General features: G+C 33.8%; 3 protein-coding genes and 3 long non-coding RNA genes across 17 annotated transcripts in view; 2 read left to right on the forward strand and 4 right to left on the reverse strand.

Moving 5' to 3' along the window:
• Positions 1-4,892: 4,892 nt before the first annotated feature.
• On the reverse strand, positions 4,893-13,309 carry LOC128189447 (uncharacterized). 2 transcript variants are annotated; one of them, XM_052861059.1, is made up of 11 exons: positions 13,050-13,309; positions 12,811-12,903; positions 10,614-10,825; positions 10,209-10,301; positions 9,307-9,519; positions 8,909-9,096; positions 7,607-8,050; positions 7,286-7,320; positions 6,467-6,558; positions 5,507-5,641; positions 4,893-5,046 (listed from the first exon to the last, which is right to left on the reverse strand). In XM_052861059.1, exons 2-11 carry the CDS (start codon positions 12,887-12,889, stop codon positions 5,017-5,019), a joined length of 1,521 nt encoding a protein of 506 aa, XP_052717019.1. In that variant the 5' UTR covers positions 12,890-12,903; positions 13,050-13,309; the 3' UTR covers positions 4,893-5,016. The 2 variants fall into 2 exon arrangements, with proteins under 2 accessions (XP_052717019.1, XP_052717018.1); XM_052861058.1 differs by having other exon boundaries at positions 10,614-10,828; positions 13,050-13,307.
• Positions 13,310-19,652: 6,343 nt separating this feature from the next.
• On the forward strand, positions 19,653-71,431 carry LOC128189802 (short transient receptor potential channel 7-like). 4 transcript variants are annotated; one of them, XM_052861562.1, is made up of 18 exons: positions 19,653-19,932; positions 24,365-24,749; positions 30,437-30,556; positions 56,184-56,296; positions 57,389-57,547; positions 59,105-59,596; positions 59,840-60,016; positions 61,049-61,213; positions 63,137-63,389; positions 64,727-64,866; positions 65,207-65,306; positions 65,448-65,599; positions 65,915-66,069; positions 66,420-66,618; positions 66,849-67,079; positions 67,487-67,624; positions 68,920-68,986; positions 69,412-71,431. In XM_052861562.1, the coding sequence occupies exons 3-18, from the start codon at positions 30,469-30,471 to the stop codon at positions 69,975-69,977; spliced, it is 3,195 nt and encodes a 1,064-aa protein (XP_052717522.1). In that variant the 5' UTR covers positions 19,653-19,932; positions 24,365-24,749; positions 30,437-30,468; the 3' UTR covers positions 69,978-71,431. The 4 variants fall into 4 exon arrangements, with proteins under 4 accessions (XP_052717522.1, XP_052717525.1, XP_052717523.1 ...); XM_052861565.1 differs by having other exon boundaries at positions 65,234-65,306; XM_052861563.1 differs by lacking the exon at positions 24,365-24,749.
• Positions 71,432-87,754: 16,323 nt separating this feature from the next.
• Positions 87,755-93,472, reverse strand: LOC128189521 (uncharacterized). Of its 2 annotated transcripts, XR_008244245.1 has the most exons (4): positions 93,360-93,472; positions 90,862-90,961; positions 88,621-89,025; positions 87,755-88,371 (listed from the first exon to the last, which is right to left on the reverse strand). It is a non-coding gene; the product is annotated as an uncharacterized LOC128189521 (long non-coding RNA). The 2 variants fall into 2 exon arrangements; XR_008244246.1 differs by lacking the exon at positions 90,862-90,961 and having other exon boundaries at positions 93,360-93,409.
• Positions 93,473-99,210: 5,738 nt separating this feature from the next.
• On the reverse strand, positions 99,211-100,372 carry LOC128189547 (uncharacterized). Its single transcript, XR_008244249.1, has 2 exons — positions 99,947-100,372; positions 99,211-99,741 (listed from the first exon to the last, which is right to left on the reverse strand). It is a non-coding gene; the product is annotated as an uncharacterized LOC128189547 (long non-coding RNA).
• A 6,376-nt stretch (positions 100,373-106,748) lies between these two features.
• LOC128190631 (uncharacterized) lies at positions 106,749-109,510 on the reverse strand. The gene is made up of 3 exons (XR_008244369.1): positions 109,269-109,510; positions 107,488-107,787; positions 106,749-107,227 (listed from the first exon to the last, which is right to left on the reverse strand). It is a non-coding gene; the product is annotated as an uncharacterized LOC128190631 (long non-coding RNA).
• A 20,809-nt stretch (positions 109,511-130,319) lies between these two features.
• Positions 130,320-144,179, forward strand: part of LOC128188753 (uncharacterized) — a 20,337-nt gene continuing 6,477 nt past the window's right edge. The window contains exons 1-4 of one of the 7 annotated variants that reach the window (XM_052860003.1): positions 130,320-130,955; positions 141,160-141,271; positions 142,571-142,791; positions 143,309-143,475. In XM_052860003.1, coding sequence (XP_052715963.1) covers positions 141,172-141,271; positions 142,571-142,791; positions 143,309-143,475 — 488 coding nt within the window. In that variant the 5' untranslated portion in view covers positions 130,320-130,955; positions 141,160-141,171. Of the gene's footprint in view, positions 130,956-135,338; positions 135,875-137,774; positions 138,523-138,557; positions 138,904-140,795; positions 141,070-141,159; positions 141,272-142,570; positions 142,792-143,308; positions 143,476-144,179 lie in introns of those variants that run through there. The other 6 variants (XR_008244183.1, XM_052860006.1, XM_052860001.1 and 3 more) reach the window with 6 other exon arrangements.

The following is a 144,179-nucleotide window of genomic DNA, read 5'->3' on the forward strand; positions in this document are numbered from 1 at the left end:
AAATTTTTGAAAAGAAAAGTTTTTAATCTAAAAATGCAATTTTTTTCTCGACTAACTACTTGACTTGCATTAATCTTATTCATCATGCTTTCTTTCACAATCAAGTAATTTTTTGCTGATTAGAGTAACCACTTTAAAAATAGGAATAGGACCCCCCCCCCCCCCGGAAAATCAAATTATCCCCCTGAAACAAAGCAATTCACAATTAATTAGTGTTTTAGTTATTGTAAAAGTAATCGTTGGCATATGGACAGAATCACTCAGTTCCTGCTTTTGTTTAATTAACGTGCTGCATGTCTACTGGGCATTTTTAAGACCTAATTGGTAAACTGTTTGACAGATCTTATCTTCAGCACAAAGGCAGATAGATCTGCTGTTTTGTTAGGTTGTTTGAATGCAAGTAATACATATATTGATTGACACAGTGTTGATATAATAATAGATTCATTCAATTACATCACGTTGTTATCGGAATCTCTTTCTTATTATATATGCTGGCCATTTACACATATACAAAAGTACGTGTATATATAAATGGGACACCCAAAGCAAACGGCATCTTGTGCCTTAATTGTCTAGTTTACTTAAAACAGAGGTACTCTCCAAGCAGTTGACATTTCTCTATACTATTGAAAAAAGGGAAATGCTATTTTACAGCTTATCTAGATCAAAATCTAATTTTTAATAATTCTGGTTGTAGTTCAAATCAACGCCATCAGTGTTGTCTTTTTCTTTAAACGTATCTATAAACTTGCCCACCCAGTTCTTGGACAAGGTCAAAAAAAAGAGAGGAGAAAAAAAAAAGATTTTTAGATAAAGTCTTATTTATTTGCATGGTATAGAATTTCTGATATACTTGCATTGACAATATCATTCACTAAAGGTCGAAGTTCAAAGATCATCCATTCTTGGAATTTTTCCAGTAGTCAGATTCTATGAGATATATACGTTTAAAAAAGCCTGGATTTAAACAATTATTTCAATAAAGTGATCGTTTTGAGATATAATCCAAATTTATGATTAAACTTTAAGTATCCTTCAGTGCAAAATTCCGTCTATGAATGTAAACTCAAATAATGTCAGTCTAAACTTAATGGTTTGTGGTTAACTTGCGACTCTTCGAAAGGCCAAAAAAAAAAATGTTTTTCTTTGATATCACAATATTGTTTTTTGAAATTATTAGCCTTGATTGGGTTGCAAATGGAGATAAGTTAAGAGTGGATCCCGATGCTAAATAAGTTAAAAGAAAGTACAAAATCTCTTAATTGCCTGGCACCTGGTCTAGACATTCCAAAATCATATAAATAGATGCGTTATGTATGATTTGTGGATATTTATGAGGAGTTCATGTTGTATTTATAAGCCAAGGATCTAAATTTATTTCCGACATCAATCGTTGAAAGGGAGTGATATTAAAAGACAATGATCTGATTTATTTGAATTGCAACCACGTGATAATCGTAGGGGGACTGTGACGTAGGAGTTATGTAAGAATAAAATAAAAAGACGATGTTTTTTTATTATTATTTTTTTTTTAATTATAAGAAATGCAAAACGCAATATGAGCTTTTGATTTCCGGATTTTGCTGCTTTGCTGATTCAATAAATAATCAAACCCATACATTCCCAAATTGTAACAATTACTTTGATTCCCATGTGTTAATGTTCAGAAACTCGACACAAATGGTATACTTCCAGTCAAACAAAAAAGTAAGTTACATGAAATAATGTGTAAATCGCAAAGTCTACACGCATCTGAGTTTCATCACAGGGATGTAGTTTTCCCCCAGCCAAGAAATTGGCCTTGACTCAGTGCAGCGTTTGACCTTTGACCTGGGTTCATACATAAACTAATAACTTCATGGCCTGATTTAAGGCAGATTGTACCCAGTTTTGGGGATCTGAACAGATGCATACATCTGTTCTTTGTGCGTTTTCTTTTAATAATAATAAATGCTTAAGGTGTACGAAAGTCGTATGATAACGTTTTAAGTGCCAAGGTCAAATAATGGTGATAACGTTTACAGTTAAGATACGTAATTCTCTCTCGATCCACCTTCCACTTTGTACCAAACAGTTGCTAACGGTTAATGAGCTATACAGTTCAAGAACTAATTGACAGGGAATTATCTATAGAGTTTTTACGTCCACCTATTTTTGCACCCCGTACCACCCCCACCCCATCGCCCCTTTTTTAATCGTCGGTTTCTAGAGTGTTTATGAATGTTGATGCACCGATTCACACTTTTTTCATTCACCTTCGCATTAGTTATGTTATCATCCTCCACTTAATGCAATTTATTCAAAGTTGTAATATAGAGTTAATAGAAATGTATTAGAAATGCTTGTCTTTCGATTTAAGTTACATGTACTTGTTTTCAATGAAAAAGTTGGCTCCGTATCTGTAGCTATTCAAAGGTAGGTTTCTTTTGGAATCGTAAGTACATGTAAATTTTCAAACCGATTTCTGAAAGACACTGAAATTATTTTAATTATAATATTTTTAATCATATATTTTTTTATCATAATTAAAGTGGACAGAATATTTTATTGAACACATGGAATGGGCATTGTAATGCACTGATACATGCATCATAGAATCCCTTCTTCCTTCGTTTCCATCATATTACATGTATTACATTATCATATTAGTATTCTATTTTATGTACATGCAAGGTTATAAGAGCGCACCTGTATCAGTCCAATGTGTGACTGTGTTGTATATTTGGCATAGAGCGAACTGTGTGATTGTGAGGCGGAAAAGGGCATAGTTGCAAGCAATTTTTACCATAATGTTGCTAGAACTTATTCAGTTAAATCACAAGTTCTTCAGTCAAAAAAAAAAAAATAAAAAAAAAAAAAAATTTTGACTGCATTTTTTGGCCAACTGCGAAAGATGCGCATCCGTGTATACATATAACCACACACGCATTCCCAAGTTAAACAGTTTGACCGTCGTAGTAATGTCGTCACTGGATGTGTTACTGGAGAATTTCACGATTTTCGCCATTCTTTTGGCCGCATTGCAGCCTTACTGTGTATCAACACGTCGTAGTGTTTTGTAAACCAGGCTGAATATAGAGCAGGCGTGTGCGCTTTGCAATGGAGGGACCTGACATACGAAGTCGGCGTTTACAAAGACTGCTGCCAAAATCTGGAGCTCTGGGCAGGTTCACAGTGTTAATTCAGAGGTAAAGTTCACATTGTAGAACAATAGCGCCTGGGAGTAGACAGCTGAGCGCAGATAGAGATAGGACCATCCCGCTTGTACAAGAAGTATATCCAACACCATGTAAATCATATGTGAATTTCATAACACTGCACGTGACAACTGAACATCATTTGAATATAGCTAGGTGCATGGGATTTGGGATATGATCATCCCTTTATAATAAAAGGTCGCAGCGCTGCGTTTGTTAGGGGGTAGAATATTGAACCATTAATCAAAGTTTTACATTTTTTAAAAACTATTTTCCGTACGTTTAATTGGCCAAAAGTTCAATGAAATGTCAAGTACCGTAAAAGGCATTTTTTGCTTTTGACAATGCAACACCACTTTGCAATGTTAAATCTAAGCTCATTGACGGAAACTATGGGAATTAAAGCAAAACTCTACGATTTTTAAAGGACATGCAGTTGTTTACAGATAGGTGCCTAAGCCATATCGAAAGTGTAAAGGAGCAAATCAAAATATGGCCTGAATTCGTCATAAAAAACGAGAAAACTTCAGCAAGTTTGATTTATTGATTGACCCACGGTTAATGATGTCGTGTGCGATACTTGCGGTTGTATTATGAATTTATTGTATCATAAAAACTTATAAATAATAAAATTCGGGAGAAAAAGGGGTATGCTTTTGAGAAATATATTAAACATTAATGCTTACGCCTACGCAGTAGCATCCGATACTTGGATTCAAATATTTAGAGGGAGATATATCACCTTGTGTTATCATATAACTGAAACTAATAAACTGAGAAATATGCAATCGTGATATTTCGTATGCAACAAAGAAAGTAGACATAATTGAGATAGTTACCACCTCAAAGGGCCCCGCTTAAATAATAGACAAGAGGATGGAAAGCATTAATTTTCAGAGGATTTGGCTTTGACTTCATTTGGCTTTGAACTTAAATTCAAGGCCATTACCCCTTACTTAAAGGTATTCTTTTTTTGTTTAATATGATCAATGGTTCAAAATAGAGCCAATGGGAAATTATGGTCTAAAATGGATTTTCAAAGGGGTCTGTTATGACCCTCACATTTAACATTGACAACTTTGAAACTTGGTTTAAGGTCACTGCAAATCCTCTACCTAAAGGCTGTTTATATAAAATAAAAATGATGGCGAAGGGGAAAGTATATATGCTCTGAAAAAAGGATTTTTTGCGTGATCTGATATGACCTTGTCCTAGAAACTTCATATAAGCTCACAGCACACCCTTTGACTTATGGCACTCTGTGGGTGAAGTATGAGCCAGAATAGACCATGGGGAGGGGGATATATTTGACATCTGTCACTTTTCTAATTCATTATGTGAAAATGCATACAAGATCATTTTATCGGTCAGTCCAGTAAAGTTACAAAAATGATGAAGCAGTACATATCATCACATTTGGTCGTATCATGTAGCAACTTATTGGTTTTAGCCAATTTTACTGAATCTATCTAATTAGACACAACTTACTGATGTTATGGTTGAATGCAAGCAATTAGATACTCATAAGAAATATACAGGAGAATACTCTCTGGAAAGTTTTTTGACGTGTAGAATTGTCCTTTTTTTTAATGGCACAGAAAGGAGATTTTCAAGAAGTTAATATTTTTTAAACTTAAAATAAAATACTGTACAATGTACAATATACTAGTAGTGATGAATAAAAACACAATATTGATTGCTATAAATAAATATTTATTTAATCACTAAAAGAACAATTCTTCAACAGAAAATCACCAGACTCCTACAGAGACCAACAGATAAGTCTTTAGGTCATCAGAACTACTTTCCCTCTACTTCAACAGTAAATATTGTGTTTCTGGAAGACCTGGAGAGAAAAGAAACTTCAAATCAATATGGTACAAGAAAAAGGAATATATCTTTCAAAAAATATATATGAATTACTGAAGAAGGCCCAGACCAAGTAATCTTCTTTATTCAAAGGAATTAAATGTTTTATTATTAATAAACATTAAAATTAAACTGCAGACAAGAGGGTTTGGGGTTTGTTTATTGTTTTTATTTTGTTTGTTGTTTGCTTTTTTTTCTGCATGGTATTATTCTGCATTGGAATCAAGAAAAATATTGTGTGAATCTGAATTGAAAAATAATTCAATATGTAACTTTATTTCCTTATCAATGTGCCATTATGACTTTAGATTATTATAAACATAAATGCGATTAAGATTTGGAGCAAACTGATGAATGCTATTGCTGGCCTCATGTAAGCTTCTGTATTTTTTTTTTGGGGGGGGGGCAGAGATTTTTAGACATTTTAATATACTGACCTGAGATTTATACAACTTGACAACACACAGAGGGGTTACTCTTTGTCTGTGATGGCGGCAGATATCTGGCACCTGGTAATGATGTGTGCCGGTATCATTGCCAGAGGAGTCAATTGTCAACTCTTCTATATCCACCTACAACGTTAACAGAGATGGGGGGAAAAAGTGATATTAGAAATCATCAATGTGGGTAAAACTAAAGATTTGAAAAACTGTGAAAACACTGAAAATACAGATGCTATGGATTTTTATTTAACATGATTATACAGAAATAACATATCAAGTAGGTTATAATTGATATACACTAACACTGTATTACAGCTATTATAGCAAATCTGGGGATAAGGAAACTAGGGTCATAGTAAACTATGGTCCTTTCAGTAACATTTGACTAAAGTTATAAGAGACAGGCTGTAAACATTCTGTAAACCAACTTTTATTCGCGACGACTTTATTTCGCGATTTACTTCCTAATAACTGGTTTGTGACAACTACCCGTTAATGTTCACGACCAAGCATTCTCTAGACCTGTCTTGTTATACATTGTAACAAACATGTGACATGGACTGGTTTGCAGCAACAAATATTCGTGATGACGGTACTGTCGCGAAGCTCGCGAAAATTTCTCGCACGCAAATAAAAGTTGGTTTACAGTTAGTCTAAAAACCACCCCTGCCAAAAAACAAAATTCTATTGCTGTAAAAGGTGGAAACTAGGACTAGTCTACTCTTAGTACACAATCTAAAAAGCTGATCAATGATTTTTAAATATATTCTAGGGATATATTCATATTTTGGAAATTATCAATAATGAACCTATGCATAGTGTTGAAATGATGGAATAACAATGTATAATAGTACAATGTGGTTAAAATGCTGAAATAACACTACATAGAGTGCAATACAATGTATCGTTAAAAATAATAACAATAAGAGTACAGTATTGTAAGTTGGGCTTTACCTGGTTGTCTTCATCTGAGAACTGGTCGATGTCAGACACAGACATTCCTTCATCACCCAGATCTTCCAGAGACACAACAGGTAAGTTTTTTTCTGACAAAAAAAAAGCAAATTAAAATTGTAGCAGCAAGTTGTTCAAGTGGCCCATCAGCCACCTCACTCACTGAGCAACAATGTTAGAATCTGACCTAACCTTAACACAAATAGATATAACCTTCACATAAATTGATATTGATATCAATTACAACAGCATTTACATTTTTTAAAATATTACTTTTTCAAAATGATCACCAAATAACAAAGTCATCATATTCTGCAGAAGAAATATTTTCTATGATATTCAATGTATAAATATGGACCATATTGTAGTCCCTTTATCATTCACATCCAAAGCCTGAAAATTAAGCTTGCTTGCAAAGAAGCCTTGGGGTCATGAATTTTAGCTTTTTTTGAAAAATATCAAAATAAATTGGTGTACACAGTAACTGATTCAATATTGTTTTAAGAATTGGTCTGTCAACAATTCTTGTCAGAAAGTTTTGTTTATAAACTACCAGTATATAAAAACCTTTTAATCCCCCATAATAGTAACTTTGTGACCAACATTGGTTAAAGTATACAATTATTATTCTAAATTTTTGCTACAAAATTTCTTTCATGATAATACAAAAACATTGCCTCCATATTACTAGTACTGAAAAGAACATATCTCTAATAATTTCTGAACCAAATTCTGTCACTTTCTCATCCACAAAGATTTAACTGGAATACCCATCTAGTTACTTTTTAAGAGCCCAAGTAAGAAAATATAACTTCTCACCTTCCCTAAATACTCCAAGTACATTTCTTGTGTCACTGTAAAATGCAAACACCAGGTATCAAAATAGTATGTACCAGGTATATGGTGGGGAGGAATCACAAAGCAAGATTATTTATGTCAAGAAAGATTATTCATGTCAAGAAAGATTATTCATGTCAAGAAAAATTATTCATGTCAAGAAAGATAATTCATGTCAAGAAAGATCTTAATACAATATTTATTGAAACTATCTTAAAATAAATATTCAAAATGAACTTTTGATTGCATAAGGTGTTAAAAAAGGGAACTGTTGAACACCATACAGTTACATTTAATGTTTACCTAGTCTCAGATATGTCTCTTCGTTCCACTGAACAATCATACTCCAAAGGTGATGGGGTGACCCCACAGTCCAAAGAGTCCTCATACAACACTGTCCCACTTGAAGAGGATCCCTCATTAGACTTTAGAGGCAACTCTCCATCTGCATGTAATTTCTTTTTCGATTTCTTATGATTTGTCTCTTTGCTAGAATTTGAAGGTGAGGCGGTTGAATCTGGTGATTTCTGAGATTTGGCAATTGTGACATAATCATTTCCAAAAACATCATTTCCTAATGATGAACTACACAAAGATTGATTAGAGCTTCTATGGTTAGTGTCACTCTCTTGTGACAAAATCCTGGCAGAATTCTTCTGCTCTTGTCTGTAACAATGATTGTTTTGATTTTTGGATAGGTAATTTACACTTGTATGTACATCTTTCTCTTCACAATCACATCTAATTCTGAAAATTAAAAAAAAACAAAACAGGGATGAATTCATTCATCACAAACACTGTAGAAACATTAAGATTATTTGCTAAACAACAGTCACCCCCCCCCCATCACACATTTACACACACACAAAACAAAAGAAAATTAAGAAAATGCAAAATAACCAATGATAAATTTCAATCAACTCATTAGTTCTAATACTGTGCAACTTGTGTAATTTGGATTGTCATCTATCTCGGTATTAGATTTTTTTTTCATGTGAATTTATGTTTATTGTTTAGAATCTTATTATTATGTTGTACATACAATGTACATTGTATATACTCTGAATTTTATTTATCAACAACTCATAACATTTTTTTTGGTGAAAGGAAAATTTTACTGACCATGTATTGCAACACATCCACTCATGTCAAAGAAGAGTTTACAGTATTTACACAAGTTACACAAGTCCATCTGTATACTTGTATATCACTTTTATGTCAAAAAACTTTATATTTGCACTTGATGCAAATGTAACAACTTGTCCAAAAAAAAAAAAAATTATGAATCAATGAACACATCAACATGTATATTCTAATCAGCAATTCAGACGTTTTGAAAATTGATTTTAAAAAAAATATCACTGCATGAAAATGTGAAAATAAGATCTCATGAAATAAAAGTGATATAAATTGTACCCAAAGGGAAATAAGCAAAACACGATTGTAAAACATTGTCGGAAACCCAGAGTCAGTCTTGTTTCTGAGGTAAAAAGAAGCAAGACCCACCATGGCTTTCCGACGATGGATGCAAAAAGAAAACAAAAACATGTCATAAAAAAGCAAAAATGAAAACATGTTGAAGCAGATACAAGTAAGCCGAGTCACCTCCTTGGTGATAGAGAAAATGTATCAGGAACCTGAATCCTGTCCTGTGTATTCACAGGGTCCACCATGGTCAACATTTCCAGAAGGTCACCAGAGGTCAAACTGGTCTTGCCATGAACCATGTCCAGTAAAATCTGAATGTCGGGAGAATTTTGGAACTCGCTCAGAAAACCTGGATTTTCCATTATCTTACAACAAAGAATTAAGCACAATTAATTAATTTATTTATCTTTTTTTTAATCAATGAGATTGAACTATAGATAGAACAATTTTTAGGCGACAAAGATTTCTGGTATATAATACCAAGGGAAATAATTTTATTGATAAAAATGTTCATTTAAAAAAAATGGAATCTTCAATACTGAAAAAAAATGAATCTACATGTTACAAATACTTACCTTGCTTAACATGGGCTTTGGAAATTTACTTTGAATTCTGTCAACAAACCAAGTGCACATTTTCTTCAGTGCCTCATGGAACTCATTTCCATATTCGTCTGAAAATTCCTCTCGGAAATATGCTTCTGCTTGTTTACAGTTTGCCAACAAAGGGAGGTAAAACTTCCGAAAATTGTTGTGAACCATGTGAAGACGGGACAATTCTAGTGGACACTGTAAAAATACAATAAATCCCATTTTAAAGGTTCAAAATAAAATTAATCTGGGATGATTTAAATGACATTTTATGTAACCATAAACATGTTTTTTTGAATTTTGCAGAGAGGGTGAATTACTTTGTTGTAGCCATAAATTAAGTTAATATATATATGTTAATATTCCTTTTCTATCATAATTATTCATGGCCCTAACATGACGTTAGGGCATACAATGCACATGTAGCTCAATTAATATTCAAGTATTTTTTCAGGACATGAATTAAAATTCATGATAGGCATAAATTTCTCTATCTTTCTGTTTGCTATATATTAATAATTTAAGGAAGCTGAATGTGAAATAGACTACTTGGTAATCATCAGATCTATACCTTAAAATTTTAAACATGATTTCTTTAGCCATATATTATTATCTAGTAAAGAAAAACTTCTCATAATTTAGAGTTAACATTTTGATATTTTCCTATATTTTATACATCATCTCAAGCTACAGGTTTTGTGTCCATTCCATTTCCACCAACCCGAATTGTGGAAATAGAATGGACACAAAACCTGTGGCTTGAGAAGATGGTATTTTATACAAAGCTCTCCTTTGAAAGGAGATTAATACAGTCTAAAAATGGCCATGTCCATCAGGCCCTCGTAAGTTTTGCTACACATTCAACACTTCAGTAATAGTACACTTACCACTCCTGGATAATCTGGCTTAGTGCGAGGAAAATACTTCATAAGCATTGCTAGACAGTCCTTTTCTTTGTTCTTCAACATTTGCAGTAAAATCTAAGATAAATCAAATCAACAAAATTCTGTTATTTATTGAAAATCCCCAATTATATGGTTTTGTACCAAGAACATATAAACATACCCCTGTTATGGAATGTTTTTCATTCTTTATTCACAATGGATAAAGATTGAGATTTTCTATCAATATGATCCATTTCAGTTAATCTCTTTTTTCTTTTTTATTAATTGGCTTTCCTATTGGTAAATTTCAGAATGACTATGGATTGAATAGTCATTAAGAAATACATTGAATTAGTCACAAGCAAAATTGATCGACACAGAAAAATATGTTAATATCTGTAAACCTACCAGCATTTTAAGGCCCACCACCAGTTTTGAATAAAGTTTGAACACAACAGCTTCAGGACAAGACACATAAATGAAGTCCAACAGTTCTACAGCTAGTTCTAGCTTCTTCGGATCTGACAATGCTGTATCAATTATGTCATGTACTGTACTGCAAGCCAGCTGGACGTCTGGTAATTCAAGGGCAGATAACCTGGCATTGTACCTGGAAAGTGCTGCTGTTGAAAATAATATAAAAAATAAATTGTGGATTACTTGTTGCTTTCTGATTAAATTTAAGTTTAAAATAATAATCATATAAGTAACGGTAACAGTTACTTATAGTTCATTATCATGCATCAGTTAATTTTGGATGTTCGTATGAAGTTTTAAAATTTTCTTTCCAATTGAAATGCATGATAATTTATGCAAATTACACAGCAGCCATTAATAAATCCTTTACAGTTTTATAGAAATCTAACAAGCCAAAGATTAGCCAGTTTTTAAGTCAGTTCTATTACACTGCATACTGTAAAAGCACTTGTGTGAAGAAATATCACACAGTTTTTTAGGAGAAACTTTTTCTGACTTCCATTGAAAAAAAAAAACTTTTTTAAATTTTACAGTTATCACCATAAGTAGCAAAGTCTTTCTAAAGATGCAGAAATGTTGTGGATACACATTGTCTCAGACCATAGTCAGTCAGCTAAACCATGAGCTATCAATTCATAGACTGCACCATCGGTTACAGTTATCTCTCTGCATTACATGTACTGGTCAGTATCTAAAATTGCTCTATTTTTCTCATCTTTCTTAACCTCCAAGTTGGAGACGATCATTTGATCAACAGTTTGCAATGATGATTCAAAATTAATGACAAATCACTTGAAGAATATGATATTTTTTCAAGGGAGGTATTTCTAAACATACCATAGTGCAACAACATTGATACAAAACATAAAGTCATAGGCTTCATTTTCGAAAGCTTTATTCTTAATATTAATTTTCAAAGCTTCATTTTAAACAATTTAAAGTCTCACCTTACCAACATACATGTAACATTTGTCAACAAAATTTGTCTTCATACATCTCACAATCCTAAAGTCAAAGCAGAATCAATGTTCATCATAAATAAGAAATAAATAGGTTTTTTTTGTGAATTCTAGTAATAAATACATGTTGACTGTATTCATTTAAATTACAGGCATGCATGCACATGTATTTCTCTTAACACATTTTCCAATAAATTACATGGATATTTCCTAACATTGCTAATTGCACAAATTTGCTTTAAAATTCTATTTATATAATATTCAATCTGATAAATCAATTGTTTATGTAAAGTTCATATCTCTTTCATCCATTTTGAACAATATATTATGATAAGCAAATATTTGGAAAAAATGTCTAATAACTTTTCATATTGCACATGCTTTTACCACAATCTCTTTTTAATAATATACAGCACAGTTGCAGTGAAGAAGACTAGAGCCAGGAATATCAGAAACTTGTCTGTTAATTGTCTGCGGTTGTACTTGGACAACAGTTTCTGGGAAGTTCCTATATGAGCTCCCATATTCTTGAATTCCTCCATTGTACCAGTGACTGTGTTTGAACTTCTCAATAATGTTGATTTTGTTTTTTCACTATGACTCACTTGTTCTGTTAATTTCTTGTTAATGCTGACCAAACTCTCGGTAATGGCTGAAGCTTGCTTGGCTAAGCCATCCTTATTTCTTGCCCGTTGCCGCATGCCTGAATTCCTAGATGTGAGCAACTTTTCTGTATTTGCTTTCTCCATTGCAAATTTTGCTTTTAAGTTGGACTGCCTGAGTGACGTCACAATGTTAGACAGCCTATCTTTATGATTATCAACATCTCTCATAATAACTTGTCTGTCCTCTTCTAAGTCTGCTTCAATTCCAAAAACCTCCAACTCTTCAATCTTCTTCTGCAGTTTTCCAATTTTGAGCCTGGCATCTTTATTTAAATCTTCCAAAATGTCCTCTGTCAGAGCACATTCACGAATGTCTTGGATGAGAGCTTTAATTTCTAAGTCAAGTTTCACTATATCTTGAAGACATGAGCGTACTTCTGAATCTTCTGCAGCCATTTTTTTTTTATTTACATCAATGTTCGAACCAATAAAAATGCAGTAACAGCTGATAATAATAACTTGAATAGATGAAGTTAGGTTAGAGTTAAACAAGTGATACAGTACCCTCAGTAACTGTATTTAGGTGGTTCTTCACTGAATATTCTAAAACCCAGTCGTCTATTGCTTGTTTCACGTCTGCCATGTCATCTAATTTATCTGTAAATATTCAAAACGATAACGTTAAATTTTCATACAATATGACAACACCACATAAAATAGAGAGGAATAAACATCTAGAGAATGTTTCAAGGGACTCCCCACTTATCATATAAACGTAAGTAAAAGCTCAGTCGCATATTTACCTTCAGTGATTAAACTAAGACCGAGTTCCAAAGTGACTCTCCACGCAGACAAGTTGGGTTGGACTAATCACCCGAAAATGCGTTAATGTTTTAATCTATAGTGTAATGGAGCGATTTGCTTTACAAATAATGGTTGGATTCCATGAAATATATGATTAAAACAGAAATGAAATTATAGCCATCGTTGGTTAACATGGTTAATTAATTAACAGTACTTTCCAAATAATCATAATTTGGTTAGTGTCTCCCGAGCCCGATGTTTTTGTCTGAGGTTCGTCCGTTTACCGAAAATGATCTAGAAGTAGACCAATTTTCGGGCCTTTCAGCCAAGCAAAAAAAAAAATGTTTTCGGGCTCTGTCGCAAAGGTCCGAGAAGGTGCAATTTCCCACTAAGAAGCATAAAAGAAAAAAAAGAACTTCAAAGCAGATACATAAATATTATTTATTTATTATGTCTCTGTTCAAAGGAAACAACATTTTTCAATGGCTGCGGTCTATTTAAGAATACAATATGGACCAAAGGAGATTAAAAAAAGGATCGACAAAGGACCACAGGACTTATACATGAACAAAGAGTACCAAAAAGATCCAACAGGACACATACGCCGTAACGGGACTGAACCAAAACGACGACCGACGACTTTAAAAGACCAAAGGGACCATGAATGATGCAAAGAAACTTGAAAGCGTTGCCCCTCAAACGAAGTACCCATAATTATGGTTTTATTAAAATAAATTCTAATATAATGAATAAATTATTCTGTGACTACATGCACATTAACCTTCGAATATTCATTGACGCCATCGAAAGTATATTAAGAAGAGGACTTGAATTAAAAATTTTTTTATAAGTAATAAAGACTCATTCTTTGAATATTATGAGGTAATCATATATACGGTCAGGTTGAAAATCCATTCATTTCATCATGCCTAACAGTATTTAATCACCTCAAAACATTCACGGAATGATGTAGGCTATTAATACAATTTTCTTCAATGCGATTTAATATAGAAACAGACATTAATAAAAAAGAATGGAATATACATTATAACAAAATAGATTCGCAGTGTTATCACGGACAAAGACACTGGAAAATATAAATACATATAAACTTGCATCTTCGCTAGCCAAGGGTTTTCGGTCCACTTTGCTTCCCATAAACGAGCAAAGTGGACCGAAAACCCTTGGCTAGCGAAGATGATAAACTTGTAACATTTCTCTTTGTTCAGGAAAATATTTACAATTTAAAAGTAAAATGTTAACGCTCTTTGATTTTAAAATCAACTTACATGTACACACACCTGCATTATTTTGATGAGATGCGGATTGGTCAATCTTTTCCAGAAAGAATAAAGAAATAACAAAAATTACATACTGCATGTATTAAACTTTTAAAAGGTAGAGGCGGTAATTAAAATAAAAAACAACATTGGCAACTTACATCGTCTCTAACAATTTATGTTTCTATGGTTTAAACTAGTTGCAGATATATCACTTCTGCGAAACAATGTATGTTGATCCCAGCATGACATTTGCCCGTTTACTTATTATTTAGTGATAGAAATGACTGTAACCCACAAGGAATTTTTATTCAGACTGAGTATTAGTTCTTCCCGCCATGTTCCATACTTTTTTAGCTGCCATTTCTGTATATAAGAAGCGCGAAAGTTATTTTTACAACAACGCTATCCCACAAAAATCAATGCTTTAGGTATATTGGCGCTTTATTTGCCTTGGGTTTCCCGACGATGCTATTTTTGTGGTGTTTTGTTAAAATTTAAGAATCTGATATCATTCATCTGCATGGCGGCACTGCTTTTTTTTTTATTGATCGTGATGTTTGTTTCATTAAAAACTATGAACGTGCCACAGCTGAGCGAGAGAAACCGTTGTTTCAATATTTTGCTGAAATTGTCTGTACTTCTATTCCATCACAGTGTTTGACTTCTAAACAGACATTGATCAAACTTGGTAAACCATCTATTGTAAACATACCTGTACTTGCGGATCCAGAATTGTTTTCTTGTTTTAGCTAGGTAACTAAAGTACATGTACATGTGAATTTAATAAGTTTAAATTTTTTCAGGGAAGGAGGTCTAGTTGCATGCCGTAAATTCAAAGCACCATCATCCACATGATCCAAGTCCTTCAATTCCTGTTGGACACAAGGATCAGTTGACAGCTTAGAACATTTGCTGAGATTTTTTAACATTATAATTTACAGTTCCTTTTTTCACTTGCATGACCACTTATTGGATGACAAAGAAAAAAAGACGAGAACACTTATATCATTGACAAAAACACCGATTTTGAGGTAATATAGTGAAAGTTTGTATTTTTTTTTTGGCGAACTGGCCTACCTGAAAATATATTCTATTCGTTAATGGTTAATAAAAAATCGCGTAAAAAACCAGTATGGTCTTTTCATGGACAAGGCATTTTGGCTGATCAGTTGCGATGCTGTAGGCACTATCCTACTAATAAAACCGATTTCAATCAACGAAAAGGTGGAAAGATGACCCACTATACTGTAAAAATGTCATTTTGTATCGCAACAATTGAACGTTTTAGAAAAATAATATAAGTCCGTAAATTCGTGGTTGAAGTACCATATGTTAATTTGTTGTGACTGAAATGCCTCAGTGGTTAGAGCACCAGACTTTAGGTAACATTATAGAGCTAGGGTTTTAAGGTTGTGGGTTCGATACTTCCAAAACTTTAGAATTTATTTTTTTTCTTATCGTTTGTTAAAATATTCAATATTTATAAATATTGATTCAATATTTAATAGCAAAATATGAATGCTTTGCTTTGCTATTGATCTTCATTTAAAACCTATAGATTTATTGTAGACTTGCACCATTACTTATCGAAAACTAGGATTTATTCAAGAGTCTTAAATAAATACTAGTTTTTCAATAAGTAAATGGTGCAAAACATCCTTGAATCAAGACAAAAGCTTGTTGCTGTACATGTACTAAAGATGATCCACAGTGTCTTTGACATCAGTATCTACATTAAAGCCGATATATTGAAATTGACAATGCACATTTTATGCTAAACATGTTGTATTTACTGTTTCGATCGAGTCAATAAAACCGTTTAAGCGTGTATGTAATGAGATTTGGCGTAGACGTCCGCTCCAGGGGCCGTGATCATAATCACAATTTGTTACATAGAGTACAAGGACATCGTATCAACATCGGCAACAGCTGTATATACTGCAGAAACATCTTTAGATTATTTAATACATTTAATACTACATGTAATATGTGACTGCCATCCAGATTTGCCTTTCCTGATCTTTTAATATTGCGGTAGACATTAATGTGAACAATATGAAATAAATGAAACATAATTATTATGGCAGTTCATGCAATAATTACAGTTCAAGTTTTGTTATAAGCGATTTCATTGTGAGACCACAGACATCAACCAGTCAACAACCCGCTCAGCAGACCAAAGGTAACAATTTACTCATGTTACATAAAAAGTCTGGAAAATCAATTTAAACATTTTTAAAACTGTCTTACATATAGTGTCATTAAGGATTAAGTATAATTTGTCTATATATGTACATGTATATAAGTATTATTTTATGCAGAGAACATTTTGCATATATTTATTTCTGCGCTTTGCAAGTTTGAGTTGTATACATGTACATTTTACATACCGGTTTTACTTTCTGGCTACGTTAGACCAGAGTTTCATCTTGTATCATAATGGATTACAAGAAAACCCAAATGAGATAATCATAAGCTTTAATTAAAGACAATTAATCTTGATGATTTTTAATTACTTTGTATAAATACATAAAAAGTGTTTTTGAAGCCCTTTAATAAAGTTTGTGCAAAACTAACCATAACCTTATTCTCTATAGATGCTGATTATAAAAAAAGTTTTTATATCATTATACATTAAATTGTTCACATTTCTCAACATGTGTGATAATGCTAGAATAATATATAGCTACATGTAGAACAAGTTCAGTGAACCTTTATGAAATATAGAATGACAAAAGTGTGACAATCTACTAGTAAACCATCACTTTGCAAAAATCTGCTGAAAAAAAAAATTGTTTGTTGAATACAGTGTATTTAAAATTTAACATTCTTTGCTTTGGCAGCTTACATGTACATGTATATAGTGTAACTGTTATATGTTTGAACGAGGGATCATTCATTATTAAATTTTGGTATTAGATTGAAATTCAAATGAATGAAATCTACTTGAATAGTGATACATGTTCCATCAATTCAAAGCAAAAAGAGGATACCACTAATTCGAATAGGTCATATCACCTATAGTGGTGTTTTGAAAAGTTGATATTATCAATTCAAATTGGCGATGTTAATGAACGATAATTATTACCAAATGGGCGCCACATGCTGTCCATGAGGCTCTCTACCTAAATTCATTGTAAAGTTCATGATCCACATTTCATGAGTTTGGGCCCTTAGGTAGGTCTACTGCGGCTTTATAGTTAAAATGTATGAAATCTTATAACATATTCTCCTGTACTTATATAATCCTGAGAGCTTAACTATATGCATTGTTATTACTTGTATGCCCATAATGTCCTGTACCTAAATTGTGATTTTTGCAACGGTGGCTTATTGTAAGTAAATTTAATTTCTTTGCCTATAAAATACTTTGATAGGATTAGAAAGTGGTGCGTAAAACCTATTTAACATTCTCTGGTGCAATCTTTCACTTTACCCATGGACAAGTGACCATTAAAGGTCTAGAGGTCTCTTTTTACCAAAATTTACAAATTTTGGTCCATGGAGCTAGGGTATAGATAACCCGAGATTCCTCGGACTTTTAACCCCCATCCCCCATTCTATGAATTGATATTTGCAAACATCAAATAATAAAAGCAAAGGTAACAGTAAGAAGAGTTTCGGATTAAGGTTAAAATTCCAAAATGAAGCTTAAAATGCAGATTCCCGGACAGTCCAATCTACGGGCTATGATACCCAGGTGACCGTCAAGGTCACTAGGTCCCTTGTTAACAAAGCATATAGATTTTAATTGCTTATTGCTAGAGGAGGGTTTATGTGATGTGATGTCTCCGATCTATAATGGGTTAACATGACCAGAGACAACAATGAAAACGATTGTTTTCAAACTGCACTTTCTTTGGTTTAATATTATACACTCATTGACAGGAAACTGAATTGGAAGTCATTGCTTGCAAGTGATATTGTTAAATCATCATTAGGCATTTATTTATCAAGAGTCGACATGACACGACATTACAGTAAAAGTAATGAATGACATTTGAACCGGAAGCAGCTGATGTTTCAGTCCGCGACTCCATGTCTGTGACGTCATCTTAATTCCGTGGCTTATTTCAGGACTGGGGTCTCAGAGTCGAGCGTAAAAAAGATTTTTCGATGAACATTGAAACAATAACTTATAATTTCCGTCAGAAAATGACCGTGGTAAATTTTTCGCAGGAAAACGTGTCGCGCGTTAATTAAAAAAATCGACATTTTTTGAAAGGAACCTATCCACGGCAGTCATATGGAATCATTTTAATGCGTATTTTGAATCAAAGACATGCAAACGCTACTGAAATATATGTACATGCTTATTGGTACTCTTTCAAGTTTGAAAGCCTCTCTCCTAAAAACTGGCCTAGTATGGGGTTCAATTAACTTACTAGTTTCCCCCTATTCTCGATTCTTCTATATAAATTTGTATTTCATTGTGATTAAAAGTACACGGACATTGAAGAACACCCACCAGGGACAGTCATTGGAATGAACAAAAAAGGGTTAAATCTTGCAAAGCTGTTGTATCGATTCTGTCCATGCATGATAGATGGAGATTAAATACGTTGCCCTGAGACTAGCAATTGTCCCTAGATTTATCAACTATAAATTGCCAGTAATAAACATTTACTACCAAAAAAAAATCATCAATGTGGAGGATATTATGGACCGTTAATGAATTTTATGTATATTATGTACAGACTACAGTTGGAAAAGAGAAATTTATTCCGATTATCGTTAACCATGCAGAAATCACTAATGCTAATTGCAACATTTCGTCGCAAATATTTGCACATGCCTTTAGTGTGTATATATCTGAATTGAAAAATAATTGCGGAAACTGCCGGAAAGGAATTATATGGAAAATTATATGATATGAATCCATATATTGAAAATAATATGATTCCATAGCCCTCAACTCAACTTATAAATATTGATTTATATTTTCTGAGATGAACGTCAGAATCTTATATTGTCATCGTGAAAACGAAAAAGCCTAGGATTAGTTCAAATAAACATATGACTTTAAAAAACTCAATTATATTAACTCTAAATGTTTGGTATATTATTATTTTTGAGAGATTTTTCTGCCGTTCATGAAATACTTTTTCTACGATGATTTATTAAACTCCAAAGTGAATTCGTCGTTTTTGTCAAAAGATCTACTGGGATTTGAGACATAATGTAGCAGACCAAATATCTAAACGGAACTTGAGACGTCAATTTTCTTGGTTAAATTAAATATTCCTTGGCATGCCGAGACTATAAACATATTAATTAAATCAAAGGTCAAGAATGTACAGTATTTCTCTTTGTAGAAGTTCCAATGGGGATGCTTTGGAAAGGCCAATCTTAACGGATATATCAATCCACACCATCCACAGAGTTCCTCGCTTTAACCTAGACCTATTTTAGAGGACAGTAGATTTATTAGATAGAGGACCAATAAAGAGGACAAAGAGACATTATCAGACAAATTAGCAAACAACAACGCAAGGGGAAAACAGAAGGGTTTTCTTCTGCACCGATTGTTTGCGAGATCAATCTGGCTTGACTAGTATACATTCAACAAGGGCTGACCGAACCCAAGAGTTACAGTAAGGTGAGAAGTTTTAATTAATGAGCATTCAATTTTTATGAAGAAAACTCGATTTGGATAATAGTATTGCTACGTTAAAGTATATGGACCCATTTAAGATTGAAACATACTATATAATTATAATAGATATTTCATATAGATGATAAGTGCTAACCTTGTCTCGAGTTTTTAATGTATAAAATTCTTTTTTTAATGATTTGTTATCTCGTCGTTTAAAGAGGCATGGTCAAGATTTTGGTCAAATTTTATATTTCTGTTTTTATTATTTACAATGTTTTAGGATTACATTTCTAATGATCAAATGAAATTTGGGTACCAGTCGATGAGTTTTAAGCAAGATAAAGAGCTAAAAAAAATATTTTTTGACCAAAAATGTGACCATGGCCGTTTAAAGATCTAGTGGCATAATGGTGCTTCAAAGTTTCAGATGGCCGACTTGGGTTTCAATGCGCATTATTTTTGCGCATCATAGTCTAGTACAGCGTTCTTAGAACTACATATTTAAAAATTCATTCAATTATCGAATTAAACTCACCCAACAAATAATAGATAAAAATTCTAAGAATTAAAGAAGAGAATTTGTTTTTAAATAACGCTTTTTTTTTTTTCATATGCTCGGTACATGAACACCATCGTGTATGCATGATAATAATAGCTGAAGCTATGTAGAGGTAGACCTGGTATAAAAGAACAAGTAATATAGATATGTGCAATTGAAATGAAACTCTGGAAATTGTTTTTAGTAATATTCTACCTTAAAAGGAAAATTGACTACCTTTTGGTATCTTAATATTTTTCTTTTAGAAATCAAATATAAGCGTTTACTGGTATGCTTATAAAATATGATGTACACATGTATACTATGATGTGACTATTCAAATATTATATTCATATTACAAATTCAGAGAAAGGTATTTTATCATATTTTCATAATTTGATTTGAGCTGAAGAAAGAAATATTTTCTAGTACAAGTACTCTGTATTTTATACAGCATTATCAAATGGAAAATCTACTTTGAAAAAAGTTTGACGTAAACTATGATTTCTTTGTTTATTTACATGGCGTTATTTAAGGAGGCTGGGTGGTCCATAAATCATCAGATTACATTAAAAAAGATATGATATTATTGACCATAAATGTAAAGAAAAAATCCAAATATTTAAGTTTTTTTTTTTTTTACAAAAAGCAATAAAGTAAAGTATAAATTTATGTTCGAGTACTCTCTGTACATTGATGAATTTCCTTATTGGCTGCTACATGTAGCTTCTACGTGCTTAGTGGCTGCTGTTAGTGGCTGCTAGCTTCAGCCTGGTTTTATAATTTGAATTTGTTCCCGATATTTTTTCTATACGGAGCCATTCTACCGAAGAAGAAAAATATAGCCTTAAATGGCATCTAGCCTTAAATGGCATCGGCCATCAGAATGAAGATATAACATTGCAAACATGCTTCTTCCCATGGAACTTCTCAACCGACAAATATACATGTGGGTAATACTAAGTAGACATTCTGGTTTACCTCAAATTTATAATACAAACGAAAGGAACGAAACTGATCATGTATCATTGTTTAAAAAAAATCAAGCTTAACTTTTAATCACTTATAATATGCAATCAGATCTTTTTTATTTGTCATTCTAAGGAAAAATATCCCAATTTGGCATTTTAAATACGTTAATATCATTGATCATCAAATATCATGTTTAACTTAAATGGCATCATTACATATTTTATAAGATTATGTAATCAACAAAATCGGCTTCCTTTATTATATGTAAAATATTTTGACTTTATTTATTGAGCACAAAGAAAATTCGAAACCATTTGAATTATTCCATTGCTCCTGAAAGTTTATCTTTTACGCTCTGACCCTTTTGTTATTGCACCGATGAAATGTTCTATAATAAACTTGATATCTTATGATATGAAAAGGACAACATTACAAAACTTCTAGTCTTGTAATGCAGTGTAGGTTTAAATACTTTTTTCATCGATCTAATGGTTTTCCCTGGTTAAAGGATTATCAAGATTAAGAAGTCATCGCCTTCGTCTTTGTTCACATGACTCTCGGCGCTTACAATATTCCTGGGGTCTTTTCAGCTTCTCAGGCGCTCTCAAGCACTCCTGAACGTAAATATTTTGTAATATAGGGATAAGGAAATTTAAGCAAGCATAGTTTGCTCTTCGGAATACTAGTCTAGTTGTTAGGAAACACTTCACGAATCGAAAGGTTGATGTTGAACATTTCGATTCTCGATATTGGTAAAAGGCTTTAATTTGAAAGATAATCTTATTAGAGGATTAGAGAGGTAATAAAGAAAAATAAATGGATTGATATGGCCTATACTATCACATTAAATTTCTGTTACTAAAACCATTGGGTTTCAATTTCTTTCAACAAAACACGATATATTTTGTCCAAAGCCACGAAGGGATGTCGAGGAAACTCTTTGTAAATATAGTGAAATTCAAACATTTTTTAAAATAATGATACTGGTATTAGAATTTTTTTAAAGTGAAAACTTCTTGTAGTTCTTAATTAACACACAACCCCCCCAACCCCCCCAACCCCCACCCCCCCAACCCCGATTTTTTTATTTTAATTACAGTAAGTGGTATGGGACATACTACTCGTAAATATCGAGAGAAACAATAAAATAAGTACATGTATAATTTATTTTAAAAAAAATCAAAACTGGTAAACTACGAATCTGTAAGTCCGAATCCCGCTGAGGCTTTAATAATTTTGACCTTACCAAAATTTTTTAAATCTAATTTTTTGGCCTAATATTGTAAAATTTGAAAATTCTAAATCGGTGAAAGTATTTTGATTATGATATATTTTTATCAACATTCATATCGATAGATGTCCCATAGTAGAATGGGACACCTCCATTTTGTGACGTAATTCCTATAAAAATAAACCATAAAATCAAGTAAAATTTTATATTTTTTCTTTACCAAAATTGGTACCTGACAGCGTAGAGAAATGGGTTGGAGCGTTAACTTCGAATCTATAAGTCATGGCTTCGAATCCCGCTGGGCTTTGTACATTTCGTAAAAAATTAAATTTTAAAACATATTTCTAGTCCAATATTGTAAAATTTGAAAAAATCTAAAACAATGAAAGTATTTCGATTCTAATGTAATTTTATCTGTGTTAATACTGACAGGTCTCCCATATCTCCTAAAAACAAATCCTGTCCAGACTATGTTTGATGATTATTGTGGATTGGGACACAGTTAAGTGAGGTTTGATTCCCAAATGATTGCAATTACAGCTTACATGTACCGAATTTTGCAATAAAGAGATTAAAAATGCCGGCATCATAACTAATTTTATCGAAATACATCAAGATTGTTTATTATGATGGTTGTTTCTAGTTCATTCTATTGAATTAGGTAATCAATGAAATGATTTTGATTGTCTGGATTAGAACATTCCTTGCACTATATATTCTCAGTGCAACGTGGAAGGGAATGAAACATTCGGGTATATTTTAAAGTATTTCAAAAATACTATAAAGATTATTGCTATTTCATCAATAACACCATTATGTTATGATACAATAGTACAAACACGAAATTCGTTAATTAAGGTTTTCTTTCAACACCAATTGTTAACTCTACCAAATTTTTAAGTACATTTTTTGTTATAGATGAAATCGTAATTGCTATTGTATAACTTATTGTTGGATAAACAAACCCATCGCTAAATAATTTTTTAATCTACGATATCTAATCCAGGGTTTGTCATTCACAAAGTGATGGAGGGATAGTAAATAATGAACAACTCCCAGGTCACATAAAAATTTATGACCCCGAAACTGATGACGTCAAAAGCAGTTTTATGAGTAGCTACGTAGCTAAGAGCACTGGGCAACTTGGGACTATTCAGTGACCATTCCATTTAGTTTTGAAAAATTAATGCTTTGAAAGATCATAATTTGGGTACATTTGTTTGGGGTTGACATTGGTCTGATGTCTACTTTAAATAAATCATAAATAACATTTTGAAATAATATTATGTATTCAAATTCACAAAAGGATGATGAGAAAGCTCGTCGTAAGTTTAAAACACAATCCGCAAAAAAGTATGTCACTGCGACTCTTGGGAGCCAGCAATAAAAGTATCAAAGAAAATTCAGATAGATTAAATCATAAACATCAAGAAATTAAATCGTGTATATACATTTATATGGTAATCTGCAGAAGAGTAAGTCACGACGACTCTTGGGAGCTAGTAATGAAGATATCAATAAATGAAAATTTTGATAGATCAAACAACAGCATCAAAATTTAACCGTGAATATGGGTACTGCGCAGACGAGTAAGTCACAGTGACTCTTGGGAGCTTGTAATGAAGATATCAATTAATAAAAATTTTGACAGATCAAACCCCAGCATCAAAATTAAATCGCTTATATACATGTAGGTAACCATGAGTGTGTCCCCACGAGGGTTAGATCATTGATCCATCTCATCATGAATGTGTCTGAATGGGAAACTACGATGTTTACGCAATCTAGCATGTGTGTGAATTGTGAAGAGATGAAATACCTGTGCCAAAGACATCGATACGGAAAGTGACAATTCTAGGCTCTTAAATTAGACCGCTGGCTAGCTGGGTTTTATTGTGACATAGTACTGCAGTTTCCACTCGGCTCGTGTACTTAGATTACTTGCAATTGGCGGGCTGTTGATTTCTATTTCTCCAAGTGTGACATTTCAGTCATCAAATAATTGATATTCAAGGGTGACTTAATTCCTGTGAATTTGGAATTTGAAAAATATAAAATATCATATCTTGCTGTAGCAAGGTAAGTGTGTATTTATTTGTAACTTGCCAATGCTTGAAGTTAAAACAGCGATGCAACATTGTATATTTATATCTACAATGTGTTAACTTTAACCAAAATACAAAAGAAAAATATTAAAGTAAAAAAAAAAATGGAGCTGCTTTGTATATTATGGGTGCTATGTGTTTACAAGCTTAACCAAATGGAGAACAAATCACTTTTTCCTCTATTGCATGCCCCATACTTAATTAATATAACAAAATGTAGTAATTTAAAGGTATTCACCACCTTGTTTCATTTATCATGACGGTAAACTAATAACAGAACCTTCGACTATCATGTCATTTCTCAGTGTGGATTGTTTATTAAGATAAATATATACCGGAGTGACGTCGTTGATTTGTCTTCGCAATGGGAGACACGTGAGTATGATTTGATTTCTTTGTTCACTTCCAATAGCAAAAGTCAAATCACAGCCAAACCCGGAACAACACTCTAACTCGTCGCTTTTTATCTAATGAAAAGTTATTATTATAGTTCAGAAATCGATCGACCAAAGGTTTTATTTTTTCATTATGACTTACTGGCCGATCGTATCGAAATTACTGATTCATTAACCCCATTATCTTATTAAGTTATCTAAATTATCTGATTGTGCATTACTTAACTCACTTTTTCCTCTAAAAAAGGCTCGATTGTCATTGGTTTGTTAAAAGACCCTTTTAATCTCCCTTTAAAGTAAAGTTCGGTATAAAGAGATAGGAGAGTTCTCAAATTTTCTGTGACTCATATCTAAAAATTATGTTGATCTGAATACTTAATAAGTTGAACCCCCACCCTCGATTTTAGCAAATCGATAAACAAACTAGAAAAATTAAGAACCCCCCCCCCACCATAACGCATGAATTTCATTAACAAATCAGTTTCTTAGAGTAAACGTATCTTTGTATACGATACACAGCGAGGGCATACGAAGGTAATAATATTATTAGTTTTACGAATAGTTACATAGTAAGTAAGGTTAAGCAGATTCATGACAAAACATCGAAAAATCGATTCAAATCTGTTTTCATGAACTATGGAACTGAGCTTTCAGGCATATATATTATGTTTATGTGTTAAGAATTTAACAATGTGAAATAAATGTGTATTCAGGTAACGTCATTGTTATTTCAAGTGAAGTAGTAAATGAATGTGGATCAATTAAAAAAAACAAATATAAACATCATTGTCACATTCCGATTTTTGAATTCAAAGGTGTGTGTGTGCGTGCAATTTATACGAAGTTTTACAGGAGAATGTATTTAGTTCATATCATTACATGTACCACCCACCCAGTTATTCCAAAATCACAATAAAACAACATTATCAACGTGTTTTGTATTTAGAACAGTTTGGAGGAGCTACATTTAATAAACAGAGCACCAAACTGTGTTGTTTCTAACACCCTCAAGCGTTAGCATCTTTGTTGTATTCCGGTTTCATCCAATCGCAACTTCTCTGGCCTTTCCGGCAGGCTCTGAAAAAGGCCCGAGAAGTTGCGATTTGGTTTCATCCTCATTTTTTGTGCAATCGCAACTTCTCGGGCCTTTCCAGCAGGCTCGGAAAAACACGTTTTTCCGAGCCTGCCGGAAAGGCCCGAGAAGTTGCGATTGATTTTTTGTGGTGTAAATACCCATGCGTATAAATTCTTGCAATTTACATTAGTTCGCGTCTTAATTGATTCGAAGTTTGTCATCTTGCACTGTACACTTGTTTTCGGCTTTTTTGTTGTTTTTTATCAGACTAGAAAGTTGAGTTTTTGTCTTTTATATTTTTGTAGACCAATGACGACAACAATTTGGCCGGAACGGGTTTCTTTAATTCAGAGTATATATACATGTATGCATGTATATTTTTTTCTTATTTACAGACAATAGATTTCGTTCTCGACAAAATAAAAACTTAGTTTTCAATTTTTTGTCATCTTGCACTGTACACTTGTTTTCGGCTTTTTTGTTGTTTTTTATCAGACTAGAAAGTTGAGTTTTTGTCTTTTATATTTTTGAAGACCAATGACGACAACAATTTGGCCGGAACGGGTTTCTTTAATTCAGAGTATATATACATGTATGCATGTATATTTTTTTCTTATTTACAGACAATATATTTCGTTCTCGACAAAATAAAAACTTAGTTTTCAAATTTTTTTTCCTTGCCTTCTTTGGACTTTGAACAACCCAAAGTAAATAGTGAACCTCTCTATTGGGAAAAAATACCATTCGCCTTTAATTTGTTACAAAATCTATTTTTTTTTTTTACAACTTTGACCAAGCATGATTAGAGTGCGCATGACTTTGCAGAGGTTTTTGGTTTTCATGTAGTTGTATGCATAAAAAGTGCATGAAGCTGAAAAACTAAGTATGATTTGGTCGCATTTTCGAGACAGTGAACTTTTTACCCCACAATCAGCGACAGTGGATCAAAATAAATATCATACACATGTATTAACAATCTTAACCGTTTTTTGTTCATATAAATTCTGTAAAAAGAGGGACATTGACATAATGTTACTTTGACATAATCCCCGGAACAATTCAATTTCTTTCTACAATTGATGAAATTTCACATACATGTATAAAATATCAATTAACAATTGACAATGTATGGCTCGGGGATTAATACTTTAATTTTCATGCTATATGATCTTTCTGCCACTAAATTGATTTTACGCTTCATCAATCTTAGATATTAGGAGTCTCTGGATTATCAGTACAACTTGACATCATTAATTGTCCAATCATACAAATTAGTGGCCTCCTTTTATAAATATAGACATTTTCTTTGTTTCAACGTTAGTACGACCTGAATATTCATGACAAATGATATCTGAAACATTCATAGTGGTAATAATGCTAAAAAAAACAACAACCGTGGTCTTCTACCTCCATTTGTTTACCATGCAGTTTTATTTTGCATTAAATTTGTTGGCTTTGTAACTCTGTTGATTTGGAGAGGAAATGACTGTTATTAGTCAGGTGGAAACAGCCTCAACCTATTGTAAGTCCCTCGTGTTTTTGGACACATAAACATAGAGAAGGCCAAGACAGTCTTTAATTATAAAATAATATCAAAGTTTTCTTCATTTCCAAACCTTTCATCGGCTGCTTGCCATTTTTCCTGACCGAAAATCACTTAGAGACTCTCAGTCAGTTTCATAAAATAATTAAGGAGAGCGAACACATCTTGTCATTATAAGGAGAGCTGGATGGTCGTGGCCATTTGTAGACTGTATTTATCTCCTTAAAATGAAGAACTATGTATAAAGACGTAGGAAAATATTCAAATTTTTAACCTAAGATACTGAGATTTTTCTAACAAAAATATACATGTTGATGTGAATAAAATTGTTTGATCATCCAACTCCCTAAGAAAATGCTGTCGGGTTATATATTATAAAAAGAAAAAAAAACAAAACACGGAAACTCAGAACTATTTGGGTAAGTGCATTCGTGACTTTTCTGGTGTTCCTCAGTCACTTCGTCATACAGAAACAATAACACCATGCAAAGGCCGTGTCTAGTTACATTGTACGTGATGCTTTAGGGAAATCCATGCCTACTAATAGATATTACTCGATGGTAATGCTTTTTTTCTCTTGTCGTAGAATTCCGATAATTTGATAATCAAGGATTTAAAAGAAAAACTACAGTGAAATAGAGGCTTGCATATAATGCTGATGCAATTTGCCCCATATGATTCTTTACCAGGTGAAACTTTGGAAAGAAAAGTGATTTTTTAAGACGATGAAATTCAGCAACGATATTAAAAAAGAAGTTTTTAAAAAAGTAATAAAAAAGAGACGTTGATTTGTCTAGTGAGGGAAATGGTAAGGTATATTAAAAAAAATAAGCATTATTATAAAGGTGTTTTCCAAGCGGCGGTTTCTGGATTTTATTTTTATTAATCGGATTATAGTCACGTGTGACACCAGTGAGTAGAATATAATCGTATTCGATGGCGCTCTTTATAATGCGCTTAACCTCTTTGTATTAAAAAAAAAGCACAAAATACCAACTATACTAGTTAGTGCTTTTGTACTTTTTTGTTCGTTGTTTGAGAGAGAGAGAGAGAGAGAGAGAGAGAGAGAGAGAGAGAGAGAGAGAGAGAGAGAGAGCAAGCATTGTTTTAAACAACCCACAGGGGCCAAGTCTATTTTGAGCTTAATTTCAATTTTGACGTTATTTTCAATGGTTACAAGGAAATTAATGTTAAAACAGGCTTAAGGGTAACCTTAAAAGAACACGTAACAAGTGATTAAAATCAATGGGCAACTGCATTAAATAATGAAAAATTAAAAAGAGTTGAAGTTCAAAAGTTGAACTGGCTCAATCATCTATGTACTCGCATGTTAGTGTTCGAAAATCCGTTGATTATTATTATAATACGCTTTGCTTTACCGGTAAGTAAATAACGCATAGACGCTGGTTCTCCTATGTTTGCAACCAGTATACCCAAATATTTTGAAGCAGTAAATAGTACAATTTATCCTCTTATATTTCTAAACAAAAACTAATTTTTCATAAACATGTAATATTAATATTACACTGCTGTTAAATTTGTATCTTTATGAAGCCACTACATGGACATCGTTAGGAAATGTTCATTCGTTGTACTTTTTTCTAGTAAAACAATCCACATGCTAAAAAATAATTCCTATCATCGTGTTATCGTGCAACGTTTATTTAAAAAAAACACTTAAACTGATAATAATCTCATCCATTAAATTATGTCATTTTAATTAACTTCTGAGATTTTAATAACCTTTTTGTAAACTATTGTTGTGTTGCAGAATGACTTTAGATAGCCCCCCCCCCCCCCCTAAAAAAGAAAAAAAAGAAAAAGAAAAAAAAAGAAGAGAGAATAAAGAGTATAATATAAACCCTTGTTCTCTCGTATATGTATAGGAACATGTACAATTATAGCCGTTAATCAATAATATGATGGTTTACTTTTACTCACTTTATTTAAATAATATCAACTACTGAAGAGATATCATCATTTAAGTATTGTCGGTGTTGTTTTTTACGGAATATATGAGATCATTTCAGACATTATCTCGTAACCCTACGCTTTTTTATACGCCTAATGGTTTTTATTTTTGTAATAATGGCTCGATTAGTAATGGGACATTTACATAATACAACAAGAACAGAATGCGAAAAATAAAGGATCATATTTCCTTGTTGCAAGACAGTTGTCGTCCTTGAGACGTAAGGATGAACTAAAGATAAAACACATGGCGCAACACAATTCTAATTAAATTGTTTTTCGATAAAAACTGTCCTCCAAGATAGTGATTTGTTTGCAATTAATTAGAAATCATTTTTTGCCACTGGTTTTGTTTACATGTCTATGTATTATCTGGATTGTTGTCGGAAGACGTTATCTTCATTTGACCTCTAGAAACAGATTCTGAGGCTCTCGCTGCCAATCTCCTTTCCCCTCTACAAATGGGTCTTCTTTCATGTTTTTGAACTTGATATGAAATAATTAACACAAGCATGGGTATCATGCCTTGTTTCGTTAATACTGAGATTAATTTTTGAAGAAGAAAAAAAGATCTATAAATAAAGTGATATCAATACCGATATCTGTCTCTTGGCTCATAAAAAAAAAATGGAAGACGTTGGACTGAATGCTTCATCATATACTTTGTTTCTTTACAGGGGTAGCTACTGCTGTTTGACAACAGTGCGCCATGTTTTCGTTTGGTGAGATTCCGACATTCAAGAAATCCCGAGGAGGGGCGGAGAGATACAGACCTTACGAACACGAGTTTCCAAGCCGTGAGTACAATCTTTCTGGCGGTCACGTGATTATTATTAATGATATATTTTTGGTGATGTTTTTGTGATTTCCTCTGATTTTTTATCCTTTAGTCTACTTGTTTAAATTGTAACAAATGGAAACTTTTGGAAACGAAATCCTTTATCAACTTGTTTTCCTAATACGTTGACAACTTTAATGACATTTTGATGTTGAAAGCTCTTTAATATCATTATGGTGTCATTAGATATTCTAAGAATTGAACTAGTCCGATTTTGGTTCTGTGCATGTGATTCGATATAAAATGATCCCTGAGTCAGGGGTTCTGGACCTAGTGCTGGGCCAGTTTGGTCATATAGGGAAAATGTGTTATTATTCTGTGTAAATTAATCTTCTAAAGCTACATTCTCATATACATTTGAGGAAAACTAAATGCATGGTGTTTTTTTATCACGGTGGTGTGATGTTCATGAAGCCATCTACCAAAATTGCAAAATTCATGGTCTCTGGGTCAGGCTTTTAGACTTTGGGGCTGGGCCAACTAGAATGCCACAGTCAACAATGACCAATGTAGAAATTAGAGAAAAATATGGAACGCCTCAACTGCCTTATGTAGATAATCTTCATAATATGATGATACTTCAACATTACATGCTGATACTTTAACATTACATGATGGTACTTTAACATTACGTGCTGATACTTCAACATTACATGCTGATATTCTAACATTACATGATGGTACTTTAACATTACATGCTGATACTTCAACATTACATGCTGATACTTTAACATTACATGATGGTACTTTAACATTACGTGCTGATAGTTCAACATTACATGCTGATACTTTAACATTACATGATGGTACTTTAACATCACATGCTGATACTTCAACATTACATGCTAATACTTTAACATTACATGCTGATACTTCATTATATGATGGTACTTCACTATGCGGTAGTTCTAAAAATAGTGTTAGGGAAGCGTCGCCTAGGGAACGAAATACGCTAAAACTCAGAACACGTGGATGCCTGTAAAGTTTTTAACACTGGGCTGTTTCTCAGTTTCAGAGATTGATCAGATTGGACTAAGGTCCACTAAAACTTGTTTATATCGAGATACTCAACAAATGCTACTATTTGATTAAGTGTTGTCTTTTAAATGGGTCATTTTAAATTTTAAAGAATGGCTGCATTAATTGTGAGTTCATTGGGGCTCAGCGCATAAAAATCAGGGGGTACCAAAAGTCCTTCAGGGAATTTTGGTCTAAAAATGTGCATTCAGAACCAAATCCTTTGGCGCTTAGTCAGAGCGAACAGCTCATATTTTTTTTTAAGAGCACCTAAACAAATACTTCTGTCATTCATGCTACATGTAGATTGGACTTATGGGGATTAATGGGTTCTTCCTGGAGATCCACGTGAAAAAGTGAGCAATGAAAGCACTGATTTGTTCAACAGTACAGTTACTGCTAAAATCAGATTCAACAGCAATGCAACGCTTTATCCTTTGCATGATCTTATAAGTTGCATGTGTGGTTGTCGTTTGCCTAAATACATTGCACCAAAACAAATCGTATGTTTCGATAATATTTTTATTCAGTAGAGATCCTCTCTCATGAGCTGTAGTGTATTGTGTACTTCCTCAGTTCTAGCTTTTTTTTTGTTTACACATAAATCCACATACACACATATTTCAGACATATTTCATACATTTCAAGATTCTACATATTGTAATATCTTATTAATCTAAAGGAAATAGATTATCCGTGTAGTGTGAAAACGTGTTTTATTGCAAAAAAAAATATATAGATAAAAAAAAAATAGCAGTAAATTAAAAAAGAAAAAGGGAGATATAGAAGATTTAAAAAATACAATAGAAAAGGGGGTACATGTATCAAAATATTTGTTAACAAGTCAATATGATTTTTAAAAAAAGAGAATAGTTTAAGCAATCACATATGTCATAAAACTTGTTATAATTTCTCACAAATTGTTTGCCAGTGGTTTTCATAATCTGAGTATCTATAGTTTTTCAATAACATATATTTTTCAAGCAGAATCCTGTTTTTTATTATTTGTAGTTCCAGCTTTTTTGACATGATCCAAACTAGTCTCAGTGGACCTTAGTCTTATATGATCAATCTCTGAAACAGAGAAACAACCCAACGTTAAAACTTCCCTATTTTTAGAACCACCGCATAGTGAAGTACCATCATATAATGAAATATCAGCATGTAATGTTGAACTATCAGCACGTAATGTTAAAGTACCATCATGTAATGTTAAAGTATCAGCATGTAATGTTAAAGTATCAGCACGTAATGTTAAAGTACCATCACGTAATGTTAAAGTACCATCATGTAATGTTGAAGTATCAGCATGTAATGTTAAAGTACCATCATGTAATGTTGAAGTATCAGCACGTAATGTTGAAGTACCATCATGTAATGTTGAAGTATCATCATATTATGAAGATTACCTACATGAGGCAGTTGAGGCGTTCCATAGAAAAACACATCTGCCTGTTTGTTTAGCTCGTTCAAAAAACGGTTGATAGAAGAGAAAAAAAAACAATTACATTATTACATTTGCAAAGGTTTACCTATGATTAAACTAATGAATTGTAAAATGAATTATATTGAAGTGAAGATTAAATTTAAAAAAAACTTTTATTAGAAACCATTTAAAATCTTTCAAAGTACGTGTACGTTGTGTTGTTAATGTCTTGATGTCTGTCAAAAACGTTACGAAGAAGTAGGTCGAATCATGAGATATCCTAATACATGTAACTTAAAGATAATGAAATTAAACTAAAGGGTATTTACACTTAAAAGAAATTATATTAATGAAAAAGATCCAACACTACCAGCGCTAGCTCAATTTTTTTTCATAATTATCTTGAAATGTTTCATTTATCATCAGCAATAATGTTATTCACATTCATCATTTTTAATCAGTTTAGAATTTGACTGATGGCTTATTAACAATGGATGAATAATTGACAGTAAGTCCTTCCTTAACAGACTAGTTACGCTGAAGCATCACGAGATTAAACAAACGGCAATTAAAGATCAATCTGTTTGTCCCTCGCCTATACTGATTCATTCATATCTGATTGGTGTGTCGGCCGGTTAACTGGTTCTGCATGGGAAAATGCTGATTGTTACTATGTTAAAAGGAATAAATTATACGTAGTGCTGCAAAAGTCAGAATTAACTCATATGGATTCAGTTTTATTGTTATCCCATTAATATTGCTGAAGATATTATAGTTCTTTGTAACGACCCCATCGCAAATGATTTAGAACATATAGACCATGTAGTATCGCGTTTAAGTGTTAATGAGAGTAAAGTAGGGTGTGTTTGAAAGGTATTAATTGCATCGGGTTCGATTATGCAAATTTAGCTGTTTGCAATCGAGTTCGGATTTCCTCCTTCCTGGTTTGAAAGTATGGATGCCCCAGTCATAGGCGTCGGAAGCAAATTGAAAGTGGGGGGGGCTAGACTAATCCTCAGAAATATATTGAGAAAAAAGTATTTCCCAAAATCATGGAAATCCTAATCCGTGGGGGGGGGGGGGGGGGGGGGGGGGGAGTATACCTATACTTCCAAAAAAAAAAATTACCCAATTTTTTTTTCCAAAAGCATGAAATTCCTAATCCGTGGGGGGGGGGGGGGGGGGGGGGGGGGGCTAGTATGCTTTTGAATCTAACTTTTCAATCTTTCAAGGTAAATTTAGGAACAATAATCTTTCCTGCCAGAAAAAGTGGGGGGGCTGAACCCTCTATCATGCTATGTTTCTAATGGTTAGGTATAACTTTGCAAAAAAAGTGGGGGGGCTAAGCCCCCCCTAGCCCCCCCCCGGTTCCGACGCCTATGCCAGTTTAAGGGACCACGCGTTCTCAGGCCGTATTGGCAAACGTAAAACAGCATCGGCAGTATTACGATGACATTTTTTTACTAGTATTTGTTTTGACTGTAATTGGATAGAAAAAATGTTAAATATTCCCAATAAAAGTTATGTGTTTTTTTATGCTGTTATGACCAGCAAAACAATTCGAAAATTACATTAATTATTATAAGAAACCAATCCGCCCAATAAGTCTTTTTTTGGATAAAGACACTTGGCAAGTACTTTTTCATTAATTAATACTTTATTCCTTTCATTGTCTTCCACAACAGTACATTCATCATTTAAAATGAATCATCAAATTCATCATCAAGTTTATCATCAAATGAAAAAAAAGAAAGAAAGGTAAAAAAAATATATCGATTTACTATATATGACTTTGATATTGCAATATGACGCGAGACATCGTGATATATTGCTAATAATGCGGTTAACCGAAAAAAGTTATGTTCATATCAACGAAACTGTGAGTATATAAAACCTATAGCCATTTAGACCAGACAGAAGTTTATATGTTTAAATTAATCTGACAACCCCGATAATCCTTGTTGTCATAGTTACTTGACAAAACCAGACAATTTCACTGCCAGAACGTATGAACGGAGAATCGTACATTTAATATTGCAAATTCGTGTCTTAGCTCTCTCTCTCTCTCTCTCTCTCTCTCTCTCTCTCTCTCTCTCTCTCTCTCTCTCTGCTATTAAGCTGATTTTGTTAAAAAATAACAGTGTAGCCTCTTTCTGCAGAAACAGTTGCCAACGCTATGCTTTATTACAGCTGTGATTTGTTAAAGTTAAGAATTGCATTTAACTATTAGTATTTCGACAGCGTTATTCATTCATCTCTGATGTCCTCGATATCCTAGCATTGGAACCGTTATTTAGGAGTACATTTGCCAAGGAGCAGTAACTCTTTGTTTAGTAAATGAATATGAATATTAAGAGGGCTGAATGGTCGTTGCCATTTTTTTTAGACTATATTAATTTCTATAAGAAGTAGAGCTTTGTATGATATTCAAATTTCAAACCTGAAATATATGGACTAAATGATTGCTAAAGCTAATCATAACTGAGATATATTATAAAAGGAATTTGTCGACCTTCTAGTCTCCTTTTCCTTAACATGATGGGAAAATCTTTGCATCATGCAAAGATATGGATTATTCATGCGATATCAAAAAATGAAGGCCCCAACTATATATCACCGTGCAAATTTCGCTGTTCAATTATAACTCTATAACTTTTAAATTTCAACATATGTTTTGTAATATTTTCTCCCAGTTTATTTCGTACAAAGTTACTTATTTAATTAGTGATTGGCACTTTTCGGACTCTATACATGTATATGTGATTTCAAAGAGACAGAGTGTTATGTCTCAAGAAAATCAAATAACAGAGGAAGAAATGTGATAGTTTATTCAAAACAAGAGGACGTGTTTTTTCCGCAACGGTGGGAAAATATCACCGTGGAGAATTCACTGTTCACTTATAACTTTATTTTGGACTCTAAAAATTCAACATCTGTTTTGTAATATTTTCTCCCAGGTTATTTCGTACAAATTAGTGATTGACACTTTTCGGACTCGAATGCGATTTCAAAGAGACAGAATGTTATGTCTTAAGAACTGCTACAAGTAATCTGCTAAAATAACATTTTGCATTGTTATACTTTCATGTTAAATATTGAAATCTGATTGGTTAAGACGCAGTTCATAATCCGTTCTATTACCCTCAGCGTTAGCAACACACTTAGCAACGGGTAACATTAACAATTGTTACATGCGCGAAAATTATGCGCGTACGGTTCGCTGTAGAATTCACGTTATTCCTATATAAAAGCAGTGAAATTTTCTTAAAAATTAAGACATTCAGTATAACAAAATAAATAGTGCCTGTTTGGGAGGATAACAGTTGAAATCGACACCCCTCGAAAACCATTGTCAACCTCCGCTTCGCGTCGGTTGACAATGGTTTTCCCGGGGTGTCGATTTCAACTGTTATCCTCCCAAACAGGCACTATTTATATAATATATGTTTTTCATGTCTAGGACATCAAAGACTCATTGAGTTTATTTAATCATTTTATAACTGTGAACCTTTCACTCACATTACTAGTGTCATCACCTCTCAGTTTTCACTCATTGTTTAGATCATTATATAAAGTCATGTTCAATTATCAATCGCCAGTCTGGAATACGGCGACCAGCCTCGGCCACGTCCGACTCACCCAGAGTCTTCAGACCGGAGGCCACCACTGGCCATATCCGACTCGTTTGTAATATGTCTGTCTGTTAAATTGTTGCCATAGTTGATTCACGTCCAAGAAATTCGGAATCCTGCATCAATTGCCCGGTTATTTCTCTGGAATTGCATATTGGCAGATCTTAGCGAATACGGCACACCTATCCTTTGTTTCACCTTACGGCCTACATCACGTCACAATCCAATACCTTGTACCCACTATGCCAACATTCCCTCCCCCCGAAAGCGAAAGCGAAAATGGACAGGTTGAAAAGCGACTACATTCTGGTGGGGAATCTATATACAAAACTATAATTAAAATATATCAGATCTGTTTTCAACCGATAAAAATACAGTAATTGATATTGCGGATTTTTTTTATTACTATATTTAATTGAACGATGGTTTTTTTAACATCCACGAAACCACCAAAAAACAAATATGATTATTAATAGTCTTACAAAAACGTATGCATATCTACGTATATCCTTTTTGAACGACAAAACGTTGCTAAAACACACATTTTATCATTTGATATATCTTAAGATATAATTGCATTATAATTTACAACTTTTAAAATGTATTACTATCTTGAAGAAAAAATATGAGGTGTGTGCAATGGCTTTCAATTTCTTTGGCTAATCAACTGGACAAGATTGAAAGAAGGAGGCCTTGACCGGTGGTTTTCTTATATTATATATACATTGTATTCAGAGAAAGTGACTGTAATTAGGACATTTTAGGCTATTGAAATCCAATTTCATAAGGAGAACCTTATACTACATGTAATAAATACATGTCATATGTTAAATCTATTGGGATATAACGATCTTTTAAGTGAATTGTAATGAATTTTGAATCTGTTCAATTTGACTATACATAGGCGTCGGAAGCAAATTGAAAGTGGGGGGGGGGGCTAGACTAATCCTCAGAAATATTGAGAAAAAAGTATTTCCCAAAATCATGGAAATCCTAATCCGTGGGGGGGGGGGGGGGGGGGGGTATACCTATACTTCCCAAAAAAAAAATTACCCAATTTTTTTTTTCCAAAAGCATGAAATTCCTAATCCGTGGGGGGGGGGGGGGGGGGGGGGGGGGGCGGGGGGGGGGGGGGGCTAGTATGCTTTTGAATCTAACTTTTCAATCTTTCAAGGTAAATTTAGGAACAATAATCTTTCCTGCCAGAAAAAGTGGGGGGGCTGAACCCTCTATCATGCTATGTTTCTAATGGTTAGGTATAACTTTGCAAAAAAAGTGGGGGGGCTAAGCCCCCCCTAGCCCCCCCCCCGGTTCCGACGCCTATGCCAGTTTAAGGGACCACGCGTTCTCAGGCCGTATTGGCAAACGTAAAACAGCATCGGCAGTATTACGATGACATTTTTTTACTAGTATTTGTTTTGACTGTAATTGGATAGAAAAAATGTTAGCCCCCCCTAGCCCCCCCGGTTCCGACGCCTATGCTATAAAGACTAAAATTGGAAGTCTATGCACAAAAAGGAACATGCCACTAGATTTCGTAAGGGCGAGCCAAGATGTCAGTTATCATAAAATGTAACAATTGCAAAAAAAAAAATACATTCCCAATTTCCAAAGTAGTATATATTTCAACTGTGTCGTTCATGTGTTTTAAACACATTTACAGTTATCCGAAATAATGTATAGAACCTATGGCGACTCTTTGTTTCTCGTGCGGAAAAACCATCAACGGGTATTGATTTTCTTTTTGTATGGCTCCGGAAACCTTGTTTCTATAAAAAGGGGTATTGGATAAGGCAAAAACAAGATAAATAAACTGATGCAATATTCTCGTGCTTGCTTCTCTTTGAACCTAGTTCCACACAGTTAAGAAGATTATAAATAACAGCCCACAGTTCTGATACACACAAGACTGATCGTTGATAGATAAGGTTTACTTAGACTAACCTAGGGTCCCGAGCTTTCACAAATCGCCGCCATAATTGGTTGAGATACCGATGATAATGATGGCGGCATACAGAAGTCAAAGAGAATCAGCTGTAAACAATGAGAATAAATGGACAGTGACTGTCGGTAAATACAGACTGCAATATGAATCACATAACTGTTTCTCCTTGTCTTCTGTAAGGCTGAAGACAAAAAAAAAAAGCAAACATTGCGTTGTTTTCGTAATTTATAGGAATTACCGTGTCTGAATCTTTACTTAATAGACCCAAAGTCAGTGTTTAATGGTTGTTTACTTTCTGGGCCTCTGTCGAAATTTCAGAGAGAAGTAATGTTATTCTAATTATCTGATAATAGTACACAAAACAAACAAACAAACAAACAAACAAATCATAAAAAAAATACGAAAACCTAAAGTTAAAGAATCTGAGACAAAAAATAACAATTCTTTTAAATCGTATTGAATCTTTTCATTGACAAATACATTTTGTTATTGGAAATTGAATAAGGTCTAAATTTATTTAAATTCAGTTAAACTTGTTTAGTCAGTCGAAGAACCCATGCCATTGTAAGTTCGGGAACGAATGCCTGTATCCGAATGTGACCCGAGTGTGGTTTATCCTATATTTACATGTATTTCTTGGAAACGTCGAACTAAGCTAAAATAATATTTCCAAATCACAAAATCTTAATGTTATGTTATTGAATTTGGGTTTTTAGGATCGTATACTTGATTAGTTTGAAACTGTCCTCTGTTTTCAATGCTGAACCTTTTGACTCTCGTGTTTTTCTATTTGATTCTCGATTTTTTTTAGTGCTAAGATATTCATCTATGACACACCTACATAGCTGTAAAGGTTTCATTTTCTTGTGAACGTTACCCTCGTGTTCCAATTTTTATATCAGTTTTCTGGTACCTATCGAACAGATGTGAACATTTATATGTCTGCGTCCATCTGAGTTTTACGACACAAAGAAACCGGATTTTGTTTGTCATCTTAGTGCTTTGTCTTACCTGTAGATAATTTTTATATTGTTTATATAATCAAGTAAATTATAATGAAGGTTTATAAAGACTTATAAAAAACGAAATGGTAAATACCATCAGAATTTTATCTAAACCTGGTGGACACATATACTTGTATGAATGTTTTGGAGTAAAACTGTTGCTGACCACAAAGGCAAATTTGTCGGGAAGATTTCCCCTTTTGACGTCATCTACATAGTGTATTTTTAAGGCCGATGATAGCAACTTGTACAAAATATCAAGAATAACTTAGCTAGCTTTTACTTTCTTTTTTGATTTGTTTTAAAGACTTTTGTAATGTCGAAACTATGTGTCCCCATGTGTGTCGATTTTGCTAGTTTATACGAAACTACCCCCTACCATTGATTTTTAAATTGTGTTATCTAATTCCTCTGTTTTATCTTTTTGTAAAACTCTAGATTCTTCTCTCTTCCTCTTTGTGTTAATTTGGGGGTTTGGATGTTTCCGAAGTATCTATTTTCATGATAGCTGGCGACCTATTTGAAATCGTTGTTATACCGGTATAACTCATCGCTTTGCCATCAAACTGTACCTGGGCTACGTGCCACCAATGCACCTCAGTGCTATTGAGTTTTCTATTTTTATGTCAATCCTTCTAATTGCTTAAAATTGAATATCATTGATGTCCTTCAAGTTTGCTATTGAAGTGTTTGTAATATGCATATATGTTTTATAATTAACTTGAAAGATACTACAGAAATGGTTTTGAAAACAGCAGTAATGGCATACAGCAAAAGATGATACATGTACCTTGATACCCGTAGGATGCACTTACGCTGGATGAAATTACATACTTAAGTGTTAGGATATCTCATGGTTTGGGATGGGATTTCATTTTTATCCAGCGAGTTATTGTGTTATTGTGAAAAACCCCAAACGACCATAGTTAAAATTTGAAGCTCCCGCTATACACAATTGTCTATAGAGTGACTACATGTACATGTAGAACCATTTTAACAGGAGCTTGGACTTTCGATAGTTGTGTTAGCAGCAATAAGACGTAGGTCTGTCTATATCATCGCTGGCTACTCGGATATGGCCTTTTGAAATCAAGAAGATTTGTCTGGCTTTTGAGCTATGACTACGCAGTCGGTGTAAATTTTGCTTGAACCAGCGTCATTTTTAACTTGTTTTGACGCGAGAAATAGATACATGTAATTACGTCCTACTGAAAGTCCAAGCTCTTGTTAAAATGGTTCTATCTAATCTATTGGGTTCTTTTTTCCCATTTTAGTAGCTCACTATATATGGCTCATGAGATGTTAATATTAAACATAGAACAATAGAAGGATTTGGTCGTACCTCACACATGTATAACGTGTATATAATTTAAATCTTTGCAGACAACTCTTTCAAATACAAAGTATTATAAAAAAACGAAATCAAAAAACAATAAAAAGATTACTGCTGCTTCATTTAGACTTGAGAGCAAAAGAGACTGATCAACAATATGAAAGATAATCTGGCCGTCTAAAGGAATTTAAGAGTTAAACTACAATATTTTAATAATTATATATTCAAAAACTATAACTCATGAAAACTCATTTTTATGAATGTTACAATCTGGCATTAGGTTTTTTGTTGTAGATTGAATTCATCCATGAAAATAAATATCTCAATTTTCCTATTCATGACAGATACCAATTTTTTCCACATTGATTTTGCGCATGTGTTCTATATAGATAAACTTTTCTCTAAAGCCTTTGAATTTTCGCTGGTTATTGAAGAGTTAACTTATCAGCAGTCTTCTTTTTATTACGATACACGGTTTTCTGAAAGTTTTATTGAAAATAGATTGAAATAGAAAAAATGTTGAGATACTGACTTCCCTTGTCTTTTTGTAATTTCTCATATGATAACACATCACAGCATGTCTTGTGATTTTGTATTCATTTACACTCTTAATAATAATTTGTTTCAGTCGTTGAGCGACAGAAGCTAATTTGATAAATGAAGATCATTCTATAATTACAGAGGTCGTGTCTTCCAGGCTATTGGTACTTTGGCATTGCATTTGACAAAAATTAAATCGACCCACGATCATTTAAAGAACCATTTTGTCAAGGGCCATGACTTATTGAAGTTACATGTATGTCAAACGGCAATTTGACGCAGGCCTGTCTATTTCATTGCTAGTCACTCAGCCATGGTTCCTTGAAATCAACAAGATTTGTCTGGCTTTAGAGCTAAGACTACACAAGCTGTGTATATTTCGCTTGAAACCATCGTAATACTCGTATTTAACTTGTTTGACGCAAGATATAGATAGTTACGCCCTACAGAAAGTTCATGGTCTTTTTAAAATGATTCTACATTGCATGTTGGACCGTGTTGAAACCAAATTATCTTGTTTGGTTTCATAATGTTCAAATAAAGGGTCTGTTTTGATAATGTTCAAATAAAAGGGTCTGATGCTCTATCTAATAATGTTTCTCATTTTCAAAAATGAAGTTCAATTCAATGTAGACCTAGACCATTTATCAGTGCATTTAGTAATAAAACATTGATATTAGTTAATATTATCAACAATGTAAATAAATGCTTAACTTGTGCTTGCTCATAGGCGTCGGAACCGGGGGGGGGGGGGGGCTAGGGGAGGATTAGCACCCCCACTTTTTTTTGCAAAGTTAGACCTTACCATTAGGCACATAGCATCATAGAGGGTTCAGCCCCCCCCCCCCCCACTTTTTCTTGCAGCAAAGATAATTATTCATAAATTTACCTTGAAAAGATGGGATTAATGAGAAGATAGAGGCATTGGTATACTTGCTTCCGACGCCACTGTTGCATGAAATGTGAGTCTAGATACTCCTTTTTGGAGGACTGCTTTTCACGTCCACATTTTTGCATGTGCAAGTTGTGGGGAAAGATTTATGTAGAGATGTTCAATTCAAGGTAAAGTTATTATATTCAAGCAAACTCTAGAAAGATTATCTCCTCATAACTTCATTCATCAGCCAAATGGATCAAACCCCCTCCATTACTTTACCTATAACCTTGTCTTTATCGAACAAAATATGCACACTTGTTTAATGATATTTGTTCGAGTTTTGTGTGAATATAGAATTTATTTACTTCATTTCATTGTATATTACTATGCAATCCTCGATTATACAATATACGAATTTAGTCATGATAATGATAATGAAACATTTTTATTATCTTGAAAACTACATGTATATATTACAAAGCGGTGCGAAAAAACTATTTGATAACGTCATGCTGTCATTTCGAATCAGGTGTCAATTATCGATTTATTGAACCATACAGCGAAATTTAGTTTAATTATTTTACCACGAATAAGGTCATTGGAAATGGAAAACATAAATACCGTATACATTGAAAAAAACATGGCTTTCAGTGATTTCAGTACTTTGATTTTATCCAAGTTACCGAAGTGTAGGTTAATAATATAATCCGAACGCAGCTGCTAACTACATGAGACGATCCTATCCAAAACAACAAAACTGATATTACAACCACAGCCTTGTTTGATTTTAGCCCAATCCTTTGTTTTGGTTATATAAACATTGGGAATTTATTGGAAGTTGGAGGTCGTATTTCGAATTGAGCACAAAAGTTATGCCAATAACACAGAATGTATAAATCATGAGCACAATAAGATACAATATGCCCCGACATTGTGATGTCTTTTATCAGATAATATTATTTTGCAGTGGGGTCAACAAACAGTGACAACGAGTACAATAGTCTGTGTTATGTGGGCTTAATGGTCATGGTCATTTCTAAGCTTATTTAGATCCATTTTAACAAGACTTTGGACTTTCGATAGGACGTTACCATGTATTTTCTTGCATCAGCACAAGTTAAAAATGACGCTGGTTTCGAGTAAAATATGCATAGATTGCGTAGTCTTAGCTGAAAAGCCCAACAATTTTTTTTACTTAAAAGAGCCATTGCTGAGTGGCCAGAAAGGAATTCGACATGTCTACGTCAATTTGCTGTTTGACACAACAACCCGAAGTCCAAGCTCTTGTTAAAATGGTTCTACATCTTTTAGACAAAGAGCGCTATTTAAAGATAGAGAAAAAGAGCCAAATTTTAAAGCAAAAATATTTAGATTTTTTTTCGTTTTTAGAAAATTTAATTTAATGGCCAAAAATATCATTTTAAAAGTTAAATGCAGGTCTGACGGGTAATGTGTTAACCACCCAGCCTCCTTATAAAAAAAATTATTGATGTAGCCAATGGTATTCAAATAAAGAGGTAAACGATAAAGACAAGAGAAAACTCGTTATCCCTTTGTGATTTTTCCAGATTTCAAAAATAGGCCGGTTGCTTTTGAATTAGGATCGGAACATCAACGTTTTTTTTTTAAAACAAGGACGAAAGAGAATTGTAAATTATTTAATGTGGGGTCGGGGAAGAGGGAAGTTCCATTTAAAAAAAAATGTTTTATTTTATCAAGAAAAAATATTGATATAAATTACTATCTGAGATGACTCTTTAATTCTTTTTCTCTATTCTTTCCATTCCCTAAACTGATAAAGCAGTAGAATGGAATACACAAAGTTATTATGGAGAATGAGTATCAAATGGTACTTGGATTAATACTTTGTGGGGTTTTATTTTTGGTCTTAACCGATCTGCGATGTTCACACAGCATAGAAAGGAATGATTAATTCTGTAGGTCTTATGTTCTGATTCTATTTAGCTCAATCTCAATTTTAGACTGTACCCAAGTAAAACAAATAAGCGTAATATTCTTAAAGTAGATGAGAAATGCATTTTTAAAAGCGATTTCCTAATAACCTTATTGTCGAAAAAACAGAACTCGACAAGTGTTTGAAATGCATACTAGACATTTTTCGTGTTATGTGTATATTTAAATGCTATGAATATGTTAGATATTTACCTTTTAAGCTGTATAAACAAGTATTACATACATGTATGAATTACTTTTAGTTGGGTAACAAATTAACCAATTTTGACCGCCTATTAGACTACATGTATGATTTGTACATAATTTTATCATTATACTACCGAATTCGGGCACAAATTCATAAACCGCCCTTTCCCCAATATTTGAACCCAATGAATCAACTAATTGAAATCTATTGGTACCCACAGTACACTTAAATTGTATATAGATATAGAACCATTTTAACAAGAGCTTGGACTTTGGGTAGTTGTGTCAAACAGCAATGTGACGTAGGCCTGTCTATTTCATTCCTGGCCACTCGGCCATGGCTCTCTGAAATCAACAAGATTTGTCTGGCTTTTGAGCTAAGACTACGCAATCGGTGCATATTTCGCTTGAAATCGCGTCATTTTAACTTGTTTTGACGCAAAAATTAGATAGCTACATGTACGTCCTACTGAAATTCCAAGGTTTTGTTAAAATGGTTCTAATTATAAATCTTATAGATAATGTCTAAAAAATAAGGAACTTTTATATACTCATTAACAATTTTTTTTTAGAATATAAAACGGAGAGAAATTATATAGCATATTATACTTATGTTTAGGTTATAAATGTCAATTGGCATTGGGTATAATTATGCCATTTTAATTCAGGAAAAAAAAATAAAAACGTACTTATGTACGAAAACATACAGTCCTGTTAATTAAGCTGGAAAAACAGTAGTCAAATCAAGCTTTTAATTACTTTTTCTCCGGCTACTCTAACCGACAAATGTTCAGAATACTTAAATTGATGACAAATTAGGACATATAATGTATAATGCAGTTTTTTCTGTTTAAATCAAATGAAATTTGACTCTAACTACCCAAAATTTCCCTGAAATTGGAGCGCAGCGTAGATAGGAACCTACATAGAAAATGCATGATTTTATTTTGATTTTGATTGCCCTTTATTGCAAAAAATGGGAACAAACTTGCACGAAGCCAATAAGTGCTCTCAGTGATTATTGCTCAGAAGCCTGGAGAGAGAGAGAGAGAGAGAGAGAGAGAGAGAGAGAGAGAGAGAGAGAGAGAGAGAGAGAGAGAGATTTATTTAAATGAATGAGATTCACTACATTACTGTACAATATCATTTTATGAATTGATTTTCGCAAAATATGTCAACGAAAATATAATTCCTTTTGAAAAAAACGGGCATAGTACTATTTAAGTATTAGAAATAATCCAGCCAAAGTTGACATATACTACGCTGACCCGTAGAAACTACGTGCATAGTGCATAGATGATATAGAATTATTTCACTGTTTCTTTAATATGATTCGTATTCCGTATTGCATTGAGGTGTTTGAAACCTAATTTTTGATTTGTACGAATTCTCTGTCATGAACATTTACACCTCAATACCGCCGTGGTTTACAGAGCTGAGTGTGATTCCAGCAGATTTTTCCACAGCTTATTATTTTAGGCTTTTCTTTGCTATAGGGCGTTAACGCGGCATTATAAACAGTACGTCTATATGTGGTGTCTCTTCTGAGGTTGCCGGAGTCAGTGATGTTGGTCAATATGATACAAAAATCTATACTTCACTTAGTTCAATTAATTAAAAACGACTTGACGGGTTGAATTGGATATCAAGCCGCCATACTGAGAAGGTCGGGTTGCTACACGTGAATTGTTCAGACTACTGGGTAGTGAGTAGCATTAGCACGGGAAATACCTTCTGATATCCAACTCTGTCTCAAATCAGGGTCTAAAATAGCGCGCGTGCCACCGCATGATCTTTGCGTAATTGTGTGACACAATCCGATTACACATGGGATTTTAATTTTTTCCAGCGATGATTTTCCATACTGTTCTGAGTGGAACTTTTTGTTCCTTTTCCGGAAGGAACAAATAATTCACGTCTTTTGCGTTAATGGGAACATTTGACATAATTTTGGTGCTATAATGAAATAGTGATGGATTCAAAAATGCGTTCAAGAAACTTCTATAGGGCAGGGAAAGGGTTTATCATTGCCAACCGTTTATCGGGTAAGTATTTCACACCTGCTTATTGGGTGCTACATATTACGACGTAGTTCTATGATAGCTCAACATTTGAATGAATTCAATTTTCTTCTTCGCCCCCACCCACCTTTAAAATGATTGAACCCTTTTTATGACCACTTTAGAAAAATTGAAGACTTGTCACATTTTCAAACCAAAGTCATTAAATTCTCAACTAAAACTAATCAATTTTATAAAAAAAAATTGTGCTTCTGGTTTCTGATGTATGGAGTAAAAATCAATTAGATGATGATATTTTTATTTTCTCAAACCAACTTCATATCTGTCGTGGTTGTTTTGAATTAGATAAGATTAATAACTGAAGTGTCCAGAGGAATTTGAAACATTCATTTAAAACTTTAAAATTTGATGATATTTAATCCTTTATAATTATATATATATATATTGGTTTTTAATACATGTATACGGAACTCCCACATAACAGACTTCTGTTAAAATTCCGTATATAAGGACGCTGTTCCTTGTTTATTAGTATACATGTATATTCGAAATGCATTCTCAAGAACCACTACTTCTGTTTCACTTGAAGTATAAAGTGGGCAAATTTTTTTTTTCCTGCTTGGAGCGTTTGTGAAATGTCAAGAACAATTTTTGTAGACACTAATTAATTTATGGCCAGATTGATTTAATTATTATATATATAATCAACTAAGGTATTAGAATTCACAACCCAAAAACAAAACAAGAAAAAGATTGTTTGATGTATGAAACTGTTTTGATTAACGCCAGAATTCACTGCACTATTTACTCAATTGAAATATGCACTAAGAAAATCCCATGAAACTAACTGGTGGAAAATTAATTATTAATACAGCATGCTTGTCAAATAACTATTTTGGAATCTGGTACTATAAAAAGCTCTGTTGCCCGACCAATTTCCGTTTTTTTGGTACAATTGGCGGATTTAATGATAATAAAATGTACCAAAATAAAAATGATATGATTTTTGATATTAGATTTAGATTGAGGTTATCTGCTTGGTGCACTGTCTGGATTGGTGAAGGGGGGGGGGGTGCAAAAAAGAGAAAAGAATAGGATTGTGCTTTGCTATAAATCTTTGGAGTGGCTGATGGCACCACGTGTTGTTTCTCTCAGGTTGGATTGATTTTCATACCGATATTTCCACGTTGTCAGCTTGCGCCGTTTTCTATGGAGTGTACACACTTGCCCTATCTTCTGTTTGAACAGATGACTAGGAGATTTCTATGACTGTTTTGATTCACAGATATTTTACATCGTTCCGAATTCAGATATTCTTGGTGTTAATGGAGGGATTTCGGAGAGCAACTTCAGAAAAAAAAGATCTGAAATATGATTCATTATGGCAAACAAAGGGGCATTTGAGGATATATTTTTGGGGTTTTTTTTGGTTTTGTTCGGGATTTTTCTTCTTCTTTAATTTTTCTAAAGCCATAACTCATCATATGTTATTGTTCGTCAAATACCACATACAGTGTTATCTAATTGATTACATGTTTTCTCTTATATAAGAAGTTTTAATTTTACAAATGATGAGAAACACGTGTTGTAAACTTTCTTGATACGTTTAATTTGACACTTTAGAACCATTTTAACAAGACCTTGGACTTTCAGTAGGGTGTTACGATCTATTTCTTGCGTCAAAACAAGTTAAAATGACGCTGGTTTCAAGCGAAATGTACACCGATTGCGTAGTCTTCGCTCAAAAGCCAGACAAGTCCTGTTAATTTCAAAGAGCCATAGCTGAGTGGCCTACAATAAAATAGACAGGCCTACGTCACATTGCCAACTACTCAAAGTCCAAGCTCTTGTTAAAATGGTTAATTCAATTTCATTTTAAAGAAATAATCAATTTCCTTTTTTTTTTTAAATTGCAGTAACGATCGATTTTTTTTTATACAGATTTAATCTTTTTTCATGAAAACTGTTATATTGATCTACGCAACAATGGAAGAAATATTTGCGTATGTAGATCACAAATAACTATTAACAAATCCCCGTAGTGCCTTTTAAAAGATAAATATTCCGCTTTTCCGAGAAAGCACGACAAAAAGAGATTTACAATCTGATATCGGTTTCTTTGTCAATTCCCCGCTGAAAAGCTAGTTGACTTTTAAATTTTAAAACGTTTAATCAATCAGAAAATATATGTTTTGTAATGGATTTTTTTGAGGATTACGCATGAATCCAAAGTCCCCCTGGACGTTTCTTCCTAATAAAAGTACCCACGGAGAAAGTCAAAACCGATGATTCGTTACTCAATTACAAGATTCCACGTGGGTTAAGTTGCAAAGAAATTACAGCACACTCCTTTTAAGTGATATATGAAAATAAGATATCCAGTTTCTACCAAGATATGAATTTCAATATGAGGAAGGAGAAGATATTGAATATGATTATATTGTTTTCACCATTGTTCTCCAAATTACACTATTGACTTTAGCAGATTAAATGACCGTATACATGATTATCAGAACACTCAAGTAACAATCAGATATATATCTACAATATGTTTTTTTAATCTTTAGAATATATTCCAATACTGTATTTTTATGTAGCTCTTCTACAAAAGGAGACCAGTACAGTGTAATAATAGATATGACTATCGAACACCCTTAATAGTTTCATGCAAACCATCTCTCTCTCTCTCTCTCTCCCTCTCTCTCTCTCTCCAACCTTTTTTAACATTCGCTAATTTTATTTGTCGACGTTGACCTTCGATTGCCAAAAAATTTTAAACGATTGGCCGGTGTGATAAGAGACTTCATTATTCTCGCTAAAAACAGGAATTCATTACATTCCACATTGATGAGAAATTCGTTACCAATTTGCATCGTCTAAAACGTTTTTTCTGATATGTAAATGTCTGGAATCAAATGCTCTAAATGTTGTTTTCTTTAAGTCTTAACTCTTTGACGTATTTTTGTTTCGTTTTCTATGGATATACATGTATCTTTTTTTAAAAAGGGATCGGAGGTAAATATTTCCTTTACCTTCGCAAGATGATAAACTACAATTAATGATCAATAGGTCAGTTAACATACGCATAGCGCTTCAGTCGGCACTGTCAAGAGCCGGTGGATCAGACAGTCGATGTTCTGTTAGAGCAAGCGAGTTATTGACCAATAGGATGGGGTGGCTTGATGACTGCTCTATAGATTGCTGTTAAACAAGCTCTGACTTCATTTTCCACGCAACTAAATGTCGACCTCATACTACGGACATAACGGCGTCAATAGTTAGAGTAGAATGTCAGTTCAAACTTAAAACGAAATATTTACTGCATTGTACAACCGACCCCTCACAAACCCCACCACTTATATTTGTTGCTGTTATTTTTGTTATTAAGCAACTTAATTGAGAACAATTGCCCTTCATTATTCCCTTCTCTTAATCAAAAGTACGTTTTGTTCCTTCAATAGTTCACATAGTTGCAGATTTATGACCCCAAAGGACAAAGGATATACCATGTATTTTCTATATAGGAAGAGTAAGTGCATCGGCCTTGCTTTGTTTCTATAAATACTGAAGGTTAATATGCCGATAATCGTGCATGTACGAAACGCGTAGAAGCATTTATCACATGTCATCCCACCAGTCTCTGACCAGCTAATGATGGCAAGGGGGTTAATGTCCGAGTTGATTGAATCATGAAGTAGTGTTTTTTTTTTTTTTGTAAAATGTGTACTTAGTTTCAGTTGTTCCTAATAAACACTGAGCTCTAAACCCAGTTTAGTTTGAACATAAATTTGTTAGATGCCGATAAAGATAAGGCACTGAGATCTGATATAGACCTTTACGATTGAGATCCCACATACACATGTACTAGCATTGAAACCTTTGGTCTTTAATACAGTCTTACTCATTATATTTAATCGTGTATATCTCGCTTTTGATTTTATTGTCATTAAAAAGAAAAACAAAATTTAATTGTGTATTTTTATTTTCCCGCTATGTTACTTGGCTAACATAAATATTCATGGCACAAATATGATTTTGAAATTTTTTGTCAAAATATTTTACATTTTTTTACAAAATATTCCATTCCATCATACCAGTAATCAATATTTCTTCTTCGTCTCATACATGCAGTGTGCAAAAAATAACGCCCGATCGCTCGATTTCGGAAGTTTGCGATATTCATTTTGGCACGAGCATTGGTGAAAAATGAGACCAACAAAGCTACCAGATCGCTGCCCTTCTGTTCTCTAAATCTGAATTCATCCAAAGCGGTAAAGATAAATGTTCTCTGTTTGTTCGGCTATATAAGTTTGTGTTGCCCCTTTCAAGCTTCAAAGTACATGTAATTATCTTTGACGTTTAGGTAAGTAAATGCGGGACATACATTAGAAAGCAATGATCGATTTGTCAAACAAAACTGTAAACTTTGGTTTCATGATGTCGATTTTTGTTGTTTATCCAGATGTAACATTCTTGATTTTCTCCATTTAATTCGGAACCTTGCGTTAATTTTTTCAGATAATTGCGTCTGTTATTAACACAATTGTATTAAGCTGTGCAAACGAATAAAAAGTGAACATTTTAAAAAGTAGCCAAGTGTGAACTATATGTACATGTATGTCTTTACAAATTCTCTATATCCATTAATCTCCATGCACGGCCCCAGAAAAATAATTTCTGTGGGGGGGGGGGGGGGGGGTCCGACAGTTATTTGAGTTTGCCAGGGATGGGGCGGGGTGGGGGTTCCGAGGCATATTTTTTAGTAATTTTAAAATGTAATTGAAAGAAATTTGAATTTTACAGGGAGGGCCCGGAACCCCCTAACCTTCCCCCTCTAGATCCGCGCATGATCTCTACTAAAACAAGACTAGATCTGTTCTTTCGTTGGTTTCTATGCCTCTTCTTTTTGTTCTTCAAGCATGGTGTCAAACTAAGGTTAATCATTGCCGAACCACTGTCATTGTCTTTGGCTTCAAGTGCCCACGACTGTGACTAAGCCCTTGGTAAATGAACAAAATTCCTCCATCGATTATGATCATTCCTTACGCCTTGTTACACAGCTTATAGCTCCAGTTGTACATCAGTTATTATGTTACATATTAAAATAAGTTTGTGCTCTGGGATGTTCGGGTTTCTGGGAGGAAAATTGCAAGAACGGACTTTTCGACTAGTTTTTGCAAAACTGTCGAGGTCTTAATGCCTGGCGTCACGATTTTTCTTCGATTAACTTCGTTTTGCTGAAAGAATACTTCTGCATGTGATATTTCATTTTTTGAAATAAGGCCGAATCATTATATTTCTGAATAACTCCTGAGGAGCAGAATGCATTCTGACTGGCGGCAATACAAGTACTGCGCCCTGAAGCGCTGCTCATCTTTTCCCTTAAGTGAGTACTGCCTTATTCAGTTGTAGAAAGGTACAAGTTCTGGTAGTTCTTATAATGGTGTAATTATAGCACGTGTACATTCTTTTATATGCAAGCAATTGAAACACCGCCATAAACGGATTTTTGACATTTTTGAAACACGAATTTGTCTTTATGTATATCTCAGATCTTTATTATGTTGGGAAAATTGAAGTTAAACCCAAAGACCGTTTCTGTAATGTTCGGACAGCCTCTCTCTCTCTCTCTCTCTCTCTCTCTCTCTCTGCAAAAACGTTAATATTTGGCTCGTATGTAAAGCATTCTTAAATAAGCATTCTTATAAATTGTCAATATTTTTCAACTATTTTAAAAAATATCCCTCTTAAACTGATCATCGATGATCTTTGCTTGTCTGTTTGTTTTTTCTCACCTTCTTCTGATTTAATATAATTTATGCATTACACATATGATTTTTTAAAATGATCTTTTAGTCACTTTGTAAAATGAGAATCAAAAGGGGTTATTCAACAATATACTTAGTTTACCATAGTGACATTTAAGGTGTGTGTATATCAAAAAATATATTATTTAGTTTGACATATCTGTTCGTAACTCGTAATAAAAGTCAATGGTTCATCTCTCTTTATCCTACGTTGTAAATCCGTCTTTCTGTCTTAAGTTGTAACCATATTTTCATACCAATGTCATATACATGCACGACGGATACTTTATACTCGTCAAGGTCTCAAATAAATCTTTTTAAATTCACCATGGTTACAATTCAAGGAGTTCCTGCTTTGAGAGCGAAAAAAAACCCCGTACTATCCATATTATCTTTTTAATGAAAAAGTCGTCGTGTTTTTGACGTCTATAAGTTTCTATTTATTAATTTTCTGCCAAAGAACAGCTTTCTGAAAGCAAATTGATCTATTGAATTGTATTTAAGAAAAAAATGCTTATGCTACAATGCTGTCTGAATTTGTGAGAAGATTCCTGTGTCCTAGTGCCTTTATTCAGGAAGCCAATCCTAGTATGCTAAACCCAAGACAACAAGAAAAAATAGCTTTTAGATATGGTTTTCACAAATATAATAGCAATAAAGAACCTTTGTTAATTTCGATGGTGTCTTTTTACCTCCGAAAGAACCCGATTCTACCAGAACTGAAGCGTTTATTTTGATTTCCTTCAAAAGTTTGACATAAGCATTGAACATTGTCGCTATGAATCATGAATTAGAAATCATTTACGTTTGATGCATTTCCTATTATTTAACGAAACTTTAAATAGATAAAACGATTTTTATTTTATTGATTTTATCACATGTTTAACATCTATATATTAGGATATCGACAACGCTAATGAATATCAGAAGTATTTTAAAGTGGTTTGAACTTATCTGATTACAAATTGTTAAGTTCTTATATATATATTTCAGTAAAACAGACTTAGAAACATTGCGTATATTTCGAAAGAGTTGACCTATTACTTCAGAATTCAATTGAATAGTTCACAAAAGGTCACAATCACACACGTCAGTCAGTTAAATAGATCAGATACATGTGTAGTTGGAAACAACGTAACAAATCAAATGTTCAAGTATAAATTGATATAAATTAAGTAATAAAAAGTGTAATTTTTATTACTTGCTGTTATGCATTCTGAATAACTTTATTACTTTCGTAAAGATTGGCCATTTCTCCACATTTCTCTTGACCTTCAGGTTTCACATAAATAGAGCAGACTGCAAAATTTATTGCTTTACACATTGATCTGATCAGATATCTCTTTGACCTCACAGAATCATTTCTCGTTCCTACGACCACTGCACAGCAAGCAGCCAACGATGAATCAAAGTACTTAAAGTACTGAAAATCGCTAAGCCTGGAAGAAACTTAAACAAAGTGTTAAAAATATACTGAATGTTAAGAATATGTATGTGAAGAATCAAATTGGAATCAGAATTTGTTCGGTGTCGTAGAAATGCACTTACTCAGAAATCTATAATGAAGTAGTTTTTGGATAATTATGCCTTAGTAATAGAATACTTAAATCTTATATCAAAATTACAGCATTCGATCTACAATTTATATATATGCATCTTTGTTTTTTAAGCACAGACTGTTTTATCCATTTGACTATAAAGTCAAAATTTCCATTTTGCAATATAATGTTCTGCCTGTATGTTTAAAAAGATCATAATTAAATTTTTGGAATTCGAGAAAGCGTCAAAACATGCATTAGCTGGGGCACAATAATTTCCGAATTCTCCTTTCAATCTTGGGCGTTTTCGCCCGCGGCAGATAAATCAAATAATTAATAAAATTATATTAGCACACCACGAAAAGTCGTCTAAGCGATTTTAAACGAGGCATCACGTTATGACACATATATTTGCTGCAACATTTCAAGTAACTTGACAGTTATAAGTTTTATAAATTACATTTATATTCAAATAATTGGTTTTGGAATATTATCAAATTACCAACCTACGCAAATTGAAAGAAAATGTTTCGTGGATATTTCAATCAGAAAACGATGCCTATAAAATTAGGTCAATATACATTGTAAAGCATCACAAATCATCATGGAAAAGATGTTTCTCAAAATATTTTGTATTAAAGAGTCTGCATTTTTATATAGAACATGGTGTTGATGGAACACATTAGCTCGACCTGTTATGGGTAAACGAGGGTCTCGTGCCCAATGTCGATGATGAATTTAAATCAAATCACCATTACCAAGTAACAGGTGATTGCATTGTTTGAAAGGGTTTAGGCTAGAAGTTTTAACAAGAAATAACACTTGGTAAGATAATGAAAGCAATTAAATGTCTACTGACACTTAAATTTTTCCGTCCGGATATATAGAAGCGGCAATAATAAAAGTTTATTTGAACTTGAAACATTTGGGGACCAGATGGCGGGCCAGGAATTTTAAGACTACACTGTTTAATGACACTCAAAACCTATAAAATAATTAATATTGTAGAATTATTCCAATTGTTAAATAACACCTAAAACACAACTCAGTGCTTAACACACTTTTTTAAATTCGAATTTGAAAGAAACCTTCATGATATCTATGAAGCACTCGTGTCCGATGTATAAATTAATTAATAATGATATTCATTAAATGATACTAAAAACCAATTTCATACTGCTAAAAAAATGTATCTATGTGCAGGATAACTTGAAGATATAAAGTTCTCTCTATTGCATGGTTATGAGTTCGGCAGGTTACGACTTCTTCTTTAGCAATTGCCAGTAGGTGGCGGTGTTTCGAAAACGCGAAAACAAAAGTGAAAGAATGTTTAGAAATCTGGCGACAAAAAGCACTGCAGCTATACCTAGCGTTTTAAAAACGTTGTGAAAATTGCTTCAAATCTTCGGATTGTGCATCTTGATCCCAAGCCAAATGAAAATGTTTGATAATGATTTTCAAAATTCCATATTAATTTTCAAAATTATTAATAATAATCTATGTATACTGTAGACGTGTATTGTGTTCAAAATAAATTATTCTAGCTCCAGGGTTCTTTAAATGGTCCCACCTGTTGCATGTAGCACCTGCTTCCATTTAATCACAACCATCAATTCTCGATTTTGAACCTGTTGATTTTAAAGATAAACTTATCTTCTTATTCATTAAAAAAAAACCTGAAGTAAATGGAATTGGTACCAGTACAAGTAAGATTTAACCAGACAGACCCCGTTGGTTGTGTTTTGCAAGACAGAAAACACGATTCTGGGTGATGCTATCTGAAGATCAGCTCGTATTTTTTTTATAAGCAAATTTTTCCACCTCGCAGAATTCTGGGAACTTCCCGAAGGAACAAGATGTATGAGGTGTAAGGAAGTGCAACGTTACATCCTCAATGTAAGGTACCCTACACTTGAGAATAGTAGGAGGAGTATGGAATCACACGTGATAAATACATGTAGAATATGTGATTTGACCACATAGGAAAGAAAAACAGCTGGGAACATCATTTATTGTAATTCGTTGTAATTGTCGCTGTGGACAAATCAAATCGCATTATTTTACCTGGTCTCCATAGTAGCAAGGGGATAATTGAGCATTACCCACACGTGCTTTGTGGCTGAAAGTCATAACACGCTTACTTGTTGAACAATGTGTGTTTTCAAAAAGTTGAAGGCATTCTTGAACATTGTCATTTCTTTGTGACGTCATGGGTACTCTGGGATTCCGCTGCACCAGACTGTGTTACTTCGTAGATATTTAATGAGTGACTGGTTTTATTTCTAGCCTCCCGAAACAATGAAGTGAATGACGGAATGCCGTACAAATCTCATCAGAATAAAAAGTCGCTATCTCGGCTGACGTTGTCCAGTGAAAAGTCTAGCAACAGCAAAGGACCTGTAAGTACCCAAAAACTCCATCCCCATCAAAATTACGTTATTCAAGTTTGTAGAAGTCCATATATTTAAGCTCATGTACAAAATGTTTCGTTTATTAAATAACAGTGAACATTGTTTTGATTAAAAAAATGTAGAATAAAAGTTATGAATTTTGTGAAATCTCATATGCCAAAATAGAATTTTTTTTATCAAAGTAGGTGAGTACATATGTATTCTTACAACACATGACTCTGAGAGTTTCCATAAATAAAATGACAAAGCTATATGCTGGGTATTTAAAGTTAAAAATTAGAAATATCCTCTTGTATCAATTTTAACTGCTTTGTTAAACATACAAAAAATCCATACGTCAAAAGTCATATAGTGTAATCTATGACCGAGGAAATTGCCACGGGCGTGTTTTCTGCACACGTTTTTTTTCACAATTACAATAGATTTTTGGAGCGTTAGTGAGGCTCAAACCATAAATCTCTGAGTGCTCCGATAATTACGATTTGAAAAGCAGTTGTGTTCTCCTTTGAATGATGATTGGCATAAAAGCATCAGGATTTGTTTGCTTCGTTTATACAGTATATATGCGTTTGTAATGCTTGGAAAAAAAAAAGATAACTAGTGTTAGATTTCTACGAATTTTTTTGATGTATGAGGCAATTGTAAAGCACCTGTGATAACTTTCCAAGGAAATTTACTTAATTATGTTGGGTAAAGTACATATTTGAAAGGAACTGATAATTATTCTAGGCAAATCGACGTATCCTGATTGCGAGCTAGACAGACAAATTTGATGGAGTACAAAAAAGCCTTCTATATATATATATATACCTGGTGTGAATCAGTTTCGAACTAAATGCACCATTTCCTCTGCAATTGTACCTTATTTACCTACAGTAACTCATCAGTTTATCTTGTGTTTATGAAGGCTGATTCGGGAGAAACGGAAACAATTGTACACGAATTCAAAAGTTTTCTAAAAGACAAATCCCATATTTTTTTTTTTTGGTCAGACTGAAACAAATTCTAAATGTGTTATGTGATCAAAGAAAATTATGTCACATTCACTATGTATTTTTAAAAAAAACGTGTTCTTATTAGCTTTCAGACCTTGAGGAGGAATTCATTTTTGCCGCGGAGTTCGGGGACATTCCGACCGTAAAACGGCTGCTGGAAGAACACCCTAACTTTAACGTTGATTTTAACGACATTCTTGGGCGCACTCCTCTACGTTTGGCTGTGGGCAACGAACACTTGGAGGTAATTTACTCCAATTGAGAGGCGCTCATCATCTGTTCAGTATCACACACAAAGATGTAAACGAATTAATGGGTTCAGAGTTGGCATCAACAATATGGGCAAACGTTTATATACCAGTAAATTGACAATACAAAGACCTTTAATTTGGCAAATACCGATGATTATTTTTAATAAATAGAATAAGAATTTAGATTCTTTTTGTAGAAAACTACAAGGCCAATTGTTACCATTTTTGGTTAGAAGCATCTCTGTGATAAAAGGAATCTTTGAAATTCCTGTCCTCCCCCCCCTCCCTCCGTAAATATATTGAATTAAAAAAAATATTTCCTATATACTAGTATACTCCATATATATTTAAGAGAAACTAAATGCATGGTTATAAAGTCCACGAAGCCCTGTTATAAATTTTTGAATTTCATAGCCCCTTGATCAGGGGTTCAGGCATTAGGGTAAGACCAATTTACCCAAACAATAAAAATGTATCAAATCTTAAAAATCTTTCTCTCTGCTTCTGTATATAATTGAAAAAACTAAATGTATTGATAATGTCCATGAAGCCCTCTGCCAAAATTGTGAAATTCATGGGCCCTGGGTCAGAGGTTCAGGACCTATGGCGGGGCCAGTATCGCAATAAAGTAAAAAAGTATTTAACCTTCAAAAATTGTCATCTTTACTCTGACATACATGTATATTTAGAAAAACTAAATGCATGGTTATGAAGCCTGCTCATAAATTGTAAAATTCATTTTTTTGGAAAGGGGTGTGTGCGACAAATATGGGTATATTGTGAACATGTAATTTTACGTTTCTTGAGAAATTTTAGCAACCATTAGCCGTTTGCCTAACGTTCTCTGTGAACAATTTTACATTTTTAACTTGATAATTTTAAGATAAATTCACTTGGCCTTATTAAATTGAATTTGTGTTTTATTTTAGAAAATATTTTTTAATCTTTTGTGTATTGCGTGCTTGTGTGCATTTAAAATGAAACTGTAAATTTAATATTAAAAAAGAACGACCTTTAAAGGATTGCAGGTCTCTCCTACCAAAAGTTTACAATTTTTGGCCTCTGGAGAAAGGAAGTAGATAATTCTTTATTTTCTTACTCTTACTACCCCCTCCCCTTTATGAATATCATATAATATAATGTAAAATGAAAACGATAATAAATAGCAGGGATACCAGTCAGAGAAGCTTTGGATTAGGGGTTAGATTCCAAAATGTATCTTAAATGAAAAAAATGACACCCTCTGACGGGTCAGTCTTGTGGCTATGGTACTCAGGTGACCGTCAAGGCCTTCAAGCCTCTTGTTTATATGACCGTCAAGGCCTTCAAGCCTCTTGTTTATACGAATTATAAGAATGAAAGGATTTCTGATCATGATTTGTGTACATGAATGGAATACTACATGTAACTGCATTGATGGTTTGAACATATTTCATTGATGATAACTAAAAAGATCGGAAATCAGCTGCATTGATTTTATAAGACATGCATGTATTTTCCTTTCATTCGTAGTATACAAACGTAATGATAGTGATAAGAGAAATTTGTAGGTTGTTGAATTGCTGCTGGATCGTTCTAATGCTGCCAGTATTCACGAAGCTCTTCTGCAAGCCATTAGTGCTGGACATGAACAAATCGCAGAAACCATACTTAAACACCCAAAGTATAAAGATGTCAAACGTGAAAATAAACGCTTCGGGGAGACGGATTATTTTTTCAATACAACAAGCGAAGATTCACCGTTTTCCTCTGACATTACTCCTCTGATTCTGGCCGCAGAGAGGAACCAATTTGAAATCGTCCAGCTTTTGTTATTACGTGGGGAGACAATCAGGAAGCCTCACCATTATTACTGTAATTGTCAGGAGTGTAGCAACAAACTGGTCTTTGACCAGCTACGATTAGCCAAAACGAGGCTGAATGCCTACAGAGGCCTAGCTAGTAGCGCCTATATATCCTTATCCAGTAACGATCCTATTTTGACTGCGTTTGAACTAGCTAGGGAACTAAGATGTGTTGCAAAAGTGGAAAAATATTACAAGGTGAGATATATACAAGAAACCCTGACAAAAATACAAAGTCATTAAGATTGTTATCAGTCGCATCAATCTTGCAGGAGAATATAATGTTTTGCTTGTCAGTACAATGTTTGATTTTTCGTTTGAGGGAAATTGGATAGAATGACAACACATAGCTATTGACGTCAAACGTAGAAATGATGAGCGTATTTATTGCTGAACTCAATATTTCTACGGTTATAATGGTATATCTGTTTATTTTTTCAGAGTGATTATTTAGCATTAGCAGATCAATTAAGTGAGTACGTAGTTCGGTTATTAGACAAGGTTAGAGGTCATGATGAACTGGAAAAACTTCTCAACAAAAAGAAACGTGAACCCGATGACGAAACGTATGAACAACTGTCTCGACTGAAGTTGGCAATCCACTACAGCGAGAAAAAAGTGAGTGATGGTGGTCAAACGTCTCTTACAATCATATCCAGCTGAGAGCTTAGCATTCCTCCGTCAGTTTATTCTGCCGAAAATTTTCATTGCTAAGGGGTGTAAAAAGATATTGCATAGTTGGATGCTTACTGACTAAGATACGAAGCCACCATATCAGAAAATATGATATTATTATACTTTAATGATTAGAATTTAATTATTCTATAATGTTTTTTGACCTGTTCGTTGGTCAGTTAGTCAGTCTGTCAGTCCTGAGTTCTTTTATAAGCACAACTTAAACCGCCGCAGAGAATTTCTTAAAATTGTTTAGGTACATGTATTTACATAATGTGTAGGTGTGCATAAAATTATTCAGATTCCATTACTTTTCTGGAAATTTTTACCCATTTGAATTTTGGTCATAAATTGATAATAGTTGTAAACTGTTTGTAAGCGAAAACTTAAGTTAGAGAAACTAGGTAGGTACTAGGTATTTGAGCCATAACGTGTAGATGATGCATATTACCAGAAAATTCCGAAATCATATTTTTGCGAATTTTGGCACTTTTGAACTTAGATTTTTGTTTTGTTAAGGACAGAAATGTAAGGACAGAAATGTAGATGTGAATAATTGTAGGTGCAGGAAGTTTTTATGTGATTTTTGTTTTTGGAGTTAGGTTTTTTTTTAATGTGAATTTAATGCATACTCTGCCATTCATTATATGAGCCATTCTAAAGTAATGGGGACCAATGGGTATGTGAGCTTGCTCACTTTTTTTTCATTCTCTCAGCATGGGTAGAAGTTTAAACTTTGTTAAATTAAATCTGGGTCAGGTTATTAAAAATGATAATTTGATCTCATTTTAAGACTTATAACAAACTTGAAGAAAGCTCTCTGAAAATAATAAAAAATAAAGTAAATTTTTCTTCTAGTTTTTCTTCTATAGTCTTTTCCGATATTGACAATTTTTGTTCATTTAAAGAAAGTTGATAATAAAGAATAAAATATTCCATCTAATAACTGTGCTCTTAACTCGTTGCATGTTGCAGTTTGTGGCCCACGCTAGTTGCCAACAGAAGCTGGTCAGTATATGGTATAACGATTTGAGGGCCATGGAGCGTTCCAATTGGTTTTTCCGGTCCCTGATGGTGTTTGGAGTAACCTCCGTCTATCCCTTGTTAGCCATTCTATACATATTTGCCCCTCATTCTAAGGTAAGCTTGAGTTCACTCAGTATCGACCCCCAAGGTTGGACAGTCTCTGCTTATTCAGTTCTGGAGTGTTTATTATTCATTTTGTGGTCAGATTAGCATTTTTTAGAATGCACATCTCTGTATCAGTGATTGGGAAATGTCAATAGAAGTGTTACTGCTATTTCTCGTTCCTGCATTTTTTTATTTAATATTTTTGGCAATCTCGGGGGACATATTATGCAACCGTTCTTCTCAATTACACTCACTAAAAACCGTCTTATTCCTTATAGAAGAATGCCTTGAAGGAACTGTGTTAATCAATTTTATTTGTAGACACTCGAAAAACTCTCTGATATATCGGTAAGAAGTAGTTCACGGCTCTATCGAACGATTACAAAAATAAATAACCATTTAGAAGCACTTCAGCAAGGACGCAAAGATGTAAATCTTTTCTAGACAGGAAATAGACAATATTTTGAGCCAGGAAAGTTCAGGTGTTTACCGAGTTCTAAATATTTACACAAGAAAGATTTTTTTGTTCTTGCGGTTGGGTCAATTTCTGTTCCAAATATTTAACACTTGAACCGAGCACGACTGAGTTTTCATTTCATTCAATCTGCCTGGGGATAAGTGTTTAGAACGCCGTGTGATCTCAGTATAATGTTTGAGACAATGAAATCGTTAAACAAAAAAAATGGGCGTAAAAATACAAGTTGGTTTTAAAATAGCTCGTACTTCTTGACATTTTAAAGAAAGTACTGAACTAGTTTAAGGAAAATGCTGTTAAAAACATCAAACTCAGATAAGAGGTTGAATTGATTGTTGCTTTCGTCCAATGTTTGCGCAGCATTCACAAATAAACATAATTAGATAGGAAACTGACCAAACATAATAGAAGAAATTGGACTCTGTATACGATTCATGTTGTGGGGAGAGGGGGAAGGGTAATGTTAAATTCCCGCATATTACCAGTATTTTAAGGGTTAATTGTATGGATTCTTAAACATTCTAATACTGGCACGTACATGTAGTACTTTGTACCAATTTCTGATAAAAATAAAATCAAGTTTACAACAAGCTTGTGGTTGTTTTGTCTTGGGTCCTCAAAAGCAGCAGGTTCACGTGTACTTTTCATTTACGCCTTTCAAAACAACTGTAGCAGTTGCTTTTTCCATGCGCATGCTGTATTTCTGTTCTGCGTTTTTGGTATTATAATATGATATCATAACCCGCTACATGGTATATTCATTAGATGAGACTCACGAACGTAAATAATCCGATAGAAAACAATATCATATGACACAGTTAAGATATTCTTTGCATATCAAAAATGTCTTTTCAGGGCCATCTTAACATGTATTTATGCAGAAATTTCTTGCAATGGCTAGACTAGCATTAATGAAGCTTTATAACGCCGCGTTTTGCGGTCTATAAGTCTCTCTACACCCCTTTCAATACATGTTCATTTATTTGTTTAGGAACTAATGGAAGCCCCCGGTAATTTTTTTTGAGTCCTCAATCTTTTGTTAGAACTAAATATATACATCTAGCTTAAAAATTAAAAAATCTTACTGAATGCTATAAAAATGAAATATATAATGATAATAGTTTTATTTATGATACAGTTGGTCTATGTATAATTATTGCTTGGTTATAGAAATATAGTACACCAATATCTGTAATTTCGTAAATCTCTATTTTATTTGTGAATTCATTAGTTCATATCTTCATTGATAGGACAGCAGGAATAGCAATTTACTGCTATGTCATTGATCAAATATGTCATTTTGGCGAGGATTTAAAAGTACCTAGCCCTTTGAAACGTTAACTTAATACGCAATATTCCACCAACCCTTCCTGCTTGGGAATGTGTTATAAAAATATGAATTCTTCTGTTTAGCATTGATATAAAGAGGATACTTGTATGTCGGATTGCATTCGTAGGTCGGGCGCTTTCTCCAGTACCCCTGTATCAAGTTCATCGGTCACGCCATGTCTTTTGTGACCTTCCTGATCATGATTCTGATCTCCAGTGCGGAGGGCACCACGGACCTCAGTCGGATGTCGTCATTTCCGGGACCTTACAGACACTACCTCTGGTACAAAAACCACAGCAGACTGACGTTGCCTGAGGACTTCGTGGTTCGAACGTGCCGACCGGAAGTTATACAAATAGGACTCAGTTTGTGGATTATTGGTAATGACAAGCTTCTGTCGTCTGCGTTCGTCCTTAAGATCCTGAGATTTTTAAATTTTGTTTATTTGGTATGTAATTTCCTTCTGATGCATGGCAAGACCAATCAGTTTGTCTTGTCTTTATTAACTAGCATTTACCAGTGATATAATGTACCATTCCGATATAATTAATAAGATTTATTAGAAAGCTAGATCAGAGTTGACACTGATAAATTCCAGAGCCGTAGCTTTTGAATTCATGACTCCGTGTCAAACCTCTTACATCTTTTAAGTTCCATCGAGTTCCTTTGAACCCATAGTAACTCTCTGCAGAGTTGGACCAAAACAGCCTATTATAAATGGCCGGTAATCTCTGAATCGGAGCCTCTAATTCTGAATAAAATTCCGATTCCCTTGGCTGTTTGCATCGTTGATGTCATGAATAGAAATGTGCGGGACCCACCGATCAATCTGGTTAGTAGGTTTGGAGATCTCCAGACAACTGTCTAATGGTATCAAATTTTGATGGGTGCAATATGAGATGGGCAAGTCTACAGCTTATTTGTGTCAATTTTGATCAATGATTTACGAGGCATGGTCAAGTAAAATGATGTTAGAGCAATCCTAGATGTCATATTGGTTAAGAAGCTGGTTATTATTCATTATTGATTGACAAAGTATACGGAGATACATTAAATATAGATCGTAGATCATATATTGGCAAGCTGAAGGGCATATTAGAGCTTTTTGAAATCCATGTAGAGCCACATTTCTCTCCTCTTTTGTTCAATCTTGCTAAGACTCGATAAAACCCAAAGAATTGTGTTGGTTTCAAAGTCATAGCAGACCTCTTGTGATCATTGGTCAAATCTAACTCGGACTTTACAACAAGACGTACCCCCGAAACTGAAGGCGGCCATGCACGATGACGTTGAACAAAATTTCACGTCATTTGTTTCTGGGAAAATTTTTGTCGAGCACCTTTTTTTTCCCTTGCACTGACCTTATCCGCCTTAAACTTCATCCATAAATTATTTTTTGCGTAATTGGAAATAAATTTCTTAGTAAGATGTTAAAGTTAAAAAAAAGTCTCTAAATTGCTTTTTATCTTTATGTTCTTTTTTTAAAGCGGGAACCTTTGAAATAGTCAGCATATTAATGATATCTAGTCATTTTCATTAAGTTGCTAGTACATGTACATGTATGCGAATTTCGTGTTTCTTAACACAGCTTTTCGTCGCTTTGAGTCGTTATTAATGACCTTTTTACATATCTTCGTGTTTACTATCGCATCCTGGGATGTCCCTCCATCTTACATGTAGCCGCAATTGCAATTCAAAGCCTGACCCTTTTTTGTAGGCATGCTCTGGCAGGAGATTAAGCAGGTGTTCAGTGAGGGCCTGTACGACTACTTTGACTCCCTGTATAATTACCTGGACGTGGCCGTTCTCACCTTATACCTGTCCTCATTCACCTTAAAGTACGTCTGCATCTGGAAGGTAAAGCAGCTTCTATAGGGAAAAAAAGCTTAATATTGAATTACACAGAGACCATAATATCAATTCTTTGCTTTCGACCTAGCAATATAATTTTATCCGATTACATGAAAAAGTGCAAAATGGGGAAAAGGCTTCAATGTCAAGGCTATGAATAAACAATAAGTTTATCCCCGATATACGTTTTTTATAAATACTTGTATGTTATCATATATACATTGTAACAGAGTTTATCATGTGAAATTTTATGTTTTCTCCGCTAACAAGTACATTTGTATTTAAATTCGATTTTAAATGTTTCGTTAACAATCTTGAAATAAAATGGCTACCGTATGAATTATAGGTAAACGTTGCATTACAATATTTTGAGGCTCGAGAACCCTGGGAGAAATTACTTGTTAGTGACCAGACAGCAGCAAAGCAAATGTACTGGATCATCGCAGGTAAAATATATTAAAGGGCATGATAAATTACATGTATCAAACAAATTGCATGTAATGCAGTGAAATATCTCGTTTTGAATATTTTAGACCAAGAACGTCTTATATGCATTTAATCAACAAATCAAAATTAATGCCCTTTAGACAGGTTTTATTGGGACTCACTCGACCCCCACAACATAGCTGAGGGACTGTTTGCCATTGCGAATGTCATCAGCTTCACTAGGGTCTCCTACATCCTACCAGCCAATGAAATGTTCGGTCCTATGCAAATTTCAATCGCCCGGATGATGACGGTAAGGTGTTAGAAATGTTTTGGTTTGACTCAGCATCATAACACAAAAAACTTTTAGCCTAAAGTACTTCTATATGAAATAAAATCATAAACTGCTGGCTCACTTTTTTATTAGGCGTTAATGTTTATTTCTCGATTTGGCAATGCCATTTGCTAAATTCTCAAAAATAAAATGATGAAAAATATTAATGTAAATATTGGTTGAATTTGATGTATTTGATATCGGTGCAAAGTGTAAATATGGCGCTTAGACTTAATGGTACAGAAATACTTTGGTACACATTGATAAAGGTATTAATTGTTGATTAATTTGCAGGACATCATCAAGTTCTTAGCGATTTTTCTGGTGATCCTGGTCGCCTTTATGGTCGGTTTACACAATCTGTACTGGTACTACCCTAAGCAAGTCCGGGAAAAAGTAGAATTCATGAAAAACAACATCACAGTCAGGGCGGAGGAAGCTTTTGGAATGTAGGGGAAACTTTTGATTAATATTTCATCCGGAAAATTTTTGAGTCGTAAAACAATGAAAACATTTTAATTTTGGTGAAATAATCATATGGTAAGAAGTAGTCTTACTAAAGCTTTTCTAATGCCACATTTTTAGTAAAATGCAAATTACAGAGGACTGACGTCACTAATATTTTGAAATTATACTTAACTTAACGCTGTTCTTAACTCAAATTCTTATAAGAAAAAAAGCATAGATATGAGGTAAAACCTCTGGTTTGAGGCTGGGGAATTAGATTACAGAGGTTGGTGATAGAGGGACCAAATTACAAATGTTGTGATGTGATTACATTGACATCCCTCTATTCCAGACCAGACAAGACCGTTCGGACTGTATTCTGGTCACTGTTCGGGCGCGGGGATGCCACTATAGTAGAGTTAGACGAGTTTGAACACATCTTCACCCAGTACGTGGGCTACTGGATATTTGGTGCCTACAACTGGTGCAGTGTCATCGTTCTACTCAACATGCTCATTGCCATGATGTCCAGGTCATTCGAACTCATTCAGGTGATTAGACTTTTGTTTTGGTTTTAAAAATATTATGGCATTAAAGGTAAATTCTAATCTTATCACGATATTTTGTAAAAGAAAAAAAGTTCTTAAGAGTTGGTTGTGGACGTATACAAGTATACAAATTTGAAAGGGCGTTATCTCCTGGCTGATAGAAAAATTGCGAGAAAAAAAAACTATTTGGTCCTATTGTATGACAATGAGCATATTTGAATTTCTTTCCGCAGGAAGACTCGGACACCGAGTGGAAATTCGCCCGTAGTAAGTTATACATGGACTACATTAAATCAGGAGCAACCCTACCCATTCCGTTCAACATGATTCCCACTCCAAAGTCAGTCTGGAAGCTGTGCTCAAAATTCAGTCGGTGTTTCTGTAAGGGGGAGGCAGGAGAGATGAGGCCCCACCCCGGGAGGATTAAGGATGTGGAGCTGTACGCCACTAGTCCCACAACAACGGTAAGAGAGGGCTAGCACACAGGGGTCGATAGGGGTCGCTATTTTCTATATCTGATATGTAAAGAATTTTAGGTCATTTTATCAAACATTGAGCTATGTTATCGAAAGAAGAATCACAAAAGCACAGCACACACTGTTGGTCAGAATTTTTAAGGTGTATTTTATTTTATTTTACAAAATATGAAAAACTTTTTGAATTTTTTAAAATTAATTCGTCCAGTTTTGAAATAATATTAAACCCGTTTATTTTAGTTTTTGGCCAATTTTGTTTTGTGCAATTTTTAAAACTTATTGATAAAAGTAGCTTTCTTGAGTAAAAATACGTTGTCATTCGTTACACGTTAAAGTTATAGAATAAGGTCATATTTTCTTTGAGTTTTGGTAAAGGTTTTGTCTTATTTGTTTAGAATTCAGGGTGGGATGATGGACGCTCCACACATCAGGCAAACGGCATCAAGAGATTCCGAGAGAGAATGCAGACGACAAATGGCTTTGTCAGGAGTGATTCCGAGCCCAATCTGTTTGAAGAAAAATTAACATATAAAGTAAATGCTTCTCACGTTTCCTTTTGTAAATACACTGAGGATTCGATCCAGACTTTCAAGCATTAATCCTGCCCAGAATTAACACACCTATAAATAAAATGGTATTTTAAAGCAATATGGGTTGTATTTTTTAGAATTTTATTTTGCTGCAAAAACCTGCAAGTTTTATAAGTCTACATATAACTTAAACTTTTATGATAAATAAGGTTTGAAAAAATCATTAATTTTTGTCAAAGGAAATATTTCTCTTCTAAGGAATATATAGCAAATCAATTTTTGTACAGGACGACGATAATTCAATTTTGCTCCAAATAAGGCTTCTTAACGGCCTTTTCCACAAAAATATGGCTAACAGAAATTAAAAAACCATGATATTGTTGTCATTTTAGTAGAAAAGAAAATTCTAGTAAAAAGAATAAATTCAACATGAAAAATGCTGCTCATAATGCTTTAACTGTTTGAAGCCCTGCAATTTTGTTGTTGATATTTTTTTCTTAATAATATTGATCCATCATTCTAGATGGCTGACAGGCCTTACCACATTCTTAATTCCATTTAATTTTAAGTTTAGTTAATTTTAATATAATTTAAATGTTTTTGTATGAACAATGAAGCTTAGGACTACCAATAGTTTTTACATTATTTTTTCAACGAGTTACTTGGTGCATATTTTTTTCTTCCACAATGCGTGCTTTAGCTAGAAACATTATATGTTTTATTTCATCTTGATCCAGTTGCATGTATTTATGATACTTTCATGTTAAATAATGAATTCTGATTGGTTAAGACGCAGTTCATAATCCGTTCTATTGCTCTCAGCTTAGCAAAATACTTGACAACGGAGGCGAGTTCAACAGAGTGAGCGCAAATTCCCTATACCCGTAACACAAATGGCGAGCGACCTCGAGCGCTCGTTTTGTTGAACTCACCGCGGGGAACACAACGAATTGTTAAATGCGCGTAAATTGTGCGCGTACTGTTCGATGTAGAATTCACGTCATTCCAAAAGAAGTCAGTTAACTTTTCTTTAAAATCAAGACATTCAGTAAAATATAATAAATAGTGCCTGTGTGGGAGAAAACAAACAAAATATTGACACCCCTCGAAGACTTTTGTCTACCTCTGTTTCGCGTCGGTTGACGATGGTTTTCTAGGTCTGGGAGTGTCAATTTCAACTGTTACCCTCCCAAACAGGCAGTATTTGTATAGTGAATACTGGTTGCTATCATTATAAAGGAAAATAGTATTCGTTGAGGTATCCAAAAAATAATTTTTTTTCGTTTCATTTATTACAGAGAGTAATGAAAAGAATTGTTAAACGATACATATTTGACATGCAGAGAGAAAACGATAGCAACGATGGTAAGTGGTTTAGAAAATAAATAATTTAATTCTTTTATATTTAGTACATTAGTATATACAAAGTACATGCAACTTCCAATTACCCCCCCCCCCCCCCACCCCTTTGGAAGATGAACAGATAATGTGTACATACAACATTTTTCGATTTTAGTGAATGAATCTAGCAAATGTATTATTATATGATTATCGAAATGTTAAGCAAAAACTTTGAAAGTTAGAGAAAAAGAAACAAGGATAGAGTATAACGATTTTTTATACTATTTCCCTGCGAGATGATGACAATGCAATTATGCCTTATATTTCATGTATCGTCTGTAAACTAAAAATGGAATGCCTACAAACGTTTTAAATTGAACATGAACTTGTACCTCAGTAATAGAAACCATTATACATGTATAACCTTTATTATCGATGTGTTTTTTCAGACTTTGATGAAGTCAAACAAGATATTTCTAGCTTCCGTTATGAGATCCTCAATCATTTACAATCTCGAGAAGACGAGAGTCAAGATTGTCGAGAAAAGATAAACAAGATGGAGCAGAAAATGACTCACCTGATTCATCAACAAACTGTGCTCCTTAATAAACTAGGTCAAACAAACACCGCAGACGTTTATCAAAATGGCGGGCATGCTAATGACGTTCATAGAAGCAGAGATAAAAGTGAGGATGATACAGGCCTTGCAGCTCCTCTGTTGACAGAAAGTGCTTATTCTTCATTAGACGAACCATCGTTGGAGGACGAACTCTTGCAGCAATTATCAATGTCCAGGAATCAGTATTTGGAGGACATTCCGGAAGAGGAAGCGACGTCACAGAGAGAGGACAGGCGTCTGAAGGTCAGAGTTCGCTCAGATAGTCAGGACACTAATACGTCACCACGGTTATCACGTCAACAGTCGCTGGATGATGAAAACTACTCCACCGATGACATCATCGTTCATGTGATGAACGAAAATGACGTCAAAAACGCGTTTGATGCCAAACTGTGATATTTGTATAAATTGTTTTTTTTATTGTATTTCAACTGGTTGTGTTTATGAACCCCATATTTCGTTGTTTAAATCGTGTACTCAATATGTTTTTGAGAATGGAGGATATCTATATGCGAGTTATTTTTATTTGTTAACGAGTGCATATTATTAATATGGTTATGTAATTTTTTTTTTTCATTCCGACTGCTCGCTCGCTGTTTTAAAACAAATTGCACCCCATTCCAAAAGGATTAAAAAAAAGTTTTCGAAACCTATGTTTCTAAATGGCAACAAATTCCACATCACACCGGAAAGTGCCTAGTAGTCTTTAGTTTTTATGCTCCTTCGTGCACTAGTACTGTGTTAATGACACGGTAAGACTGATATCTGGATTCATCTACTCGTTATTATCTTAAGATGCCCAGAAGGAAGCAATTGTTAATTGCAAAATGGAGCTGGGCCTTATAAAAACAAATCTTTTTTCACGAACATCCTTTTTCTAAAACATGTTTTATCGGGGATCGAAAAACCATTTTTTTAAAACCTTTAAATCAACGGATTACTTAATGATTATCAGATATAATCGTGTAAGGTTTGAACTCAATCTTCTCTTGAGTTTTGGAATCTTTGGTGAGTAATCCTTTACGCCTAGGAAATAATTTTCCTAAGGCAATACATTGAGAACCATTATCACAAGACTATTGAAATTGCTAAATAACATAAAGTACAAAACCAGTAAGAATAGACTTAAATTTTATTAAGTGATGGCGTAAATTGGCTACAGTGGTTCTCATAATATTGCAAAATATATACAACAGTGGGACTGCCGAACAACTGGCTCGCCCCCAACTTCGTCAACTTTTACCGACCTCAATGAAGCTGATCAAAATAGAAAAGGAAGGGACCATGTAAAAACGGATTATCAACCGTAAACAAAATATATTTCCGGAAAGTCAATAATGCTCTGAATATTACAAAAATAGATTTTGGGAAAGTTAATTATATTTAAGTACTAGGTAAATTTTAGGATTGTAAATAAAACTTGCTTTGATAACGGCACATATTTACGGACAAGCTGAAATATGTGCTATTGTGATAAGTAAGGTAAATTATGAATGCGGATCGACATTATAAACGGAAATGGCATTTATCCACCTTGTAGGCAATAAAATGTTTATATGATCGGATTTAGAACGCCAAATTCATCTACAGACACCATATTACAAGGTAATAGGTATTTAAATTTAATTATTGCTTATTTGAAACATAAATGATATAGGAATTATCTTGTATGCATACTGTTGTATATTGTTTTGAAAGTGATGGCAATGAATGCAGGGCGATGTATAAGAATCATGTTTCTGAGAACTTTGAATGTTTACCATGTGGATTCTGATAGGAAACAAACGGTCCTTCGTCCGAATAACGAGAACTAAACTCATACAACATGTTAATAAAATGTCTTGATTTTTTATACTGTTTTTGTTTTGATATTCCATAAAAAACCAATCTGTTTATGGCATAAGGGGACTGAATGGTCATCAAATTGCCCATCGAACCAACCTTCGAATTTTAAGATTTAATTTATTTTAATAGCGATAACCTATTATTTAGTACAGAAAAATCATAAATTTGAATATTTTCCTTTTTTATTCATGTGCAGATAACTCTTTTACCTCAAGGAGATTGTTTTAGTCCAAAAATGGCCACGACCACTCACCAACCTTAATGTTTCTCAAACCGAAGCGTTAACTCAGTTAAATGGGATAATGAAAACGTTGGGGTTTTTAAACTATTTTTTCATAACTTTATCAAACAGCTCTCTCGGTGACAGTTACATGTACATGTACATGTATATGATTTAATGTTCGATTCAAATCAATGATTTACTACCAATTGGTTAATAGTAGAATAATAATATTTCTTAAATATACAAAAGCAAATTAAAGGAAACAGGAAATTATCCTCAGAAATAATATAAAGTTGGCTGGGTGAAGGTGGCCATTGTTAAAGACTGTATTGATCTCCTTGATAAAAAGAGCTCTATATGTAAAAAAAAAAAAAGAGCAAATTGTTCGATGGTTAAAGCTAAAGTATATAGACTTTTCTTTACAAAATAATAGTTTATTTTAGCTAAATCTTGTATATAAGTAAATTTGAGGTAGATTTGATGTCCATCTGTCCTCCTTAAATAATCACAATGCACATGTACATGTAGCAATGGATACCCTTGCATGATGTGTGCTATAAATCCTTCGTGTAACTGTAGGTGTGCTCCATAAACTGTTATGGCGTACATGTAATGATGTATGCAAGTAAGACAACTCCAAAATCTACAACTACTTAAATCAAAACAAAAGTTTTCTCTCATGACACGCTTTTATTGAGTAGAAAGTTCGCTGATAAAATATTACTCATCTAAATAAATAGATTACAGCCTATAAATGGAGTTTGCATAATTTGATAACTGTTTAATCAGTTCTCCTCGATTCATTTATGTACATGTACAATTTTACAAAGTGTTTGTGTATATACCTGGTATTCGTTTATCAGAAGATAGCGACACAAATAGAACTGCAGTTTACATTAACTGATTAAAAGACTCATACATCAATTAAAATTTAAATGATAATGTGCCACTGCCTTTGGTGAAAGGGTTTTGTGACCAGTCACAGACATTCACTTCATTTTTCAAAATTTATCTATCGGATAACATATCAAGGAGTTCAAGATTCCGTGGATTGTGGTTGCCCAGTGTCGATGACAAAAACGTAAATGACAAATAATTAGAACACACAAAAACTTGATTATCAAGAGAGTAAATGTTTTGTAAAGAAGTGGATATAAATACACATGTAGATAAATAATTCAACAAATGGCAGTGAAGGAAACGAACATCACGACGTTCAGACAGAAAACGTCATACCTACAGACAGTATAAAGGAAACGTTTCAAGCGCCTTTTCTGTTTTTAGTCATTGTATTTCCTCTGTGAACATACAAAAAAACCAATAGTGAAGTGGAACTACTCGATAAACACTTACATGATCATACAATTTAAGTTCTGTTATGTTTTGTACATACATGTATATGCAGATCCAGGAAATTACTAAGAGATTTACAACGACTAATTTGGTACATACAAACAAAATAATTTTCAAGGGTACGGTCACCCCTGACACCTCTCCTCAATCCGTGCATACTGTAGATTAGTTACGTCAGCTATTAAGGTATACATAAACATAGCCCTTGGATCACAAGCCAAGCCCGTTTTGACCTTAATTTCAATTAAATCATAAATATCAAAGGTCATGTGTGGTTATACATACACATTGAAATTAAGTTCAAGATGGGCTAGGCCCTTTGTCTTGAACAATCAAGGAAGTAAAACTGGAAGGTGAAGGAAACGCAACTTTCCATCTAATGATAGTCGTTGAGTCTACATGTAGGCTAGCTTACACATGTATTGTGAACTACCTCTCATTTGTACTAGCATAGTCTGTTTATTATGGTGGCATATCTCTGCCCCTTGTGTGCAAGTTATTTTTCTATTAATAATGTCGACATGCAAGATAAATATGTTGACATGCAAGATAGTTATGTCAACATGCAACATAACTATGTTGACATGCAAGAAAACTGCAATCAACAAAGAGTTATAAAAAATTTCAAATATCGCCAACATGTGACATCCAAGATTCTAGATACGCTACCTATTGATGTCAACATGCAACTTATTTATGTTAACATGCAACTTCTTTATATCGACATGAAACTTATTTATGTCGACAAGCAACTTATTTATGTCGACATGCAACTTAGTTATGTTATTTGCACACATGGGGCAGAGATATGCCACCATAACTTTTATGCCAATGCTGCAAAAAATATATATCGGAAGTACGTCACAATATGGAGGTGTCCCATACCACCTTAATCATCAGGAGTCTGGTTGGGTTTTGATATGTCCGATTTCTTAATTCAATAACAAGTCTAAAAAAAGACATTTCAAGCACTTTTTAATAATCTCTTGGACAGTATCGTAATATTTGTCATTAATCATGATAAGGATCTAGGAGAGCATTGCAATTTTGTATGCATTTTATTATGTACTTTTGAAATACTTAAATCATGCTAATGTCATTATCACAAACTACTCCTCTTCTCAAACTAAAAAAATGAAAACAAACTCGTTCTTTAAATAAATAGATCATACAATATCAGTAATGCATACTACTTTATGCTGTATACTTATAAATTTAACAGAAACAAGAGGCCCATTGGGCCACATCGCTCACCTGAGCAACAATGGGCGTTCATAAGATATTGTGCCGTATGGTCCCTCGGTAGAATAACGAAAATTAAATATTGTAAAGTATTCGAATTTTACACTTATTTTTGCATACACATAATCTTTGACATTGTACCTTCATAAATACTATTTTTTACCAGAATAAGAAAATCCTACGCAAGATAAAAAACTAAACATTTGGTAGGAGTACACTGTTAAGTTGTTTACTTCCAATTCCCTATATGTTCGTTCTGCCCCCCCCCCCCCCCTCCAACTTTGTAAAGCGATCAAAATATATGAAAACATATATGTACATTTTTTTCATCAACTACTTACTAGTTATTGTATTTTTAAAAAATATAATAGTTATTGTTTTTTATTTTAAAAATCCTACATGTATAGATGTGAAGAAGAAAATTGTACCTCAATGTGCTCAATTCCTCAAATTAAAAACATTCAAAAATCTTATTTGTCTTCTCCATTATAATTAAATGACTGTTATTTACTTCGCGTACAAACCAGGATAATTTTCCGCTGTGATATGTTCTAAGGAATAGCGATAATTACTTTATCACCGCAACAGAAATGTGTCAGAACTATGGAAACTGTTTTGAAGATGTTTTTATTTACCCGTGTCTGAGAAACTATCAAAATTGATGTAGATTTCACATTATTTATTGTATAAAGAGGGGGCCCAAGAGAGTAGATATATACAGAATATCATTATTTTGTTTATACAAGTATTTAACATACTCTAATTCATACAGAATTTTTTTTTGTTCAACCAAAATTTCAGCGTCAATTGTAAAACTATAAGCAAGATACAGAGCTCACAGTTCACCTAGGTTTGAGTCATATTTTGTTCACATGAGTTTATTAGATTCAGCTTAAGATTTTTAACTTGGTATTTCCTATTCAGCATTAAAAATAGGAAAAAGAATGGCCTAAGATTTTCAATTCTTTTATTCACTCAAGACCAGTTCATTGGTATTTGAGGTTCAAAATCAGTTTATACAAATGTACACAAACACAGTCAAGGATCACATGTACAGTAGGAGTAATAATGACGAAAAAAGGTTAAGTTTACAATACAATAAGTTGTTAAAGTTGGGTTCTGGAAGAACAGACTTTGAAAATTTTCTTAATAAATATTGACAATTTTTTTTACTTTTTTAATCCTAAGTTTTTAAGATCTGTGTACAAACTTAGAATTGTGAGCAAATCTCTGTATCTTGCTTATAATTCGAAGCTTAACACTCAAATATAGTTAGTAAATAGAAATTGTAAACAATTAAACACAAGAAACATGCACTATAACAAATAAAGAACACAATTTATTTTTTCGAAATGAATCATATATATACATGTATATACCTACATATTTCCGACAGCGATATCAAACTCTATTCAAACTGAATAAACTCGAGAAAATGCCGAGCATCTCAACAAAATCTATTGCATTAATTTACCATTACGCAAAAGATACTGCCGAATTACCGATAGAATGAATTGTATTTCAGTACTTTTTTGATACATCAGATTTTGCTTAATTTGCGCAAATAAACAGTTAACTGTTTAATTTACCGAAGTCTCTGTTTGATTTGATACGTAAAAATCACGAAATATAGACGATAGTTCCCAGGTTACAAAGCATAAATAATGAAAACGAAACGAAAATCAGAACAAGCTAACACCAACGTCATGTGTGAAAACTGTCAACGCATTGAAATACTTAGCCTCAATTTACTTCACAAAATCGGCACCAATATATTTTGCATGTTTCAAAAAATTTCCCTTCATTCGCGAACTGTTGCACAACAAGCAAATTCATCATAGTCAGATCGACCCTTTTTCGTATAATGTCATGGCTGCTTTAAACAAAGAACCTCGTTTTAGAAGTATGGAATACGAGTCTTGGTAAAATGGGTATGCAAACCCGGGCCGTGGCAAAATAAAAGCCGGGGCATATCGGCAATTGTCAATTCCAAATACGCATTATTTTGCAGCAATATTTACAGCAAAAAAAATATACTGGTCCATCAAATATCCTGAAATTTTAATGAGATTGGCAGATTAATAACTGCCAATATTTGTTTTACCCAGGCCAAGTCTTGTCTACCCATTTTATCGTATGCCGAACCCGAAGCTATTAAATAGGTTGAATCACGCCTTTCCATTATTATTATTTTCGTAATAACTCAGATTTGAAACAGAATTAGACCTTAATTTTTGCAATTTATATATTCCTTCCCATAAGGATGATTTATGCTAAACTACGTTGAATTGGAATCAGTAGTTCTTGAGAAGAAGATTTTTGGAAATGCACCCCCCTTTTTCTACAGTTTCAATGTTTTCTCCGCTTTGAATACAGATCGGACTTTTATTTCTGCAATTTATATTCGCCCTCCAATAAGGCTGCTTTGTGCCAAATTTGGTTGAAATTGGATAAGCGGTTTTAGTTCAAAATGTAAAAAGTTTACAGACGGACAGACGGACGACGGACAAAATGTGATCAGAAAAGCTCACTTGAGCTTTCAGCTCAGGTGAGCTAAAAACAACAAAAATTAAATGTATGATAAATACATGATAAATGCATGATAAATGCAACTTCACCAAAAACATTTCAGTAAATACAATTGCAAGAAACGCAAAAGCCATGTAAATAGAGTACGTCATAACTTAAGTTACACATGTAATATACATATATATATTAATTAACATTTCATAAAAAACAATTAAGGCAAGTAATTCTGTGTTTTTAAAACAACAGTATAATCTTTTAAAAGTGTATTTTACTGATCTGCATAACATCTGCTTCTTGAATTACTTGGTGATAAGTTTCATTTTTTGTAAAATGTTGGTGAGAGAGATCAAACCTGAAAAAAAAAATAGAAAATATACTAGTAGCTCCTTTTGTAATGTGCTTAAAAATTTTCGAGAAATGTTGGTTTCTTTATAAAATGGATGACATTATATACATGTACATGTACCATATTATAATGATTGATTGTGATAACCATATTGCTTTCCATACTCTACTTGTTCTCATTAAAAATGAAAAAAAAATAAAACTGAACAAGATACTGAGAAATATTTTACATCGTCGATTCATTTTTACACCCTACCCGTATTGAAAATAAGTTGTTTACTTTCCTCGGTCATAAACTACTCGCCTGTCGAAGACAGATCCACATCCCCAAGACCGCCGGAATGGTACCGATACTGTAGCGTCGTGGGGTCAGTCCACTGGTGGGAGGGTCGGCATGTGACCCAGGGGAACTCGGCGACACCCGGCCAGGCTCCTCAACAGAATATGGCGTACTGGATAGCGTAGCACTATTTGCCTCCGTAGTAGACTCAATAGCCGGTGAAGTACTATTTTGTAGAGTACTATTTGACTGATTACAGTCCTTGATGACAAAGTAGGCCGAATCAGAATTTTTACAAGGAATCGCCGCATCAACATACAGGTTGCACCAAGCAAAAAGTGTTACAACAAACAAGAACAGTTTCCCGACTCCCATCTTCATCTAAAACAACGTTGATTAAATTGTCAATATATACACGTTATCTTAAGTATAAATATTTTAATATATAAAATCCTAAATAAAGACCAAAAAATTCCCACTTAACTATTTTTAAACAATGTTTATGAATGGCAGGATACTGTCTACTTATGACTTCAATCAAACACAAGGGCTTGTTTGCAGACAATTTCATCATAGTTTAATACGCAATATAAGCGATGAGTCAAGTGTAGACCATCGTCACAATTAAAAAATTATGCCTGAATTGACATCTAAATATTTGTGTTGATTTTTATTCCTACATAACAATATTAGTATTTGTATTAGTTTTGTCATTTTTATACAAATACTTCAATTGTCCTTCAACATTTTTTCGTAAAAAGTTTGAAGACGGCTATATACATGTTTGCAACTGTATAGAAATTAAATAGTTTGAAAGAAAATATATTTGTATTTGAATATGTCCCTCATTCCATACATGTGCGTGAACATTTACATTACAACGAAACTGCGTGAAAGTTTCTTTGCATGATCCGAATAACGCTTTGAAAAATGTTTAACTAATACGTGGTATCACGTATAAAAAATATTAATCAAATGCGGTACGATTATATATTTTTCATATAAATTAAACGAATATTATTTTTCCTATTTTGGTGAATGTTTATACATCTATAAAGAACTAATTACGGAAATTTAACTGTTAGATCAACTGATCGTTGTCAGTTAATGTCTGGATATAAGGAAATAGTTGTGCATGTTAGATAAAATTCACCCTGATATTAAAACAAAAAAATCTCTTGATACTTCCTATTTATTTATATGATCTAAAAAAGTGTTCTCGTTTTTGTTGCTGAATTTGTCTCGGTCCCAAATTTTGACAAGTCTTTAACAAGTTTACAATTTCCGTGAATGGTTGTCATATGGTATCATTTGTCAGAAACATGGGCTGTTATTGCAAAAAGTAATTTGTGATCAAACAGTGTTTGCTGGATGTCATGTGATCGGCCAAATCCACATTGCTTCAAAATTGGCAAAAAAGTGGATTTTTTTTCTTCTTTAATTTTTTATATCTTTAATTTTCAATTAGTACAAAGATTTTAACCCGTGAAGTTGCGGTTAGCCCGGTAGGACGCCACTCGGCTTTTCTTTTACCCTTATAGTTAGCAACACATTTGGCAACAGGTAACAACAAATTGCTACATGCGCGTTAATTATGTTATAATCAGGATACTCAGTATATTAGAAAAAATACCGCCTGTTTGGGAGGGTAACAGTTGAAACTGAAACCCCCGAGATACCAATGTTAATGCGGAGGTTGACAATGGTTTTCTCGGGGGTGCAAATTTCAACTATTACCCTCCCAAAGAGCAGTATTTATATAATGCTATTAATATTCTTCATAATTCTTACCAAAAAAATTTATCAAAACTTATTTTTATGCAATCAATCTAACAAATCAAATACTGAACGGTCTGCCAGTCCAACATAAAATTGGTTGACCGTCACAAAGACATCACAGCTAATTAATAATCGTCCAAATTCGGGAGAGCGGAAATAGCCGAAGAGCTGGTTGCTACTTGAAATTATATTTGCATACGCAGTGAAGAGATTCACTGGAAAGTTGTTGACTGGGATTCAGGAAACGTACGATTTGTTGGGCCAGAAGACGCAAATGTTGCCCAAGGTCAAAAACCGAAAGAAATTGTTTGGTTCAACAAATCATGTTGGCCTCATGCCCAGTCAAAAGCAGCATAACGGTTAATGGTGTAATTTCTAAGATTTCTAAAACTGAAAAAAAAAATTCAACGCAAGTCGCAGACCTTACCTTAAAATTAGAACGCAATTTCTCTATCCTTGTGAAGAGTCTAACGGTCCATTGATGAAGAATTGAGAATAAAGCCGAATTTTCAAATACAGTGTATACGGATCTACGACATAAGGAAATAAACCATCATTCAACGGAAAACCTCTCAATTTTTCCTTATTGTTCCTTATTCTTTCCGATCGTTACACGATTGATGTACACTTAAAAAACTTCATAATCTCCAGCAGTGAAATTTTGTTCAATGCAAATACTTAAATAATATATAAAAAAAACATGTAGACTTCAAAGAATAAATTAAATTTCATCACAAACAAAGCATTTCACTGTTTAAGGCCCTTTCACAATTGGCGCACGAGCAAAAGCGACTGAATATTCGTGCGACCGATAAAATTAGATATGAATCGTAAACTGTTGCCGAAATAATCGCATTTGAAAAAAGTATTCGTACGAAATTCGCACGATCTAAGCGAGCGTTGTGCGATGTAAACGCATTAAATCTTGCGATATATCTTGCGTATATATGCGACTGTTGTACAATGAAAGCGACTGTTGAAAGATAATGCGATCGCGCGAGAGACCAGGTGATCGGACGATTGAACGTGCGCCAATGCGATTGGACGTGCGATCATGTGTTCCATGGTACGAGTCAGAGGGGTAATATATACCGCCCATTTCCGACGCTCTTCAGTAGACATAGTTGAAAGCGAGAGAACATGCCGTCCAAGAAGAAACAGAGATGCAGCATCATTTATCATTTCATCCTAATATGATTATTCTATTATATTTGATTGGTCTAGAAAGTCACGCGACAGGGTGATTTCATAAAAATGAAAAAGCCGATATGAGCATATGATGTAGACAAGTATGATTAAATCAAAAATATCAAATCATTATGATTCTCTATATATCACAAAACCAACTTCACTATCTATGATTCGAAATTATGAAAGAAAAGTGAGACAGTAACAGGGGAAATCAAACAACTTTTAATGTTCAGGGAATATGAAGATTTATTCCAATTTCCCTCGGGCGATGCCCTTGGGAAATATGATTTTTTTCTTGGAGAAATCTTCATATTTCCCTCACTCACCTTCATGCAATAAATGTATAATGTTGAATTGTGGTCTGAAACAGAGATGCTTATACAGGGTATATATACAAGTGGCAAAGCATGGCATATTACTGATAAGTCGTGCAATGATGGTGAAACGTTGCGAAATAACATGAGACTTGTTGAGCAACAGTCTCATGGTCGCACAATACGCGCATAAACAACTGCGATTCATCTTACGACCTTTAAAAATCGTGCATCACTCTTTCGAGTACACAAAACGTTGTAAACGTTCGTACTAATGTTCGTGCGTTGCACTGCGATGATTTTGATCGCATATGGGCGCGTCTGAATAGTGTGCATGTCCACTATTTTGAGGAGACTTGATGCGAGCACTAAAACGGATGCAACGAATGCGAGAGCTCGTGCAACGTATGCGAGAGCTCGTGCAACGTATGAGAGAACTTGTTCGAATCTAAAAAATTCCGGTCCGGTGTTGTAAAGTGCTCGTGCGCCAATTGTGAGAGGGGCTTTATATGTACATCTACTTCTGAATCATTTTAACTTTTATCCATAACAAGTTGCTTAAAGCTGCTTGGTCCGATTTTTTTGTAATTACAGTATCAAAATTTTTTTCATACAAATCATTTATCTTAGAAAGTTATGGACTTTCTCCTATTTACACCAGCAGAATCAGTCTCCTTTCAAAGTTAGAAATATTGAAAGTAAATAAAAATAATTTCTCTTTGGGCAAACGAAAAAACAAACCAAAATGCATCACGGGAATGTTTAGACAAGGAAACCGCTTGGTTTCGTCCTCCGAATGATTGGGGTTATTCAACCCGTATGCTATGCATCGATTGTAAAGAAAGCAGACTTTAGAGATATTAGCGAACAAAACCTACACATGTTAATTTGTAATTTGTCTGATCATTTCGACCTTTATTTAAAGCGGTGTCAAATTCGTAATACAACCATACCCGTTTCGTCGTCAGGGGTGAAATTTAACATGAGGCGAAATAATGCGGTACCTTTAAATGTCGTTTGTTTTGTTAGCAAATTTTGTATGTATCTTTCTTCATTGGAATTTTGCATAATTGACGGGTAAAACCACTGCAATGTCTATTATTATACATATACTAAGCATAGCCATCGTTTAAAAGCGTGCATAAAATTTGATATAAAATCGGACCAAGCAGCTTTAATTTACGTTGATTACATGTTTCATCATTATCGATTTTAATAATAAAAAAACCGTACAGTGAACATGTGCGAACGCAGAAGGAAGGAAGAAAATTATTAAGTTATTAAATTCGGGGACAATATCATTAAATTCACATAGTTATAATTCCGAAAATATGCATATGACCACTCCCCCTACCCCGGCAAACAAAATAATTCTCTAACTACCCCCCCCCCCCCTGCGCTCCCCCCCCCCCCCCGTCTATCTTCCAAAGTCAATGGTTTCTAATTTTTTCCGCTATTTACTTTGATTGAAGCGGAGCGGATAAGAAACACTTGACTTGGAAAGATTGTTCTCTCCACCACCCCCACCCCGTGGAAATATTTTATGTATTCAGATATGAGTGAAGGACCAGTCAATACTCCTTGCATGACGAGGTCACAATGGTTTATACAATTACTAGGAAGTCTGAGGCAAGCTTGTGAATGTCAGTGCTCCTATTTCATCTCATCCTCACAAGGCCGGGGGTCCACTCGCTGACTCAGGACCCCCGACGTTGTGAGGATATATGCATCTCTAATTTTGGCTCATCAAAAAACAATTCACGCAAGAGTCAATAACAAAAACACAAAGATGACATCAATGAACGACGTTAGAAATAACTATCATAGCTATTTGATTTATAGTCTGGTACCCGCCCCCGCCACTGCGTTTTCACTTCGTTTTAAAACGAAGTAAAAAAGCAGTGGCGGAGGCGGGTACCAGACTACTGGAATTAAAGTTGGCAATTAAGTAGCTTAAGATTGCCTCTAAAACAGCAATTTTTAAAAGTCGAAGGAATGTGTATATTCTTACATTTACGTCGACAGGTTTTACTGGATCTCATTAGATTTCAGTCATGTCTGTCATGATCTGTATGAATTACATTCGATGAGAACTAACGGAAAAATACTTATTTGATGTAAATATTATACTTATTAAATGCTAAATGGCTTTGCAGACATAGCAGGGTTATTGCCCTCGATGTGACAGGAAAGCCCTGAAGTGGGTTTACTTATGTCGCCCGATGCGATGGGAAACAGTTGGAGCTTGTTTGGATTTTTCCGGCAAGCTCACGCTTTAATTAAATCGCTTTCGTTGTATTTATTACTTTTTTTTTATAAATTCAAACAATTTTTTTAATAGCTACATGTATCTTTATAATGACTTTAGAAATGAACAAACATGAAAAAAAATTAAGTTTGCATTTTTGCTCAGGGCATACGATAAGAGGTGGTGCATGGGACTCTAGGAAGTAAATTCTGTCTCCGAATAGTCAGCTGATCACGAGTGTTAGCTAGTGCTGCGTTCGTGCGTTAGTGGAGACATGTAATGAGCGCCAATGGCTGGAAATTGACGGGGATTTACGGGGGAAAAAGCAATAAGAGTCAATACTAAACTAAAGGCTTTCATTGCCAATATTTTAATTTTATGACAAAATTTAAAATGGATCGATAAGTAAAATTGAAAGATATTTTACGTTTTCAATTCTAAGCATGTCACAAACTTACCAAATGCAATTTCCACGCAAGTTACCTCTCTTGTTAGGAACATCTACGCTAACTTCTCAAGCAATGCAAATTGATACATTTACAAGTATATATTTATTACCTCAGCGTTAGCAACGCACTTAGCAACGGGTAACATTACAAATTGTTACATGCGCGAAAAGTATGCACGTACGGTTCGCCGTAGAATTCACGCTTAAAGTCAATCCATCCATCCATATATAAACATATCTATCAATCCACACATCTATCCATCAATTCACCAGTCAATCTATCCATCCATCCATCCAAAAGTAATTCCATTCATCCATCCATCCACAAGTTAATCTATCTTCCTATTCATTTTTCCACCCATCCATTCGTATATCCACCCATCCATCCAAAAGTCATTCACCCATTCACCAGTCAATCTATCCATCCATCCACCCACCCTCCAATCCATTCATAATCCACCCTTCCATCGATCCATCCATCCATCCATCCATCCATCCATCCATCCATCCACCAGTTAATATATCCATCCATCCATCCATCCATCCATCCATCCATCCATCCATCCATCCATCCATCCACCGCTTAAAATTAATCAATGTAATGTATAATTCAGCTTACTCACATATATAAAATACAAAATAATTTTTGTTCTTTCAAAATTCGCACTCTTTAGGATATTTCTTTAGACTTAGAATGTGTTGAGAGAAGAAGACAATACTCTTCGGAAGTCCTCTGGGTGAGTAATTTACTTGTTTTAATTTTAGTTGCAGTGACGTAAGCGTGCAATACAAAAGTGATCTTGAGGTCGATCTACGTGTGGCAATGCTGTAAAACACCCCAATATTTTCATAATGTAAATGATTTAATTAACGCCTCATTAAAAAAAAATATTACTTGGATTTTGAATAATATTGTTTTAATTGTTTTTAATAAATAACTATTCTGTGGCAATGGAAAAGTATTTGATCGAGCAGGACTTACTTTTGCTGCATGTTAAAAAAACTAAACTTCGCATTTCTGCACATAAATTGAATATTGAAAGGAGAAGATATACAGTACTCCCCCTTTAATTTAAAGTGTAATATGTTAAATGTAATATGCAAAACAGGAGGTTGAGGATGAAAAGCATTTTTTAATTACTTGTCCAAAATATTACAATAAAAGGTTGCAATTAATAGAAACGATAACAAAATTAATCTACATTTCTCTTTTTTATACCTGCTGAAAAATTGATATGGATTTTGAATCAATGTATAGATATGTCTGTTATTGTATTTATGTAATGCATACTTTTTCAAAGTATATCACATTGTTGAAAAAGCCATTCAAATGTATTAATACCGGTACATGTATGAAAAAGTTATCGCATAACATATAGATCTGTATTGTCTTATGATCATTGACACTCAATACAAAGTTCTTCATATAACCGTATGTTAAAGTATTAAAACAACTCATATTGTAAAATAATGTTCAAATCGTATACTGCGTTTATTGAAATGCCTTTCGGGGCCCATCATTGGCCAATATGATATCTTGTATCTTGTATGACTTTGCCTCCTCACATGTATGTATTACAAACCCTAATTCTTTTCTTACAAAACCCCAACTCTTTAGATTACTTTTTTAGACTTTCGTAATGATAGGCACTCATCACAGACAATGAATGTGTCGAGAGATGTAGAAAACTGTTCGGAAGTCAGTACTACTGCTTTTCAGTGGGCTAATTTCCTTGATTCAATTTTGGCATCAATTACATGTAAAGTGACTTAAATGTCGCAATGCCTCATAGCACTTTAACATTTTTCAAAATGTAAATAACATATCAATTTAAAAAAGAAGCATCACTTGAAATTTGAATGGCATTATTTTTAGCTTTTTTTTGTGAATAATTATTCTGTTGCTGTAGATGTTAAGCACTATCGGGGGTTTATTAAATTCATAAATAACATGCTTTCTTTGGTGATTCATGCAGGATATGAAGGTAGGTAGCAACATTGCAGAAAAGGTTAGGGTTAGGAAAATCTTTTTTGCAAAGACCATTACCTTCATGTCGCATGAATTATCAAATAAAGTGTTTTATTCTTTATACTTACATCTTTCTTTTAACAAATAAATAAAAATTGATTGTAAAAAGCAGGCACATAGCATCAGTGGTGGCTGGTTGGGGGGGGGGGGGCTTAAAAACGATGTTACGTGCCTGAAAAGTAAGACAAATTAAATGAATTATTGTTAACGTACATAAGTATGATAGATAAAAGAAATAGTCAAATTGTCTCCTATGGGAATTCGACATCAGCATGATTATTATGTGCAGTCCGTGATATTTCCTAGGCTGCTAAAGGTATCAACCAATCGATAAACGGGGCGTGTAAATGTCAGTTCTTTCAGTTTCTGCAGAGCTATAATGAGTTACAATTAATTCACAAAGAAATAAAGGGAATCATACTTAGTTAATTTAGATATTAGCTATTAAACACTGTGTATATGATATAAATATCTTTTAGAATGTATCAGAAGAGTATTTAGATCGTGAAGGTTTGCGTGTTCTGTGAATCATATTTTGATTCTAAAATATTGAAATTAAAATGCTCATACTTGCATACAATTTTAACTGTTCATTTTATATCAAGTAATGTATTTTAAACATTTTATACCGAGCTCAAATTCTATTAAAGAAAAGGTATACTTCTTGCTAAGTACTACTACTAATAGATACTAATACTAATATAATGTTTGAAATACATTACTTGATATAAAAGGAACAGTGAAAATTGTATGCAAGTAGCTTTAAAAGTTTTGAATTTACTGGGTGAGTGTAAGTACAAATTTAAACATGACAAGTTGTCATGTTGTAAATTTTGTATTTACAAGTTGTCGTGCTGTAAATTTTGTATTTACACCCATCCAGTAAATTCAAAACTTTTAAACATGACATTCGTCTATCAGAAGATAGAGACAAAAAGAGAACTGCAATTTACATTAATTGATTAAAAGAATCAAACATCCTTTAAAATTATAAATATTATGATAATGCTCCACTGCCTCTGGTGAAAGGGTTTTGTTACCAGTCACAGACATTCACTTCATTTTTCAAAATTTATCTATCGGATAAAATATCAAGGAGTTCAAGATTCCGTGAGTGTGGTTGCCCAGTGTCGATGACAAAAACGTACTAGCCTCTTGTAAATCAAAATTGAACATGACAAATATCACGAACACACAAAAACTTGATTATCAGTAAATGTTTTGTAAAGATGAGGATAATACACGTGTAGATATATTATTAAAAAAAATGGCAGTGAAGGAAACAAACTTCACGACGTTCAGACAGAAAACGTCATACTTACAGACAATAAAGGAAACTTTTCAATCGCCTTTTCCGTTTAGTCATTGTATTGCCTCTGTGGACAAAAAACAAAAACAATAGTGAAGTGGAAACACGCGATAAAACACCTACAGGAGCGTACAATTTAAGTTCTGCTATGTTTACTTGTACATACATGTATATGCAGATCCAGGAAATTACTAAGAGATTTACAACGACTATTTTGGTATATACAAACAAAATAATTTTCAAGGGTACGGACCCCTGACACCCCTCCTCAATTCGCGCATACTGTAGATCAGTTGCGTCAGCTATGAAGGTATACATAAATATAACCCTTGGATCACAAGCCAAGCCCGTTTTGACCTTAATTTGAATTGAATCATAAATATGAAAGGTCATGCGTGGTTATACATGCACATTGAATTAAGTTCAAGATGGGCTAGGCCCTTTGTCTTGAACAATCAAGGAAGTAAAACTGGAAGGTGAAGGAAACGCAACTTTCTATCTAATGATAGTCGTTGAGTCTACATGTAGGCTAGCTTGCACATGTATTGTGAACTACCTCTCATTTGTACTAGCATACGTCTGTTTATTATGGTGGCATATCTCTGCCCCTTTTGTGCAAGTTATTTTTTTATTAATTATGTCGACATGCAAGATAAATATGTTGACATGCAAGATAGTTATGTCAACATGCAACATAACTATGTTGACATGCAAGAAAACTGCAATCAAAAAAGAGTTATAAAAAATTTCAAATATCGCCAACATGTGACATCTTAACATGCAACTTCTTTATATCGAAATGAAACTTATTTATGTCGACATGCAACTTATTTATGTCGACATGCAACTTAGTTATGTTACTTGCACACATGGGGCAGAGATATGCCACCATAATGTTTATGCCAATGCTGCAAAAAATATATATCGGAAGTACGTCACAATATGGAGGTGTCCCATACCACCTTAATCATCTGGAGTCTGGTTGGGTTTTGATATGTCCGATTTCTTAATTCAATAACAAGTCTAAAAAAAGACATTTCAAGCACTTTTTAATAGTCTCTTGGACAGTATCGTAATATTTGTCATTAATCATGATAAGGATCTAGGAGAGCATTGCAATTTTGTATGCATTTTATTATGTACTTTTGAATTATTCAAATCATGCTAATGTCATTATCACAAACTACTCCCCATATGTATATATATCTCAAACAAAACAAAAATCCAAAACAAACTCATTCTTTAAACAAATAGATCATACAATATCTGTAATACATACTACTTTATGCTGTATACTTATAAATTAAGCGAAGAAAAAAAACCCAACAAAAATTAAATACATGATAAATACATGATAAATGCAACTTTACCAAAAACATTTTAGTAAATACAATTGCAAGAAACGCAAAAACCATGTAAATAGAATACTTCGTAACTTAAGTTAATATACATATATAGTAATAAACAGTTAAAAAAACAATTAAGGCAATTAATTCTGTGTTTTTAAAACAACAGCATAATCTTTTAAAAGTGTATTTTACTGATCATAAGTGTCTAAACGTAAAAACCAAGATCATGCACAACATCTGCTTCTTGAATAAGTTGGTTATAAGTTTCATCATTTTGTAAAATGTTGGTGGTGAAGGAGTTCAAATCTGGAAAAAAATAAATAGAAAATATATTCATGTATACTAGTAGCTCCTTTTGTAATGTGCTTAAAATTTTCAAGAAATGTTGGTTTCTTTATAAAATGGATGACATTATATACATGTACCATATCATAATGATTGATTGTGATAACCATATTGCTTTCAATACTCTACTTGTTCTCATTAAAAATGTAAAAAAAAATTAAATAAGATACTGAGAAAAATTTAAATCGTCGATTAATTTTTACACCCTACCCGTATTGAAAATAAGCTGTTTACTTTCCTCGGTCATAAACTACACGCCTGTCGAAGACAGATCCACACTCCCAGTACCGCCAGAATGGTACCGATACTGCAACGTCGTGGGGTCAGTCCATTGGTGGTAGGGTCGGCATGTGACCCAGGGGAAGTCGGCGACACCCGGTCAGGCTCCTCAACAGAATATGGCGTACTGGATAGCGTAGAACTATTTGCCTCTGTAGTGGACTCATTTGCTGGTGAAGTACTGTTTTGTAGAGTACTATTTGGCTGATCACAGTCCTGGATCAATTTGACGGCCGAATCAAAGTTTTTACAAGGAATCCCCGCATCAACATACAGGTTGCACCAAGCAAAAAGTGTTACAACAAGCAAGAACAGTTTCCCGACATCCATCTTCATCTAAAACAATTGTCAATATATACACGTTATCTTAAGTATGAATATTTTAATATATAAAATCAAAAAATTCCTACTTTACTATTTTTAAAACAGGATACTTCAGGTACTTAAAACGCCAATCACAGGGGCTTGTGTCCAAAATTGTTTCATTCAGTTACGCAATATACGCGATGAGTCAAGTGTTGACCATCGCAAAGAGGATAATGTCTGCTTTATCATCTAATAAATTTGTGTTGATTTTTATTCCTATATAACAATTTGTATTAATTCTGTCATTTCAATACATATACTTCTATTGCTCTTCAACATTATTTCGTTGAAATTTTGAAGAGGGCTAAGTACGTACAGTACTGTACAGTAATTAACTGGTTTGAATGGAAATGTACTTGTATTTGAATATGTCCCTCATTCCATGCGTGAACATTTACAATACAACGAAAACTGGGTGAACATTCATTGTACGAACAAAAGAGAATATCTTCGCATGCATCCATATATGATTCGAATAACGCTTTGAAAAATGTTTAACCAAAATAAATACGTGGTTTATATACCCCATGTCTGTACACAGAAAAAAATATTCATCAAATGCGATACGCTTTATATATTTTTCATATAATTAGACAAATGTTGAATTTCCTTTTGTTTTGGTGAATGTTTATACATCGGTCTATAATGAGCTGATTACGGAAATTTAACTGTAAGATCAACTGATCGTTGTCAGATAATGTCTGGATATATGGAAATGGGTGTACATGTTAGATAAAATTCACCCTGATATATATGAAAAAGAAAAAAAAATCTCTTAATACTTCCTATTTGTTTATATGATCTGAAAGAAATAGAAGTGTTCTCGTTTTTGTTACTGAATTTGTCTCGGTCCCAAATTTTGACAAGTCTTTTACAAGTTTTGATTTTCCGTGAATGGTTGTCATATGGTATCATTTGTCAGAATCATGGACTGTTATTGCAAAAAGTAATTTGTGATCAAACAGTGTTTACTGGATGTCTTGTGATCGGCCACAGCCATATTGCCTCAAAACTGGCAAATAAAAAGTGGGTTTTTTCTTCTTTAATTTTTTTTTATCATATTGATTTTCAATTAGTACAAAGATTTTTATCCGTGAAGTTAGCCCGGTAGGATGCCACTTGGCTTTTCTATTACCCTCAGCGTTAGCAACACATTTGGCAACGGGTAACAACAAATTGCTACATGCGCGTTAATTATGTTATAATCAGGATACTCAGTATATTAGAATAAATACTGCCTGTTTGGGAGGGTAACAATTGAAACTGACACCCCAGAGATACCAATGTCAATGCGGAGGTGACAATTGTTTTCTCGGGGGTGCCAATTTCAACTATTACCCTCCCAAAGAGCAGTATTTATATAATGCTATTAATATTCTTTTTCATAATTCTTACCAAAAAGGTTTATCAAAATTAATTTTTATGCAAACAATATCACAAATCAAATACTGAACGGTCTGCCAGTCCAACATAAAATTTTTGGACCGTCACAGACATCACAGCTAATTAATAATCGTCCAAATTCGGCGGAGCGGAAATAGCCGAAGAGCTGGTTGCTACTTGAAATTATATTTGCATACGCAGTGAAGAGTTTAACTGGAAAGTTGTTGACTGGGATTCAGGAAACGTACGATTTGTTGGACCAGAAGACGCAAATGTTGCCCAAGGTCAAACACCGAAAGAAATTATTTGGTTCAACAAATCATGTTGGCCTCATGCCCAGTCAACAGCAGCATACCTGTAAATGGTGTAATTTCTAAGATTTCTAAAACTGAAAACAAAATCAACGCGAGTCGCAGACCTTACCTTAAAATTAGAACGCAATTCCTCTATCCTTGCGAAGAGTCTAACCGTCCATTGATGAAGATTTGAGAATGACGAAGTTTCAAATACAGTGTGTACGGATCTACGACATAAGGAAATAAACCATCATCCAACGGAAAACCTCTCAATTTTTCCTTATTGTTCCTTATTCTTTCCGATCGTTACACGATTGATGTACACTTAAAAAATTCCATTATCTCCAGCAGTGAAATTTTGTTTAATGCAAATACTTATATAGAAAAACATGTAGACTTCAAAGAATAAATTAAATTTAATCACAAACAAAGCATTTCACTGTTTAAGGCCCTTTCACAATTGGTGCACGAGCAAAAGCGACTGAATATTCGTGCGACCGATAAAATTAGATATGAATCGTAAACTGTTGCCGAAATAATCGCATTTGAAAAAAGTATTCGTACGAAATTCGCACGATCTAAGCGAGCGTTGTGCGATGTAAACGCATTAAATCTTGCGATATATCTTGCGTATATATGCGACTGTTGTACAATGAAAGCGACTGTTGAAAGATAATGCGATAGGATCGCGCGAGAGACCAGGTGATCGGACGATTGAACGTGCGCCAATGCGATTGGACGTGCGATCATGTGTTTCATGGTACGAGTCAGAGGGGGTATATATACCGCCCATTTCCGACGCTCTTCAGTAGACATAGTTGAAAGCGAGAGAACATGCCGTCCAAGAAGAAACAGAGATGCAGCAGCATTTATCATTTCACCCCAATATGATTATTCTTTTATATTTGATTGGTCTAGAAAGTCACGCGACAGGATGATTTCATAAAAATGAAAAAAACCGGTATGAGCATATGATGTAGACAAGTATGATTAAATCAAAAATATCAAATCATTATGATTCTCTATATATCACAAAACCAACTTCACTATCTATGATTCGAAATTATGAAAGAAAAGTGAGACAGTAACAGAGGAAGTCAAACAACTTTTAATGTTCAGGGAATATGAAGATTTATTCCAATTTCCCTCGGGCGATGCCCTTGGGAAATATGATTTTTTCTTGGAGAAATCTTCATATTTCCCTCACTCACCTTCATGCAATAAATGTATAATGTTGAATTGTGGTCTGAAACAGAGATGCTTATACAGGGTATATAATTATACAAGTGGCAAAGCATGGTATATTACTGATAAGTCGTGCAATGATAGTGAAACGTTGCAAAATAACATGAGACTTGTTGAGCAACAGTCTCATGGTCGCACAATACGCGCATTAACAACTGCGATTCATCTTACGACCTTTAAAAATCGTGCATCACTCTTGCGAGTACACAAAACGTTGTAAACGTTCGTACTAATGTTCGTGCGTTGCACTGCGATGATTTTGATCGCATTTGGGCGCGTCTGAATAGTGTGCATGTCCACTATTTTGAGGAGACTTGATGCGAGCACTAAAACGGATGCAACGAATGCGAGAGCTCGTGCAACGTATGCGAGAGCTGGTGCAACGTATGAGAGAACTTGTTCGAATCTAAAAAATTCCGGTCCGGTGTTGTAAAGTGCTCGTGCGCCAATTGTGAGAGGGGCTTTATATGTACATCTACTTCTGAATCATTTTAACTTTTATCCATAACAAGTTGCTTAATTTACGTTGATTACATGTTTCATCATTATCGATTTTAATAATAAAAAAACCGTACAGTGAACATGTGCGAACGCAGAAGGAAGGAAGAAAATTATTAAGTTATTAAATTCGGGGACAATATCATTAAATTCACATAGTTATAATTCCGAAAATATGCATATGACCACTCCCCCTACCCCGGCAAACAAAATAATTCTCTGACTACCCCCCCCCCCCCCCCGCGCCCCCCCCCCCCCCCCGTCCATCTTCCAAAGTCAATGGTTTCTAATTTTTTCCGCTATTTACTTTGATTGAAGCGGAGCGGATAAGAAACACTTGACTTGGAAAGATTGTTCTCTCCACCACCCCCACCCCGTGGAAATATTTTATGTATTCAGATATGAGTGAAGGACCAGTCAATACTCCTTGCATGTGGAGGTCACAATGGTTTATACAATTACTAGGAAGTCTGAGGCCAGCTTGTGAATGTCCTTGCTCCTAATTCATTTCATCCTCACAAGGCCGGGGGTCCACTCGCTGACTCAGGACCCCCGACGTTGTGAGGATATATGCATCTCTAATTTTGGCTCATCAAAAAACAATTCACGCAAGAGTCAATAACAAAAACACAAAGATCAAGATGACATCAATGAACGACGTTAGAAATAACTATCATAACTATTTGATTTATATTTACATTTACAGCTATTTGATATATACCCGCCCCCGCCACTGCGTTTTCACTTCGTTTTAAAACGAAGTAAAAAAGCAGTGGCGGAGGCGGGTACCAGACTACTGGAATTAAAGTTGGCAATTAAGTAGCTTAAGATTGCCTCTAAAACAGCAATTTTTAAAAGTCGAAGGAATGTGTATATTCTTACATTTACGTCGACAGGTTTCACTGGATCTCATTAGATTTCAGTCATGTCTGTCATGATCTGTATGAATTACATTCGATGAGAACTAACGGAAAAATACTTATTTGATGTAAATATTATACTTATTAAATGCTAAATGGCTTTGCAGACATAGCAGGGTTATTGCCCTCGATGTGACAGGAAAGCCCTGAAGTGGGTTTACTTATGTCGCCCGATGCGATGGGAAACAGTTAGAGCTTGTTTGGATTTTTCCGGCAAGCTCACGCTTTAATTAAATCGCTTTCGTTGTATTTAATACTTTTTTTTATATAATCATACAATTTTTTTAATAGCTACATGTATCTTTATAATGACTTTAGAAATGAACAAACATGAAAAAAAATTAAGTTTGCATTTTTGCTCAGGGCATACGATAAGAGGTGGTGCATGGGACTCTAGGAAGTAAATTCTGTCTCCGAATAGTCAGCTGATCACGAGTGTTAGCTAGTGCTGCGTTCGTGCGTTAGTGGAGACATGTAATGAGCGCCAATGGCTGGAAATTGACGGGGATTTACGGGGGAAAAAGCAATACGAGTCAAGACTAAACTAAAGGCTTTCATTGCCAATATTTTAATTTTATGACAAAATTTAAGATGGATCGATAAGTAAAATTGAAAGATATTTTACGTTTTTAATTCTAAGCATGTCACAAACTTACCAAATGCAATTTCCACTCAAGTTACCTCTCTTGATTAGGAACATCTACGCTAACTTCTCAAGCAATGCAAATTGATACATTTACAAGTATATATTTATTACCTCAGCGTTAGCAACGCACTTAGCAACGGGTAACATTACAAATTGTTACATGCGCGAAAAGTATGCACGTACGGTTCGCCGTAGAATTCACGCTAAAAGTCAATCCATCCATCCATATATAAACATATCTATCAATCCACACATCTATCCATCAATTCACCAGTCAATCTATCCATCCATCCATCCAAAAGTAATTCCATTCATCCATCCATCCACAAGTTAATCTATCTTCCTATTCATTTTTCCACCCATCCATTCGTCTATCCACCCATCCATCCAAAAGTCAATCCATCCATTCACCCATTCACCAGTCAATCTATCCATCCATCCACCCACCCTCCAACCCATTCATAATCCACCCTTCAACCGATCCATCCATCCATCCATCCATCCATCCATCCATCCATCCATCCATCCATCCATCAGTTAATATATCCATTTATCCATCCACCAGTTAATATATCCATCCATCCACCCATCCATCCACCGCTTAAAATTAATCAATGTAATGTATAATTCAGCTTACTCACATATATAAATTACAAAATAATTTTTGTTCTTTCAAAATTCGCACTCTTTAGGATATTTCTTTAGACTTGCGTAATGATAGGCACAAATCACTGACAAAGAATGTGTTGAGAGAAGTAGACAATACTCTTCGGAAGTCCTCTGGGTGAGTAATTTACTTGTTTTAATTTTAGTTACAGTGACGTAAGCGTGCAATACAAAAGTGATCTTGAGGTCGATCTACGTGTGGCAATGCTGTAAAACACCCCAACATTTTCATAATGTAAATGTTTTAATTAACGCCTCATTAAAAAAAAATATTACTTGGATTTTGAATAATATTGTTTTAATTGTTTTTAATAAATAACTATTCTGTGGCAATGGAAAAGTATTTGATCGAGCAGGACTTACTTTTGCTGCATGTTAAAAAAACTAAACTTTGCATTTCTGCACATAAATTGAATATTGAAAGGAGAAGATATACAATACTCCCCCTTTAATTTAAAGTGTAATATGTTAAATGTAATATGCAAAACAGGAGGTTGAGGATGAAAAGCATTTTTTAATTACTTGTCCAAAATATTACAATAAAAGGTTGCAATTAATAGAAACGATAACAAAATTATTCTACATTTCTCTTTTTTATACCTGCTGAAAAATTGATATGGATTTTGAATCAATGTATAGATATGTCTGTTATTGTATTTATGTAATGCATACTTTTTCAAAGTATATCACATTGTTGAAAAAGCCATTCAAATGTATTAATACCGGTACATGTATGAAAAAGTTATCGCATAACATATAGATCTGTATTGTCTTATGATCATTGACACTCAATACAAAGTTCTTCATACAACCGTATGTTAAAGTATTAAAACAACTCATATTGTAAAATAATGTTCAAATCGTATACTGCGTATATTGAAATGCCTTTCGGGGCCCATCATTGGCCAATATGATATCTTGTATCTTGTATGACTTTGCCTCCTCACATGTATGTATTACAAACCCTAATTCTTTTCTTACAAAACCCCAACTCTTTAGATTACTTTTTTAGACTTGCGTAATGATAGGCACTCATCACAGACAATGAATGTGTCGAGAGATGTAGAAAACTATTCGGAAGTCAGTACTACTGCTTTTGAGTGGGCTAATTTCCTTGATTTAATTTTGGCATCAATTACATGTAAAGTGACTTAAATGTCGCAATGCCTCATAGCACTTTAACATTTTTCAAAATGTAAATGTTTCAAATAACATATCAATTAAAAAAAGAAACATCACTTGAAATTTGAATGACATTATTTTTAGCCTTTTTTAAATGAATAATCATTAGGTTGCTGTAGTTGTTAAGCAATATCGGGGCTTTATTAAATTCATAAATAACATGCTTTCTTTGGTGATTCATGCAGGATATGAAGGTAGGTAGCAACATTGCAGAAAAAATATATAACCCTCGTTAGAGTGTTAGGTAAATCTTTTCTGCAAAGATCATTACCTTCATATCGCATGAATTATCAAATAAAGTATTTTATTCTTTATACGTACATCTTTCTTTTAACAAATAAATAAAAATTGATTGTAAAAAGCAGGCACGTAGCAACAGTGGTGGCCGGGGGGGGGGGGGCACTTTTTCTCGCAGCGACTAATTTTCTTAAATTTACATATAAAAAATTGAATTATCATGGAGGAGTTGCCCCCCCCCCCCCCCACCATTTATTTTATTTTTATTTTTATTTTTTTAGATTTTTTGGATGTTTACCTCCCCCCCCCCCCCCGCCTAAAAAAACGATGCTACGTGCCTGAAAAGTAAGACAATTGTTAACGTACATAAGTATGATAGATAAAAGAAATAGTCAAATTGTCTCCTATGGGAATTCGACATCAGCAGGATTATTTCGTGCAGTCCGTGATATTTCCTAGGCTGCTGAAGGTATCAACCAATCGATAAACGGGGCGTGTAAATGTCGGTTCTTTCAGTTTCTGCAGAGCTATAATGAGTTACAATTAATTCACAAAGAAATAAAGGGAATCATACTTAGTTAATTTAAATATTAGCTATTAAACACTGTGTATATGATATAAATATCTTTTAGAATGTATCAGAAGAGTATTTAGATCGTGAAGGTTTGCCTGTTCTGTGAATCATATATTGATTCTAAAATATTGAAATGAAAATGCTCAAAGAAAATATTGTTTATTTTAAGTAAGACCGGATCAAAATTGATGGAAATTTAATTAATTTGTTTATTTATTGTGTCTGAATATGATGACGAGAACTTTAAGTTTTACTGGCTCCTTAGCAATGATCGACAACCCTTACACCGAAATACACCGAAATGTTGACATCGTTCTATTGTATAGATAATTTGTAGTTTATATCGAATAAATTCCATAAAACGACTTATCTCTATATATATACTTCAAAAGTACGTAGTTCATGTACATATTCACTTGCAAAAAATATTACAAAGATCCGACGATATCGTTATATACCTTGAAATTCACACAGTTATTCTAATTGTGATAAGTAGTATTCACTTTCAATAAAAACATTCAAATAATTTATACATGTACATGTATACAGAAATGAAAATATACTGTCTGATGTGTATCATAAAATGACCTTGATGTATACGTGCTTAGGCGTACATGTAATGATGTATGCAAGTAAGACAACTCCAAAAACTACAAATACTAAATTAAAAGCAAAAGTTTTCTCTCATGACACGCGATTGTTGATTAGAATGTTCGCTGCTAAAATATTACTCATCGAAATAAATAGATTACAGCCTATAAATAGAGTTTGCATAATTTCCGAATTGGTTTTTATAACCGTTTAATCAGTTCTCCTTACATCATTTATGTACATGTAAAATTGTACAAAGTGTGTGTATATACCTGGTATTCGTGACTTTTTAAGCTACTTGCATATTTTAAACATTTTATACCGAGCTCAAATTCTATAAAAGAAAAGGTATACTACTTGCTAAGTACTACTACTAATAAATACTAATACTAATAAAATGTTTGAAATACATTACTTTAATGAACAGTGAAAATTGTATGCAAGTAGCATTTACTGGGTGGGTGTAAATACAAAATTTACAACATGACAAGTTTTAACATATTCAAAACTTTTAAACATGACATTCGTCTATCAGAAGATAGTGACAAAAAGAGAACTGCACTTTACATTAATTGATTAAAAGAATCAAAATCCTTTAAAATTTAAATGATAATGTGCCACTGCCTTTAGTGAAAGGGTTTTGTTACCAGTCACAGACATTCACTTCATTTTTCAAAATGTATCTATCGGATAACATATCAAGGAGTTCAAGATTCCGTTGATTGTGGTTGCCCAGTGTCGATGACAAAAACGTACTAGCTTCTTGTAAATCAAAATTGAAAAAGACAAATATCATGAACACACAAAAACTTGATTATCAGTAAATGTTTTGTAAAGATGAGGATAATACACGTGTAAATATATGATTAAAAAAATGGCACTGAAGGAAACGTACTTCACGACGTTCAGACAGAAAACGTCATACTTACAGACAGTATTATAAAGGAAACTTTTCAAGCTCCTTTTCCGTTTAGTCATTGTATTGCCTCTGTGGACAAAAAACAAAAACAACAGTAAAGTGGAAACACGCGATAAACACCTACAGGAGCGTACAATTTAAGTTCTGTTATGTTTACTTGTACAAACATGTATATGCGGATCCAGGAAATTACAAAGACTATTTTGGTATATACAGTCAAACAAAATAATTTTCAAGGGTACGGTCACCCCTGACACCCCTCCTCAATCCGCGCATACTGTAGATCAGTTACGTCAGCTATTAAGGTATACATAAACATAACCCTTGGATCACAAGCCAAGCCCGTTTTGACATTAATTTCAAATAAATCATAAATATCAAAGGTCATGTGTGGTTATACATACACATTGAAATTAAGTTCAAGATGGGCTAGGCCATTTGTCTTGAACAATCAAGGAAATAAAACCGGAAGATGAATGAAACGCAACTTTCCATCTAATAATAGTCGTTGAGTCTACATGTAGGCTAGCTTACACATGTATTGTGAACAACCTCTCATTTGTACTAGCATACGTCTGTTTACATACCAATGTTGCAAAAATAGATATCGGAAGAACATGTACGTCACAATACGGAGGTGTTCCATACCACCTTAATCATCAGAAGTCTGGTTGGGATTGATATGTGTTAGGGGTCCGTACCCTTGAAAATTATTTTGTTATTGTATATACCAAAATAGACTTTGTAGCTCCTCCCCCAGCACACTAGTCTAAGAACAAGATCCCCCGGATCCGCATCGGAAAAGAAACAAAATCGGAAGTCACAATATGGAGATGTCCCATACCACCTTAATTATCAGGAGTCTGGTTGAGTTTCTGATGTCCGATTTCTTGATTCAATAACAAGTCTTAAAAAAAGACATTTCAAGCACTTTTTAATAATCTCTTGGACAGTATCGTAATATTTGTCATTAATCATGATAATGATCTAGGAGAGCATTGCAATTTTGTATGCATTTTATTATGTACTTTTGAAATACTTAAATCATGCTAATGTCATTATCACAAACTACTCCTCTTCTCAAACTAAAAATTTAAAACAAACTCGTTCTTTAAATAAATAGATCATACAATATCAGTAATGCATACTACTTTATGCTGTATACTTATAAATTTAGCAGAAAAAACAACAAAAATCAAATGCATGATAAATACATGATAAATGCATGATAAATGCAACTTCACCAAAACATTTCAGTAAATACAATTGCAAGAAACGCAAAGCCATGTAAATAGAATACGTCATAACTTAAGTTAATATACATATATATAGTAGTAAACATTTCATAAAAAACAATTAAGGCAATTAATTCTGTGTTTTTAAAACAACAGTATAATCTTTTAAAAGTGTATTTTACTGATCATAAGTGTCTATACGTAAAAACCAAGATCATGCACAACATCTGCTTCTTGAATTACTTGGTGATAAGTTTTCATTTTTTTGTAAAATGTTGGTGATGGAGATCAAACCTGAAAAAAAAAATGTGCTTAAAATATTTCGAGAAATGTTGGTTTCTTTATAAAATGGATGACATTATATACATGTACCATATTATAATGATTGATTGTGATAACCATATTGCTTTCCATACTTGTTCTCATTAAAAATGTAAAAATAAAACTGAATAAGATACTGAGAAAAATTTTAAATCGTCGATTAATTTTTATAACCTACCCGTATTGAAAATACGCTGTTTACTTTCCTCGGTCATAAACTACACGCCTGTCGAAGATATATCCATACTCCCAGGACCGCCAGAATGGTACCGATACTGCAACGTCGTGGGGTCAGTCCATTGGTGGGAGGGTCGGCATGTAACCCAGGGAAAGTCGGCGACTCCCGGTCAGGCTCCTCAATAAAATATGGCGTACCGGATAGCGTAGCACTATTTGCCTCTGTAGTAGACTCATTTGCTGGTGGAGTACTGTTTTGTAGAGTACTATTTGGCTGTTCACAGTCCTGGATGAATTTGACGGCCGAATCAAAGTTTTTACAAGGAATCCCCGCATCAACATACAGGTTGCACCAAGCAAAAAGTGTTACAACAAGCAAGAACAGTTTCCCGACATCCATCTTCATCTAAAACAACGTTGATCAAATTGGCAACTATATATATATATAATATAAAATCCTAAATATAGACCAAAAAATTTCCACTTTACTATTTTTAAACAATAGATACTTGAGGTTTTTAAAGTGTCTACTTATGACCGTCATGGCTTGTTTGCACACAACTATTTCATCATAGCTACGCATTAGTACGCAATATACGCGATTATTCAAGTGTTGACCATCGTCACAATTAAGAGAATAATGCCTGCTTTGATATCTAATGATTTATGTAGATTTTTATTCCTATATAACAATTTGTATTAATTCTGTCATCTTAATACCCACATGTATACTTCCATTGCTCTTCAACATCTTTCCGTTGAAATTTTAGAGGGCTAAATACGTGTTTGCAACTATATAGAAATTAACTGGTTGAAAGAAAATGTACTTGTATTTGAATATGTCCCTCATTCCGAACCTGAACATTTACATTACAACGAAACTGCGTGAAAATTTCAATGAAATTATGTAAAATACCTGATTTTATAGGGATGTTTCTTTCGAAAATATCTTTGCATGATCCGAATAACGCTTTGAAATATGTTAAAAGTAATACGTAGTGTATTTAACCCATGTCTGTACGCAAAAGAAAAAAAAGTGATCAAATGCGATACGCTTAATATAAATTTTTCATATAATTTACACAAATGTTATTTTTCCTATTTTGGTGAATGTTTATACATCAGTCTATAAAGAACTAATAACAGAAATTTAAATGTTACATCTTCTGATCGCTGTCGAGATATAAGGAAATAGTTTTACAAATGTACATGTTAGAAAAATTCACCCGGATATTTAAACAAAAAAATCTCATAATACGGTACTTCCTTTTTGTTTATATGATCTGAAAAAATAGAAGTGTTCTCGTGTTTGTTACTGAATTTGTCTCGGTCCCAAATTTTGACAAGTGTTACAAAAGGTTTTATTTTCAGTGAATGGTTGTCATATGGTATCATTTGTCAGAATCATGGGCTGTAATTGCAAAAAGTAATTTGTGATCAAACAGTGTTTGCTGGATGTCTTGTGAACGGCCACAGCCATATTGCTTCAAAACTGGCAAATAAAAAGTGTTTTTTTCTTCTTTAATTTTGTTTATCATATTAATTTTTAATTTGCACAAAGATTTTAATCCGTGAAGTTAGCCCGGTAGGATGCCACTCGGCTTTTCTTTTACCTTCAGCGTTATGGAACGCCAAATTAACATATATTCAAATATTTGTACCTATCTTCAAATAATTGTACCTCTCTTTAATTCAATTGTACCTATTTTCAATTCAATTGTACCTATCTTCAATTCAACTGTACCTATCTTCAATTCAATTGTACCTATCTTCAAATCGAATTAGAGATAGGTACAATTCAATTATACCTATCTTTAATTCATTTGAAGATAGGTACAATTGATTTGAAGATAGGTACAAATGCAATGAATTGAAGATAGGTACAATTGAATTAAAGATAGGTACAATTGAATTGAACCTATCTTCAATTACTAAAATATTGGCAATAATGAATACTTCCTGTATAGTACTGCATCAGATGAAGGCGCATCCATTTTGAATATTGTTGTTGTTGTTGTTTTGTATTCATACTCGACGCTTCATTTACATTATTTACATTTTTGATCAATGACACTTCAAAGTTTTTGATTTGAAAATGTTTTATTAAATGATAAGAAATGAAGATAATAATTTTACTGTTGATCGACGTATCAAAGAAAAAATTGAACGGAAAACTTTTTCATCAATGCGATACGTCGATCAATAGAAAAATTATTATCTTCATTTCTTAAATTAATTGTTTTATGTAGAACGTTCAGACCAAAATACAGTCAGAATGCATGATTTCAATATTTCTTATCTTTATTTTCAAAAATTTCTATAGGCACTTGATACCCCATCAAATAGAGGGGTTGTTGGTGCTTCCCTCGTTTCTCTCCATGTTGAAATGTCTTCAAGGGAGCGGTCATTATTTTCAACAAAACACAAAACGTATTGAACCTAGGTATAATTGAATTGTACCTATCTTCAAATCCTTTGTAGATATGTCTGAATTGAACCTATCTTCAAATCAATTGTACCTATCTTTAAATGAATTTTACCTATCTTCAAATGAATTAGAGATAGGTATAATTCAATTGAACCTGTCTTTAATTGAATTGAACCTATCTTTAATTGAATTGAAGATAGGTATAATTCATTTGTACCTAGGTATAATTCATTTGTACCTAGGTATAATTATTTAGAGATAGGTATAATTATTTACACCTATCTTCAATTAAATTGTACCTATCTTTAATTCAATTGTACCTATCTTAATTCAATTGTACCTATCTTCAAATGATTTGAAGATAGGTACAATTAATTGAAGATAGGTACAATTATTTGAAGATAGGTACAAATATTTGAATATATGTTAATTTGGCGTTCCATACAGCGTTAGCAACATATTTGGCAATGGATAACTACAAATTGATACATGCGCGTTAATAATGTTATAATTAGGGTATTCAGTGTATTAGAATAAATAGTTCCTGTTGCGGATGGCAACAGTTGAAACTGACACTTCGAGATACCAATGTCAAGTTCAATTTCAATTTATTCGCTCAAAACGAAAAATTTGGTACAAGAGGAATATTGGCCTATATATCATACACATTAATACAAATCGTCAGAGGTATATGTACAAACAGGTACATTTTCATACAGGGAAAAAATATGAATAAAAAAGGACAGACTAAAGAAACACTACTTATGTAGGATTTTGGTATTATAAAGGATCAAGATAGGAAAACAACTAAGAGGAGCAGACAGCATCCAAAATATTTGAAATAAATACACACAATTTTCTTAGCGATTTACAATTGCAATTAGTCATGAGTTCTGAGAACTTAAAAAAATTTGGTCTTTTCAAATATTTTGTGTTTATGTATTTTTCCCTTATTTCTTCTAGGGCCGAACATTCTAAAATATAATGAAATTCATCACCAATGAGACCTTTATTACACAAAAGACATAGCCTCTCATTCAAAGGAATATTATACCATCTGCCTGTCTCTACAGGGAAACGATGGTTTGATGTACGAAATTTAATGATTTTTTTTTCTTAGTTTTACAGGTGGAATATCAAGATACTTCTCAAAGCCAAAATATGGTTTTAAAATTTAATACACATGACCTCTGGAAGAACAATTTTATATTATTGGACCATATTTGCATAAATTGGTCTTTTAATCTTTGGTTTCCAGTAGCAGATAACCATTCTAAATTGACAAAATTATGGTACCGGGGAGGTTGACAATGGTTTTCTCAGGGGTGTCAATTTCAACTATTACCTGCCCAAACAGGCAGTATTAATATAATGGTATACAGTTATTAATGCTCTCCTTCATTCTACCCTTGTGAATATTCTTCTACACGATTCTTACCAAAAAAGTTTATCAAAACTAATTTTTATGCAGTCAATCTAACAAATATTGACCGATCTACCAGTCCAACATGAAATTGGCTGACCGTTACAAGGACATCACCGCTAATCAATATTCTTCCAAAATCGGCGGAACGGAAATAGCCGAAGAGCTGGTTACTACTTGAAATTATATTTGCATATGTAGTGAAGAGTTTATCTAAAAAGTTGTTGACTGGGATTCAGGAAACGTATGATTTTTGGACCAGAAGACACAGATGTTGCCCAAGGTCAAAAAACACTGTGCCGGATAATTATGCCAGTGCCAAGGTGGCATTTTTGCATCCGCTTAAGATGCAGTTTCGGAAAAATCCATATATACCAAATGATAGACCATCGTCTGAGAGTATATAACCACTTTTGTTTTTAGTGTGTTTCACCTGACAGGTGAAAAATTTACCTTTAAAAATTAATATCCCATCGGAAAATGATAATTCCCATAGGAGAATTGATTCTCCTACAGGAAATATTGACAATCCTATAGGATTTTTAAAAAGTCCTATAGGAATTATATTTCCTATAGGAGAATGGTATTTCCTGTAGGAATTTGATTCAGACATGTAGTTTTCCTGTAGGATAATAGGATATATACATGTGTAATAATATTAGAATATATAGAATTAATCTTTCTTCTTAGAAACTAATTAGCCAGGAAATCTGAAACTTGTGTGGAAGCATTCTCAGGTAGTGTAGATTCAATGTTGTGAAAATCATGACCCCTGGGGGTATGGTGGTGCCACAATGGGGGCCAATTTTTTTACAAAGGAATAAAGAGAGTAAATCTTTAAAAATCTTCTTCTCAGAAACTAATTCACCAGGAAAGCTGAAACATATGTTGAAGCATCCTCTGGTAATGTAGATTTAAAGTTGTGAAAAGCATGACCCCTGGACGTAGGGAGGGGTCACAATGGGGGTGGATAAATTTTTACATAGGAATATAAAGAGTAAATCTTCAAAAATCTTCTCAGAAGCTAATTAGCCAGGAAAGCTGACACTTGTGTGGAAGCATGCTCAGGTAGTGTAGATTCAAAGTTGTGAAAATCATGACCCCCGGGAGTAGGGTGGGGCCCGATTAGGGGGGATCAAATTTTTACATAGGAATATATAGAGTAAATATTACATAAATCTTCTTCTCAGAAACTAATTCGCCAGGAAAGCTGAAACTTGTGTGGGAGCATGCTCCAGAAGTGTAGATATAAAGTAGTATGACCCCTGGACGAAGGTTGGGGCCACAATGGGGGGGGGGGGGTAAATTTTTACATAGGAATATATAGAGTAAATCTTTAAAAATTTTCTTCTCAGAAACTAATTCGCCAGGAAAGCTTAAACTTGTGTGGAAGCATTTTCAGGTAATGTTTAGATTAAAAATTGTGAAAATCATGACCCCTGGGGGTAGGGTGGAGCCACAATGGGGGGCCGAATTTTTACATTGGATTATATAGAGTAAATCTTTAAAAATCTTCTTCTCAGAAACCTATCAGCCGGGTGCACGTGATTCTTTAAAATTGTGTAGACTTTGGCCCCTGGACAATTTTTGGGCGTCACAAGGGATTCAGATTTTGATGTAGGTTTATATCCCATATACATATATAATTGTTTTAGGAACTTTTTGAGAACTTCAACGCTCAACATGTGTTATGACTATAAAATTATCCTGTTAAAAAAGGGACTTATAATAATAAAAATAAGAATATCCAAGGGGAAGAACGGGGACTTTTATTTATAAAGGATCTACATGAATTATACAACATTGTCCAGATAGTTTGTATTATGATTCCATTAGGCTGATTTTATCATACCTATTGCTCCTCAGGTGAGCGATGTGGCCCATGGGCCTCTTGTTTTAATTAATAAATTGTGTTGATTTTTTTCCTTTATATTTATTTGTTTTAATTTTGTCATTTGAATACATATACATGTACATCAATTATTTATCAACATTAAAAAAATTGTAAAGTGTTAAATATATGTTTGCAAATGTCAAAAGAGCTGACCATGGACATTAAACTGCACGATGCACTGCAGGCACGTAGCATCTTTTTTTTGGGGGGGGGGGGGGTCAGGATCATTCGAAAAATATCTTGACGAGCCAAAAAAAAAGGAAAAAGGGTTATTTTCCTAAGTCCTGAAAATCCTAATCCGTGGGGGAGGGAGGGGGGCAGGAAATTTACATTGAACTTAAATTTTTTGTATGTAAATATTATGAATTAAAATCTTTGCTGCGCAAAAAATTGGGGGAGGGGCAGCCCCCCCCCCCCCCCCCCTGATGCTATGTGCTTGAACTGTACACATGCGGATCCATTAACTCCCAGTGGTATATAAGGAACTGTGTATTGGGGGTGAGTGTCTAGAGACTATTTCATGTACTACTTTTAAAATATTTCATTTTCAAGAGGTGGTCCGGACACCCCCCCCCCCACCACAACCAACCAATCCCAGTAACACCCATCACGCACATCCTCCCCGGGGGCTGATTCATGACCTTGAGTGTGAATAATAGGTTTCACTTCAGAGGTCTTCCTCCGGTTTCTGGGGATAATGTTTTGATTTTTTAACAGCATTACACAAAGACATTCAAGAAAACTTCACCATCATCATTTATATGCATGAACATTTGGTCATGGACATGATAAAAAGGAAAATTTCAAAGTTGAGTTAAAGTAAAAAAATATAATAATAAACGAAAGGCAATGCACGAAAAATAATAATAAATGCAAATTCCACAAAGTACGAATTCTAAAGAAAATATATATAAAGATTATGCCAATGAAATTAATAAAGTTAATAGTCATAAGTCAACCATGCAACATCAGGCACGAAGCATCGTTTTAAAAGGGGGGGGGGGGGGGGCAGACTCATCCATAAATTCTTGACAAGCGAAAAAAAGGCAACTACCTAAAATGGGGGGGGGGGGGCGGGGAGCGTAGTACACCTTTAACTTATATTTCATTGTTCGTTTTCTTATTTTTCCTTTTCAATTTTTTTTACTTGGTCTCAAAAAAGTGGGGGGGGGGGGGGTGGGGGACTCCTTAATAATTTCCTTTATTATATGTAAATTTAAAAATAATCTTTGCTGCGACAAAAAGTACCCCCCCCCCCCCAGCCCCCTGATGCTACGTGCCTGAACTTCCTTCATAGAACAATGAATAGTCATTAAACATTTATATTATACATGTACATGTAGATCGTATGAGAGTGTCCTGGATCCATCACAATCAGTGTTTAAAGATGGTAAGTACATTTTAAGCTGATCATGACTTTCCGTTCGGAAAGATCCAGAACAGAACGGAAATCTGTGAATTTCCGTCTTGGATGAATTGTACTTTTCCACGTATTAATGTGCACTAGAAAATTGGCAACAAAATCGGAAGTAAAGATCTGGAAAAGAAACAAAAATAAACTCTTGAAAAATTGCCAGGAAACAAAAACCGGGGAGTGGGCGAAAGTTCTAATTCATTTAGATTCAATGCGTTTCCTCATTCAATACTAAATGATATCTTATATTAATTTAATATCAATTTGAATAAAAGTGTTGAAAACTAAAACAGAAATTGTTTTCCATATTCAATCTCTGACATGAAAAGAAAATATCTAATTTTCAACAATTCAAAAATCGATTTTTACGTCCTACAGTATACCTGTGGAATTTGGCTAAGGTATTTTTTTCCCGATCAAACGACGCAAATACAAATCCACATCCCCAGGACAGCAAGAATGGAATCAATACTGCACCGTTGTGGGGCCAGTCCATTTGGAGTACTAGCAAGCGATGCAGTTGTAATAGTGGGTAGTGAACCAATACCTTCTGGAGTACTGATTGACCGGTTACCGTCAAGAATAATCATCGGGCCATTATTTTTGGAAGAAATCGCACCAACAGCATAGCAAAGGAAAACAACAAAAGCAACCAAGAGAGTTTTGTTGATCGCCATCCTCATCTAAACATAAATGAGCAAAATTGCAACTTCGGTGCATGATTATCTTATTCAATATACATTCTTATAAACCTTTAAAAGTAGATAAAAAAAAATTCCGGTTACTTTATAAACAGTTTTGTGTGCCCACAACTTTTTTCTCGTACTGTGGTTGCGCATCGTACGATGGTTCAAGTGTTAACCTACGTCACAATTATAACGATATTGCCTAATTTATCACTTAATCCATTGTATTGATTTTTTTTACCATTATGTTAATTTTTCTTAATTTTGTCATTTTAAAACGTCTATCCAATTGTATATTAACAGTTACCATACACCTTTTTGAATAGTAGAGGGCTGTTTAGATGTGGTCTATTGTGCATTTGTATCGATGATATTAATTGATAAAAGACAAATTTGAAAAAAAAATTTACATGTATAAATGTATATGTAACCTTCTAGATTCTTAAAGCCTCGACTTTGAAAAACGTGGTGTACATAGAATAATGTGCCGTTGTTTTGGGGTATTTATGTGAATTTTGATTCTGAATAAGTATTTATTCCGAATTTTATTCCGAATAAGTAAGGTTACATTTTGTATATATTTTTTTCATTGAATTATTAATTTACAGTAAAAACAAAAACATATGTGCACTACTTACATGTATTATTTTCTTGTTTAGTGCTTCGCGGAGCACACAGTGAAAGATCATTTAAAGTCATAAAAATATGAAGAAAAAATTAAAAGCTAAAGCATAAAATTTTTGTAGATGCCGACTTTGATATCAGTCCATTTTCTGAGGCCAAACCCAAAAGTTAGGGTCAGGTCAAATTTGATTCCAAATGCGAGGTCAGGCTCAGCCAATGAGGCCAAGCCAAGCCAGGTTTTCAAGTATGTCAATATATTTTGTACACAATGAAATATGTGAACTTGGACCCCTTCTTCTTTTCCTCTACAGCGAAAATAATAATTTCTCATATCTAATCTGTCATAGTATACACATACACGTATGTTTTAAGCTTCCTCACGTATAAAATTACAAATTAAAATTACAATAAGCACTCTTCGAAAATGTCTTGCTTCGTGGGAAATAATACGCAGATATCACCAAAAAGAATGCATCAAAAGATGTATATAGGCAAATGGTCGGAAATCCGTACTCGACATAATTTTGAGTGCTATAATTTCCTTTTTTTAATTCCAGCAACAGGCGTATACAAGTAAAGAGACAGAAGCGTACAAACAACATAAACTTGAAGTTTTTATGTCAATAGGCTTTATAAAACATCAACATTTTAAAATCAAATTTTAGTCCATTGTGTTCCGTGAAGTAAAATTTGGTTTAAAAATCATTACTTCAAATTAATATTGCATATGTACACAAACAAATCAGTCGTTGACCGGGATTCGGACAACATTAGCTTTGTTGTACATGAAGACACAAATATTGATAAATGAAAAATTAAAGATTTTGAAAATCAGCGCAAGTTGCAATTCTTACCTTAAAAACAACACAACTTTTTTGTCCTCACGAAGAGCCGTCGCATCAGTTTATGAAGAACTGATAATGACATATATATAACTCCGATAACTCCGATAACTCCGGATCCGCATAAGGAAATTAAAAACCTTTAATTTTCCTCATCGTCACATGGAGAAGAGTGGTTGCGGATGTTTTACCAGTTTTATTGAAGTTGTACACCTACTTACATGGTACAAGGTAAAACTGGACGATTTCCTTTGTATAGAACTATTTTTATTAGAATGATTTCATTTTGGGCCAACATTATCATTAGCAGTGAAAATAAGTTAAGTCAATTTACATAAACATGTCTGTATGTACGTATGTTTTTTGATAAGGGACAGGTATAAAATCCGTGGCTAGATAAATGCGGGCTTTCAAATGTATGGTGTGATCATAAATCATACCATTATAACTCCAGTTGGATTAAGACAACTATTAACCAAAGGTTACGAGCTCAATTTTTACAAAAATGGCATAAGGATATTCAGGAATCAACTAAGGGTGTTATATATAGAATTTTTAAACAAATTTTGAATGTGAACGCTACTTACTCTTGTTACCCAGTATATTAAGAAAAATATTAGTTAAGTATCATCATCTTCCTGTTGAAAAAGGAAGGTGGGGTACTTTTTGAAAGAAGTAAACGTAATTGGTGATGCATTTCATGTTACATGTATATTAGAATGCAAGGCATTAAATAAATAACGAAGTAAGTTTTTAGATACATACATATATTACTGTTCTTTTCCTAACACTAAAAAGTTCTATGAATTCATGTCTTCAATTGACTATATTACATAAAGAAAATTGTGATTCTTTATTTCAAAAATTAATCAAACTGCTTGTTCACCCCACCTACTTTCTTGACCCTTACAACTATAATGTATTTATGTAAATATATTTGGTCTTCCTTATGTACCTCTTGTACCATTATATGGTGTTGAGTGAAAAAATAAACTGAAAAACCCCCTGAAAAACTGGTCGTATTCTCCCAAATAAGCAAATAGGAATAAGTCAATCACATGTAAGTCAAGTTAAGCCCTAGGGCCCTTAATTGGTTGATAAAATTATTGAAGTTATAACAATTTTGATTACATATAAATACACATAGAACAGCTAAAGCGTTAGTCATAACTGGTCGTACGTATTTGGTTATCCTGAGTGTGCACGGGTTTTGCCAGTTTTGGCTCCCATGGCTGAACGTAGCGTTTTTTTAAAGTGCGTTAAATTTGGGACAAAATCAACGCATCTTGAATTGTTTTTTCAAAGTTCGTAATTTTTCAAAGTGCATTTTAACAGTGCATCGTACGACAAACAGACGTTGACATACAAGTAGTTATGGTGGCATATCTCTGCCCCTTGTGTGCAATTTATTTTTCTATTAATTATGTCGACATGCAAGATAAAGATGTTGACATGCAAGATAGTTATGTCAACATGCAACATAACTATGTTGACATGCAGGAAAATTGCAATCAAATAAGAGTTAAAAAATCTCAAATATTGCAAATATGTGACATCCAAGATGCTAGATACGCTATACCTAATGATGTCAACATGCAACGTCTTTATGTTAACATGCAACTTCTCTATGTCGACATGCAACTTTTTTATGTTAACATGCAAGATAGATATGTTGACATGCAACATATTTATGTTGACACGCAAATTAGTTATGCTGACATTTAACTTATAAGTTGCATGTCAACATATTTATCTCGCATGTCGCCATATTTCAATGGATAGAAAAATAACTTGCACACAAGGGGCAGAGATATGCCACCATAAGTAGTAGATGAAACGTACAGTTTTGTTTAAAGACGGGTTGTCCACATCTTGCGATGGCTGTATGAACCGTACTTCCTTTTACGATTATCGTGCACCAGTCGTATGTTTGCCTTGAGAACAGCAGTAAAACCATTTAAGTCGTATGTCCCTTGCAAAGCAATCGTACCGGGGTTTTTTGTGCCCCACGACAACTGCACGGACAATCATTATTTTTGACATTAAACAAAGTACTTTTTTTCGTTGAACATGTATTGAAATATATCAACTGTAGAGAGAGAGAGAGAGAGAGAGAGAGAGAGAGAGAGAGAGAGAGAGAGAGAGAGAGAGAGAGAGAGAGAGAGAGAGAGAGAGAGAGAGAGAGAGAGAGAGAGAGAGAGAGAGAGAGTGAGAGAGAGAGAGAGAGAGAGAGAGAGAGACTCGTAGACTTTTATTCTGTAATTGTCCAATGGTGAATAGACTACCTAAACTGAACGACAAAATTGAATGATCTGAAAACATAATTCATCTTTCGTATCTAATACCATAAAATATTGAAATTTTCTCTGAAATCTAGCAGAGAGTTTGCGCAAGAATCTAATTCCAGTTAAATAATAATCAACTGATAAAAAAATTTTCTTGGCAAATGTAATAGATAGAAAAAAGTCTGCATCAAAATCTAACTCGAGCGAATTTATTTACCTATAATTTTCCTGACCAGTCGATATCTTTGAATGATTTTGCAATTTTGTTAACTCTTTGTTGAACTTTATAATATCTTCGGAAAAGCTTTGACAAAACTTTCAACTGAAAATAAAAAGTTACATTAAAATCCTATTATTAAAAAGGGGCACCATTTACACGTCATTCTTTTTAAGAATCAAAGTGTACAAATTCTCTGGTATCTTGATTTTGATACAACTATGAAAACAAATTTATAAGATTTCAATGGTCATGTGAGATGATGATCAGTAATTAATAACTGATTATCAGACTCACAAAAACAGCAACTTTCTCCAGTAGGATGTGTTGGAGTTTTTTTGGGGGGGGTGTTTTATTTTTGTTTTTGTTTAGATTTCTTATAGAAGTGCCATTTTCAAAAAAACACGCGCTTTTCTATTATTAGAGCATGTAAATGTACTAATTCGGAAGCATGGACGTCGCTGGGGATGGGGGGGGGGGTGGGTGGGGTGGGGAGGGGTGTCGTGAGACTGGAAGCCAGGTCAGTGCGGTCCTCCGCAGTAACTTCCGCCTGAGTAGAAATTTAAGCTGATCACGAATGTTGACTGAGTACATTGAGACGAGTTCTGGGCGCCAATTGGTGGAAATTGACGGGAATTTCCCGGAATCAGAACAACAGCAGGAAATAATGATGAAGTCAGGAAAAAAATAAACTCCAGGATTTATTGGCCGTTATCTTAAACTTTAATTGCAAAATTTGAGTGGACCAATAAGTAAGGGGACATAACATCTATTTAATTCTAGGTATTCACAAACTTTTTACATAAGTTTCTTCTCTTGACTAGGAAAATCTACGCTGAATGTTCTTGAAAGCAATGCACATTTACTATATTGTGATAGACATACATGATTGTACTTACACAGGTATGAACATATAAGTGAACCGATGAAAGTTTACTATTTGATTGCCTTGTATAAAAAAAAAATTTTGTACATACTGGAATACATGTACAAAATGAATCTATGAGAGCTAAGAAGCATAAATATTTATATCTACAAAAGAATTTTTAGAAGATTTACCTTTGTCATTTTTATAATCATGTTAGTCTTACTTGGCATACGTTCGATAAACGTATCACCCTTAATTGTTTTACGAAATAAATGCAAGGATCTTTCAATAACGCATCACAGATCATTTGTTGTGCTTATTACTCTCTCCTCCCTTCTTATCTCCCTTCCTCCTCTATCCTTCTATACGTCCCATCCTCCCTACTTCCCCATCCATCCATTTATCCATCCATCCATCCATCTATTCATCCATCCATCCATTTCTCCCTACTTCCCTCCACCCCTCCATCACTTCATTTATCCATCCATTTCTCCCTCCTTCCCTCCATCCCTCCATTTTTCCATCCATCCATCCCTCCATCCCTTTATCCATCTGTCCATTGCTTGGAATTATATGTATCAAACAAATTATACGTGTACATTTATGAAAATATAACTAAGCTCTGTATTTCAGCACATCAATTGAATATTGAAAGGGAAAGATATACACGACTTCCCCCTCAGTAAGAATATGTTGTCAATATATTATGCAGGTGGTTAAAGATTAATAGCATAACTTTTAATTATTTGTCCAAAAAAAAAACAATGAAAGGTTGCAATTAATAGAAACGATTTCAAAAATTAGCCTAAATTTCTCTTTTTGACACCTGCTGAGAAAATGATATGAATTTTGAATAATGAAAATAAAGAAGTTTATGCTTACTTGGTAAAAGAACCAACGTACAGATAGGTCTGTCATTGTCTAAATGTAATGCATACTTTTTCAAAATTATGTACAATGTATATCACATTGTTGAAAAGGCCATTCAAATGTATTAATACAGGTACATGTATGAAAATGTTATCGCTTAACATATAGATCTGTATTGTCTTATGATCATTGACATTCATTTGGACACTAAAATTGACACTGGTATTGTCTATGTACAAAGTTCTTCATATTTAACCGTACATAAAAAATTGAAACAGCTTATATTGTAAAATAATGTTAAAACTGTATATTTAATATTTTAGATATCTTGAAATGCCTTTCGGGGCCCATCATTGGCCAATAAAATATCTTGTATCTTGTATGACTTTGTCTCCTCACATGTATAAATTACAAACCCTAGTTCTTTTCTTATAAAACCCCAACTCTTTAGATTACTTTTTTAGACTTGCGTAATGACAGGCATACATCACAGACAATGAATGTGTCGAGAGATGTAGAAAACTGTTCGGAAGTCAGTACTACTGCTTTTGAGTGGGCTAATTTCCTTGATTTAATTTTGGCATCAATTACATGTAAAGTGACTTAAATGTCGCAATGCCTCATTGCACTTAAACATTTTTCAAAATTTAAATGTTTCATATAACATATCAATTAGAAAAAAAACTTCATTTGAATGACATTATTTTTAGCATTTTTAGATGAATAATTATTCTGTTGCTGTAGTTGTTAAGCAATATCGGGGCTTTATTAAATTCATAAACAAAATGCTTTCTTTGGTGATTCATGCAGGATATGAAGGTAGCAACATTGCAGAAAAAATATATAACCCTCGTTAGAGGGTTAGGTAAATATTTTCTGCAAAGATCATTACCTTCATATCGCATGAATTTTCAAAGAAAGTATTTTATTTTTTATACTTAGATCTTTCTTTTAACAAATAAATTGGTTGTAAAAAGCAGGCACATAACATCAAGGGTGGCCAGGAGTGCCTGCCCCTCCCCCCCCCCTTTTCTCGCAGCAACTAATTTTCTTAAATTTACATATAAAAAATTGAATTATCATGTAGTCCCCTCTCCCACTTTTTTGGGAGTATATAAAAAAAATTGAATGAAAACAAGAAAGTTAAGAGTAAAATTAAAGTTATAGAGATACTGCACCCCCCCCCCGGATTAGGATTTAGCATTTTGAAAAGTCCCTTTGTTTTTTGGGTTTTTTTGTTGTTGTTTTTTTATTTGTTTTTTTTTTTATTTGTTTTTTTTTTCTTGTCAGGATTTTTTGGATGAGTCTGCCTCCCCACCCCCCTCCCCCACTTTCAAAAACGGTGCTACGTTCGTAAAAAGTAAGACAAATTAAATGAATTATTGTTAACGTACATAAGTATGATAGATAAAAGAAATAGTCAAATTGTCTCCTATGGGAATTCGACATCAGCAGGATTATTTCGTGCAGTCCGTGATATTTCCTAGGCTGTTGAAGGTTTCAACCAATCGATAAACGGGGCGTGTAAACTTCAGTTCTTTCAGTTTCTGCAGAGCTATAATGAGTTACAAATAATTTCACTGAGAAATAGAGGGAATCATGCTTGGTTGATGTAAATATTAGCTATTAAACACTGTGTATATGATTTAAACATCTTTTAGAATGTATCAGAAGAATATTTAGACCGTGAAGGTTTGCGTGTTCTGTGAATCATATTTCGATTCTAAAACATTGAAATGAAAATGCTTAAATAAAATATTGTTTATTTTAAGTAAGACCGGATCAAAATTGATAGAAATTTTATTTATTTATTTATTTATTGTCTCTGAATATGATGAAGAGTACTAAGTTTTACTGGCTCCTTAGCAATGTTCGACAACCCTTACACCGAAATACACGTACGTTTGTTGACATCGTGCTATTTAATAGATAATTTGTAGTTTATTCGGGATAAATTCCATAAAACGAATTATTCCTATATATATACATGTACTTCAAAAGTACTTAGTTCATGTACATATTCACTTGCAAAAAATATTACAAAGGGCCGACGATATCGTTCTATGCCTTGAAATTCACACAGTTATTCTTATTGTGATAAGTAGTATTTACTTTCAATAAATCATTTAAACAATTTATACATGTACATGTATACAGAAATGAAAATATACTGTCTGATGTGTATCATAAAACGACCTTGAAGTATACGTGCTTAGGCATAAATACATTTCAGAGCGGAAATTCATCCTCACATGTTCTATGAAACGTGTTTTAATTTCATCTTTGAAACCCTCAAAATGTAGCACTTGCACACATCTATATACACATGTTCGTGTTTCACCTTTTTTTGGAGCAATGAAGAAAAATTGCAATTGTTAAAATCTCATGTTGATTCGAATCCAAGCTTAAGTGAAAAAAATGATGATTGATATAACAATAATAAGTTGGCACCAGTGTTATATTGACTAAATGACACTTCCGTGTTACACATGTACATGTATGTACATAGTTACATTTGTACATGTACGTGCAAGGGGTCTGCTTCGCATACATACGTAACGGCTTAGACCTCACTGTGTTTAAATCGAACGTATTCCTTTCCATAAGTAGGACACAGCCACACCCAAACTGCCACTCCTAGAACCACAAATAATATCAGAGGAATGTATCCAATCAGATTGTAAGGCACTTGAAGTGTCGGGGCGTCCTTTGGGGGCACCTGTTGTCTTGTTTCCCGGGTGTCGTTCCGTGGGGTTGGGTTTTGTTGCGTCCCCCCGGATATATCACTGCTGGGTCGTTTGTTGTCCCCATGCACATGGTGTGTGATTTGACAAATCAGGAGAACGGTTATTATTGCAATCATCTGTTGAGACATCCTAGATATTTAACTATACCATGTCCATTGACAAATCCTTCTACATGTTAACGTACACAAGTTAAATTATGAAGGTAAATTTCCCGTCTATTTATAGCAATAACCCTGTCCATATTATACATATCTACATGTTGATAAGTATTCATGATATATGAGGATTTAAAGTCCATCATTCTATCTAGGCTATGCTCATATTAATCTAGTTTTGAAAAAGTGAATTAAATGCTTACTCATGAGAATAACTATCAAATGCAAAACACTGGGCTGCGTTCAAGATCGTAGCAGCTAGCCTAGCCGCTAGGTCGTAGATAAACGGACCGCTAGGTTAGCCGCTATGTGTCTGATTTGAAGTTGGAAATATTCAACTAAAGACTAATTACATCGACATAATTTGTTAATTTCAAGCGGAAATATACATATAAAAATTCATTTTCACTTAAAGGAAGAATAAAATAAACTAAATAAATAGATTTCATGTTTGTTACAAACAAGTAACTAAGGTGGCCATCTTGAATTCGATGCTTAGCATAAAATATTTAGGCTACGAATATCTACCTAGCAGCTAGGCTAGCATACCGTTCAACTACGTAGCCCTACGTAGCAGCTACGATCTTGAACCCAACCCTGGTTGGTGTTATTATTTCAGGCACGTCGGGGGGGGGGGTGCAGGGGGCCTGCCCCCACCCCCATTTTTCCGCAGCAAAGATTGTTCTTAATTTTAAATACAAAAAATTAAATTAACATGAAGTTCCCCCCCCCCCCCCCTTTATGGGACAATGTAAAAAATTGAATTGAAAGTAATAAAAAAAAACCCAGCTGAATTGAAGTTAAAAGTGTACTTGCCCCCCCCCCCCCCACCCTTGTTTATTGGGGGCGGGGGGGGGGGGGTTTACACGTGCTTGTCAAGATTTTTTTGGGATAAGTCTGGCTCTCCACTTTCAAAAACGATGCTACGTGCCTGTTTTATAAAGGGAACAAACTGTTTGGTTTTACTTTTATTTGACGAACATTGGCCGTGGCATAGTGCTTTGTGGGATACCAGTAAGCACACAAATTTTGGACAAATCCAAACAAATTCAACAAATGCACCAATCTTCATGCAACATACACAACATACCGGTATGTTCAAATGAACAAGCTGAGCACTGGTTGGTGTTAATATTTCATTGTCATCATCATCATCATCATTCTTTTACAAAATCAACGTTTCACATCAGTATTTAATATCTAACATACATTTTAAGATATTTCATAATGTTTAAATATTTATAATGTTTTATATCTTTTTAAATATCCAAAAATATTGTTATAGCAATTGGCAATAATAAAACTCTTCAAAAATGGATTATTCCCCTTTATGATATGACGAGGAATTTCGACCTTTAATGGGCTTTTTCAACGATGTGGTGTTTTTTTTTCAAACATGGTCAAGTTTAATTGACAAACTTTTCTTCTTCTTTTTTTTTTTTTTTTTTAGATTTTTGCTCCGTTTTTCTATCATATTCAATATTTTCAAAACCGCAAACTACATCATACATTAAGTACTAAATTTCTATTTTGTCTTATCGCTTACTTTGAAATATGGCAATTTTTTCTCAAAATAAATTCCTATTGTAATCTACAAGGATTTTCAAATAATTCCAAGTGATGAAAAATAAAATAAAATATATTTTAATGATAACCATTTTGCTACATCACCGAAAATGTATTAACCTTATAGCACTAAATTCTGTATGCATCTTCTGCTGCATAACCATATTGGGCAAAAATTGTGTGGAAAAAAGAAAGAATATTGCCCATCGTAAATGAATGCAAGTTTTTATCGCACCTTCGGCATAAATACATACTGATAAATTGATAGGCAATATATCAAAAAAGTACATCGAATAAAAAAAAAATATGCGCCAAAATCGATCACTTTTGACATTCAGTCGATATCGGTGGAGATAAAAAAAACTGGGTCAGGGGACCGCCGGCAACAGCTTGGGAGAAAGGGCCGGGAGGAGTGGTCAACTAAACGGAATTCATTGGAATTCCATGTATATCGCTAAATAACTGTAATATCGTAACCATGTGATTATTTATGGGTTTTTTTGTGGGGATGAGGGTGGTATGGCTTATTGGGGGCGGACATTACCGAATTTGTATTTGTAACCCCCCCCCCCCCCCAAAAAAAAAAAAATTGATGTCGCATTTGAATTTGAGGTTATTCAGTTTTGCATTTCAATAGATGAAAACGTAACATGATTTAATCAATATTTCAAAAATTTTCTTTTCTGTGTTTCCATTTTTAAATCGTAGGTGTTTTTAATCAGATATATACATATTCAAAGACCGGTTTTTAAAACCAAACAAAGGCATCAGAAATGTTCTGTAATCTTCTACCATCAGTCATTGTGTAACTTATCTTCGATATCCTATAATATACTGTGAAACAAAGAAAAAAGAAGAAGATTTAACCATGAACTTCTACATTGACGTGTAAGTTAATCTATCATTATTCTTCACCTGTAATTAATTTTCAGGTCATTTCCTGATGGGAAGGTTATTATTAAACTTGTCGGTGTTCTGGAATCCTATGGTCAGGTGAGACATAATTCCGTAGGACACCGTCAATATATGGTTGTTGACCACATCGTATGCATGTGTATAATGCCTTATGAAAGTGTCGGCATGATCATCTGTTTTTTTACCTGCGTTGGTAGGTATCTGTCAAATGAAATCGATGTGAATATCGTAAGAAATGAATAGGACTCTAACATCCGACACACTAGAGTTAACGTGTACCATTTCCAAAACATGCGTAATAAAACGAGACTATAAAATGACGCATTGATCACATCATCAAAATAACAACCAATGGGATTTTTTATAATAGATTAGTTAAGTTCTGAAATAATGCTTCTTCTCCTATTACGTGATTGCAGACCTGCGTCGTAGCCGAAAATAGCAAGAGAACCTGAAAACTGAAATGACGTCATGTGGTGCCAAAAAAAAAAACAACCCAACCCAAATAACACCCCAGATCCAAGGAAGATGAGTCGTACGATTAATAAACGGAAACCGCCCAAGACCCTGAAAACTGTAATGACGTCACATGGTGCTAAAACAAGATCTAATGAGGATGCGTCGTACGATTAGTAAACGGAAACCGTACCTGGACCTCATAAATACACATTGCTAGTCTCCAATGCAGAGTTGTCTTTCGCTATTCCCAGTGAATGAGCTGATGGTAGAGAGTGACGCAATGAATGAAAGGGAAACAAAAAAGCAGTAGAATTTCATTTTGATACATGCATTACAAAGTGTTTTATCAGAAGACAGTTGTTCAATCTTTTATTGAAAAAAATCATAGTTTAAAAAGTGTGTCCGTATATTGTTTTAACCTATAAGGATTCCTAGGCCTATAGTGGGAAAACAAATTAATCAACATTTTGTATATAAAACTTTTAAAACAATTTTTCCAACGTTTGTTACATTGTGCAATTCTGAATGATTAAAGAAATGAAGATAATAATTTTTTCTATTGATCGACGTATCAAAGAAAAAATTGACCGGAAAACTTCATCAATGCGCGTAGCGCATTGATGAAAAAGTTTTCCGGTCAATTTTTTCTTTGATACGTCGATCAATAGAAAAATTATTATCTTCATTTCTTATCATTTAATAAAACATTTTCAAATCAAAAAATGTGAAGTGTCATTGATCAAAACTGTAAATAATGTAAATGAAGCGGCGCGTATGAATATAAAATAACAACAGCAATAATATTCAAAATGGATGCGCCTTCAGCTGATGCAGAGCTATTGAACTGAATTTAATGGATTAAACACAAATAGTGAGTTAAAATCTGAACCGGTTGAATTGAAAACGAAAGGAAAATACATTCGATAGCTTGTGATATTATTCACTGTGCAGAAAAATTCGTAATAAAACTAGTTTTCATGTGAGATCGGTGGAAAATGCAACTGGACGTAACCATCCAAGGAGAGGCGATCGTGGACGAAAATAGTTGAATAGTATGTATAAGCGACTTTTGTAAACATTGTGGTACTTATATAGCCAGTGATGTACTTAAATGGTATACTATAGTATCTGCCGCTTGGAATGCGCCGAAGGAGTTGATGCATTAATTGTACTCAAAACGATGCTTATTCTGAATTTCTGATGACCGATCATGTAGGGTACTGTGTAAATTTAAAAATCATCTTTACCAAATTTGAACAGCAGTGTTACCGTGAAAGTGTATGGGCCTATATGTTCGTTATGATTATTCTGGAAAAAAACAGCCAGCCTCGCAGTAATGTTGATTGATCTTAAGCAGACGAAATCGTGAGAAGACGCTTAATTTTCTATTTCGTGAATAAAATATTGTGTTTTGTTTATTTTTGAAGGTTAGACTTTCAAGTTTTTATGTTTATAAAGTTGTATTTTGTTTGCTGACAATAAAACAGACACAACTTTACAGAACAGTTGAGAAAAGTAGATCCGGAAAATTTTTTATTGATGCAGGTATCAAAGAAATTTTTCGACCAATCAGAAGCGCTGATATCTCATCAAACGAATAAATATTAAATGATTTAAGAAATGAAGATAATAATTTTTCTATTGATCGACGTATCAAAGAAAAAATTGACCAGAAACTTCATCAATGCGCGTAGGGCATTGATGAAAAAGTTTTCCGGTCAATTTTTTCTTTGATACGTCGATCAATAGAAAAATTATTATCTTCATTTCTTAAATCATTTAATAAAACATTTTCAAATAAAAAAATGTGAAGTGTCATTGATCAAAAATGTAAATAATGTAAATGAAGCGGCGCGTATGAATACAAAACAACAACAGCAACAGTATTCAAAATGGATGCGCCTTCAGCTGCTGCTGAGCTATTGAGCTGAATTTAATGGATTAAACACTAATAGTGAGTTAAAATCTGAACCGGCTGAATTGAAAACGAAAGGAAAATACATGCGATAGCTTGTGATATTATTCACGGTGCAGAAAAACTCGTATTAAAACTAGTTTTCGTGTGAGATCGGTGGAATATGCAACTGGACATTATAACCATCCAAGGAAAGGCGATCGTGACGAAAATAGCTGATATGTCGACAAAGAATAGTATGTATAAGCGACTTTTGTAAACGTTGTGGTAACTAGATAGCCAGTGATGTACTTAAATGGTATATCTGCCGCTTGGAAGTTGGAATGCGCCGAAGGAGTTGATGCATTAGGCCTACTCATAGCTTTTCTTTACGACGCTATTTCTGATGACCGATCATGTACGTGTGTAAATTTGAAACTTATCGTTACCAAATTTGAAAAGCAGTGCAGTGTAACCGTGAAAGTTTATTGGCCTATATGTTCGTTATAATATTCCTGGAAAAGGAACAGCCAGCCTCGCTGTAAATGTTGATTGATCTCAAGCAGACGAAATCGCGAGAAGACGCTTAATTTTCTATTTCGTGAATCAAATAATGTGTTTCGTTCATTTTTGAAGGTTAAACTTTCAAGTTTTTATATTCACAAGATTGCATTTTCTTTGCTGACAATAAAACAGACTTAACTGTACATTTTGTTGACAGTGTTTACCTTGGAAATCCCCGTTCTATAAATAGTGTTAGATCAGAACAGTTGAGAAAAGTAGATCCGGAAAAATTTCTATTGATGCAGGTATCAAAGAAATTTTTCAACCAATCAGAAGCGCCGATATCTCATCAGACGAATAAATATTAAATGATTTTAGAATCCTTTGAGGAAATTAAATTTCCTACCAGAAACCTATCTGCCAGAATTAAATTAAAGTGAAATTTTTATCCAATTAACGGTTTTCTGAACGTCCTGCGAGAACTCTTTTTGTAGGATGCAGATTTAAGACCGAACTGAAATATGATGAGAGAGAGAGAGAGAGAGAGAGAGAGAGAGAGAGAGAGAGAGAGAGAGAGAGAGTATTTTTGAGTTGAGGAAATTCAATTTGAATTCCTTCATACATGTGTAATAAGTAATGTTTCTTTTCCGTTAGTTTTCTCGCCATGCCGAGATATCGCTTTTGCTATTCGAATGTACACACAGTAGTTAAAACATCGGTCAATAGGACGAATAATCCAATAGTCGCCACGAATAATGGATTATTCGACTATTCGTTCACTTACTGAGTATTATTTAATTAAGTCAATCAACCAATGCACGCCATCATGGCATATTTGACGTTTATCCATCAATATTTTCTCAGTATCAAGATGATTTCATATAAAAAAAAATTCAGTTAGTTGCTGCACAGTATCTAAATCTGTAGGAAACATGATAATTTATTAAGTCATCGACAGAATAAATTCGGTACAATATGTTCAATGTACATGTAAATGTAGTGACCGATTTAGTGACGATACTTGATCAGTAAATATCCTAGTACTATAGTCAGCTGCGCGTCGAAGGTCATTGGTTCGATCTCCGGTTGCAACAGAGCTAAAATTTATGTATTCAGGCCCCGAGGCCATAAAAGTAATCTCACTTTTGCATTATATATTCTTTTTGTAAAAGTGAGACTGGAATCAAAAGTGAGCTTGTCTAACTTTTATGGTCCCGGGGCCAGGTTGTAACTTCTTTTCTCGTCAACACTTAAAATAGAAGCAGTTTACCAAGAGCTTGGACTTTAGGTAGTTGGTGTCAAACAGCAATGTGACGTAGGCCTGTCTATTTCAGTGTAGGCCACTCAGCCATTGCTTTGATATCAACAAGAATTGTCTGTCCTTAGAGCTAAGACTACGCAATCGATGTATATTTCACTCGAAACCAGCGTCATTTTTAACTTGTTTTGACGCAAGAAATAGATAGTAACGTCCCACTGAAAGTCCAAGGACTTGTTAAAATGGTTCTAAGTATTTTGTGACTGCAAAAACAATCAATGCCCAGTAAAACAGTGGTATCTGTAATTTTATAGAACACTCATTGCCATATGGCCGTGCACCGGTTGAGCGCCTGGAAAAGGTAGAACCATTTTAACAAGACCTTGGACTTCCGGTAGGACTTTTCTTTCTATTTCTTGCATCAAAACAAGTTAAAAATACGCTGTTTTTGAGTGAAATATGCATAGATGCTTAGTCTTAGCTCAAAAGCCAGAAAAATCTTGTTGATTTTATAGAGCCATTGCTGATTTGCCAGCAATAGAATAGACACGCCTAGATACGTCACATTGCTGTTTAACACAACTATCCAACGTCCAAGCTTTTGTTAAAATGGTTCTTTTAACACGTCTCTCTATATTTTTTCAACGGTAAGTTTAGAATTTCAGAAGTGCAGATGTATCTTTTTTTATTTCATTCATAGTAGTATCAATAACAACAAGAGATACATATTGATGAATATGGCAAACTAATCAAAAGTCAATATCAAATATAGTTCTTGTTTTACCTTTTAAAGTTAGGATTTACAAGAAGTTACTTTAAATATCTTATAATAATGTTAATTTTCTATTTGTTTGTCAGCGAAAAATGTCTGTACATAGAAATGCATGACGAACTCATTTATACATGTATTAACAAAAACAATATTTGATGTGGAATATTGCAATAAATCATAAATCGACTGTTTTACGCCTTCACAATACAGGCGAGTTACTGTCATTCAGCCATAAAACGCCAATCAATTGAATAGATACGTTTATGTAATACACCATAATTAGAAAATACATATGAAATATAGAATAAATCTTATTTCATTAATTAAGGAAATGTCATCCTAAAATCCTTATAGACAATCTTATATACAAAAAATTGAACGTCTCTGGATACATATATAATATTCGTATACATGTATAATTTATATGTAAGTACAATGTAAACGGTCATCACCTCATCATCAGGTAATGAGCTATTATAGACTCCCTCACCTATCTATTCATAGAAATATCACACCTGGCCAAATAATGCCCGATGACAGACCATATAGACGTCGTACAAATAAATTATACAATCATACGGATCCATATAGATAAATATCAATCTTGTGATGACTGAATGCCCTAGATCTTGGAATCTTTGCCGGACGGCTTAGTGACCCCCTTGTCTAAGACTCTACTGTCTCACTCGCTTATTACCGCCGCGGTCGGCGATTTCCTGACATTTACTTATTTTAGAGAATCCCTGTTTCATTTCTGACCTACAGTAAATGACAAGATCGATTTGGAATTTTCGTTTCCGTGCAGATTAATTTGAAACAAAATGTTTTGTTCTTTTCCGATTTTAAATCCCTTATGATAATTTGAAGCCAGGTGTATTTCATTATGTTTACCTTCATAATTTGAAATAAACTTAGTGTCAAGAAACATTCAAGATAGATATAAACGGTCTCCCTGAAAAAAAATCCAATTCTTGTTTTTGTCACGTATGAAAACTTTTTTTTCTCTTTTTCCATTAATTTTATTTATTTTATTTTCTCAGACCCATAGCTATATATCACATTTTCATTTCTTCTGCGGGATAGCTATCGTTAGCCTTATTAAGCCTTGGTGAACACGAAATATGAGAATTTTCCCCTTTTCTTGAATTGATCATTATTCAAAAATAGGACATTGAGATATATCTTATCAAAAGCTAAGATTTTAAAAACTAAATGTACTGAAACCAAAGTTATATAACACTTCATAAGTGAATCTTCCTTAACCTCTCTTTTCCTTTCACCCCCCCCCCCTCCCCCCTTCCTCTACAGGTCACAATTTTCATACTGATAAATTGACAGTGGTAAAAGAGGAACGGTATATCTCGTAATTCAAATTTCTTCGGAATGATAAGACTATAAGTGGAATATATCAAAATATATCAAAACCAGAGGCTCTCTCTATAGAGAAATACATGTAGTACAAAAAGTAATAAATTGTGAGGGATTTTTTCTTCCAAAATGGACAATCCTGATCGGTAGTCCATAGAAAACGTGTAAAACCCGTCAAACTTTGATGTACCGTCAAGACGACTCTGTATACATGTACCTTTGGTTCGTCTCTCCTGTCGGCCTGCACTCGACCAGCTTGACATGTTCATTCATTGGTAGCGTGATTGTGTTCATTTAACCGAATCAATCTGAGGAAGATTGCTGATTTTTAAATTTTTTTTTATAAAAAAAAGTTTTTTTTCTAAGAATTGCATGAAAAATTAAGTTTAAAGAGCATCAGGATGTTGCAGATATTGTCCAGTTTTTAAATACATCGATGGTTAGGTGGCTTCCACGATATCGTTCAAATTAATGGTCGTTTTCTTGCCTTGTAAGGGAGATAATTTGACATGAGTTAGCACTCTTTTCTGTAATTATGAATTCATATGACAATTTCAGTTATCGGTAATTCAAAAATTAATTTGATTTTCTGGAACTCATTTGCAAGTACATGTATAACGTACGATGATCATAAGAATGATAAGTTTAAAATCAAAGAAACCATTTCTTAAGTTTATGATGATATTTTGGAAATTGTGTCTTATGATAAATAAATTTTTACCGATCAATGTTTTGGCTTTCAAAGAAGAAAATTATACATTATTAATGAACTTTCATGTTAAATACTGAAATCTAATTTGTTTAGACGCAGTATATAGTGGGTTTTATTGCACCCAGCGTTAACAGCACACTTGGTAACGAGTAATACTATATAAATAGTGCTTGTTTGGGAGGGCAACTGTTGAAATTGACACCCCGAGAAAACCATTGTCAACCGACACGAAGCGGAGGTTGACAATGGTTTTCGAGGGGTGTCAATTTCAACAGTTACCTTCCCAAACAGGCACTATTTATTTTATTATACTGAATGTCTTATCTTTAAAGAAAATTTTAATGCTTTTATATAAAAATGAAGTGAATTCTACGGCGAACCGTACGCGCATAATTTACGCGCATGTAGCAATTCGTCGTGTTACCCGTTTCCAAGTGTGTTGCTAACGCTGAGGGTAATAGAACGGATTACCAACTGCGTCTAAACCAATCAGATTTCAGTATTTAACATGAAAGTATAATAAAACGAACTGTGACAAGCGCATAAATTATGCGCGTATGGTTCGCCATAGAATTCATGTCATTCCTATATAAAAGCAGTTAAGTTTTCTTTAAAATTAAGGCAATCATTTTAATCAAATAAATAGTTGAAATTGACACCCAAGAAAACCATTGTCAACCTCTGCTTCGCGTCGGGAGTAAATGGCTTTCTAGGAGTGTCAATACCACTCTTCTATCTCAAATGATGAAATATTGTCTCATTTTCAAATCTTAAAGTTCGAATAAAGACTAAATTCCATAGATGTTCTTCGCAAAGTGTATGGGTTAATTATAATAATAACAAGTTTAATTGAAATTTACATTAATGATATAAAGTATATATATGACCATAAAAAATGAAAGCCCGTTAAAATATAAAGTATTATTAATAAAACTTTCCAACTTTTTAAAGAACACATCACGTCGAAAGGATAAACATGTCCTAACATCAGTTATAAACAGGATACATTGCACAGACGATCGAAAATTATTCGAAAATTATTGTATTTTCGAAAGAAAAACCAAGCAAACTCCACAGAATTGTTGTATTTAATTCAGTTTCTTTGCATTATCGTGTTATTTTTCAACCAAACCTCTTTTCAAAGGCACGAGAAGTTGCGATTAAGAAATTAGAATACTCAGTATCTTAACTCTACTTTGTTTCACGAAGAGGGCCAAGTTTATACATGTACCATATCACTACAACTGGTCTCCATTTGAATGTAATTTATAAATGCTCTTTTAGGTGACATGTCATATTGACACAATGGTCGTGCTGCTACATCAATTTTATTTTCCTTTGACGTAATCAAGTGGCTAGAGTCTCCCTATATAATGCATACGTGAAATGATTGAAATCAAAGTACATAAATAAAAGCTGAACTTTAAAGAGACATAAGTCACACATGGGAACACGACAGCTCTAATTCAATTATTCTACAGATATATACTAACACCTGATGTAGGTGCATAAAATTGAGCTTTAATTTGGTATCAAAAGTGACAAGATGTGATCTATTGCGGAAACCCTTTGGTTATCATGAACAGGAAGGCCAACCAAGAAGGACAGCGATGATCCGTGTTGAGGTCGTTTGTAAGAAAGCCCTCCCAGGAGGATCAATGGAGACTCGAAATTCAATATTCAAATAAATTTTAGTTAATCAATCGTAACGAGCAATTACAAGCATCTAGGTACTACTCTAAGTAACAAACGTGATATCCTTGCGCGGATTAAAAAAAAATTCCAAGGGGGGGGGGGGGGTAGGTGGCCCCGAGGGATATCAAAGATTGCCACGGGGTCCGAGGCACATTTTTGGTAGTTTTACTATGTAAATTTGAAAAAATTGATTTTTCCGGGGGGGGGGGGGGGGGCTACCAGATTCTTCTCCCTCTAGATTAGCACAAGATATATTTCTGACATATATTAACAAAGTACAATGGATGCTAAAGCCTTTGTTCATGTATTTGTAGTGAAAGATGCACCGGAATTCTAATTTACGTATAATATTCTAACTTTTCTCCAACCTCGGGGGGGGGGGGGGGGGTTGGTGTTTGGTTTTTTGTTTCTTTGGTTTTTTTTGGCAGTGAATCGTCAGCTCTCCTTCAGTACTTGTCAGATCCCTAAAAACATCATAACAGACATTGAAAGTATTTCATTAAAGGAATTCAACATGCAAAAATTGAATTGTTTTGTTGCAGATTTTGTGTTATTTACGAAAAAAAACAAATCCATGCAAAAATAAGTGATATACTGTCTTAGTGGCAACTTGCATATTAAAAACATGAAATCAAATAATCAAATAATTCTGGCATTGTAACTTGCAAATGAAAAACGTTTAAACGATACATCGTGTTTTTTTTGTCTTTTAACAATATACTTTATACAAAGTCTGCTTTATGAAATGTCACTTTTCGTTCTTGTGATTCGCTTGAATTCTCTCTAAAACTTTAAAGTAATTGCGTTTGTAAAGCTAAGAATAGATCGTCAACATCTGAACTCTGACATTGCAGAACACAAAAAATTCTATGTCGATGTCTGAGGTCGCCCCCTCTGTCGTGTTCGTGGCTGTACTATTGAGGAATAACTTGTATCTCAAATCCTGACCGACACGAAGCCACCGATGTGTTGTCCCCTAATTCACCACAGCGTAATAAGTTTCCATAATAGCCCAAATTTCTGAAAGTACCAAGGAATTTTCGGGGAAAAAAAAGGCGTCCGGTCCTATTAGACTCTTGATAATTTTTAACTGTCTCCTCTCTTAAATTCTAATTAGAAAAGTCGTGCCATTCCGTTCTATGTAGTCCAGGCCGATTTAACAGTTCTTTGATGTTTTTTTACTTTTATAGTCCGGAGATCGTGATAAAATGTTCATAAGTGTTAAATGGGTTAATGAAACAACTGCAGCGCTTCTAAAAAATTCTGTAAGTGCAAGAGTCTCCAGAGAATTTTATAATTTTGTTTTCGTTTCAAGATGCAAATGTATACATTATATAATTATAATTCATTTCTTAGAATAGACATCGCACGGCTAATCTAAAACTGTTAGAAACTTGGCGGTCGAGGAAACGCCTCCCTTTGATTTCTTGGTCTTGTTCGCCATGAAGGCAATATAAATTCAATATAATATCGTCATCAATTTAACAGATAACACGTATTTAATAATCCAAAATACATTCACAAGTATATTCATGCATTTTCATGCATACGTAAAAAGATTTTAGAAATGACCAACACCGTACTGCGTATAACAAGTACATGTAAATGTAGCCTGAACATTGACTAATTAACCATTTTAACAAGACCTTGGACTTTCAGTAGGATTTGGCTATTATTTTCTTGCGTCAAAACAAGTTAATTATGACGATGGTTTCAAGTGAAATATACACCGATTGCGTAGTCTTCGCTCAAATGCCAAACGAATCTTGTTGATTTCAAAGAGCCATGGCTGAGTGGCCAGAAAGGAAATAGACAGGCCTATGTCACAATTCTGTTTGACACACCTACCCAAAGTCCAAGCTCCTGTGAAAATGGTTCTAAACTTAAAATTACATTGAATAAAGAAATATATATAAAAAAAATCTACGGTCTTAATATGTTTTTCAACATAAGTAATGATAAATTTGATTATTTTGCAAGAATGATGTTACATGTAAGTGGATTTTCTGTAATGTACAATAGTTAATGCACAATCAAATTTTACCTCATTTTGTTTGTTTGTTTTTTTTCAAAATCAATGCTATTTAAAAAAAAAACACTCGATATTTACTTTAAAAAGACCCTTTTAAGCGGTTTATAAACTAAATCAACAATGAACAAAAAGAAATTAATTCATGCGTGCTTATATGATAAATCAAACCACGTATAATTGCTTTGAAGCTGATATTTTTTATAAGCATTTTGGATGTCGGCCCAGTATGAGAAAATGAAAAGTAAACTGATGGAGTCGTTACCTTTTAAAAGTAAAAAATGTACATAACAGTTTACCATTAGTTTAAGTTGTTACAAAATAAGAATAAGCGCCTAGCGCTTAAAAAAACTGTTGCCTGTCTCCGTAAAAAGAAGCAAACAGGCTCGTCAGTGTCAAAAAACGATGATAAAAAAGCATTAACATATGATAACATGAATGAGGACTGTATAACGCTCTTCAAAACTTGCATAACAAGCATGAAGTTTTCGATTAATTATAATTCAAGTCGCAATTAAAATGAAAAAAAAGAAGAAAGAATTAGGATCTTTCTAAATTAGGAAGACAATCAATTAGAGCAGTGAGATTATGACGACTTCGTCTGTTTCATAAATCAACGTCGCACGCCCCTTTAACGTTTGCGCTGCGGACGTGATGTTTGGATCTGAGCACGGATTTTACTTCTAAGTCGACTAGAGAACATAAAGACGATGACATTTTTCATACCTTGTTTTTTAATGCAGTGGCTAACACATGAACAAGATAAGTCTCTTGATTAATGCAATTCACTGCTTGGAAATTAATATTTAAAATTTGATTGACAGGTTTTATCAAAACTTGACAGCTGACGTGATGCATGTTTAAATAATTGACTCTTTATGATTGCGAAACAGGTATATTGTTTTCCAGGTTCCGTACATACAAAACGGTCATCATTCGTCCATTATAAAGTTATTGGCCAACCGTGACCATCAGTTATCACCGGTTAAGTTCTAATCATCACCTTCCGACACAACCCGTCGCGGAACACTTAAAAAACTCTATCTCCCTCAAATCTCTGCCCCGCGGTGCGTTATGAACAATATATCTATCACTGTAACGAACGTTTATAGCTCCTAATAATTCCACATGTTCCGCATCATCGATTTTCCTCTCATTCACTACTGACAGTACTTTCGGATCTACCAACGGAAGTTTGTACTGCGCATGCTCATTACCATCGTCTCATCACCAAGTGCCATAAATTATTCCTGAAATTTATTGGTCACTTAATCGCAGTTCATTCCGGTGATTAGAAGGGATATGTGTTTTGGAAGGTTTATCCTGAAAGCTTATTTAATTTGATTTTTGGATTGTCGTTTTAGCAACGTTCTTGCAAAATAAGAGTAAGTAATAATGACTGTACTTAAGTTAATTTCTGCATGTTAATTACATCATAAGTTATACAGAAGATATTCTTAAAAACTGGACTTGCCCCAAAAATTGATAAAGTGTCATAAATGAATGCGTAAGTCATGGATTTCTGACTGACTTAATTGCAATATGCCTTTAATCCTTTAAAAAACCCAAAAATTATTTTATATTCAAAATTGGATATGATATTAAGGTGTTTCAAAATTTATATAAAAAAATCTTCTTTTTGATGTTCTTCTATTGACTTTGGTAGAGAGAGAGAGAGAGAGAGAGAGAGAGAGAGAGAGAGAGAGAGAGAGAGAGAGAGAGAATGCTGTAATTTTTTAAGGATTTACGAAATATACATATTTAAAACGTTAGACTCCGACAATCTTATATTACACGCCCAGTTTTAAATCAATCAGCTCATAATTGTAATATTTACATTCATTACTTATAATCCAATTAAACTATCCACATTCACGTATGAATTAGCTCCATACATCGTCAATCAATAATGACTTTTAACCACTTCAAGAATGATTTATTCTAATCATTTGATTTCTATTCTAAGCATTGAATTCTGATTAAGAACGTGACATATAGTGTACGAGAGTTTTTACGCATCCCCTTTTGATCTTAGTCTACTGGAACCTGTCAGCAGAAAATATTGAAGGCTGATTTAATCAATCACCTCAAAGCTTAATAGACATGTAGGTTAATTTTAATAATGCCGGTAACAATCATTTAACTTTTTTCTGTAATTCACGATTAAGGTGGTATGACACACCTTGCGACATCGATTTGGATGTTAGTACACCATATTCAAGATGTAATTGCCGTTCTGAGATTTCAAACAATATTTTACTAAAAATTGCATTTTAAGTGTCCTGGTGTAATTTTTGTATTTCCACCCACCAAGTAAATTCAAAATTTACAACATGACAGTAGATTATATAAAATTCCCAAAGGGTTTCGAACTCTTAACTTGCAGATCAGTGTACATGTATTGCTAGTTTATAAAGAAATTGAGTCCCAATATGGAGATGTCCCCTACACAGAACAGACGACATCGTTTAAGGGTGCTTCAATGGACTCGTGGACGGTCTTATGCCGGTATGGTACATGTGCGCAGTGTAACAGTTAAGCGCGCAGATTTTTCCTTTTTTTAAATGTTCTTTTTCAAAAAATGTGATGTAGAGTTAGGATCTAAGTACAACATCTAGACTGGGCCCCCGACCCCATCCCATACACTCCAGATTGTGTCTGATATAAACGATTCATTAAACCAATGGCCGCTGGCCCCGATGGTCTTGCTGATCTTAAATATCTGGTCCGATCAGGCACGCTGATGAAGTCTGGTACGAGACTGTCTCAATCAAATGTTTGTCGGGAAAGCCAGATGTACATGTATCTATTATACATGTGAATTATTGGCAAATAATAAACGTAAAAAACTCTCAAAACGCGTATTTCTCTCTTCATAAAAATAGTCTTTCGAGTACTTTTCTTAACTGAAAAAATTTGTAAGAATATAAATCATCGTAATTTACGATGTTAATATCATTTTAAAATGTTCATATTTGTTCAGTTTTGATTTTTCAAAGCAAACGTAATCTATTTCTCTTGAGTGCCGCCAATTTTGTTGGCAGCTAACATTGCGCGATTATTTGTATTGTGGTTTAGTTCTTACATTTTTGTCATAATTAGAAAAAGATTGATCACGCCTCAAGTAATTACAACTTTTATAGCTGTTATAGTCCCAAGTGCCTCCAAAGTCTGCACATGAATGAACACTATCGCATTGGAAAATTAAATAAAATGAATATTAATGTAGAATATCCAATTATAGCCAGTTTTGACTAAGGCAGCTCTTGATTTTACTAAATATTAAATTAAATTGCAAAATAAGCATCCAACTAAGGGACAAACTAGAAACGTTTTTTCTTTCGTTCTATTTTTAACAAACTTCAAAGACCGTACAATTAATTTTCGTCATAAAATGCAGATAGGTGCATTTGATTAACCGAGGGATTTTTAATTATGTAACGAACAGACAAAAATAATGTCAAAACATTTATGCAAATTACCAACTTCTTAATCAGATGTTCTTATTTTCTATTCTATATAGAAATGATGACTTGTTGAAAAAATCTGAATTTAAGTAGAAAAAATTCTTAAAATAGACATAAAAAAATTGATGCTAGAACAGACTTCAAATAACAATTTCAGGACTAAAATTGGCATAATTGGCAAAAACAAAAACCAAAAAATCCACCAAACCTTGTTGTTGTGTAATTGAAAATTCAGAAGGTATTTTTTGCGTCTTGCGACACGTTGTCTAGCACACATGGAAAATAGGAAAAGTGTGTTAAATATTTTTCTACCATTATTTTGCCCCACTTAATAAGGTAAATAATCTGATCATAATGTCACACATATTGTTTATACTGTAGGAAGTGCTTGCCTGAGTGACGAATAACAATGATCTTTTTGCGAAACATGTAGATATAAGAACCAATGCAGGCAAACTGTTGAAATCAAATGAATATTTACAAGCTTGTCATCTGAAGAAAAGTATAAATCCCTTAATCAAAAGATGATCCGATTCGCCGATTAATGTCGGTCTTTGATCCAACCAAAAAAACGTAAAAAAAAAATCAATGAAAGGAACACGATATTAAAACGACTTTAACATACTTAAAAATATTAAAAAGTACAAAATATTACGAAAAGATCAGATCCGAATTTTCAACATTTATAAGTTTATCTCAAATAATATAAAATATTCACTGAATGTGTTTCAGTTGTCATATGGACATGCAATGCAAAGTGGAACTTTACCTAATATTTAACGGTAAGCTTTTTAAGTATCAATCAAAAAATCTGAATTCTTCTATATTTCACGGGAGATTCGATTGCAATTGTCTCATCGACCGCGTTTGTCAAAAGATTGACGAGCATCAATTGAAGATATTTTTTTTTTATTGTGGATTGTTTCCTCCTGCTAGTCTTGTTCTTTGAAGAAACTTCATTTCAGGCGATGTTCAAGCAACTCTATTTCGAGTGGTATTATTTAAGAACTCTATTTTAAGTGATGTTATTTAAGAAACTTTATTTCAATGTTATTTTTAAGAAACTCTATTTCAAGTGATGTTGTTAAAGAAACTTTATATTTTTTATTTCGATGATGTTATTTAAGAAACTTTATTTCGAGTCATGTTATTTAAGAAACCCTATTTCAAGGAATGTTATATAAGAAACTTAATTTCGAGTCATGTTATTTAAGAAACCCAACTTCAAGTGATGTTATATAAGAAACTTTATTTCGAGTCATGTTATTTAAGAAACCCAACTTCAAGTGATGTTATATAAGAAACTTTATTTCGAGTCATGTTATTTAAGAAACTTTCTTTCGAGCTGAAAGTTGTACACTCGCTTTATCTTGATAAGAAATATATGATATATGTATAGGCTATTTTTGCCTGCTGTTCAATCCTGATTCATTTATATACTTATATGTATATTTTTGAATAAAATATTTCTTAAACTAAACTATGATATATGTAAGTGTCGTGCAGAATAGATAATGCTGAAAAATTCTATATGCCGGAGTTGATCAATTCGAAATTGATAATAATGTTTTGTGCTTGTCTCGATCAGATATTCATTTTCTTGAAGTTTCCCTCATTGAGCAAATATGCATGTAAAGTATCTCATTTGACCTTATTTTTTTTTAATTTGACAAAAAGATGCTGGAGAATCGAACAAGTTACACGCGTCTATTACCTATAAAGTACATAAAATATTCATATAAATCGTAGTTTGTTTTGAATTCATCCATTTTCTTCGTGATGCATTTACTTTCTTCTATGTGTAATTTGTTCTAATATAGATATCTTACAGTTTACATTTTTTTCCTATATAGAAAGTACGATTAGTTGCATTTTATTCCTGAAAAGTCTTTGCAGCTTGGTTGTTACGCAATATAACTACAGTACATGTACCCCTTTTGTTGACGTTACGGATTACATCATTAACGTCTTGCTTAATTAATTTAATTAGCATGATACCACTTAATTTGAACTATGATATCGAGTGTCTGGACTCTTAATTTTCCGTAATTTCGATTGCAAAAAGAAAGTGCGAAATCTATTTTGTTACACTTTAGCAACGTGTGAATTCAATAAATCGGCCAGCAATGCAATTCCATGTTTAAATACAGTGTATAGCACACCTTGACATCATTAATAAATAGATAAGAGGATGCATATTGCCACGGTAACTTTAATTGCTAGTTATTTAATAATCTGCTGTAAGCTTGCATTCTATAGGTAAATCTCTTTTCCGTGAGTTTAACGATACGTCACAATTATAGACGAGAATCTGATAATTGTCCATTGTTTGGTTCGTATTTTACCTTTTTCTTCTACATTCTTCTCCCCCTTTAAACATCTTTTTTATTGCACAAGGCACCACCACCACCACGTATGTTTACGGACAATTGCACACTAATACTAAGCACTGCACCTTATGCTACTAAATATAGATTGCAATCAACAGGTCGACTGCGTCGGTCATCCCACAAAGTGTCCTGAAGTCCGCGCTTCTTAGTGACCTTGTTAATTTCTTTATTGTCTATCTTGTTTGTATATTGTACAAACACGTTATAGCTTTTTCCCAGCCAGACCATTTTCTGCTGTGCGAAGACAGTTCTTTCTTGGTAGATGTTAGAGCTATGCCCTGGACGTTGACTTTCTTAGCGTCTCTGGTGACGTTCTGTAGTGTTTTCGATGGGTTTCTTTTCCAATCGTTAGACTGTAAGCCCAATGAGTACATTTCTCTTTATTATGGACGGACAATGGTTGTGTGCAACACCTCCGATGACGATGTCATCAAACTGGATAATAAGGTGGGACAATAGGTCTTAAAGTGTAAGTGCAATTGCAAATCTTTTATCTCCAGGCTAAGTACATATACATGTAATTTGCCGATATCGATCGGCTTAGAAAAAAAAATAAATGTTTCAATAGTATCATGCCCCGGAAAATTTTTCCGAAATCTGGTTGAAAAAAAAAATGCATCAAAAATAGACGTTTTAATGAACCGATTTCCATGCAGACAAGTACATATTGGTGTCCTGTTATTTTAATTTTTCGATTAGCATAGATGTAAGATTTGAACCTTACCAGGCCTTAGGCGCCCGATTTATCTCTTCGTATGTTTTTCCTGAGTTTTTTTTTTCCTCCAAAAACAAAACAATTCAACTCCTGTGCTTTTTTCTCGTTAACAAAAAGAATTGGGAATATGATTTTCGAAAAGACTGGTAAGAATTTTGTAAAGAATATGTTGTTTTAAAGGTTTCCTGACAATCTAACTGTGAAATGCTATATTATACGAAAACTGCTTGCAACAAAGCCTTGACTTCAGTTATGCAACTAAAATATTGTTTCAGTTGGCCATTCAGTCTAAGTCTTCTATAAATGCGTAGAAAATAATACATGTTAAAATGCTTTTTATTTTTGCTTTGTGTTTTAGCTGTACTGGTTTAAAACTTGTAAAACCCGTGTAGACAAACATCAGATACAATGTGTAATAAACCTAATACAAGACAGCCCAGTACATAAGGATATAGCGGGTTGTTACAACTAATGGACGAAATGTAGGTCGTTCTGGTTTGAATGCCCAGGAAGGTGATTTATATGTAACAGTAACAGCAAGTTGTCTGTATACTGTGTAAGTAGATTATATATGTACCTATATCTGTAGATATTTAATGTTCTACGGTGAGAGTGGTAGCCAAAAATATATATATTGACATATTAACCGTCAATACTTTCTGGATATACCAAGTCTTCCATTACAATCAGTTACCAAGTAAAAATATCGTTGTACTAAGTGGTAGAATTTTAATCTCTCTCTCTCTCTCTCTCTCTCTCTCTCTCTCTCTCTCTCTCTCTCTCTCTCTCTCTCTCTCTCTCTCTCTCAGTACATGTAAAGAAACAACAAAGTTAATTAGATTCAATAGTGCAATGTATACATAATTTATTTTACCCGTCACGGTTTAAGTTCATTGCGCACAGGATCAATACCTTAGAATTCGTAATAATGTATCAATTTATTTAGCAATGGATGATTATTATATCATTATTAAACGACCAGTCACCTTATAGAGAAAATTCATTTTAAATCAATAAACAGATAACTAAAGTTATCCGTATTTTATGCGGAAGGTTTTCTAGAGAAAAATGATATATATCATGTAATTACAGAAAATTTATATACACTAAACATTTAATCTAAGTGTTTTAAGCATGCATACTTTTAAATTGCGATATACTTGGAACATATTATGAAGATTCTGTCTCACATTAAGAAATCAAATTTGAAAAGTTTGATTGACTTTTAGCGTAAAAGCATGCAAAATAAGATGAGCCGGGAATTTTTTCAGCCATAGTTCAAAAGTTTTTATTTTAAAGCCCTCCATTTATAAATCTCTGACCTTTAAGTTTCATTATACATGTATTAATTAATGTATTAATTAATGAAATTCTGAAGACACAGACATTAATATCTCGATACTCAAATAACTTTTATTTCAAATCAAATTGTTGATGTTGAAAGAAATTGCCTCTTCGAAGTGCAGGTCACCAAAAATTATGCAGGTCTATAGAGATTTTTTTTCTTGATCATCATTTCGCTAAGTTAAAATTGCATCTTTTTTTTTTTAAAGTGCAAAACGGTCAAATTAAATGCGCCCTTGCTCAGATGGATAAACACTGACTGACCCCTCTACCTCTATTTTAAAATTTGTATATAGATATTTGAAGTATGTTTTGTCTACAGATTTTAGTGATACACTTCCCAATGAGAAATACTTGATATAACCACACAGAGGAGTGAGATAACTAAAATGTTACAGAAAATTTTCTACTTTACCTGAAAAACGCAAGTTCATTTCTTTAAGACGTAAAAATGTCTTGAAGGCGTAACTGCCAGTGACGTTACGAAAGCAACAAGACCTCCTGCCATAATTAAAGACAAGGTCGTGTACCGTCTGGGCAAATATTAATAGAAGAAAACAATAGATGAAGTTCTAAATATATACCACGGCCGCAGATCGTGAAGGACGAACTCTTCCATCATTAAAATACAGTTAAGAAATACCATCCGCAAAGTTTTCCCAATTAACCAAACACATGCGTGTATTAACATCTTCAAACACAGGTTTTCAAGCCCGACATTGTCCAAACAGACCATTCTTGTTTGACGCTGGGAGGTTATATGGTGGAGAACGTACTTTTTTACTTTCAAAACCACGTGCTCGAACGAGATGCCCGAATCTTTTTGTGAAAATAGGTCTTCTTTTGAGTTATGCACCTAAAATATATGACAAAAATCAAAGCAGTCTGTGTTTTACATTTCCTGCATTGTGTAACCAATGTTTTTTTGTAAATTCCTAATTTTAAAAATGTCTCTGTCTGAGACATAGTAAAGCCCAGTTATATTGGGCAGCAAGCAATGCACGGGCGGGACCCCAGGCTATTGTGAAGTAGGCAGGTAAGATGAATTTATCACCTAGCTGGCAGTATCCTTAAACGAAGCAGTGTTCAAATTGTAAAACAATTTTGCAAACTCTGTCAGCAAACAAATATAATATTGTACTCATTTAAATAATTCAGCTGTGTTGATCATTTATTTGGTTAATCAACAGCTTGTTATACATGCATACGTACCGAACGTAATAGTTTTGTGTTTTTGCTCCTCGTTAGAGGTGCAGTGCAGACTTATCTATCAGCGAGCACGCGCATGACATGCAGTGTCGGGGAGAGCTACATAGTCATGCTCTAACTTATATGCACTCCGATTTTCCGTACAAGGCAGTTCGGACACCATTTGTTTGAATTTTGGAGTTTATAAACAGGAAAAAAATGAAGTAAGGTATGTCGTATGATTTGTTGCACAGAGGCCGAGGCATCGCTCCTAATTTTTTTTGTGGATGTCGCGAACTGTCCGTTCATGATAGTCCCCTGTATCGTTGATCAATGTTATTATGTCATTATGACATATAGCTCATCGCGAATTGATACTACACGTCCTATTCAAAGTATTTACAATTTTTTTTAAATTAAATGTTAAATATTGAAGAATCGTTGGACAACTGTATTTCTTCTATTCCAATAGATTTACATGTATATTTTTACGTTTTAAGTAGAATGTTTAGTTTTAAAGTAATGTGCAATAACGCACCTGCTATGGTATATTGTAAAGTCTACATTCTGACTTTCTTAATAGGTTTGAATCCGCTTCAAATATCCACTGGATAAAACTGAAACTGTATGAAATGTGTCTTCATCTGTTTGAAATTTATTGTTTTTCTGCATGTTGGCTTGCATAAGCATGACTTATTAATAATTTACTGGTACGCCAAATAAATGTCCTTGCAAGTTATGTTGTTTGACAGATGCTTGCGTTTTCACCTTTGCTCTCAACAATTTACCGTCTGTCAGCTACTTCAATTAGAAGCCGATGACGGTAAGGTTCATACCCCCATGAACTCCGTTTGTTTAAATCAGGAAGCAACCCGCTGCGTCGACTCTGAACTGTTTCTATTTTGTCCTCAGAAGCCTTTGTTTATTGACACGCATTGTGGACAGGACTTGACCGCGAACTATTTTAGTGTTGTTTATTTGTATACACATATATCACGCACTCATTTCCTTGTTAGCTGAATCTTTTGTACACTGATTCAAAAATTACCTGGTTTTTTGGGGTTTTTTACCCTTTTTATTTGTAAGTTTCGTTTAGGTCAGACAATTTGTTATAAAAACTTTCAAATTTTGTTGATAATTATATTTTGGAAGTATTTTTAAACTTTTTCAAGAACGAAATTTTAAAAAACAAAACATGTCAAAATATGTTCTTAAGTGTAGGAATGGTACAGATGCACTGAGAAGCGTTATAAATTACAGGGTTTCTTGTAAGTCTAAACATCGTATTCAACGTACAATAAAATTACCAGTAGTCAAATTCTTTTATTGTACGTGTAATAAAATAGTTTTTTTCACTGTTGTAAATACAATGAAAATTTTCCTCCTTTTCAGAAGAGCAAAACATTTTCAACACATATAATTTATCCTTCCGCAAACAAAATTTACGGATATCATTGATAATATAGTAAGTAATTGAGACTTCCATTTGGACCAATAACTTCACTATAATTCCGGCATGAGTTGAATATCCGGTCAGATTTGGTTCTTTCTTTAGCTCTAGACCAAGAAGAGTGATAAATCAATCATTACAATCACATATTGTCAATGGGTTTTTAGATATTGATGTGCATGCAAGTCACGTGGTCATTTGACGTCATTTGCCCACTATCGATTAGTCATTTCTTCTATTCAGCTCATATATATCAAGAAATTGTTAAACTCAATAAGTCGTCGAGTAAATCACGGTAAAGCAAAGAAATGAAATTTAGCTATTTCTTACTTGATAAATAACATTTGAGTTTTACCTGTTAACTAACGATTATATTTATTCATTGACCGTAAATATTACTACAATGTAAGTCTTTGTTTGTAATGCCGTAATATACGATAAACTTCCTTGTTTCAAGTAATTAGAAACAAGTTAAGAACAAACAACTGACTGATTTTCAAATTCAATATATCTCTCTGAAAATTGAAGAGAAAAATTATAGATGTTTCATAACGTCTATACTAGTATTTAGATACATGTATGTAGTATTTACAAACAACCATCTCTCTCTCTCTCTCTCTCTCTCTCTCTCTCTCTCTCTCTCTCTCTCTCTCTCTCTCCTAATCCATATTCATCATACAGTAGCAATAACCTATAATAAGCACAATATGTTTTTGTGTACAAATAGATACTATAATTGCTGTTCTTTTTAATTCATGTTCGGTGAATTAAGCCAAATCAGTGGTTGTAACTAGAGCAGGACCTTGACCTTAATCTGTTAACAGAGTTTGCTTGCATCCGCACTCTAAAGAAAAAACACGCGAGTTTCTATATTGTGTTGATACTTTGGGACCTGACTAATATCTATTGTTCAGCCTTATAGACTATCTGCACGCGTATTACAACGTACGAATGATTTGCACACTCTCGTTCTGTTTTTCGGTGAGTATATATTAATGGAATGGTAGATAATATTCGGGTTTTTTTTATTTTCAGTTGTTGAGTAAAATGATCGTTCCAACTCACATCTGGAGCCTGGCTCTGTCCGTCCTGAATCTGGTCTCCCGAGTGGCCCTGTCTGACTCCTCCTTCAAGTCCCGTCTCCCGGGTAAGTCCGCCAATTACTTGTCTTGATTTTACCGGAAAATTTTAGACATAAGATCAAAACCAAAAGAAAAAAAAACAAAACAAAAAAAACAAGGAACAATTTTAAGTTCATCCAGCTGGTTTTTTTTCGGAGTACTGTAGTAATTCTTAAAACTATTTTGAACGCAAATTATATGTTATCATGCTTGAAATGCGCTGTTGAAAAAAATGCATCTTTATCGAGTTTGAGATTGAATTAAAAAATAAACATCTTTTTTTTTAACGAGAATCGCTTAGATTATTTTTCAAGAGAATTTGATTGGCCTGACCTTGTATTGGAAACTTAACGCTATTATTAATATCTTCCAATGCCACGCAAGACCAAAAACGTTTTTTTTAAATGAGCGAAAAATTAATAATTTATGTTATCTTGATGTTTAAACATAAGTTTATCCATATTGCGCAGTTTTGGGAATTCTAAAAGTTGTTGGTCTCTGGCTGTTTGATTTTTTTGCCAAAAAAAAAATGAATTTAAAAGTTATACAACTTGTAAACAGAAATTGATTAACACGCATAAGATTGGTACACGAGAACTTGTCGGGCAGTGTACCGTCTTCTCACTGTGATTTGATACAATATGAGGTTTATTATAATAAATCACATTATTATTATCATCTGATAGCAGTTATTGTATTAATAGATTAGAATCAACTCATTGTGAATGGGTCGTTGATGTATTACAATATCTACATGTTTCTCTGTATAATTCAAAATATTAAAACGTTTTGGGAAATCACATTTTGTCCATAGAATGAAGGAGGGGGTGTTATTCCTATTAATTTTCCTCCCAAGATTCAATGTAAAACAATATTCTATACGAATGAACTGTTGAGTCAGCAATAAATTTGAAATAAACTGTATAATTATTCAAAGAACACGTACAATTTGCAGAAATCTATATTATTGTAAAGAAAGAATACAAATAGCTGGTGAACTTTATACAATGTGCGCGGTAAGAAACAGTTGTGACGCTAGTGTAAACAATACACTGCGGTGTTTGATTTCGCAAAGAAAAAGAATAAACAACATTAATAGAATATAATTAATTTCCGTTTAATACTTAGGAGCCGATCAATCAAGATTTGTAAATGTATAAATAAGTCAATATTTTAATACAGAAAGAAATAAAGTTTATTGACCTATCATGAAAAGTCAGTATGGAAACCAAAGTGACGCATTCGTCTCTTCCGGTTTGGAATAAAACGAACAAGATGGTTGCAGCAATATTTGATTTAGATTATTTAACATCTGGCATTTCTAGATTACCGAGACCACGCATGCGCCCGTGAGTGCGAGGAGGACGGTGCCCCTTTGACCTGCCAGTACGACTTCACCCTAGAATACTACTACACCCTGACCCAAGCGTGCTATGGCTGCCCCTATAACACCACCGACTGCTTCCGGCCCCACTGCGTGGCGGCTGACGGGGTGTCACGGGGGATAATGACCGTCAATAGAATGATGCCTGGCCCCGCGATACGTGTAAGTGAGGAGAAAAGTATATGGAGAAATATCTGTATGGCTGCATAGTAATATATTAATACATATTTTTTGGAAACATGTAATAATTAGAATAGTAAAATGTAAATTCTCTCTCTCTCTCTCTCTCTCTCTCTCTCTCTCTCTCAGTTATTAAAGTACCGCAGTCACTACTTATTATGTGTTTGCCGAACGTTTTAGTCAGGGCAGAGTGGGTTCAAGAATCTGCCAAGATAACACAATCATCAAAACAGCAAGGCGTCCACATCTAATGTCATCTACAGTGCGAAACTGCGATAATTATGATTATGTATTTCCCATACTGTACCAGTTCCTTTAACATTTAACATGTTGAAAGGTCATACACATACCTATAAGAAATTACATGTAGCAATTAAAGTTTTGAATACTGATTTTGACAAAGTACGATTTCACTAAATATTGTATATAGAGATTTACACCAGTGTTATTTGTTGTTAATTTGCGGTAACCAGCTGATTATCATTTGCTTTGATGACAGGTGTGTGAAGGCGATACAATCATTGTAAATGTCAAAAACAAGCTGGAGGGAGGGGAGGGAACTGCGATTCACTGGCACGGGATTCTTCAGAGTAAGACGCCCTACATGGACGGGGTGGCGATGCTGACCCAGTGTCCCATCAACAGACACCAAACATTCCAGTACAAGTAAGTGAGGCGCCCGAAAACAATAGGAATTTAAGATTGAAGCCATTCAGAAACTAAGAGGATCGTACTTGTTATATTGGCCGCGCTTTGAGACGATTCACCCATCGCAGATCCATTTTCCTGACGGTTGCTTAATCATGCAACTATGACAAAACCTCGATAGTCGTAATTTAATATTCTTGCAATTTGAAACAAAAAAGCGGAGTCGCGGAGTTAAGTACTCGCGTAAAATAAGAAAAAGGCGCAATCGAAAGATCACTTTCTGTTGGTGCACGCAGTCATTCATGTGTAAAAAGGTTTCTTCAAAGCCTGTTTGAATCCTTCTCCGAAATCTGGAGATTTTAGTATTCTTAAAGAAATTGTGACGGAAAGATTGTATAAAAATGTTCGCTTTTTAAAACAGGAAATCTGCTGTGGAACTCAAATGACCGGCATCAGTCAAGTTCATCGAAATCTTAAAAATCTAAGAGATAAACATTTCTTTTTGAATCTCTACATGATGATGCGTGCGTAATTTGATGCTTCGTCTGATAATAATCTTTATTAATATCAATATTTCATTATTGGGTTGATTGGTTTGTTGTTATTTAACAGTGTTGTGTAATATTTGGATAGGAATTAACTTAACCTGTAAATACGTCGTCTGAAATAGATTATAGATTAACACATTTAATTTAATGTAATGTAACACATCTTATAGATTA

This window comes from Crassostrea angulata, chromosome 6 (assembly GCF_025612915.1).
Source record: "Crassostrea angulata isolate pt1a10 chromosome 6, ASM2561291v2, whole genome shotgun sequence".
Taxonomy (NCBI): Eukaryota; Metazoa; Mollusca; class Bivalvia; order Ostreida; family Ostreidae; genus Magallana; species Magallana angulata.

What these genes read in the sequence shown, in the direction of transcription:
- LOC128189447 (XM_052861058.1), bottom strand. Translation starts at nt 12,889, where the DNA reads ATGGCAGACGTGAAACAAGCAATAGACGACTGGGTTTTAGAATATTCA. An exon ending in CAAAGCCCATGTTAAGCAAG is followed by an intron (nt 9,097 to 9,306) that starts GTAAGTATTTGT and finishes CTTTGTTGTAAG; the next exon opens with ATAATGGAAAATCCAGGTTT. An exon ending in TCAAGTTGTATAAATCTCAG is followed by an intron (nt 5,047 to 5,506) that starts GTCAGTATATTA and finishes TTTTCTCTCCAG; the next exon opens with GTCTTCCAGAAACACAATAT.
- LOC128189802 (XM_052861562.1), top strand. Translation starts at nt 30,469, where the DNA reads ATGTTTTCGTTTGGTGAGATTCCGACATTCAAGAAATCCCGAGGAGGG. An exon ending in TGGGCAACGAACACTTGGAG is followed by an intron (nt 57,548 to 59,104) that starts GTAATTTACTCC and finishes AGAAATTTGTAG; the next exon opens with GTTGTTGAATTGCTGCTGGA. An exon ending in AAGTGGAAAAATATTACAAG is followed by an intron (nt 59,597 to 59,839) that starts GTGAGATATATA and finishes TTATTTTTTCAG; the next exon opens with AGTGATTATTTAGCATTAGC.